This window comes from Pleurodeles waltl, chromosome 3_1, assembly GCF_031143425.1.
Source record: "Pleurodeles waltl isolate 20211129_DDA chromosome 3_1, aPleWal1.hap1.20221129, whole genome shotgun sequence".
NCBI classification, from domain to species: domain Eukaryota; kingdom Metazoa; phylum Chordata; class Amphibia; order Caudata; family Salamandridae; genus Pleurodeles; species Pleurodeles waltl.
In genome coordinates, this window is record NC_090440.1 from 4,883,125 (window position 1) to 5,005,020 (window position 121,896).

At 49.6% G+C, this 121,896-nt stretch overlaps 1 protein-coding gene across 2 annotated transcripts; it reads left to right on the top strand.

Annotated features, from left to right (window-relative positions):
* The first annotated feature begins 27,337 nt into the window (after window positions 1–27,337).
* On the top strand, window positions 27,338–121,678 carry C1QTNF4 (C1q and TNF related 4). Of its 2 annotated transcripts, XM_069221606.1 has the most exons (3): window positions 27,338–27,689; window positions 88,519–89,095; window positions 120,239–121,678. In XM_069221606.1, the coding sequence occupies exon 3, from the start codon at window positions 120,241–120,243 to the stop codon at window positions 121,327–121,329; it is 1,089 nt and encodes a 362-aa protein (XP_069077707.1). In that variant the 5' UTR covers window positions 27,338–27,689; window positions 88,519–89,095; window positions 120,239–120,240; the 3' UTR covers window positions 121,330–121,678. The 2 variants fall into 2 exon arrangements, with proteins under 2 accessions (XP_069077707.1, XP_069077709.1); XM_069221608.1 differs by lacking the exon at window positions 88,519–89,095 and having other exon boundaries at window positions 27,544–27,689.
* Window positions 121,679–121,896: the final 218 nt, after the last annotated feature.

The window sequence follows — 121,896 nt, forward strand, 5'->3', positions numbered from 1 at the left end:
ACGTCCCACACCGGATGGATGATTGCAGTCAGTCAGTGGCGTGGAAAAGCCAGCAACAAGCCTTGGCAAAGGCTGAAGTCATGGTGAAGCAAAAGTGGAGCTGCCGGGGACCAGCAAGGTCCAGGAGGACTCAACCCATGGGGGGAGTCCTAGGGGGACCGTCAGCAAGGCCGAGAGTCCACAGAAGAAGAAGAAGCAGCTCCCACCAGAGACCCACTGGACGAGGAACCAGGAGTCGCAGAGGAACCCATGCAGCACAAATGGAGAAGGGTCCCACGCCGCAGGAGAAGCACGCAGAGGGCTGTGCATCGCAGGTAGGAGGGCTGGGGCTACACGGAGCCTTAAGATCCCTTGGAGGAGATGCAAACAAGCCTTGCTAGCTTCAAGAGACGCGGTGCATGAGGGTACTGTCCTTTGTGGGAAGGCAACGGCTTACCTCCACCAAAGTTGGACAGCTGGCAGAGAGGACCAAGAGGACTACTCCGGACCACCACCCATGGTGTAGGATCCACGCAGCTCAGGATGAGAGGAGATCCACGCAGCCTGTTGTCGTTGCAGTTGGTGCCTGCGGATGCAGGGGAGTGACTCCTTCACTCCAAGGGTGATTCCTTCTTCCTTCTCCTGCAGACTGAATACTTGCCGCCCTCAGAGGATGCATAGCTGGGGAAATGTTGCAGAAGCTGGAAGGAGGTATAGAAACAATGTTGCAATCAGAGCCTTTGTCGTAGATGCAGATTATTGGTTCCTGGAGGGTCCAGTCACAGTTCCAATGGTTAGAAGTCGAGGTAGAGTCCTTCTGGAGTCTTGCAAGCCAAATGAGAAGACCCACCCAAGAGAGAGACCCTAAATAGCCCTGAAAGGGGGATTGGTCACCTAGTAAGGTGACCACCTATCAGGAGGGGGCTCTGCCGTCACCTGCCTGACCTGGCCACTCAGATGCTCCCAGAAGTCCATGCCAACCTTGGATTCAAGATGGCAGAACCCAGGGACCCTCTGCAGGAGCTCTGAGCACCACCCTGGGCTGGTGATGGACAGGGGAGTGGTCACTCCCCTTTCAATTGTCCAGTTTCACACCAGAGCTGGGACTGGAGGTCCCTGAACCAGTGTAGACTGGTTTATGCACTGAGGGCACCAAATGTGCCCTTCAAAGCCTACCAGTGGCTTGGGGAGGCTACCCCTCCCAAGCCATGTAACACCTATTTCCAAAGGGAGAGGGTGTTACCCCTCTCCCAAAGGAAATTGTTTGTTCTGTCTTCCTGGGCTTGAGCTGTTCAAGCAGCAGGTGGGCAGAACCTGTCTGAGGTGGCAGCAGCGCGGGCTGCCCGGAAAGCCCCAGAAGGCTGGTAGGAGCAATGCTGGTGGTCCTCTAAGGAGCCCTCAGAGTGCATAGAATCATACTCCAATGCTGGCAACAGTTTTGAGGTATGATTCTGATATGTTTGATACCAAACATGCCTACGTTTGGAGTTACCATTATGTAGCTGGGCATAGGTAATAACCTAAGTCATGTACACACATAAAATGGGGTCCCCGTACTCACAAAGTCCAGGGAAATGGAACTGGAGTTAGTGGGGGCACCTCTGCTACTACAGGGGTGCCCTCACACACAGGTACTTGCATCCTGCCTTCTGGGCTAGGGGGGCCTGCCATAAGGGTGACTTACAGTGACCCTGTGCAGTGACCTGTAGAGAAAAGGGTGCGGGCAGCCTTTCACGCAGGCTGCAATGGCAGGCCTGCACATACACTTTGCATGGGCTCCTATGGGTGGCATAATACATGCTGCAGCCCCTGGGGATCCCCTGGTGCCTCAATGCCCTGGGTACCTGGGTACCATGTATTAGGGACTTACATGGGGGCACCAGTATGCCAAATGTGGGGTTTAAGTGGTTCAAGTAACCAAGTTTGAAGGGAGAGAGCATAATCACTGGGGTCCTGGTTAGCAGGATCCCTATGAGCACAGACAAACGCACTGACATCAGGCACAAAATGGGGGTAACTGTGCCAAAAAGAGGGTACTTTCCTACATAAAGCCACTGCAAGTAGACACCGAATCATAACATAACTTAAACTTAACTAAAGATAAAATTGAAAAAACATGAATAGTTCAATACATACACAAATAAGCAATAAATATGCTTAAAAGTAGGTATCCAACCACGAGCACCAAGGCTGCCAAAAAACAACACCTAACAACACCAAAAAAAAAACAAGTGAAGAAATTATTGCAAAATTAAATTGAACGAAATGGAAATATAATTAAAAAAATAAAACACAGCACCTAAAATACATAAATAAGAAACCTTTTTTTAAAATTTTGAAATAGCCCAAAAAAAGTACAAACCAAACAATAAGTAAACAACAATAACTAACCAATTTCTCTTGATTAAAGAGGATAAACCAAAGGAAGAAAAAGAACAGCTCCCTAAATAAAACAAAACCAAGTTACCTGAGAAAAAGTAAAAATGTAGAACATGTCGTAAAAATGTTACACACATTTCGAAGTAATGTACAATAGATATTCACTGAAAAAAACAAAGGCTACGGGGACGTTATACTTAGGCTCATATTTTAAACGTACCAAACCATAGAAATTCAGCTGTTATAGTTAGAGTTACATCAACTAACCATAACTTCTGCCCTATAGTAACTATAACTCGTGCCCTAAACTAACCATAATTCCTGCCCTAAAGTAACCATAACTCCTGCCCTAAAGTAACCATAACTTCTGCCCTAAGGTAACTATAATTCCTGCCCGCACAATTTTTTCGTAAAAAATGTTACTGCAAATATTACATTGGTATTATCAGTGATGTTATCAAAGATGTCACCAGTGTTGAAATTTGTGGGGTAATTAGCAGTGAATGGCGTAGGGCACGAGTTACAGTTACTTGGGATAACTCTGACTATACCGCTCCAATGACGGGAGAGCTGTTTGATAGCTCTCCCTTCATCAGAGTACAGTGTTTACTGTGACTTGGCAGCAGCTTCAAAGCTGCCGCCTAGCCACAGCAAACAGCTATGTCCCGGGGTGGGCGCCTCGGGACATAGCAGGAGCGAGGGTCATCAGTGGCTCCATGAGGGGGGCCCTTCCAACATAGAATAGCCTGGGGAGGTGGTGGTCCCCGGGGCTGCAGGGAGTCCGAAACGGACCCCCTTTTGTATTGTATTTAGTGTTTGCCCCCGGGGATGTGGTGGTGCCCGGTGCTGTGGGTGGACTGTGTGGCCCCCCGCATCAAATGTCTTTAATGCCCCAGAGAGGTGGTGGTCCCCGGGGGCAGTGAGGGAGGCCATGGGGCCTCCCCCACATCAAAAAAGCATTTTTCCCCAGGGAGGTGGTGGACCCTGGGGACCGGGGGGGGGGACTGTGTGTTCCCCTCATACATTTAACTGAAATCGCCGCAGGGAAGTGGTGGTCTCTGGGGCCCCAGTGACCCCCCAACAACCCTCATTAATTTTGAGCCAAGCCCCAGGGAGGTAGAAGTCAACAGGCCTGCGGGGGTCCTTAAGGCTGTCACACATATATAAATCAATGCTCCTGGGACCTGGCCCACCGGGGGCTCTGTAGAAAGCAAACAAGGGAGCCTGCACTTTTATTTTTGCTCTAGAACTTGACTTCATTGATGCATCTGACTGAGCCATATGCAGATTCCCGATATTGATTCACCGTGCATTTTGACCAACTATTGTTGTTGCTTTCTTGTATTACACTTTTATAACTTAATGAAGCTACATGGCTGTCTAACCTTTACTAGACTTGAGCCTCCTTGGTTTAGGATTATTTAATGAACTATGCTGGGTTATTTGCTGACAAAACTGCTATCTGTAGGGACGCATTGCCTCATACATTTCTGAGGTTAACACCATCTCTGATCCTGCACAGCTCTTTATCTTAGAATATCTAATGAGTGTCAACAGCAACCAATCAGCATTCACCAGGTGTGAATGTAAGTGAGGTATCTTCCTCACCTGCTGCTTGATACAAGCATGCTTCTGCACGGCGTCTGCACACATTGCTCCAAGCTCTTCAAGGAGCCACGCATGCACCATGAAATACGTCAAACCTGCCCCACCTATGACTACAGTCTCTAGCCTGCAATCGATTAGACACACTGAAAGTCCTCTGTGAGACACACCTGTGAAGGAAGCGCAATATAAATATACAAATAACAGCAACAGACATGCCTGCTCCCTTATTTAGAATCTAAGCAGCGTGCTTTGTCATTCTCTTTGTAGCTTGGTGAGGGGGCAAATGCCACCTTTTATCCTCTAACAGAGCCTGCAGCTAAAGAAACATGTAGTCTGCTGGAAAGCAGACAGGTCAGAAAAACCAGAAAGAGCAGAATAGCAGCTGTCCACACAATTTCAGTGCATTCTTCTCCATGTGCTCTTCAATGTCTTTTTGAATCTCTCAACAAGCCCATTAGTCCGTGGGTCATACAGGTGATCCCACACTGATCTAACATGGCCTTCATGTACAGAGACATGAAATTGCTCCCCTCTCCCTCCCCTCTCAGAAACAGACTCTTTGAAAAAACCCATGTGAGAGCCTTGGCTGCCAACGTGTAACACACTGCATACAAGTCCACCTTCCCGGCAGACCCCGAATAGTCTACGGACTAATCTCTGCTATGGGACTGATGCATAGCACACTGCATAAAATTCCAACTCCCCAGTAAAGCATGTGCAGTCCACTGACCTGGCCCTGTTATAGGACAAATGCATAGCACACTCCATACGAATTCACCTTCCCATGTAGAACAATCTATAGAAGTCTACCCTCTCAGAGTCCTTGACTAGGCCATGGGCCTTACCCTAATATAAGACCAATACTTAGAATACTATTGGAGTCCGCCTTCTCAGAGTCCTTGAGAAGGCCAAGGACTGATGTGCCACACACTGTACATGAGTTCACCTTCCAAGGTTCTTTGACTAGGCCACGGATCTCATCCTGTATCAGGACTGATGTGTTGCATGCTATATAGGAGTCCACCTTCTCATAGTCCTTGAGTAGGCCACAGATCTTACCCTGTTATAAGACTGATACGTAGAATGCTATAGGAGTCCACCTTCTCAGAGTTCTTCAGTAGACCACGGACCATAGTCTGATATATAACGGATATGTAGAAAACTCTACAGGAATCCACTTTCCCGGATTCCTTGAGTTGGCCACGGACCTCATCCTGTAATAGGACTGATGTTTTGCACAGTGTACAGGAGTCAACCTTCTCAGAGTTCTTCAGAATGCCCGGCCACACTGTATAGGAGTCCACCTTCCCAGATTCTTTGAGTAGGCCATGGATCTCATCCTGTAACAGGACTGATGTGTTGCACACTGTACAGGCGTCTGCCTTGGGTAGACCACGGACCTCATCCTGTAACAGGACTGATGTGTCGCACACTGTATTGTAGTCCACCTTCCCAGCAGGTCCTGTGTGGTCCACAGATCTCATCCTGTAATAGGACTGATGTGTTGCACACTGTACAGTAGTCCACAGACCTCATCCTGTAATTGAACTGATGTGTTGCACGCTGTGCAGGAGTCCACATATTTAGAGTCCTTGAGTAGGCCACTGACCTAATCCTGTAATATGACTGATGTGGCGCACACTATGCAGGAGTCCACAAACCTAATCCTGTAATAGGACTGATGTGTGGCACAGTCTGCAGGAGTTCACAGACATCATCCTGTAATAGGACGGTTGTGTCATACACTGTGCAGGAGTCCACCTCCCCAGATTCTTTGAGAAGGCCATGGACCTCATCCTTTAATAGGACTGATGTGTCGCACACTGTGCAGGAGTTAACCGTCATCATATTGTAACAGGGCTGATGTGTCACACACTGAATAGGAGTCCACGAACTTCATCCTGTAACAGGACTGATGTGTCGCACACTGACTAGGAGTCTATGGACCTCATCCTGTAACAGGACTCATGTATAACACACTGATTAGGAGTCCACGGACCTCACCCTGTAACAGGACTGATGTATCACACATTGTGTAGGAGTCCTCTGACCTTATCCTGTATCAGGACTGATGTATCACACACTGAGTAGGAGTCCACGGACCTCATCCTGTAACAGGACTGACATGTCACACACTGAGTAGGAGTCCACGGACGTCATCCTGTAACAGGACTGACATGTCGCACACTGTGCAGGTGTCCACGGGCCTCATCCTGTAATAGGACTGATGTGTTGCACACTGAATAGGAGTCCACTGACCTCACCCTGTAACAGGACTGATGTGTCGCACACTGAGTAGGTGTCCACGGACCTCATCCTGTAACAGGACTGATGTGTTGCACACTGTGCAGGTGTCCACGGGCCTCATCCTGTAACAGGACTGATGGGTCCCACACTGTGCAGGTGCCCACAGACCTTACCCTGTAACAGGACTGATGTGTCACACATTGTGTAGGAGTCCACTGGCCTCATCCTGTAACAGGACTGATGTGTCGCACACTGTACAGGAGTCCACAGACCCCACCCTGTAACAGGACTGATGTGTCACACACTGAATAGGAGTCTACAGACCTCATCCTGTAACAGGACTGATGTGTCACACACTGAAAAGGAGTCCACGGACCTCATCCTGTAACAGGACTGATGTGTCACACATTGAATAGGAGTCCACGGACCTCATCCTGTAACAGGACTGACATGTCACACACTGAGTAGGAGTCCACGGACCTCATCCTGTAACAGGACTGACATGTCGCACACTGTGCAGGTGTCCACGGGCCTCATCCTGTAATAGGACTGATGTGTTGCACACTGAATAGGAGTCCACTGACCTCACCCTGTAACAGGACTGATGTGTCGCACACTGAGTAGGTGTCCACGGACATCATCCTGTAACAGGACTGATGTGTTGCACACTGTGCAGGTGTCCACGGGCCTCATCCTGTAACAGGACTGATGGGTCCCACACTGAAAAGGAGTCCACGGACCTCATCCTGTAACAGGACGGATGTGTCACACATTGAATAGGAGTCCACGGACCTCATCCTGTAACAGGACTGATGTGTTGCACACTGTGCAGGTGTCCACAGACCTCACCCTGTAACAGGACTGATGTGTCACACACTGTGCAGGTGTCCACGGACCTCATCCTGTAACAGGACTGACATGTTGCACACTGTGCAGGTGTCTACGGGCCTCATCCTGTAAAATGACTGATGTGTCACACACTGTGCAGGTGTCCACGAACCGCAGGTGTCCACGATCCTCATCCTGTTACAGGACTGATGTGTCGCACACTGTGCAGGTGTCCACAGACCTCACCCTGTAACAGGACTGATGTGTCACACACTGTGCAGGTGTCCACGGACCTCATCCTGTAACAGGACTGACATGTTGCACACTGTGCAGGTGTCTACGGGCCTCATCCTGTAAAATGACTGATGTGTCACACACTGTGCAGGTGTCCACGAACCGCAGGTGTCCACGATCCTCATCCTGTTACAGGACTGATGTGTCGCACACTGTGCAGGTGTCCATGGACCTCATCCTGTAACAGGACTGATGTGTTGCACACTGAATAGGAGTCCATGGACGTCATCCTATAACAGGACTGATGTATCACAGACTGAAAAGGAGTCAATGGACCTCATCCTGTAAAAGGACTGATGTGTCGCACACTGAATATGAGTCCACGGACCTCATCCTGTAACAGGACTGATGTGTCGCACACTGAGTAGGAGTCCACGGACCTCATCCTGTAACAGGACTGATGTGTTGCACACTAAATTGGAGTCCATGGACCTCATCCTATAACAGGACTGATGTGTCACACATTGTGTAGGAGCCCACTGACATCATCCTGTAACAGGACTGATGTATCACACACTGAGTAGGAGTCCACGGACCTCATCCTGTAACAGGACTGACATGTCACACACTATGCAGATGTGCACGAACCTCATCCTGTAACAGGACTGATGAGTCGCACAATGAATAGGAGTCCATGGACCTCATCCTGTAACAGGACTGATGTGTCACACACTGAATAGGAGTCCACTGACCTCATCCTGTAACAGGACTGATGTGTCACACACTGTACAGGAGTCCACGGACCTCATCCTGTAACAGGACTGATGTGTCGCACACTGTGCAGGTGTTCACGGGCCTCATCCTGTAACAGGACTGATATATCACACACTGAGTAGGAGTCCACGGACCTCATCCTGTAACAGGACTGATGTGTCGCACACTGAATAGGAGTCCACTGACCTCATCCTGTAACAGGACTGATGTGTTGCACACTGAATAGGAGTCCACGGACCTCATCCTGTAACAGGAATGATGTGTTGCACACTGTGCAGGTGCCCACGGACCTCATCCTGTAACAGGACTGATGTGTCACACATTGTGTAGGAGTCCATGGACCTCATCCCGTAACAGGACTGATGTGTTGCACACTGAATAGGAGTCCACGGACCTCATCCTGTAACAGGACTGATGTGTTGCACACTGAATAGGAGTCCACTGACCTCATCCTGTAACAGGACTGATGTGTTCCACACTGTGCAGGTGTCCACGGACCTCATCCTGTAACAGGACTGATGTGTTGCACACTGAATAGGAGTCCACGGACCTCATCCTGTAACAGGACTGATGTGTCGCACACTGTGCAGGTGCCCACGGACCTCATCCTGTAACAGGACTGATGGGTTGCACACTGAGTAGGAGTCCACGGACCTCATCCTGTAACAGGACTGATGTGTTGCACACTGTGCAGGTGCCCACGGACCTCACCCTGTAACAGGACTGATGTGTCACACATTGTGTAGGAGTCCATGAACCTCATCCCGTAACAGGACTGATGTGTCGCAGACTGTGCAGGTGTCCACGGACCTCATCCTGTAACAGGACTGACATGTCACACACTGAGTAGGAGTCCACGGACCTCATCCTGTAACAGGACTGACATGTTGCACACTGTGCAGGTGTCCACGGGCCTCATCCTGTAATAGGACTGATGTGTTGCACACTGAATAGGAGTCCACTGACCTCACCCTGTAACAGGACTGATGTGTCGCACACTGAGTAGGTGTCCACGGGCCTCATCCTGTAACAGGACTGATGTGTCACACATTGTGTAGGAGTCCACGGACCTCATCCCGTAACAGGACTGATGTGTCGCACACTGAGTAGGAGTCCACGGACCTCATCCTGTAACAGGACTGATGTGTCACACATTGTGTAGGAGTCCATGAACCTCATCCCGTAACAGGACTGATGTGTCGCACACTGTGCAGGTGTCCACGGACCTCATCCTGTAACAGGACTGATGAGTCGCACACTGAATAGGAGTCCATGGACCTCATCCCGTAACAGGACTGATGTGTTGCACACTGAGTAGGAGTCCACGGACCTCATCCTGGAACATGACTGATGTGTCACACACTGTGCAGGTGCCCACGGACCTCATCCTGTAAAAGGACTGATGTCTCGCACACTGTGCAGGTGTACACGGACCTCACCCTGTAACAGGACTGATGTGTCGCACACTGAGTAGGTGTCCACGGACCTCATCCTGTAACAGGACTGATGTGTCGCACACTGTGCAGGTGTCCACGGACCTCACCCTGTAACAGGACTGATGTGTCACACACTGAATAGGAGTCCACGGACCTCATCCTGTAACAGGACTGATGTGTCACACATTGTGTAGGCGTCCACAGACCTCATCCAGTAACAGGACTGATGTGTCGCACACTGAATAGGAGTCCACGGACCTCATCCTGTAACAGGAATGACATGTAACACACTGTGCAGGTGTCAACGGGCCTCATCCTGTAACAGGACTGATGTGTCCCACACTGTGCAGGTGCCCACGGACCTCATCCTGTAACAGGACTGATGTGTCGCACTCTGTGCAGGTGTCCACAGACCTTACCCTGTAACAGGACTGATGTGTCGCACACTGTGCACGTGTACACGGACCTCACCCTGTAACAGGACTTATGTGTTGCACACTGAGTAGGAGTCCACGGACCTCATCCTGTCACAGGAATGATGTGTCGGACACTGTGCACGTGTACATGGAGCTCATCCTGTAACAGGACTGATGTGTCACAGATTGTGTAGGAGTCCACTGGCCTCATCCTGTAACAGGACTGATGTGTCGCACACTGTACAGGTGTCCACGGGCCTCATCCTGTAACAGGACTGATATATCACACACTGTGCAGGTGTCCATGGACCTCAACCTGTAACAGGACTGATGTGTTGCACACTGAGTAGGAGTCCACTGACCTTATCCTGTAACAGGACTGATGTGTTGCACACTGAATAGGAGTCCATGGACCTCATCCTGTAACAGGACTGACATGTCACACACTATGCAGATGTGCACGAACCTCATCCTGTAACAGGACTGATGAGTCGCACAATGAATAGGAGTCCATGGACCTCATCCTGTAACAGGACTGATGTGTCACACACTGAATAGGAGTCCACTGACCTCATCCTGTAACAGGACTGATGTGTCACACACTGTACAGGAGTCCACGGACCTCATCCTGTAACAGGACTGATGTGTCGCACACTGTGCAGGTGTCCACGGGCCTCATCCTGTAACAGGACTGATATATCACTCACTGAGTAGGAGTCCACGGACCTCATCCTGTAACAGGACTGATGTGTCGCACACTGAATAGGAGTCCACTGACCTCATCCTGTAACAGGACTGATGTGTTGCACACTGAATAGGAGTCCACGGACCTCATCCTGTAACAGGAATGATGTGTCGCACACTGTGCAGGTGCCCACGGACCTCATCCTGTAACAGGACTGATGTGTCACACATTGTGTAGGAGTCCATGAACCTCATCCCGTAACAGGACTGATGTGTCGCACACTGTGCAGGTGTCCACGGACCTCATCCTGTAACAGGACTGATATGTCGCACATTGTGTAGGAGTCCACGGACCTCATCCTGTAATAGGACTGACATGTCACACACTGTGCAGATGTGCACGAACCTCATCCTGTAACAGGACTGATGTGTCACACTCTGAATAGGAGTCCACTGACCTCATCCTGTAACAGGACTGATGTGTCGCACACAGTGCACGTGTCCATGGACCCCATCCTGTAACAGGACTGATGAGTTGCACACTGTACAGGAGTCCACGGACCGCATCCTGTAACAGAACTGATGTGTCGCACACTGTGCACGTGTACATGGACCTCATCCTGTAACAGGATTGATGTGTCGCACACTGTGCAGGTGTCCACGGACCTCATCCTGTAACAGGACTGATGTGTCACACACTGAATAGGAGTCCACTGACCTCATCCTGTAACAGGACTGATGTGTCACACACTGTATAGGAGTCCACGGACCTCATCCTATACCAGGACTGATGTGTCGCACACTGTGCACGTGTACATTGACCTCATCCTGTAACAGGATTGATGTGTCACACACTGTGCAGGTGTCCACGGGCCTCATCCTGTAACAGGACTGATATATCACACACTGAGTAGGAGTCCACGGACCTCATCCTGTAACAGGACTGATGTGTCGCACACTGAATAGGAGTCCACTGACCTCATCCTGTAACAGGACTGATGTGTTGCACACTGAATAGGAGTCCACGGACCTCATCCTGTAACAGGAATGATGTGTCGCACACTGTGCAGGTGCCCACGGACCTCATCCTGTAACAGGACTGATGTGTCACACATTGTGTAGGAGTCCATGAACCTCATCCCGTAACAGGACTGATGTGTCGCACACTGTGCAGGTGTCCACGGACCTCATCCTGTAACAGGACTGATGCGTCACACATTGTGTAGGAGTCAACGGACCTCATCCTGTAATAGGACTGACATGTCACACACTGTGCAGATGTGCACGAACCTCATCCTGTAATAGGACTGATGTGTCACACTCTGAATAGGAGTCCACTGACCTCATCCTGTAACAGGACTGATGTGTCGCAAACAGTGCACGTGTCCATGGACCTCATCCTGTAACAGGACAGATGAGTTGCACACTGTACAGGAGTCCACGGATCGCATCCTGTAACAGAACTGATGTGTCGCACACTGTGCACGTGTACATGGACCTCATCCTGTAACAGGACTGATGTGTTGCACACTGAATAGGAGTCCACGGACCTTATCCTGTAACAGGACTGATGTGTTGCACACTGAATAGGAGTCCACGGACCTCATCCTGCAACAGGACTGATGTGTTGCACACTGTGCAGGTGCCCACGGACCTCATCCTGTAAGAGGACTGATGTGTCACACATTGTGTAGGAGTCCATGGACCTCATCCCGTAACAGGACTGATGTGTTGCACACTGAATAGGAGTCCACGGACCTCATCCTGTAACAGGACTGATGTGTTGCACACTGAATAGGAGTCCACTGACCTCATCCTGTAACAGGACTGATGTGTTCCACACTGTGCAGGTGTCCACGGACCTCATCCTGTAACAGGACTGATGTGTTGCACACTGAATAGGAGTCCACGGACCTCATCCTGTAACAGGACTGATGTGTCGCACACTGTGCAGGTGCCCACGGACCTCATCCTGTAACAGGACTGATGGGTTGCACACTGAGTAGGAGTCCACGGACCTCATCCTGTAACAGGACTGATGTGTTGCACACTGTGCAGGTGCCCACGGACCTCACCCTGTAACAGGACTGATGTGTCACACATTGTGTAGGAGTCCATGAACCTCATCCCGTAACAGGACTGATGTGTCGCAGACTGTGCAGGTGTCCACGGACCTCATCCTGTAACAGGACTGACATGTCACACACTGAGTAGGAGTCCACGGACCTCATCCTGTAACAGGACTGACATGTTGCACACTGTGCAGGTGTCCACGGGCCTCATCCTGTAATAGGACTGATGTGTTGCACACTGAATAGGAGTCCACTGACCTCACCCTGTAACAGGACTGATGTGTCGCACACTGAGTAGGTGTCCACGGGCCTCATCCTGTAACAGGACTGATGTGTCACACATTGTGTAGGAGTCCACGGACCTCATCCCGTAACAGGACTGATGTGTCGCACACTGAGTAGGAGTCCACGGACCTCATCCTGTAACAGGACTGATGTGTCACACATTGTGTAGGAGTCCATGAACCTCATCCCGTAACAGGACTGATGTGTCGCACACTGTGCAGGTGTCCACGGACCTCATCCTGTAACAGGACTGATGAGTCGCACACTGAATAGGAGTCCATGGACCTCATCCCGTAACAGGACTGATGTGTTGCACACTGAGTAGGAGTCCACGGACCTCATCCTGGAACATGACTGATGTGTCACACACTGTGCAGGTGCCCACGGACCTCATCCTGTAAAAGGACTGATGTCTCGCACACTGTGCAGGTGTACACGGACCTCACCCTGTAACAGGACTGATGTGTCGCACACTGAGTAGGTGTCCACGGACCTCATCCTGTAACAGGACTGATGTGTCGCACACTGTGCAGGTGTCCACGGACCTCACCCTGTAACAGGACTGATGTGTCACACACTGAATAGGAGTCCACGGACCTCATCCTGTAACAGGACTGATGTGTCACACATTGTGTAGGCGTCCACAGACCTCATCCAGTAACAGGACTGATGTGTCGCACACTGAGTAGGAGTCCACGGACCTCATCCTGTGCAAGGACTGATGTGTTGCACACTGAATAGGAGTCCACGGACCTCATCCTGTAACAGGAATGACATGTAACACACTGTGCAGGTGTCAACGGGCCTCATCCTGTAACAGGACTGATGTGTCCCACACTGTGCAGGTGCCCACGGACCTCATCCTGTAACAGGACTGATGTGTCGCACTCTGTGCAGGTGTCCACAGACCTTACCCTGTAACAGGACTGATGTGTCGCACACTGTGCACGTGTACACGGACCTCACCCTGTAACAGGACTTATGTGTTGCACACTGAGTAGGAGTCCACGGACCTCATCCTGTCACAGGAATGATGTGTCGGACACTGTGCACGTGTACATGGAGCTCATCCTGTAACAGGACTGATGTGTCACAGATTGTGTAGGAGTCCACTGGCCTCATCCTGTAACAGGACTGATGTGTCGCACACTGTACAGGTGTCCACGGGCCTCATCCTGTAACAGGACTGATATATCACACACTGTGCAGGTGTCCATGGACCTCAACCTGTAACAGGACTGATGTGTTGCACACTGAGTAGGAGTCCACTGACCTTATCCTGTAACAGGACTGATGTGTTGCACACTGAATAGGAGTCCACGGACCTCATCCTGTAACAGGAATCATGTGTCGCACACTGTGCAGGTGTCCATGGACCTCATCCTGTAACAGGACTGATGTGTCGCACACTGTGCAGGTGCCCACGGACCTCATCCTGTAAAAGGACTGATGTGTCGCACACTGTGCAGGTGTCCACGGACCTCACCCTGTAACAGGACTGATGTGTCCCACACTGTGCAGGTGCCCACGGACCTCACCCTGTAACAGGACTGATGTGTCCCACACTGTGCAGGTGCAGGACTGATGTGTCGCACACTGTGCACGTGTACATTGACCTCATCCTGTAACAGGACTGATGTGTTGCACACTGAGTAGGAGTCCACGGACCTCATCCTGTAACAGGACTGATGTGTTGCACACTGTGCAGGTGCCCACGGACCTCACCCTGTAACAGGACTGATGTGTCACACATTGTGTAGGAGTCCATGAACTTCATCCCGTAACAGGACTGATGTGTCGCACAATGTGCAGGTGTCCACGGACCTCATCCTGTAACAGGACTGACATGTCACACACTGAGTAGGAGTCCACGGACCTCATCCTGTAACAGGACTGAGATGTCGCACACTGTGCAGGTGTCCACGGGCCTCATCCTGTAATAGGACTGATGTGTTGCACACTGAATAGGAGTCCACTGACCTCACCCTGTAACAAGACTGATGTGTCGCACACTGAGTAGGTGTCCACGGACCTCATCCTGTAACAGGACTGATGGGTCCCACACTGTGCAGGTGCCCACAGACCTTACCCTGTAACAGGACTGATGTGTCACACATTGTGTAGGAGTCCACTGGCCTCATCCTGTAACAGGACTGATGTGTCGCACACTGTACAGGAGTCCACGGACCTCACCCTGTAACAGGACTGATGTGTCACACACTGAATAGGAGTCCACAGACCTCATCCTGTAACAGGACTGATGTGTCACACACTGAAAAGGAGTCCACGGACCTCATCCTGTAACAGGACTGATGTGTCACACATTGAATAGGAGTCCACGGACCTCATCCTGTAACAGGACTGACATGTCATACACTGAGTAGGAGTCCACGGACCTCATCCTGTAACAGGACTGACATGTCGCACACTGTGCAGGTGTCCACGGGCCTCATCCTGTAATAGGACTGATGTGTTGCACACTGAATAGGAGTCCACTGACCTCACCCTGTAACAGGACTGATGTGTCGCACACTGAGTAGGTGTCCACGGACCTCATCCTGTAACAGGACTGATGTGTTGCACACTGTGCAGGTGTCCACGGGCCTCATCCTGTAACAGGACTGATGGGTCCCACACTGTGCAGGTGCCCACAGACCTTACCCTGTAACAGGACTGATGTTTCACACATTGTGTAGGAGTCCACTGGCCTCATCCTGTAACAGGACTGATGTGTCGCACACTGTACAGGAGTCCACGGACCTCACCCTGTAACAGGACTGATGTGTCACACACTGAATAGGAGTCCACAGACCTCATCCTGTAACAGGACTGATGTGTCACACACTGAAAAGGAGACCACGGACCTCATCCTGTAACAGGACGGATGTGTCACACATTGAATAGGAGTCCACGGACCTCATCCTGTAACAGGACTGATGTGTTGCACACTGTGCAGGTGTCCACAGACCTCACCCTGTAACAGGACTGATGTGTCACACACTGTGCAGGTGTCCACGGACCTCATCCTGTAACAGGACTGACATGTTGCACACTGTGCAGGTGTCCACGGGCCTCATCCTGTAAAATGACTGATGTGTCACACACTGTGCAGGTGTCCACGAACCGCAGGTGTCCACGATCCTCATCCTGTTACAGGACTGATGTGTCGCACACTGTGCAGGTGTCCACGGACCTCATCCTGTAACAGGACTGATGTGTTGCACACTGAATAGGAGTCCATGGACGTCATCCTATAACAGGACTGATGTATCACAGACTGAAAAGGAGTCAATGGACCTCATCCTGTAAAAGGACTGATGTGTCGCACACTGAATAGGAGTCCACGGACCTCATCCTGTAACAGGACTGATGTGTCGCACACTGAGTAGGAGTCCACGGACCTCATCCTGTAACAGGACTGATGTGTCGCACACTAAATTGGAGTCCATGGACCTCATCCTATAACAGGACTGATGTGTCACACATTGTGTAGGAGCCCACTGACATCATCCTGTAACAGGACTGATGTATCACACACTGAGTAGGAGTCCACGGACCTCATCCTGTAACAGGACTGACATGTCACACACTATGCAGATGTGCACGAACCTCATCCTGTAACAGGATTGATGATTCGCACAATGAATAGGAGTCCATGGACCTCATCCTGTAACAGGACTGATGTGTCACACACTGAATAGGAGTCCACTGACCTCATCCTGTAACAGGACTGATGTGTCACACACTGTACAGGAGTCCACGGACCTCATCCTATAACAGGACTGATGTGTCGCACACTGTGCACGTGTACATGGACCTCATCCTGTAACAGGACTGATGTGTCGCACACTGTGCAGGTGTCCACGGGCCTCATCCTGTAACAGGACTGATATATCACACACTGAGTAGGAGTCCACGGACCTCATCCTGTAACAGGACTGATGTGTTGCACACTGCATAGGAGTCCACGGACCTCATCCTGTAACAGGACTGATGTGTCGCACACTGCGCACGTGTCCATGGGCCTCATCCTGTAACAGGACTGATGTGTCACACATTGTGTAGGAGTCCACGGACCTCATCCCGTAACAGGACTGATGTGTCGCACACTGAGTAGGAGTCCACTGACCTCATCCTGTAACAGGACTGATGTGTCACACATTGTGTAGGAGTCCATGAACCTCATCCCGTAACAGGACTGATGTGTCGCACACTGTGCAAGTGTCCACGGACCTCATCCTGTAACAGGACTGATGAGTCACACATTGTGTAGGAGTCCATGGACCTCATCCCGTAACAGGACTGATGTGTTGCACACAGAATAGTAGTCCACTGACCTCATCCTGTAACAGGACTGATGTGTCGCACACTGAATAGGAGTCCACTGACCTCATCCTGTAACAGGACTGATGTGTCGCACACTGTGCACGTGTCTACGGGCCTCATCCTGTAACAGGACTGATGTGTCACACATTGTGTAGGAGTCCACGGACCTAATCCCGTAACAGGACTGATGTGTCGCACACTGAGTAGGAGTCCACGGACCTCATCCTGTAACAGGACTGTGTCACACATTGTGTAGGAGTCCATGAACCTCATCCCGTAACAGGACTGATGTGTCACACACTGTGCAGGTGTCCACGGACCTCATCCTGTAACAGGAATGATGAGTCGCACACTGAATAGGAGTCCACGGACCTCATCCTGTAACAGGACTGATTTGTCACACATTGTGTAGGAGTCCATGAACCTCATCCCGTAACAGGACTGATGTGTCGCACACTGTGCAGGTGTCCACGGACCTCATCCTGTAGCAGGACTGATGAGTCACACACGGAATAGGAGTCCATGGACCTCATCCCGTAACTGGACTGATGTGTCGCACACTGAGTAGGAGTCCACGGACCTCATCCTGGAACATGACTGATGTGTCACACACTGTGCAGGTGCCCACGGACCTCATCCTGTAAAAGGACTGATGTGTCGCATACTGTGCAGGTGTACACGGACCTCACCCTGTAACAGGACTGATGTGTCGCACACTGAGTAGGTGTCCACGGACCTCATCCTGTAACAGGACTGATGTGTCGCACACTGTGCAGGTGTCCACGGACCTCACCCTGTAACAGGACTGATGTGTCACACACTGAATAGGAGTCCACGGACCTCATCCTGTAACAGGACTGATGTGTCACACATTGTGTAGGTGTCCACAGACCTCATCCAGTAACAGGACTGATGTGTCGCACACTGAGTAGGAGTCCAGGGACCTCATCCTGTAACAGGACTGATGTGTTGCACACTGAATAGGAGTCCACGGACCTCATCCTGTAACAGGAATGACATGTAACACACTGTGCAGGTGTCAACGGGCCTCATCCTGTAACAGGACTGATGTGTCCCACACTGTGCAGGTGCCCACGGACCTCATCCTGTAACAGGACTGATGTGTCGCACACTGTGCAGGTGTCCACAGACCTTACCCTGTAACAGGACTGATGTGTCGCACACTGTGCACGTGTACACGGACCTCACCCTGTAACAGGACTGATGTGTCACAGATTGTGTAGGAGTCCACTGGCCTCATCCCGTAACAGGACTGATGTGTCGCACACTGTGCAGGTGTCCACGGGCCTCATCCTGTAACAGGACTGATATATCACACACTGTGCAGGTGTCCATGGACATCATCCTGTAACAGGACTGATGTGTTGCACACTGAGTAGGAGTCCACTGACCTTATCCTGTAACAGGACTGATGTGTTGCACACTGAATAGGAGTCCACGGACCTCATCCTGTAACAGGAATGATGTGTCGCACACTGTGCAGGTGTCCAAGGACCTCATCCTGTAACAGGACTGATGTGTCGCACACTGTGCAGGTGCCCACGGACCTCATCCTGTAAAAGGACTGATGTGTCGCACACTTTGCAGGTGTCCACGGACCTCACCCTGTAACAGGACTGATGTGTCCCACACTGTGCAGGTGCCCACAGACCTCATCCTGTAAGAGGACTGATGTGTCGCACACTGTGCACGTGTCCACGGACCTCATCCTGTAACAGGACTGATGTGTCGCACACTGTGCAGGTGCCCACGGACCTCATCCTGTAACAGGACTGATGTGTCGCAAACTGTGCAGGTGCCCACGGACCTCATCCTGTAACAGGACTGATGTGTCGCACACTGTGCAGGAGTCCACGGACCTCATCGTGTAACAGGACTGATGTGTCGCACACTGAGTAGGAGTCCACGGACCTCATCCTGTAACAGGACTGATGTGTTGCACACTGTGCAGGTGTCCACAGACCTCACCCTGTAACAGGACTGATGTGTCACACACTGTGCAGGTGTCCACGGACCTCATCCTGTAACAGGACTGACATGTTGCACACTGTGCAGGTGTCCACGGGCCTCATCCTGTAAAATGACTGATGTGTCACACACTGTGCAGGTGTCCACGAACCGCAGGTGTCCACGATCCTCATCCTGTTACAGGACTGGTGTGTCGCACACTGTGCAGGTGTCCACGGACCTTATCCTGTAACAGGACTGATGTGTTGCACACTGAATAGGAGTCCATGGGCGTCATCCTATAACAGGACTGATGTATCACAGACTGAAAAGGAGTCAATGGACCTCATCCTGTAAAAGGACTGATGTGTCGCACACTGAATAGGAGTCCACGGACCTCATCCTGTAACAGGACTGATGTGTCGCACACTGAGTAGGAGTCCACGGACCTCATCCTGTAACAGGACTGATGTGTCGCACACTAAATTGGAGTCCATGGACCTCATCCTATAACAGGACTGATGTGTCACACATTGTGTAGGAGCCCACTGACATCATCCTGTAACAGGACTGATGTATCACACACTGAGTAGGAGTCCACGGACCTCATCCTGTAACAGGACTGACATGTCACACACTATGCAGATGTGCACGAACCTCATCCTGTAACAGGATTGATGATTCGCACAATGAATAGGAGTCCATGGACCTCATCCTGTAACAGGACTGACGTGTCACACACTGAATAGGAGTCCACTGACCTCATCCTGTAACAGGACTGATGTGTCACACACAGTACAGGAGTCCACGGACCTCATCCTATAACAGGACTGATGTGTCGCACACTGTGCACGTGTACATGGACCTCATCCTGTAACAGGACTGATGTGTTGCACACTGTGCAGGTGTCCACGGGCCTCATCCTGTAACAGGACTGATATATCACACACTGAGTAGGAGTTCACGGACCTCATCCTGTAACAGGACTGATGTGTCGCACACTGAATAGGAGTCCACTGACCTCATCCTGTAACAGGACTGATGTGTTGCACACTGAATAGGAGTCCACGGACCTCATCCTGTAACAGGAATGATGTGTCGCACACTGTGCAGGTGCCCACGGACCTCATCCTGTAACAGGACTGATGTGTCACACATTGTGTAGGAGTCCATGAACCTCATCCCGTAACAGGACTGATGTGTCGCACACTGTGCAGGTGTCCACGGACCTCATCCTGTAACAGGACTGATGTGTCACACATTGTGTAGGAGTCCACGGACTTCATCCTGTAATAGGACTGACATGTCACACACTGTGCAGATGTGCACGAACCTCATCCTGTAACAGGACTGATGTGTCACACTCTGAATAGGAGTCCACTGACCTCATCCTGTAACAGGACTGATGTGTCGCACACAGTGCACGTGTCCATGGACCCCATCCTGTAACAGGACTGATGAGTTGCACACTGTATAGGAGTCCACGGACCGCATCCTGTAACAGAACTGATGTGTCGCACACTGTGCACGTGTACATGGACCTCATCCTGTAACAGGACTGATGTGTCGCACACTGTGCAGGTGTCCATGGACCTCATCCTGTAACAGGACTGATGTGTCACACACTGAATAGGAGTCCACTGACCTCATCCTGTAACAGGACTGATGTGTCACACACTGTACAGGAGTCCACGGACCTCATCCTATAACAGGACTGATGTGTCGCACACTGTGCACGTGTACATTGACCTCATCCTGTAACAGGGCTGATGTGTCGCACACTGTGCAGGTGTCCACGGGCCTCATCCTGTAACAGGACTGATATATTACACACTGAGTAGGAGTCCACGGACCTCATCCTGTAACAGGACTGATGTGTCGCACACTGAATAGGAGTCCACTGACCTCATCCTGTAACAGGACTGATGTGTTGCACACTGAATAGGAGTCCACGGACCTCATCCTGTAACAGGAATGATGTGTCGCACACTGTGCAGGTGCCCACGGACCTCATCCTGTAACAGGACTGATGTGTCACACATTGTGTAGGAGTCCATGAACCTCATCCCGTAACAGGACTGATGTGTCGCACACTGTGCAGCTGTCCACGGACCTCATCCTCTAACAGGACTGATGTGTCACACATTGTGTAGGAGTCAACGGACCTCATCCTGTAATAGGACTGACATGTCACACACTGTGCAGATGTGCACGAACCTCATCCTGTAATAGGACTGATGTGTCACACTCTGAATAGGAGTCCACTGACCTCATCCTGTAACAGGACTGATGTGTCACACATTGTGTAGGAGTCCATGAACCTCATCCCGTAACAGGACTGATGTGTCGCACACTGTGCAAGTGTCCACGGACCTCATCCTGTAACAGGACTGATGAGTCACACATTGTGTAGGAGTCCATGGACCTCATCCCGTAACAGGACTGATGTGTTGCACACTGAATAGGAGTCCACAGACCTCATCCTGTAACAGGACTGATGTGTCGCACACTGAATGGGAGTCCACTGACCTCATCCTGTAACAGGACTGATGTGTCGCACACTGAGTAGGAGTCCACGGACCTCATCCTGGAACAGGACTGATGTGTCACACACTGTGCAGGTGTCCATGGACCTCATCCTGTAAAAGGACTGATGTGTCGCACACTGTGCAGATGTACACGGACCTCACCCTGTAACAGGACTGATGTGTCGCACACTGAGTAGGTGTCCATGGACCTCATCCTGTAACAGGACTGATGTGTCGCACACTGTGCAGGTGCCCACAGACCTCATCCTGTGAAAGGACTGATGTGTCGCACACTGTGCAGGTGTCCACGGACCTCACCCTGTAACAGGACTGATGTGTTGCACACTGTGCAGGTGCCCACGGACCTCATCCTGTAACAGGACTGATGTGTTGCACACTGTGCAGGTGCCCACAGACCTTACCCTGTAACAGGACTGATGTGTCACACATTGTGTAGGAGTCCACTGGCCTCATCCTGTAACAGGACTGATGTGTCGCACACTGTGCAGGTGTCCACGGACCTCATCCTGTAACAGGACAGATGTGTTGCACACTGTGCAGGAGTCCACGGACAGCATCCTGTAACAGGACTGATGTGTCGCACACTGAGTGGGTGTCCACGGACCTCACCCTCTAACAGGACTGATGTGTTGCACACTGTGCAGGTGTCCACGGACCTCATCCTGTAACAGGACTGATGTGTCGCACACTGTGCAGGTGCCCACGGACCTCATCCTGTAACAGGACTGATGAGTCGCACACTGAATAGGAGTGCATGGACCTCATCCTGTAACAGGACTGATGTGTCGCACACTGTGCAGGTGCCCACGGACCTCATCCTGTAAAAGGACTGATGTGTCGCACACTGTGCAGGTGTCCACGGACCTCACCCTGTAACAGGACTGATGTGTTGCACACTGTGCAGGTGCCCATGGACCTCATCCTGTAACAGGACTGATGTGTCGCACACTGTACGGGTGCCCACAGACCTTACCCTGTAACAGTACTGATGTGTCACACATTGTGTGGGATTCCACTGGCCTCATCCTGTAACAGGACTGATGTGTCGTACACTGTGCAGGTGTCCACGGACCTCATTCTGTAACTGGACAGATGTGTTGCACACTGTGGAGGAGTCCACGGACCGCATCCTGTAACAGGACTGATGTGTCGCACACTGAGTGGGTGTCAACGGACCTCACCCTCTAACAGGACTGATGTGTCGCACACTGTTCAGGTGTCCACGGACCTCATCCTGTAACAGGACTGATGTGTCGCACACTGTGCAGGTGTCCATGAACCTCATCCTGTAACAGGACTGATGTAACAGGACTGATGTGTTGCACACTGTGCAGGTGTCCACCTTCCAGCAGGTCCTGTGTAGTCCACGGACGTACCACTGTTACCTTCCACGGACGCAGACTCCTATTGCACATGGCAGACATCTTCCTTGTCCTGCAGCTCTTTGCTTGAACATGGAGCCCTTAAGGCCACGCGCTGAGGGGTTGTAAGGCAGCGTCTACCAGGGCCAACGGAGATACTTGTCTTCCTCCTGGGCTTGCAATGCCTTGTACCCCCACCCTGAGACGCTCTCTGTGGTGGTCCCTGGTGGGCTTAGCTTTCTTTAGCTTGTCTCCCCCTCTGTTTCTCAGGGCTGGAACATTCTGTCCAACACCAATGTATACCTGTGAATTATGGGAGAGTCAGAGGCCCAGAATCAATCAATCAATCAATCAACCCGGACTTATCGAGCCCGCTAATCTCCTGGGAGCGTATCCAGCACTCGTTCTTTCTGCGATTAGTCTGAATTCCTGCAGGGAGGATGCTGGTCGGAGGTCTGGCAAGAGCTTGAATTGGTATCTATTTTGGATGGGAGCCAGTGGAGGTTCCTGAAATGGGGGCGATGCGGGTCAGTTTGCGGAGGTCCAGGATGAGTCTGGTGACTTCAGGAGTTGGGTGGTGATTGCTGCATTGAGTGCTTTGCCACGGCCCGGTCTGCTGGTGGCTGGAGCTTGAGTGATGTTTTCCTGGTGCTGATGGGAGCCATCTGAAGATCTTCCGGAGCATTCAGAGGGTGTGGAACAGGCCGAAGAGACACTGTTGATATGACATTTCATTGTGCGTTTGTGTCCGGGATGATGACAATGTTGCGGGCGTGGTCTATCGGCGTGGGTCTGAGTTCCGGGGGCCACCAGGTGTCGTTCCACGGAGAGGTCTTGCCTGTGTTGTGCTTTCGGCAGTTTGTCCTCATCCAGTCGGTGGCTCATCAAGCAGTTGTGGAAGTTGGTCTTGGTGGTCGATGGGTCTTCTGTGAGCGAGAAGGTGAGCCGGGTGTCATCTGCTTAGGATATGATGTTGACGCCAGGGCCTCGTGTAGATGTTGAACAGGGTGGGGCTGAGGGATGAACCTTGCGGGATGCCACAGATGATGCTCGGAGGTTCTCTGGGTGCCTCCTGTGCGGAAGTATGCGCTCCATTTGAGGGCGTCTCCCTGGATCCCCATGTGGTGGAGTCTCTTGGTGGGTGTTGGACACTGCTGACAAGTTGAGGAGGATCAGGGCTGCTGTTTCCCCTGGTTTAGGAGGGTTCGTGCGGGGCAATCAGGGGGTCTTGGTGTTGTGGTTGCGCGGAGACCTCAGTGAGAGGCGTGGAGCAGGTTGTTTCTCTCCAGGTGTTTGGTGAGTTGCATTTAGCAGGCAAGGGGATCATCTGCAAGGGGGGCCCTCACCCTTCAGGGGAGCCCCGCTCAGTATTTGGGGTCGGGCCCTCATCACCTTCTGCAGGGGGGCATCAGTGAGTGAGCCCCGCTCCTCGACCCGCAGCTCCACACACAACTTTCTCAGCCCAGCCCCCCCTGCGTTTCTCCCATACATGCCAGGGTTTGGAAGTGAGAAAGAGGGTCGTTTTCAACCATAAACCAGGGGAATTCTTTTTCTCCCATGACTTGCACTAAAGTAGGTAATGTCAGGTGGGAGAAGGGGTGTGATACCGCCATTGTCTGCGTTATACTTCGGGAGTCTCCCGAACAGATCGGGGGTGTTGGCAGGTATGGTCTCCACCCTTCGTGCACACTGGGCTCTCCCCACTTCCGCTCAGTTGATGGTGAAGTGTTCCTCACCGGGGGCCATCGGGTCTGGGGCGGGGTCTTTCCACAGAGGGCGCACTGAGGGGGCCCGCATCACAGGCCTGGGTACCAAAGCTGAGGATGAAGCCTCCTTCCGCCCCCGTCCTGCGGGCGCCTTGTCTGGCCTGCTTCTGGAAGATGTGCCCCCCCCCCCCCAGAGCTGGGGACATAACCGATTCTGGTGGAGGCTGAGCTTGAGGAGGGAGGGCTTGGTCAGGCTGGTACGAGAGGGGTCTAACCTGGTGAAGCTCGTAGTGGAGGGGTAGGAGGAAGCGATCTCTACTCTTGAAGGGAGGGCTGGAGACAGACTAGCGGTGGAGGGGAGGGAGGGATCTCTGGTGGTAGAGGGGTCAGTGGAAGGGATCTCTGCTTGTGGTGGTGGAGAGGAGGGGGGCTGGAGACAGGCTGGTGGTGGAGGGGAGGTCGGGATCTCTGGTGGAGGGAGGGCTGGAGACAGGCTGGTGGTGGAGGGGGTGGAGGGAGGGATCTCTGGTGAAGGAGGGCCGGAGGCAGGCTGTGGTGGAGGGGAGGGAGGGATATCTGGTGGTGGAGTGGTCAGTGGGAGGGATCTCTGCTTGTGGTGGGAGAGGGGAGGGAGAGATGGAGGCAGGCTGGTAGTGGAGGGGAGGGTGGGATCTCTGGTAGAGGGAGAGCTGGAGACAGGCTGGTGGTGGAGAGGGTGGAGAGAGGGATCTCTGGTGGAGGGAGGACCGGAGACAGACTGGTGGTGGAGGGGGTGGAGGGAAGGATCTCTGGTGAAGGAGGGCTGGAGACAGACTGGTGGTGGAGGGGAGGGAGGGATATCTGGTGGTGGAGGGGCCAGTGGGAGGGATATCTGCTTGGGGTGCTGGAGGGGAGGGAGGGCTGGAGACAGACTGGTGGTGGAGGGGAGGGAGTAATCTCTGGTGAAGGGAGGGCTGGAGACAGACTAGCGGTGGAGGGGAGGGATATCTGGTGATGGAGGGGTCAGTGGAAGGGATCTCTGCTTGTGGTGGTGGAGGGGAGGGAGGGCTGGAGACAGGCTGGTGGTGGAGGGGAGCTCGGGATCTCTGGTGGAGGGAGGGCTGGAGACAGGCTGGTGGTGGAGGGGGTGGAGGGAGGGAGGGATCTCTGGTGAAGGAGGGCTGGAGGCAGGCTGTGGTGGAGGGGAGGGGGGAAGGATCTCTGGTGAAGGAGGGCTGGAGACAGACTGGTGGTGGAGGGGAGGGAGGGATCTCTGGTGAAGGAGGGCTGGAGACAGACTGGTGTTGGAGGGGAGGGTGGGATCTCTGGTCTCTGGCGGAGGGAGGGCTGGAGACAGGCTGGTAGTGGAGGGGAGGGGGAGGGATCTCTGCTTGGGGGAGGGTTGGAGACAGGCTGGTGGTGGAGGGGAGGGATCTCTGCTTGAGGGAGGGCTGGAGACAGGCTGGTGGTGGAGGGGGTGGAGGGAGGGATCTCTGGTGAAGGAGGGCTGGAGACAGACTGGTGGTGGACGGAGGGATCTCTGCTGATTGTGGAGGGGGCGGAGGGATCTCTGCTTATGGTGGTGGAGGGGAGGGTGTAAGCTCTGGTGGAGGGAGGGCTGGAGACAGGCTTGTGGTGGAGGGGTGGGGGGAGGGATCTCTGGTGAAGGAGGGCTGAAGTCAGGCTGGTGGTGGAGGGGGTGGAGGGATCTCTGGTGAAGGAGGGCTGGAGACAGGCTGGTGGTGGAGGGGGTGAAGGGAGGGATCTCTGGTGAAGGAGGGCAGGAGACAGACTGGTGGGGGAGGGGACGATATCTGGTGGTGGAGGGGCCAGTGGGAGGGATCTCTGCTTGTGGTGGTGGAGGGGAGGGAGGGCTGGAAACAGACTGGTGGTGGAGGGAAGGGAGGAATCTCTGCTGAAGGGAGGGCTGGAGACAGACTGGTGGTGGAGGGGAGGGAGGGAGGGATATGTGGTGGTGGAGGGGTCAGTGGGAGAGATCTCTGCTTGTGGTGGGGGAGGGGAGGGAGGGCTGGAGACAGGCTGGTGGTGGGGGGAGGGAGGGATCTCTGCTTGAGGGAGGGCTGGAGACAGGCTGGTGGTGGAGGGATCTCTGGTGAAGGAGGGCTGGAGACAGACTGGTGTTGGAGGGGAGGGTGGGATCTCTGGTCTCTGGCGGAGGGAGGGCTGGAGACAGGCTGGTAGTGGAGGGGAGGGGGAGGGATCTCTGCTTGGGGGAGGGTTGGAGACAGGCTGGTGGTGGAGGGGAGGGATCTCTGCTTGAGGGAGGGCTGGAGACAGGCTGGTGGTGGAGGGGTGGGGGGAGGGATCTCTGGTGAAGGAGGGCTGAAGTCAGGCTGGTGGTGGAGGGGGTGGAGGGATCTCTGGTGAAGGAGGGCTGGAGACAGGCTGGTGGTGGAGGGAGGGATCTCTGCTGATAGTGGAGGGGGCGGAGGGAGGGATCTCTGCTTGTGGTGGTGGAGGGGAGGGTATAAGCTCTGGTGGAGGGAGGGCTGGAGACAGGCTGGTGGTGGAGGGGTGGGGGGAGGGATCTCTGGTGAAGGAGGGCTGAAGTCAGGCTGGTGGTGGAGGGGGTGGAGGGATCTCTGGTGAAGGAGGGCTGGAGACAGGCTGGTGGTGGAGGGAGGGATCTCTGCTGATAGTGGAGGGGGCGGAGGGAGGGATCTCTGCTTGTGGTGGTGGAGGGGAGGGGGTAAGCTCTGGTGAAGGAGGGCTGGAGACAGGCTGCTGGTGGTGGGGCGGAGGGAGGGATCTCTGCTGATAGTGGAGGGAGGGTCCTCACTGCCGCAGATCCCGCAGTCCTTCATCCCGTCTCGTACCCCAGGAGGAGGAAGGCTCAGGTAAGAGATCCGCATTTTTACAATAAATAACACCACTGACCTCAGCCGGGGGTCTTGGGGGGGGGGGGGGGGTGCCTGCCCCCCGAGGGGCAGCCGGCGGGGCGATGTGGGGGGCACAGATGTATTACTCGCCCTTTACTTGTCACATCATCAGCCCCCGCAGAGGTGGGGGTTATTGAGGCTGTTTTGGCGGAGAGGCTCTGGATATGAGATGTCGGAGTACACAGGAGTGTGAGGGCAGTGTGAGCATGTGTGTATGTGTCAGCGTGTGCATGTGAGGACAGTGTGTGCATGTGAGGACATTGTGTGCATGTGTGTATCTGTCAGCGTGTGCATGTGAGGACAGTGTGTGCATGTGAGGACAGTGTGTGCATGTGTGTATCTGTCAGCGTGTGCATGCATGTGTGTGCATGTGTGTATCTGTTAGCGTGTGCAGGTGGGACAGGGTGTGCACGTGAGGACAGTGTGTGCATGTGTGCATCTGTCAGCATGTGCATGTGTGCATCTGTCAGCGTGTGCATGTGAGGACAGTGTGTGCATGTGAGGACAGTGTGTGCATGTGTGTATCTGTCAGCGTGTGCATGTGAGGACAGTGTATGCATGTGAGGACATTGTGTGCATGTGAGGACAGTGTGTGCATGTGTGTATCTGTCAGCGTGTGCAGGTGGGACAGGGTGTGCATGTGAGGACAGGGTGTGCATGTATGCATCTGTCAGGGTGTGTATGTGAGGACAGTGTGTGCATGTGAGGACATTGTGTGCATGTGAGGACAGTGTGTGCATGTGTGTATCTGTCAGCGTGTGCATGTGAGGACAGTGTGTGCATGTGAGGTCAGCGTGTGCATGTGAGGACATTGTGTGCATGTGGGTATCTGTCAGTGTGTGCATGTGAGGACAGTGTGTGCATGTGAGGGCAGCGTGTGCATGTGAGGACAGTGTGTGCATGTGAGGACAGTGTGAGCATGTGTGTATGTGTCAGCGTGTGCATGTGAGGACAGTGTGTGCATGTGAGGACAGTGTGAGCATGTGTGTATGTGTCAGCGTGTGCATGTGAGGACAGTGTGTGCATGTGAGGACAGTGTGAGCATGTGTGTATGTGTCAGCATGTGCATGTGAGGATAGTCTGTGCATGTGAGGACAGTGAGAGCATGTGTGTATGTGTCAGCGTGTGCAGGTGGGACAGGGTGTGCACGTGAGGACAGTGTGTGCATGTGTGCATCTGTCAGCGTGTGCATGTGTGCATCGTGTGCATGTGAGGACAGTATGTGCATGTGAGGACAGTGTGTGCCTGTGAGGACATTGTGTGCATGTGTGTATCTGTCAGCGTGTGCATGTGTGTATCTGTCAGCGTGTGCATGTGAGGACAGTGTGTGCATGTGAGGACAGTGTGTGCATGTGTGTATCTGTCAGCGTGTGCAGGTGGGACAGGGTGTGCACGTGAGGACAGTGTGTGCATGTGTGCATCTGTCAGCGTGTGCATGTGTGCATCGTGTGCATGTGAGGACAGTATGTGCATGTGAGGACAGTGTGTGCATGTGTGTATCTGTCAGCGTGTGCATGTGAGGACAGTATGGGCATGTGAGGACAGTGTGTGCATGTGAGGACAGTGTGTGCATGTGTGTATCTGTCAGCGTGTGGATGTGAGGGCAGCGTGTGCATGTGAGGACAGTGTGTGCATGTGAGGACATTGTGTGCATGTGTGTATCTGTCAGCGTGTGCATGCGAGGACAGTGTGTGCATGTGAGGGCAGCGTGTGCATGTGAGGACAGTGTGTGCATGTGAGGACAGTGTGTGCATGTGTGTATGTGTCAGTGTGTGCATGTGAGGACAGTGTGTGCATGTGAGGACAGTGTGAGCATGTGTGCATGTGAGGACAGTGTGTGCATGTGAGGACAGTGTGTGCATGTGAGGACAGTGTGCGTATGTGTGTATCTGTCAGCGTGTGCATGTGAGGGCAGGGTGTGCAGGTGGGACAGGGTGTGCAGGTGTGGGCTGAGTGTGCAGGTGACAGCGGTGTGTGCAGATGAGGGCAGGGTGCGCATGGGAGGGAAGTATGTGTGTATGTGAGGGCAGTGTGTGCATGTGAGGGCAGCATGTGAGGGCAGGGTCTGTGTATGTGAGGCCAGAGTGTGCATGTTGGGACAGGGTGCTCATGGGCGGGCAGGGGGTGTGTACGTGAGGACAGTGTGTGCATGTCAGGGAAGAGGGTAGAGGTGAGGGCAGGGTGTGCAGGTGAGGGCAGTGTGTGCAGGGGAGGGCAGTGTGTGCAAATGACAGCAGTGTGTGCAGATGAGGGCAGGGTATGCATTTGGGACAGTATGTGTGCATGTGGGGGCAGGGTGTGCATGTCAGGACAGAGGGTGCAGGTGAGATCAGGGTATGCATTTGGGGCAGTGTGTGTGTATGTGAGGGCAGTGTGTGCATGTCAGGACAGAGGGTGCAGGTGAGATCAGGGTATGCATTTGGGGCAGTGTTTGTATGTGGGGGCAATGTGTGCATGGGAGGGCAGCATGTGAGTACAGGGTGTGCATGCGGGGGCAGCATGTGAGGGCAGGATGTGTGTATGTGGGCACAAGGTGCACATGTGGGGGCAGGGTGTGCATGTTACGGCAGTGTGTGCATGTGGGGGCACCATGTGAGGGCAGTGTGTGTATGTGGGGCAAGGGGTGCATGTGGGGCCAGGTGGGTGCATGTGAGGGCAGCATGTGAGGGCAGGGTGTGGTGTATGCGGGGGCAGGATGCGCACGTGGGGGCAGGGTGCGCATGTGGGGCCGGGTGTGTGCATGTGAGGGCAGCATGTGAGGGCAGGGTGTGTATGTGAGGGCAGTGTGTGCATGTCGGGGCAGCATGTGAGGGCAGGGTGTGTGTATGTGGGACAGGGTGAGCATGTGGGGGCATGGTGGGTGCATGTGAGGGCAGGGTGTGCATGTGAGGGCAGCATGTGAGGGCAGGGTCTGTGTATGTGAGGCCAGAGTGTGCATGTGGGGACAGGGTGCGCATGGGCGGGCAGGGGGTGTGTACGTGAGGATATTGTGTGCATGTCAGGGAAGAGGGTAGAGGTGAGGGCAGGGTGTGCAGGTGAGGGCAGTGTGTGCAGGTGGGGGCAGTGTGTGCAGGTGACAGTGGTGTGTGCAGATGAGGGCAGGGTATGCATTTGGGACAGTGTGTGTGTATGTGGGGGCAGGGTGTGCATGTGGGGGCAGGGTGTGTGTACGAGAGGGCAGTGTGTGCATGTGAGGGCAGGGTGTGCAGGTGAGGGCAGGGTGTGCTTGTGAGGGCAGGGTGTGTGTACGAGAGGGCAGCGTGTGCATGTGAGGGCATGGTGTGTGTACGAGAGGGCAGCGTGTGCTTGTGAGGGCAGGGTGTGTGTACGAGAGGGCAGCGTGTGCATATGAGGGCAGGGTGTGTGTACGAGAGGGCAGCGTGTGCTTGTGAGGGCAGGGTGTGCATGTGAGGGCAGGGTGTGTATGCGGGGGCAGCATGTGAGGGCAGGGTGTGCAGGTGAGGGCAGCATGTGCTTGTGAGGGCAGGGTGTGAGGGGTCTTCTGTAGGCTTCTTCTCTAGTGTCTTAGTTTGTCCAGTTGTGTTTTCATTCTTTCCATGTTGCCACTTTTCCATGTGGTGTTTGTGGTGTGGTAAGCCCTGGATGTGGTCTTTTAGGGTCTCGGTTTGTCCATGTGGTGTTTGTGGTGTGGTTAGCCCTGGATGTGGTCTTTATTGGTCTCGGTTTGTCCATGTGGTGTTTGTGGTGTGGTAAGCCCTGGATGTGGTCTTTTAGGGTCTCGGTTTGTCCAGTGTGGTGTTTGTGGTGTGGTTAGCCCTGGATGTGGTCTTTGTTGGTCTTGGTTTGTCCATGTGGTGTTTGTGGTGTGGTTAGCCCTGGATGTGGTCTTTGTTGGTCTTGGTTTGTCCATGTGGTGTTTGTGGTGTGGTAAGCCCTGGATGTGGTCTTTATTGGTCTCGGTTTGTCCAAGTGGTGTTTGTGGTGTGGTAAGCCCTGGATGTGGTCTTTTAGGGTCTCGGTTTGTCCAGTGTGGTGTTTGTGGTGTGGTAAGCCCTGGATGTGGTCTTTATTGGTCTCGGTTTGTCCAGTGTGGTGTTTGTGGTGTGGTTAGCCCTGGATGTGGTCTTTGTTGGTCTTGGTTTGTCCATGTGGTGTTTGTGGTGTGGTAAGCCCTGGATGTGGTCTTTATTGGTCTCGGTTTGTCCATGTGGTGTTTGTGGTGTGGTAAGCCCTGGATGTGGTCTTTGTTGGTCTTGGTTTGTCCATGTGGTGTTTGTGGTGTGGTAAGCCCTGGATGTGCTCTTTATTGGTCTCGGTTTGTCCAGTGTGGTGAGCATCCACTTGTAGGAAGTGTGTTTGTCCCGAGGTCACATGTTTATTGGGGCTGTTTGAAGATGGAAGTTGAGTTTGTGCTAGTCCAGTTGTCTCCATTGCCTGTAGAGTGTTGGGTGTTGTTGTTTTCTGCTGTTGATGGGTGTTGGGATCTAACAGTGAAGATGTTGTGGTCGCTCCGACTTTTGGGGGAGTTGTCTGTAACTGTGGCGGGTCCTAAGGATGTAAACATGACATCAACAGTGTGGCCAGCAGTGATTAAGCCGGACACGGTTTGTTGGAGGCATAAAGGTTAGTTATGATGTGGTTGTGGTTAGATTCTTCTTGTCAAACCATATTTTGAGGTCTGTGGTCCACGAGTCCGGGTCACTGCCGCAAGTCAGACATCTTTAAAGTTTGCGTTGCTGGGCGGAGCTCTATCTATAACAAAGAAGATGGAAACGTTTATTAGAGTGGAGGGGCACCCTATCCTCCAGGATTCACAGCCCTCCATGCCACGTCTTTCAATTTATGTTATTTTAGTGAATTGTTTTTTAGGGGTGACATCAGGGCCTCCTCAGATCTTGCCACTAGCTAACATTCTCGCAGGATGTTTTCATAGTTTGGGAGGAGGACAGGGGCATGGGAGACTTTGTTGTGGTGGGCTGTGGGTAGTTGGGTTACAGAATGAGGTGGCTGTGGGAGGAAGCTTGTTTTGGAAGAGAATTCAGTAGTTTGATGAGTGTGTGGGGAAGTGCTTTTTGTGGAGGTCAGTCTGGGGTCACTGAAGGCCAGATTTATCAAGGTTTTGCATCACCATCGCACAAGGGCAACACAAAACCTAAGTGAGATGTCTCAAGCCATGCAAGGCCACCTTGTATGGCCCTGCATAACTTGATAAATCGAGAGTCCTCGAGTATGCGATTCACACTGCTTTGTGTTACTCTGTGGCAGGGAGGCGTTCCATGGGTGGAGTCTGAGTGTTCCCTCACATCCACCAATGAATAATGGCGAATTTCCAGCAAGGCCGGACTGGCCATACCAGGCATCTAGCATTTCCCCGGTAGGCTGGAGAGTGGGGGTGCTTTTATTGCTGGGGGCTGGTTTTGAAACTTCTCAGCAGTTTTTAAAGCCCTGCAGAGTTCCTTGTATATCCAACATTTTTCAGGCAACAATAAAAGTGCCAAAATAACTCTGGTAATTAATGTACCTGCTGGAGGCAGATGGAGTTTTGTCTAGTTGCCGTTTTGATTCATCTAAAGAAGCGCAGAGGGTTAATGTACCTGCTGCAAAGAACCAGCACCATGCAGATCACAGAACAGTATTTTATGTGCACAGCTCAGTGGGTTCCTGCTTTTGTCACAGAGATCCTGTTGTTACTGTGCAGTTAATGTTACAATCATAATCTAGCCCAGTGAGCTAAGAACCGTCATCAAAGAGCTGCATGGCGCAGGTTAGAAAATTATGTTTTTTCAGTCTTTGAATATCCTAAATTTGCTAAAAAGGGTTTGTTTATGTAACAATGGGAAACTTACTGTGATTTACTCCTGTTTTCCTGGTCGCTAGGGTGGGTTGTGGTACTTACCTTTGGGCTTTCCTCGTACTCCCAGCTCCCCTCTACACACTACACTTGCGTAGGTGGGGGACCGACTTTTGCATTCCACTTTCTTAGTATATGGTTTGTGTTCCCCAGGCCCATTTCTTCCTATTGTGAATTTCACTAATTGCACTGTTTTCTAACTGTTTTTATGCCTATTTCTGCATACTAATGTATATAATTTGTGTATTACTGACCTCCTAAGGGAGTATAGTCTCTATGTTATTTTTGGTATTTGTGTCACCAAAATAAAGTACCTTTATTTTTGTAACACTGAGTGTTTTCTTTCATGTGTGTTAGTACTGTGTGACTACAGTGGTATTGCATGAGCTTTGTATGTCTCCTAGATAAGCCTTGGCTGCTCATCTACAGCTACCCCTAGAGTGTCTGGCTTCTAAACACTGCCTACACTACAATAACAGGGGATACCTGGACCTGGTATAAGGTGTAGGTACCATAGGTACCCACCACACACCAGTCCAGCCTCCTGCATTGGTGGAAGCGGTGGGATAAGTATTTGCAATTGCCTTATCACTCTGTCACCAGGTGCTTTCCACAGGAAAGACTATTCCATAGCTATAGATATACATAGTGCCTAATGCAGGAAACTAGTCTCTAAAGTTTAGGTAAGCTGGGGTATAGGCATAGCATAGTTAGGTAGGTTAGGCCTAACACACACCATGTTTACAGCTGGACCTAGCTCTGAGGTCATGGACTCTCCTTATGAGGGCCTGATCTTCAAGGAATTGAAGGGGTTGTGTGCAGAGAGGAAGTTAGACATGTGAAGGAACCCTAACAAGAGTCTGCTCTTGGGCCTTCTCCTCCAGTATGACCAGGATCAGGCTGGTGAACAGGAGGAGGGGTGAAGAAGTAGACCCTAACCCCACTGAGGTAGAGAATGACATTCTAGGCCCAGGGGATGGTTCCTCAAAGGATCTTGCAGTCCCTAGCAGACCGACTAGTGTAGCTGGTAGTGGGAGGGGAAGTCACAGAGGTAGCGCTCCCTTTACACCCAGAGGATAGGTAGAAAGGGTCACAAAGACTACGGAAAGATCCACCTCTACCCACTCTCATGTCACTTCAGTGTCTGAGGGGTCACACTGCACAACTTCAGGGGATGTCTCTATAGACAGAGAGCTCATGAAACTGAGACTGTAGTAGACCAGGCTGAGGAAGCAGCAGCAACAGCTAGCCCTAGATAGGGAGGCCTTGGCAGTGGAGAGGGAGACACAGGGGTTGGGTTTAGCACCCCATAGTGGCAGCAGTAGCTCAGGTTTCAGAGATTACAGGTTTCAGAGGACTCCTTGGGTTCCAGAAACTTGCACAAAAGTGTTCCCCCATACAAGGTGGGGGGATGATATTTACTAGTGGTTTGCTGCACTTGAGAGGGCCTGTAAAGTTCAGAGGGTCCCTCAAAGGTAGTGGGCTGCTATTCTCTGGTTGTCCTTCTCTGACAAGGGGAGGTATAGACATCCTACTGTCAGAGAGGAGGATGCAGACAATTAGAATATTCTGAAAACTGCACCTTTAGATGGTTTTAGTCTAACAGCTGATGAATATAGAATTAAGTTCAGAGAGACCAGAAAAGAGACCTCGCAGGATTGGGTTGACTTTGTGGACTGTTCTGTTAAAGTTTTAGAAGGCTGGTTGTATGGCAGCAAAGTGTCTGACTATGAGGGCTTGTATAATCTGAGAGAGCATATATTGAGTAACTGTATGTCTGACTTGTTGCATCTGTATCTTGTGGACTCAGATCTGACCTCTCCCCAAGAACTGGGAAAGAAGGCAGACAAATGGGTCAGAACAAGAGTGAGCAGGAAAGCTCTTACAGGGGGTGAGAAGGAAAAGAAGAAGGATGGTAAGTCACATGACAAAGGTGGGGACAAAGAAAAGAAAGAGTCTTCATCAGGCCCACAAACTTCCTCTGGGGGTGGGACTAAATCCTGTTAACACAACAATCAGAATAAAAGGCCTTGGTGCTATATTCGTAGAAACAAAGGCCGTGGGGCAGGCGACAGCTCCTGTCCTAAGAAAAGCACCAAACCTCCCACCACTACTACAACTAGTACCTCTAGCAATAGCTGTGGTGGTGGAAAGACTAATACTACCACTAGTCAATCCAAGGGTGTAGCAGGGTCCTCTCTGGGGAGTGTAGTGGGGGTTTGTTTAGTCATGGAAACCACTGAGTGTGTTTTAGTCTGTGATGGTGGCATTGACCTTGCCACCCTTGTTGCTTGTCCCCTTAATATAGATAAGTACAAGCAACAACCCCTAATAAATGGTGTTTAGGTTGAGGCCTACAGGGACACAGGTGCCAGTGTCACCAGGGTGACTGAAAGACTTGTGGCCTCTGAGCAACACCTACTTAGTCATCAGTACCAAGTGACTGACACCCATAACAATACTGTGAGCCACCCCATGGCAGTTGTTGATCTCAGCTGGGTGGGGGGTGTACTGGTCCTAAGAAAGTTGTTGTGTCCACAGACCTACCTGTAGAGTATCTACTAGGGAACGACTTGGAGACTTCAGCTTGAGGTGAAGTGGAGTTGGAGGCTCATGCAACCATGCTGGCACTCCTAGGCATATCTTTGCTTTAATAGGGGCTCAGGCCAAGAAGCAAAGAGAACAGGGTAACTTAAATCCTGAAAATATGGACCAAGAGCTTCCCAAAAGCAGGGCTAGGAAGGGTAAGAAATGATTCCCTATCCTTCCCTCCACTGATGATTCCCTCTTTGAGGAGGAGGAATCTACTCCTTGGACAGAACCGACACCTCAAGAACTTCAAGCTGACAATGCTGAACTCTTAGGTGCAGGGGGGGCTGCCAGGGAGGAGTTAAGTGTGGCTCAGCAAACCTGCCCCACACTAGAGGGTTTGAGACAGCAAGCTGTCAAAGAACAAGCAGGGGATGTCAGTGGCACCCACAGAGTGAATTGGGAGAACAACCTCCTGTATTCAGAGCCTAGGGAACCCAAACCTAGTGCCACTAGAAGATTGGGCATCCCTCTGCAATACAGAGAGTTTTTGTTGACCTTAGCCCATGACATTCCCCTTGCTGGTCACCTGGGGCAAAGCAAAACCTGGGACAGACTGGTCCCTCACTTTCACTGGCCCCATATGTCAGAAGACAGAAAGGAGTTTTGGCGCTCCTGTGTCACCTGTCAAGCCAGTGGCAAGACAGGTGGTACCCCAAAGTCCCCCTTAATCCCACTGCCAGTGGTTAGGGTACCCTATGAAAGGGTAGGGGTGGACATTGTTGGTCCCCTAGACCCTCCCACAGCTTCTGGAAACATGTTTATACTGGTGGTGGTGGACCATGCCGCCAGGTATCCAGAGGCCATACCTCTTAGGACCACTACAGCTCCTGCAGTGGCCAAAGCCCTCCTGGGAATCTTTTCTAGGGTGGGTTTCCCAAAAGAGGTTGAATCAGACAGAGGTAGCAACTTTATGTCTGCATACCTGAAAGCAATGTGGAAAGAGAGTGGTGTAACCTACAAGTTCACCAAACCTTACCATCACCAAACAAATGGGTTGGTTGAGCATTTTAACAAAAAAAACTCAAAGGTATTATAATGGGGGTCTCTGAAAAACTCAGGAGGAGATGGGAGGTACCCCTAAAAAGGAGTGGGCCATAGCCCCTCTGAACTCCTCTTTGGTCACCCTGTTAGGGGTCCACTTGCACTTGTGAAGGAGGGTTGGGAAAAACCCTTAAAGCACCCTAGACAAGATATACTGGATTATGTACTTGGACTCAGATCAAGGATGGCTGAGTACATGAAGAAGGCCACTAAGAACCTTCAGGCAAGCCAAGAATTGCAAAAGCAATGGGATGACCAGAAGGTTGCCCTGACTGTGTACCAACCAGGACAGAAAGTGTGGGTCCTGGAGCCTGTGGCACCAAGAGCACTCCAAGACAAATTGAGTAGACCACACATCATCGTGGAAAAGAAGGGTGAGATCACTTATTTAGTAGACCTAGGCACTCCAAGAACTCCTCTCAGAGTACTTCATGTGAACCGCCTAAAGCCCTACTATGATAAGGCTGACTTAACCCTTCTCATGGCCACTGATGAGGGACAGGAACATGAGTCACCCTCTCCCTGACCTCTTTTCAAATTCTGCAGCTGATGGCTCAGTTGAGGGGGTAGTCTTAGCAGATTGCCTTTCTCAGTCTCAAAAGGAAGACTGCAGAAAAATCCTGGGACAGTTCTCAGAACTGTTTTCCCTTACACCTGGTCAAACCTCATGGTGTGAACACAACATTGATACAGGGGACTGTCTTCCTGTCAAGAGTAAAGTCTACAGGCAACCTGTCCATGTAAGGGACTGCATCAAAGCAGAGGTGCAAAACATCCTTGACCTGGGAGTTATTGAACACTCAGATAGCCCCGGGTTAGCCCAGTGGTACTAGTCCCAAAGCCACACTCTCAAAATGGCAAATGAGAGAGATGAGATTTTGTGTTGACTATAGAGGACTCAATACAGTAACCAAAACAGATTCTCATCCTATACCCAGGGCAGATGAGCTCACTGATACACTGGCATCTGCCAAGTATCTTAGCACTTTTGACCTAACTGCAGGGTATTGGCAGATTAGATTGGCAGAAGATGCTAAACCCAAGACTGCATTTTCTACCATTGGAAGGCACTACCAATTCACAATAATGCCCTTTGGTTTGAAGAATGCACCTGCCACTTTTCAAAGGTTGGTGAACACAGTCCTCCAAGGTCTGGAAGCCTTTAGTGCAGCATAGCTAGATGATATAGCTGTCTTTAGCTCCACCTCGGATGATCACCTGGTCCACCTTTGGAAGGTTTTGGAGGCTCTGCAGAAGGCAGGCCTCACTATCAAGGCTTCAAAGTGCCAGATAGGGCAGGGGAAGGTGGTTTATCTGGGCCACCTGGTAGGTGGAGAACAGATTGCACCACTACAGGGGAAGCTCCAAACCATTTTGGATTGGACTCCCCTACAACTCAAACCCAGGTGAGAGCCTTAGTAGGTCTCACTGGGTATTACAGGAGGTTCATTAAGCACTATGGCTCCATTGTTGCCCCTCTTAATGACCTCACCTCCAGGAAAATGCCTAAGAAGGTATTATGGACAGGCAGCTGTCAGAAACCTTTTGAGGAACTCAAACAGGCCATGTGCATTGCACCTGTTCTAAAGAGCCCAAACTACTCCATGAAGTTCATAGTTCAGACTGATACTTCAGAGGTAGGGTTTGGGGCAGTTCTCTCACAACTTAAAACTGAGGGCCAGGATCAACCTGTTGCTTTTATCAGCAGGAGGTTGACCCCTAGAGAAAAGCGTTGTTCTGCCATAGAGGGGGAGGCCTTTGCTGTGGTCTGGGCCCTGAAGAAGTTGAGACCATACGTCTTTGATCCTCACTTCATTGTTTAGACAGACCACAAACCTCTCTTATGGCTTAAACAGATGAAATGAGAAAACCCCAAATTGTTGAGGCGGTCCATTTTCCTAGAGGGTATGGACTTTACAGTGGAACATAGACCTGGGAGTACCACTCCAATGCAGATGGACTCTCCAGATATTTCCACTTAGACAAGGAAGACTCATCTGGGCAAGGTTAACCTTCTTGTCCCTCGTTTGGGGGGCTTCTGTAGGAAAGTACCCTCTTTCTTGGCATGGTTTCCCCCTTTTTCAGCCTGATGTCAGTGTGTTTGACAGTGTTCACTGGGATCCTGCTAACCAGGACCCCAGTGATTATGCTCATTCTCCCAAAACTCTGTATTTCACCCACAATTGGCACACTGGGGCCCCATTGTAAGTCCCTAGTATATGGTGCCTGTAAGGAAATGCCTCCTTGGCATGGTTACCCCCTAACTTTTTGCCTTTGCTGATGCTAAGTTATGATTTGAAAGTGTGCTGGGACCCTGCTAACCAGGTCCCAGCACCAGTGTTCTTTCCCTAAACTGTACCTTTGTATCCACAATTGGCACAACCCTGGCACTCAGGTAAGTCCCTTGTAACTGGTACCCCTGGTACCAAAGGCCTTGATGCCAGGGAAGGTCTCTAAGGGCTGCAGCATGTCTTATGCCACCCTAGGGACCCCTCGCTCAGCACATGCACACTGCTTCACAGTTTGTGTGTGCTGGTGGGGAGAAAATGACTAAGTCGACATGGAACTCCCCTTAGAGTGCCATGCCAACCTCACACTGCCTGTGGCATAGGTAAGTCACCCCTCTAGCAGGCCTTACAGCCCTAAGGCAGGGTGCACTATACCGCAGGTGAGGGCATATGTGCATGAGCCCTGTGCCCCTACAGTGTCTAAGCAAAACCTTAGACATTGTAAGTGCACGGTAGCCATAAGGGTATATGGTCTGGGAGTTTGTCAAACACGAACTCCACAGTTCCATAATGGCTACACTGAAAACTGGGAAGTTTGGTATCAAACTTCTCAGCACAATAAATGCACACTGATGCCAGTGTGCAATTTATTGTAACATACACCCAGAGAGCATCTTAGAGATGCCCCCTGAATACCTACCCGACTTCTAGTGTAGGCTGACCAGTTTCTGCGAGCCTGCCACACACCAGACATGTTGCTGGCCACATGGGGAGAGTGCCTTTGTCACTCTGTGGCCAGGAACAAAGCCTGTACTGGGTGGAGGTGCTTCTCACCTCCCCCTACAGGAACTGTAACACCTGGCGGTGAGCCTCAAAGTCTCATCCCTTTTGTTACAGCACCCAGCCCAGCTAGTGGAGATGTTCGCCCCTCTGGCCACACCCCCCACTTTTGGCGGCAAGGCTGGAGGAGATAATGAGAAAAACAAGGAGGAGTCACCCACCAGTCAGGACAGCCCCTAAGGTGTTCTGAGCTGAGGTGACCCCTGCCTTGAGAAATCATCCATCTTGAGTTTGGAGGATTACCCCAATAGGATTAGGGATGTGCCCCCCTCTCCTCAGGGAGGAGGCACAAAGAGGATGTAGCCACCCTCAAGGACAGTAGCCATTGGCTACTGCCCTCCCAGACCTAAACACACCCCTAAATTCAGTATTTAGGGGCTCCCCAGATCCCAGGAAATCAGATTCCTGCAACCTGAAGAAAGAAGAAGGACTGCTGACCTACAAACCTGCAGAGAAGGAGGAAGACAACAACTGCTTTGGCCCCAGCCCTACCGGCCTGTCTCCAACTTCGAAAACCTGCTCCAGGGACGCATCCGACAGGGACCAGTGACCTTTGAAGCCTCAAAGGACTGTCCTGGACTACAGGACCAAAAAACTTGCATGAGCAGCGGCCCTGTTCAAAACCAGCTACTTCTTTGCAACAAAGAAGCAACTTCCAAGGACTTCACGTTTCCCGCCGGAAGCGTGAGACTCTACACTCTGCACCTAATGCCCCCGCCTCGACCTGAAGAAAACCAACACCACAGGGAGGACTCCCCAGTGACTGCGAGCCCGTGAGTAACCAGAGAAGACCCCCCTGAGCACTCACAGCGACGCCTGCAGAGAGAATCCAGAGGCTCCCCCTGACTGCGACTGCCTGTAACAAGGGACCCGACGCCTGGAACCAACACTTCACCCGCAGCCCCCAGGACCTGAAGGAACCGAACTTCGATGAAGGAGTGACCCCCAGGCGACCCTCTGCCTTGCCCAGGTGGTGGCTGTCCCGAGAAGCCCCCCTGTGCCTGCCTGCACCGCTAGAGTGACCCCGGGTCCCTCCATTAAAACCTATACAAAACACAACGCCTGCTATGGACACTGCACCCGGCCGCCCCTGTGCCGCTGAGGGTGTGTTTTGTGTGCCTACTTGTGTCCCCCCAGTGCTCTACAAAACCCCCCTGGTCTGCCCCCTGAAGACGCAGGTACTTACCTACTGGCAGACTGGAACCGGAGCACCCCTGTTCTCCATAGGCGACTATGTGTTTTGGGTACCTCTTTGACCTCTGCACCTGACTGGCCCTGAGCTGCTGGTGTGGTAACTTTGGGGTTGCCTTGAACCCCCAACTGTGTGCTGCCTATGCCCCAGAACTGAGACTTGTAAGTGTTTTACTTACCTCCTAATCTAACATTTACTTACCTTACCCAGGAACTGTTGATGTTTGCGCTGTGTCCACTTTGAAAATAGCTTATTGCCATTTTTACAAAGACTGTACATGATATTGTTTTCATTCAAAGTTCCTAAAGTATCTAAGTGAAGTACCTTACATTTAAAGTGTTTAATGTAAATCTTAAACTTGTGGTTCTTAAAATAAACTAAGAAAATATATTTTTCAATATAAAAACCTTTCGGCCTGGAGTAAGTCTTTGAGTGTGTGTTCCTCATTTATTGCCTGTGTGTCTACAACAAATGCTTAACACTACTCCTTGGATAAGCCTACTGCTCGACCACACTACCACAAATAGAGCATTAGAATTATCTACTTTTGCCACTATCTTACCTCTAAGGGGAACCCTTGGACTCTGTGCACACTATTTCTTACTTTGAAATAGTATATACAGAGCCAACTTCCTACATTGGTGGATCAGCGGTGGGGTCTATGACTTTGCATTTGCTGGACTACTCAGCCAATACCTGATCACACAACTAAATTTCAAAAATTGTCATTAGAAACTGATTTTTTAAATTTGAGCTATTTTTCTAAATTTTTAAAAGTCCTGCTAGGGCCTTGTGTAAGTCCCTGTTAGCATTTCTTTTAGAGTTTAAAAGTTTTGAAAAAGTTTGGGTTAAGTTCTAGAAATAGTTTTAGATTCTTAAAAAGTATCCCAACTTTTAGAAAAATAATGTCTAGCACAGAAGAGATGGTGGAGGAACTCAACCTCACCCCTTACCTGCATCTAGGGATGTCAGAGTTAAAGACTCTCTGTAACATAAAAAATATAAAAACTGGATCAAACCCTACCAAAGTACAGCTCCAGGAGCTTTTGGCAGAGTTTGCAAGAGACCAGCCCTCTGAAGATAACCTTGTAGAGGGGGAAAATAGTGACCTGGAGGATAATTCCCTCCTGTCCTAATTAGGGAGGCCAGGGTCCCTCAAACCCTGACTCCACACGTGATAGTCAGAGATGCTGGTTCTCCCACAGGGGAGTCCAGTAACTCTGGAAGCATTGAGGGCAGCCTCAATGAAGATGACCTCCTATTAGCCTGGATGGCCAGAAGATTGGCTTTGGAGAGACAGCTCCTAGCCATAGAGAGGGAAAGACAAGAGATAGGTTTAGCTCCCATCAATGGTGGCAGCAAATTAAATAGGGTCAGAGAAAATACTGAAATGCTAAAAATCCCCAAAGGGATTGTAACAAAATATGAAGATGGTGATGACATCACCAAATAGTTTACAGCTTTTGAGAGGGCTTCTGCAACCAGAAAAGTAAACAGATCTCACTGGGAGCTCTCCTTTGAGAAATGTTCACTGAAAAGTGTAGGGATAGAGTCCTCACACTCTCTGGAAAAGATGCAGAATCCTATGACCTCATGAAGGCTACCCCGATTGAGGGCTTTGGATTCTCAACTGAGGAGTACAGGATTAGGTTCAGGGGGGCTCAAACATCCTCGAGCCAGACCTGGGTTGATTTTGTTGACTTCTCAGTTAAAACACTGGATGGTTGGATTCAAGGCAGTGGTGTAAATGATTATGAAGGGCTGTATAATTTGTTAATGAAGGAACACCTTTTAAGTAATTGTTTCAATGATAAACTGTATCAGCATCTGGTAGACCTAGGTCGAATTTCTCCCCAAGAATTGGAAAAGAAGGCAGACCACTGGGTCAAGACAAGGGTGACCAAGACTTCCACAGGGGCTGACCAAAAGAAAGGGGTCACAAAGCCTCCCCAGGGGAAGAGTGTTGAGACATCCAAGGGAAAAAGAAAAGAGTCTTCTACAGGCCCCCAAAAACCTGCACAGGAGGGTGGGTCCAAAGCCTCTTCACAATCCTCATTTGGGTACAAGGGTAAAAACTTTTATCCCAAAAAGGGCTGGTGTCGCATCTGTACTCAGCATGGACACCAAACTGGAGACAAGGCCTGTCCCAAGAAAGGTTCCACTTCAACTACTACTCCAGTTAGCACTGGAATAGCCAGTCTCCAGGTGGATCAACAGTGTGCCCAGAGCAAATCAGGGTACACACTGAAGCTACATTAGTCTCTGAGGGTGGGGTGGACTTAGCCACACTAGCTGCCTGGCCGCCTAACATGCAAAAATACAGGCAGCAGCTCTTTATTAATGGAACTAGAGTAGAGGCCCTGAGGGATACAGGTGCCAGTGTCACTATGGTGACAGACAAGCTGGCTTTCCCAGAACAATACCTGACTGGACAAACTTATCCAGTCACCAATGCTGACAATCAGACTAAAGTACATCCCATGGCTATTGTAACTTTAGAATGGGGAGGGGTCACTGGCCTGAAACAGGTGGTAGTCTCTTATGCTATAAGAATGTCTGCTTGGAAATTATCAAAACCCATGCAGCCATGCTGGGTATCCCTGAACTGGTGTGTGTGTGAAAACTAGGGCACAGTGCAGAGCTCGGGGTGAAAAAGAGGTGTTGGAGTCTGGAATAATGGCCCAACCCTCCAAGAGAAAAGGAAAGAAGACTGTGGAACCAGCTTCAGCACAGAAAAAGAAACAGAACCTCTCTTCTCAGGAAGAAAGTTCTATCCCCTGAGGGAACTGAGCCTATGGAGTTAGAAGCTTACCAGGTTGAGCTCTTGGGCCCAGGGGGATCCTCAAGGGAACAGCTGTGCAAGGGGCAAGAAACTTGTCCCTCTCTTGAAGGCATAAGGCAGCAAGCTGCTGAACAAGAAAAAATGAATTGTCAGTGGAACACAGAGGGTCTATTTGGAAGATGGACTCCTTTACACTGAGGCAAGAGATCCCAAACCTGGTGCCACTAGGAGAGTGGTAGTGCCTCTGGAGTTTAGAGAGTTCATTCTGACCTTAGCCCATGACATTCCCTTTGCTGGGCATTTGGGACAAACCAAGACATGGGAGAGGTTAGTCAACCATTTCTATTGGCCCAATATGTCCCAGAAGGTAAAGGAGTTTTGTGCCTCCTGTGCCACCTGTCAAACCAGTGGTAAGACAGGTGGCCATTCAAAGGCCCCCCTCATTCCACTTCTAGTTGTGGGAGTCCCATTTGAAAAAGTGGGAATGGATATAGTGGGTCCACTTGAACCTCCCAGGCATCAGGGAATCAGTATATCCTAGTAGTAGTGGATCATGCTACTAGGTACCCTGAGGCAATTCCCCTTAGGTCCACTACTGCCCCTGAAGTAGCCAAAGCACTCATTGGTATTTTTACCAGAGTGGGATTTCCTAAGGAGGTGGTTTCTGACAAAGGTACCAACTTCATGTCAGCTTACCTGAAACACATGTGGAATTAGTGTGGGGTGACTTGCAAATTCACCACATCATACCATCCACAAACCAATGGTCTTGTTGAGAGATTTAACAAGACATTGAAGGGCATGATCATGGGGCTCCCTGAAAAACTCAAAAGGAGATGGGATGTCCTCTTGCCATGCCTGCTTTTCGCCTACAGAGAGGTGCCTCAGAAGGGAGTAGGGTTTTCCCCCTTTGAACTTCTGTTTGGCCATCCTGTTAGGGCACCACTAGCTCTTGTGAAAGAAGGCTGGGAGAGACCTCTTCATGAGCCTAAACAAGATATAGTGGACTATGTACTAGGCCTACGTTCAAGGATGGCAGAGTGCATGGAAAAGGCAAGTAAAAACCTTGAGGCCAGCCAACAACTCCAGAAGATGTGGTATGACCAAAAGGCTGCTATGGTTGAGTTTCAGCCAGGGCAGAAAGTCTGGGTTCTGGAGCCTGTGGCTCACAGGGCACTTCAGGACAGATTGAGTGGCCCTTACCCAGTGCTATAGAAGAAGAGTCAGGTCACCTACCTGGTGGACCTAGTGTAGGAGGCTGGCCTGGCTTGTAGTGGGTACCAAGGGGTACTTACACTCTGTACCAGGTCCACTTATCCCTTATTCGTGTAGAAGAGGTGTTTCTAGCAGCTTAGGCTGAACTAGGAGACATGCAAAGCTCCTACTATACCACTGGTGTCATATGCACAATATCATAAGAAAACACAATACACAGATATACTAAAAATAAAGGTACTTTATTTTTATGACAATATGCCAAAAGTATCTCAGTGAGTACCCTCAGTATGAGGATGCCAAATATACACAAGATATATGTACACAATACCAAAAATATGCAGTAATAACAAAAGGAAGTAATGCAAGCAATGTAAAGTTACAGTAGATTGCAATAGGAGCACATAGGTATAGGGGCAACACAAAGCATATACTCCAAAAGTGGAATGCGAACCACGAATTGGCCCCAAACCTATGTGATCTTGTAGAGGGTCGCTGGGACTGTAAGAAAACAGTGAGGGTTAGAAAAATAGCCCACCCCAAGACCCTGAAAAGTAGGTGTAAAGTGCACCTGTATTCCCCAGAGAGCACAGAAGTCGTGATAGGGGATTTCTGCAAGGAAGGCCAACACCAGCAATGCAACCAAAGTGGATTTCCGGACGAGAGTACCTGTGGAACAAGGGGACCAAGTCCAAGAGTCGTGACAAAGTAGAGATTGGGCAGATGCCCAGGAAATGCCTGCTGAGGGTGCAAAGAAGCTGCCACCGGATGGTAGAAGCTGTGGATTCTGCAAGAACGAAGAGGGCTAGAAACTTCCCCTTTTGAGGATGGATGTCCCACGTCGTGAAGAAGCTTGCAGAGGTGTTCCCACGTGGAAAGACCGCAAACAAGCCTTGCTAGCTGCAAGGGTCGCGGTTAGGGTTTTTGGATGCTGCTGTGGCCCAGGAGGGACCAGGATGTCGCCACTTGGATGAGGAGACAGAGGGGGCGCCCAGCAAGTCAGGGAGCCCTCACAGAAGCAGGCAGCGCCTGCAGAAGTGCCGGAACAGGCACTACAAAGAGGAGTGATCCGGAGCTCACCCGAAGACACAAAAGGGAGTCCCACGATGCCCGAGGACAACTCAGGAGGTTGTGCACTGCAGGTTAGAGTATCGGGGACCCAGGCTTGGCTGTGCACGAAGGAAATCCTGGAAGAATGCACAGGAGCCGGAGCAGCTGCAAATCACGCGGTACCCAGCAATGCAGTCTAGCGTGGGGAGGCAAGGACTTACCTCCACCAAACTTGGACTGAAGAGTCACTGGACTGTGGGAGTCACTTGGACAGAGTTGCTGAGTTCCAGGGACCACGCTCGTCATGCTGAGAGGGGACCCAGAGGACCGGTGATGCAGTCTTTTGTTGCCTGCGGTTGCAGGGGGAAGATTCCGTCGACCCACGGGAGATTTCTTCAGAGCTCCTAGTGCAGAGAGGAGGCAGGCTACCCCCAGAGCATGCACCACCAGGAAAACAGTCGAGAAGGTGGCAGGATCAGCGATACAAGGTTGCAGTAGTCGTCTTTGCTACTTTGTTGTGGTTTTGCAGGCGTCCTGAGCAGTCAGCGGTCGATCCTTTGGCAGAAGGTGAAGAGAGAGATGCAGAGGAACTCTGATGAGCTCTTGCATTTGTTATCTAAAGAATTCCCCAAAGCAGAGACCCTAAATAGCCAGAAAAGGAGGTATGGCTACCTAGGAAGGAGGATAGGCTAGCAACACAGGTAAGAGCCTATCAGGAGGAGTCTCTGACGTCACTTGCTGGCACTGGCCACTCAGGGCAGTCCAGTGTGCCAGCAGCACCTCTGTTTCCAAGATGGCAGAGGTCTGGAGCACACTGGAGGAGCTCTGGGCACCTCCCCTGGGAGGTGCAGGTCAGGTGAGTGGTCACTTCCCTTTCCTTTGTCCAGTTTCGCGCCAGAGCAGGGCTGGGGGATCCCGGAACCGGTGTAGACTGGCTTATGCAGAGATGGGCACCATCTGTGCACATCAAAGCATTTCCAGATGCTGGGGGAGGCTACTCCTCCCCAGCCCTGACACCTTTTTCCAAAGGGAGAGGGTGTAACACCCACTCTCTGAGGAAGTCCTTTGTTCTGCTTTCCTGGGCCAAGCCTGGCTGGACCCCAGGATGGCAGAAACCTGTCTGAGGGGTTGGCAGCAGCAGCAGTAATACCCCGGGAAAGGTAGTTTGGCAGTACCCGGGTCTGTGCTAGAGACTCGGGGATCATGGAATTGTCTCCCCAATTCCAGAATGGAATTGGGGTGACAATTCCATGATCTTAGACATGTTACATGACCATGTTCGGAGTTACCATTGTGACGCTGTACATAGGTAGTGACCTATGTCCAGTGCACGTGTGTAATGGTGTCCCCGCACTCACAAAGTCCGGGGAATTTGCCCTGAACGATGTGGGGGCACCTTGGCTAGTGCCAGGGTGCCCACACACTAAGTAACTTAGCACCCAACCTTTACCAGGTAAAGGTTAGACATATAGGTGACTTATAAGTTACTTAAGTGCAGTGGTAAATGGCTGTGAAATAACGTGGACGTTATTTCACTCAGGCTGCAGTGGCAGGCCTGTGTAAGAATTGCCAGAGCTCCCTATGGGTGGCAAAAGAAATGCTGCAGCCCATAGGGATCTCCTGGAACCCCAATACCCTGGGTACCTCAGTACCATATACTAGGGAATTATAAGGGTGTTCCAGTATGCCAATGTGAATTGGTGAAATTGGTCACTAGCCTGTTAGTGACAATTTGGAAAGCAGAGAGAGCATAACCACTGAGGTTCTAGTTAGCAGAGCCTCAGTGAGACAGTTAGTCATCACACAGGGAACACATACAGGGCACACTTATGAGCACTGGGGCCCTGGCTGGCAGGGTCCCAGTGACACATACACTAAAACAACATATATACAGTGAAATATGGGGGTAACATGCCAGGCAAGATGGTACTTTCCTACACCTAGGCACTAGCAGGACCCCCAAGAGGGTGACCCCCCTCACAGAACTTACCTCCAAGAAAATGCCCAAGAAAGTTAACTGGACCTTGGACTGTCAAAAGGCCTTTGACACCCTGAAAGAAGCAATGTGCTCAGCACCAGTTCTAAAAGCTCCAGATTACTCTAAGCAATTCATTGTGCAGACAGATGCCTCTGAACATGGGATAGGAGCAGTCCTGTCCCAGACAAATGATGATGGCCTTGACCAGCCTGTTGCTTTTATTAGCAGGAGGTTACTCCCCAGGGAGCAGTGTTGGAGTGCCATTGAGAGGGAGGCCTTTGCTGTGGTCTGGTCCGTGAAGAAGTTGAGACCATACCTTTTTGGTACTCACTTCATAGTTCAAACTGACCACAGACCTCTCAGATGGCTCATGCAAATTAAAGGAGAAAACCCTAAACTGTTGAGGTGGTCCATATCCCTACAGGGAATGGACTTTGTAGTGGAACACAGACCTGGGACTGCCCATTCCAGTGCTGATGGCCTTTCTAGGTTCTTCCACTTAGAAAATGAAGACTCTCTTGGGAAAGGTTAGTCTCATCCTCTTTCGTTTGGGGGGGTTGTGTAAGTAAATGCTTCCTTGGCATGGTTACCCCCTAACATTTTGCCTTTGCTGATGCTAAGTTAGGATTTGAAAGTTTGCTGGGACCCTGCTAACCAGGCCCCAGCACCAGTGTTCTTTCCCTAAACTGTACCTTTGTCTCCACAATTGGCACAACCCTGGCACCCAGGTAAGTCCCTTGTAACTGGTACCCCTGGTACCAAGGACCCTGATGCCAGGGAAGGTCTCTAAGGGATGCAGCATGTCTTATGCCACCATAGGGACCCATCACTCAGCACGTGCATACTTCTTCACAGCTTGTGTGTGCTGGTGGGGAGAAAATGATTAAGTCGACATGGCACTTCCTTCAGAGTGCCATGCCAACCTCACACTGCCTATGGCATAGGTAAGCCACCCCTCTAGCAGGCCCTACAGCCCTAAGACAGGGTGCACTATACCACAGGTGAGGGCATATGTGCATGAGCCCTTTGCCCCTACAGTGTCTAGGCAAAACCTTAGACATTGTAAGTGCAGGGTAGCCATAAGAGTATATTGTGTGGGAGTTTGTCAAACACAAACTCCACAGTTCCATAATGGCTACACTGAAAACTGGGAAGTCTGGTATCAAACCTCTCAGCACAATAATTGCACACTGATGCCAGTGTGCAATTTATTGTAACATACACCCAGAGGGCATCTTAGGGATACCCCCTGAATACCTACCCGACTTCTAGTGTAGGCTGACCAGTTCTGCCACCCTGCCAAACACCAGACATGTTGCTGGCCACATGGGGCGAGTGCCTTGGTCACTTTGTGGCCAGGAACAAAGCCTGTACTGGGTGGAGGTGCTTCTCAACTCCCCCTGCAGGAACTGTAACACCTGGCAGTGAGCCTCAAGGCTCACCCCTTTTGTTACAGCACCCCAGGGCATCCCAGCTAGTGGAGATGCCCGCCCCTCCGGCCACTGCCCCCACTTTTGGCAGCAAGGCTGGAGGAGATAATGAGAAAAACAAGGAGGAGTCACCCACCAGTCAGGACAGCCCCTAAGGTGTCCTGAGCTGAGGTGACCCCTGCCTTGAGAAATCCGCCATCTTGAGTTTGGAGGATTCCCCATAGGATTAGGGATGTACCCCCCCTCCCCATAGGTAGGAGGCACAAAGAGGGTGTAGCCACCCTCAAGGACAGTAGCCATTGACTACTGCCCTCCCAGACCTAAACACACCCCTAAATTCAGTATTTAGGGGCTCCCCAGATCCCAGGAAATCAAATTCCTGAAACCTGAAGAAAGAAGAAGGACTGCTGACGTACAAGCCTGCAGAGAAGGAGGAAGACAACAACTGCTTTGGCCCCAGCCCTACCGGCCTGTCTCCCAACTTCGAAAGCCTACTCCAGCGACGCATCTCACAGGGACCAGCGACTTCTGAAGCCTCAGAGGACTGCCCTGGACTACAGAGCCAAGAAACTCCCGTGAACAGTGGCCCTGTTCAAAACCAGCTACTTCTTTGCAACAAAAAAGCAACTTCCAAGGACTTCACATTTCCCGCCGGAAGTGTGAGACTCTACACTCTGCACCCGACGCCCCCGGCTCGACCTGCAGAAAATCAACAACTCAGGGAGCCCGTGAGTAACCAGAGACGACCCCCCTGAGCACCCACAGCGACGCCTGCAGAGAGAATCCAGAGGCTCCCCCTGACCGCGACTGCCTGTAACAAGGGACCCGACGCCTGGAACCAACACTGCACCCGCAGCTCCCAGGACCTTAAGGAACCAAACTTCGACGCAAGAGTGACCCCCAGAGGACCCTCTGCCTTGCACAGGTGGTGGCTGTCCCGAGAAGCCCCCCCTGTGTCTGCCTGCACCGCTAGAGTGACCCCGGGTTCCTCCATTGAAACCTATACAAAACCTGACGCCTGCTTTGCACACTGCACCCGGCCGCCCCTGTGCCGCTGAGGGTGTTTTGTGCTCCTACTTGTGTCCCCCCAGTGCTCTACAAAACCCCCCTGGTCTGCCCCCCGAGGATGCAGGTACTGACCTGCTGGCAGACTGGAACCGGAGCACCCCTGTTCTCCATAGGCGCCTATGTGTTTTGGGCACCTCTATGACCTCTGCACCTGACCGGCCCTGAGCTGCTGGTGTGGTAACTTTGGGGTTGCCTTGAACCCCCAACGGTGGGCTGCCTATGCCCCAGGAACTGAGGCTTGTAAGTGTTTTACTTACCTCCTAATCTAACCTTTACTTACCTCCCCCAGGAACTGTTGATTTTTGCACTGTGTCCACTTTGAAAATAGCTTATTGACATTTTTACAAAGACTGTACATGATATTGTTTTCATTCAAAGTTCCTAAAGTATCTAAGTGAAGTACCTTATATTTAAAGTGTTTAATGTAAATCTTGAACCTGTGGTTCTTAAATAAACTAAGAAAAGATATTTTTCAATATAAAAACCTATTGGCCTGGAGTAAGTCTTTGAGTGTGTGTTCCTCATTTATTGCCTGTGTGTGTACAACAAATGCATAACACTACCCTCTGATAAGCCTACTGCTCGACCACACTACCACAAAATAGAGCATTAGAATTATCTCTTTTTGCCACTATCTTACCTCTAAGGGGAACCCTTGGACTCTGTGCACACTATTTCTTACTTTGAAATACTATATACAGAGCCAGCTTCCTACAGTGCCTAGGTTCCCAAGGCATTAGGGTTCCAGGGGATCCCTATGGGCTGCAGCATATATTTTGCCATCTTAGAGAGCCCAAGCAAAGGCTTCTGCCAGACTGCCATTGCAGCCTGCGTGAAAAGGTGCAGCACCCTTTCACTGCCATTTTTAACTACACCAGGTTACGTATGTCACCCCTATGGCAGGCCTTCTAGCCCAGAGGGCTGGGCGCAAAGTACCTGTGTGTGAGGGCACCCCTGCACTAGCAAAGGTGCCCCCAGGAACTACAGGCCCATTTTTCCAGACATCGTGAGTGCGGGGATGCCATTTTGCGAGTGTACAGGACATAGGTCACTACCTATGTCCAGCTACATAAAGGTAACTCTGAACCTAGGCATTGTTTGGTATCAAATATGTTCGAACCATACCCCAAGGCTTTTGCAAGCATTGGTTGTATGATTCCATGCACTCTGGGGGCTCCTTAGAGGGCCCCCAATACTGCCATTGCAGCCTTCTGAGGGTTTTCAGGCAGCCCAAGATGCTGCCACCTCCCAAAGAGGTTTCTGTTCTCCTGTTGCTTGAGAAGCTCGAGCCCAGGAAGGCAGAAAAAAAGAATTTCCTTTGGGAGAAGGGTATTTAATCCTTTCACTTTGGAAATAGGTGCTACAGGCTTGGGAGGGGTAGCCTCCCCAAGCCCCTGGAAGTGCTCTGAAGGGCACATTTGGTGCCCTCCTTGCATAAACCAGTCTACACCATTTGAGGGACCCCCAGTCCCTGACCTGACGCAAAACTGGACAAAGGAAAGGGGAGTGACTACTCCCCTGTACATCACGACCCCAGGGGTGGTGGTGAGAGCTCCTACAAAAGGTCCCTGGGTTTTGCCATCTTGGATTCAAGGTTGGCAGGGAACTCTGGGAGCATCTGAGTGGCCAGTGCCAGTAGTTGATGTCAGAGCCCCCTCCTGATAGGTGCTTACCTGGTTAGGTGCCATTCCCTTTTTCAGGGCTATTTAGGTTCTCTCCTTTGTGTGGTTCCTCAGATTCAGATTGCAAGACTCCAGCAGGAATCCTCTGCACCCTCCACTTCGACCTCTGACTTAAGAAACTGCATCTGGACTCTTTAGGACCTTACAAGCTGCAACAAAGAAGCAAGACGCCTCCTGCAACATTGTATCTCCAGCTCTTTCCAGCAACTGCAACATTTCCCCGGTCGTGCATCCTCTGAGGACAGCCCATCTTCAGCCTGCATCAGAAGAAAGAAGGAATCTCCCTTGAAGTGAAGGAGTCACTCCCTTGCTTCTGCATGCACCAACTGTGATGAGCACCTGAGGCGTGGATCCTCTCTCCTGCTGAGCTGCATGGACCCTGCATCACGGGTGGTGGACTGAAGTGGTCCCGACGGTCCTCTCTTCCAGCTGTCTAAATTGGGTGGAGGTAAGCCCTTGCCTCCCCTTGCACGACAGTGCCCCTGTGCACCCCATCCTTTGCAGCTGCCAAGGCTTATTGGCATCCTTCCTCCAAGATCTTCAGGCATCTTGAGGCTCCAGCCCCCAGCACTCGTTCTTGCGGCGCACAGCTCCCTGAGTGGTTCTACGGAAGTGTGGGAGCCTTTTTCGTAGTGCTGCATGTGCCTTTTCTGTGACTTTTCTGTCCCTGTCCTGTGGGACTCCTGTGGGCGCTGACTGGTCTTCTGCGGGCTCTCTGTGCTGATGAGGGCCCCCTTTGGCTCCCCCTCCTGGGTAGAGTCCACCTGGTCCTTTCTGGTCCCCAGTAGCGCCATTTTCCGCTAACTGCAAGCTTTGTGTATGCCAAGGCTTGTTGGTGGACTCCGACGATGCAAACCCGACTGCAGTCCTCCATCCAGCGTGGGACATCACCTGCAACCACCAGGAACCCGACTTTGTTTTCTTGGGTGCAATGCTGACTCTTCTTCTTCACCGGTGGTTTACCTTTTTCACCTCAATCCTGGTGGGGAATCCTGGTGGGTGGGGCTTCTGCTCTTCCCGAACTCTTCAGTGCTTCTTAGAACTGGTCTCATTTTTCCACAGGTCCTGTGGTCCAGGAATGCACTGATGGGTTTTGTAATATTCTTCTTTACTTCTCTGTGTGTGATCTGGGAACTCACTGTGATTTACTCCTGTAGTTCTGGTCACTGGGGTGGGTCTTGGTACTTACGTTTGGGCTTTTCTAGTATTCCCAGCGCCCCTCTACATACCACACGTGCCTAGGTGGGAAACCGGCTTTCATAATCCGTTTTCCTAGTATATGGTTTGTGTTCCCTCCCAGGCCCATTGCTAACTATTGTGCTTTTCACTATTTGCACTGTTTTCTAACTGTTTAACACCTGTTTTTGCATACTATTATATATAATTTGTATATTATTTACCTCCTAAGGGAGTATAGTCTCTAAGGTATTTTTGGCATTTGTGTCCCCAAAATAAAGTACCTTTATTTTTGTAACACTGGGTATTTTCTTTCACGTGTGTGAGCACTGTGTGACTACAGTGGTATTGCATGAGCTTTGCATGTCTCCTAGATAAACTTTGGCTGATCAGCAACAGCTACCTCCAGAGAGCCTGGCTTCTAGACACTGCCTACATTTTACTGATAAGGGATACCTGGATCTGGTATAAGGTGTAAGTACCTTAGGTACCCACTGCAAACCAGGCAGCCTCCTATAGCTATCTCATGTACTGAGTGAGTGAAGGCGCTATCAGGAGCTAATGAATATATTGTGTGAGTGAAGGCACTATAAAGTGTATTGATTATATCAACAAGGAATCATATGTACGGTGGAAGTGTAGGCGCTGTCAAGGATACGTACGGAGTGAAGGCGCTATAAAGTTTATTGATTATGTGGTATATGTACTGTGGGAATGTAGGCGCTGTCAAGGATACGTACTGATTGAAGGTGCCATAAAGTGTATTGACTATGTGGTATCAATCTCTCAAGCATACTTAGTGACAGAAGGCGCTATCAAGTGTACTGGGTGAGTAGAAGCCCTATCAGCTTTATTGAGTGAGTGAATGTGGGATCATGTATACTGAGTGAGTGAATATGATATCAAGCTGGTGAAGGCGCTATAAAGTATACTGATTATGTGTTATGATATATACTGTGTGAGTAAAGGCGCTCTCAAGCATGTTTAGCTATTGAAGGCGCTATCGAGTCTATTGGGTGAATAAAAGCATTATCTGCTATATTGAGTGAGCGAATGTGGGATTGTGTCTACTGAGAGAGCGAATATGATATCAAGCCTACTGAGTGAGCGAAGGCGCTATAACTGTACCAAGTGAGTCAAGGAGCTATCAAGCCCATTGAGTGAGGCTCTTTCCCTCACACATAGGAGTCTTCTGTGCCGTGGCGGAAGGAGTGAATGACTGTGAGTGATCTTGGAAGATATTGTTCTACAGGGTGTAACTCCCTCATTCTCTGAGTCCAAACCAACAAGGGTCTGGATCCGGCTCACCCCACTAGGCCCGGCTCACCCCACGGCCCGGCTCACCCCACTAGGCCTGGCTCACCCCACTAGGCTAGCACCAAAGCGGGCAATTGCCCAGGGCCCCACCTTCTAAGGGCCCCAGTAAACTCAGTGGACAGTTGACATTCCTGCCGTAATACATTACTGATAAAACAGCTTTTTAAAAAAATGTCATATCTGGGCCTGCTTAACCGAAACTTAGGGCCGCATTTAATAAGGATTTGCACTGGTGCAAAGCGACACAAACTCTTGACGGGAGACTCACTCCGGCACAAGTTGTTGTGCACTGGGACGGGGCCCTTCGCTTTGCACACCGTAGATCAAGTGAGCCTGACTTGTGAGCATCACTGCAAAGCCTGACGCACTAAAGATGGCCGGATCGAGCTTTGAATCAAAACATATCACCGACTTGAAGCAGGTGCCAACATGGAGAAACGTTTCAATGTATGCAAATAATCCCCACATTGCATGTGTGCTGCACAGCATTTGCACAGCGTGTGACGTGTAAGAATCTGTCTAGGCTTAGGATTGTATACTGGAGGGTCTGCTTGACGGCTGCACACCCCTCTGCCCACAGTGCCATGATTGAGCACAACACAGCGGTCATGAGCGGTGGCACGACAGCTTCAGGTGGGGCCTGCGCGTGCTCCACACCTCTCGCTTGTGTGATGCATTGTTTACAATAAAGGACTCGGAGTCCGCCCACTGCTTAGGATTCGTTGCCTTCAGTGTCAGTCTTCCTTGGTGCCTCCCAAACGCACAACGCGCTCACATGGCCTTACTAGCACGAACACAGGCAGGACTGTTATAACATAACGCGCTCACATGGCCTTACTAGCACGAACACAGGCAGGACTGTTATAACATAACGCGCTCACATGGCCTTACTAGCACGAACGCAGGCAGGAATGTTATAAGATAACGCGCTCACGTGGCCTTACTAGCACAAACACAGGCAGGACTGTTATAAGATAACGCGCTCACATGGCCTTACTAGCACGAACGCAGGCAGGACTGTTATAACATAACGCGCTCACGTGGCCTTACTAGCACAAACGCAGGCAGGACTGTTATAACATAACGCGCTCACGTGGCCTTACTAGCACAAACACAGGCAGGACTGTTCTAACATAACGCGCTCACATGGCCTTACTAGCACGAACGCAGGCAGGACTGTTATAACATAACGCGCTCACATGGCCTTACTAGCACGAACGCAGGCAGGACTGTTATAAGATAACGCGCTCACATGGCCTTACTAGCACAAACACAGGCAGGACTGTTATAAGATAACGCGCTCACATGGCCTTACTAGCACAAACACAGGCAGGACTGTTATAACATAACGCGCTCACATGGCCTTTATAGCACAAACACGGGCAGGACTGTTATAACATAACGTGCTCACATGGCCTTAATAGCACGAACACAGGGAGGACTGTTATAACATAACGCGCTCACATGGCCTTACTAGCACGAACACAGGGAGGACTGTTATAACATAACGCGCTCACATGGCCTTACTAGCACGAACGCAGGCAGGAATGTTATAAGATAACGCGCTCACGTGGCCTTACTAGCACAAACACAGGCAGGACTGTTATAAGATAACGCGCTCACATGGCCTTACTAGCACGAACGCAGGCAGGACTGTTATAACATAACGCGCTCACGTGGCCTTACTAGCACGAACGCAGGCAGGACTGTTATAACATAACGCGCTCACGTGGCCTTACTAGCACAAACACAGGCAGGACTGTTATAACATAACCCGCTCACGTGGCCTTTATAGCACGAACAAAACGGAGGACTGTTCTAACATAACGCGCTCACATGGCCTTACTAGCACGAACGCAGGCAGGACTGTTATAACATAACCCGCTCACGTGGCCTTTATAGCACGAACAAAACGGAGGACTGTTCTAACATAACGCGCTCACATGGCCTTACTAGCACGAACGCAGGCAGGACTGTTATAAGATAACACGCTCACGTGGCCTTACTAGCACAAACACAGGCAGGACTGTTCTAACATAACGCGCTCACGTGGCCTTACTAGCACAAACACAGGCAGGACTGTTCTAACATAACGCGCTCACATGGCCTTACTAGCACGAACGCAGGCAGGACTGTTATAACATAACGCGCTCACATGGCCTTTATAGCACGAACAAAATGGAGGACTGTTCTAACATAACGCGCTCACATGGCCTTACTAGCACGAACGCAGGCAGGACTGTTATAACATAACCCGCTCACGTGGCCTTTATAGCACGAACAAAACGGAGGACTGTTCTAACATAACGCGCTCACATGGCCTTACTAGCACGAACGCAGGCAGGACTGTTCTAACATAACACGCTCACGTGGCCTTACTAGCACAAACACAGGCAGGACTGTTCTAACATAACGCGCTCACATGGCCTTACTAGCACGAACGCAGGCAGGACTGTTATAACATAACGCGCTCACGTGGCCTTACTAGCATGAACACAGGGAGGACTGTTCTAACATAAGGTACCCACGTGGCCTTACTAGCACGAACACAGGCAGGACTGGTATAACATAACGCGCTCACATGGCCTTACTACCACGAACACAGGGAGGACTGTTATAAGATAACACGCTCACGTGGCCTTTATAGCACAAACACAGGCAGGACTGTTTTAATATAACGCGCTCACATGGCCTTACTAGCACGAACACAGGCAGGACTGTTCTAACATAACGCGCTCACATGGCCTTTATAGCACGAACACAGGGAGGACTGTTATAACATAACGCGCTCACATGGCCTTTATAGCACGAACACAGGGAGGACTGTTATAAAATAATGCGCTCACATTGCCTTTATAGCAGGAACACAGGGTGGACTGTTGTAACAGAACGCGCTCACATGGCCTTACTAGCACGAACGCAGGCAGGACTGTTATAACATAACGTGCCCATGTGGCCCTTATAGCACGAATGCAGGCAGGACTGTTATAAAATAACGCACTCACGTGGCATTTATAACACGAACAAAAAGGAGGACTGTTATAACATAATGCGCTCACGTGGCCTTTATAGCACGAACAAAAGGGAGGACTGTTGTAACATAACGCGCTCACATGGCCTTACTAGCATGAACACAGGGAGGACTGTTCTAACATAACATGCTCACATGGCCTTTATAGCACAAACACAGGCAGGGCTGTTATAACATAACGCACTCACATGGCCTTTATAGCACGAACAAAAGGGAGGACTGTTATAACATAACGCGCTCACATGGCCTTACTAGCACAAACACGGGCAGGACTGTTATAACATAACGCGCTCACATGGCCTTAATAGCACGAACACAGGGAGGACTCTTCTAACATAACACGCTCACATGGCCTTAATAGCACGAACACAGGGAGGACTGTTATAACATAACGCGCTCACATGGCCTTTATAGCAGGAACACAGGGAGGACTGTTCTAACATAACACGCTCACATGGCCTTACTAGCACGAACACAGGGAGGACTGTTCTAACATAACGCGCTCACATGGCCTTAATAGCACGAACACAGGGAGGACTGTTCTAACATAACGCGCTCACATGGCCTTTATAGCACGAACACAGGGAGGGCTGTTCTAACATAACGCGCTCACATGACCTTTATAGCACGAACACAGGGAGGACTGTTCTAACATAACGCGCTCACATGGCCTTTATAGCATGAACACAGGGAGGACTGTTCTAACATAATGCGCTCACATGGCCTTAATTGCACAAACACAGGGAGGACTGTTATAACATAACGCTCTCACATGGCCTTACTAGCACGAACACAGGCAGGACTGTTATAACATAACGCGCTCACATGGCCTTACTAGCACGAACACAGGCAGGACTGTTATAACATAACGCGCTCACATGGCCTTTATAGCACGAACACAGGGAGGACTGTTCTAACATAACGCGCTCACATGGCCTTAATAGCACGAACACAGGGAGGACTGTTCTAACATAACGCGCTCACATGGCCTTTATAGCATGAACACAGGGAGGACTGTTCTAACATAATGCGCTCACATGGCCTTAATAGCACGAACACAGGCAGGACTGTTATAACATAACGCGCTCACATGGCCTTACTAGCACGAACACAGGCAGGACTGTTATAACATAACGCGCTCACGTGGCCTTTATAGCACAAACATGGGCAGGACTGTTATAACATAACGCGCTCACATGGCCTTAATAGCACGAACACAGGGAGGACTGTTATAACATAACGCGTTCACGTGGCCTTTATAGCACAAACATGGGCAGGACTGTTATAACATAACGCGCTCACATGGCCTTAATAGCACGAACACAGGGAGGACTGTTATAACATAACGCGCTCACATGGCCTTACTAGCACGAACACAGGGAGGACTGTTATAACATAACGCGCTCACATGGCCTTTATAGCACGAACAAAAGGGAGGACTGTTCTAACATAACGTGCTCACATGGCCTTACTAGCATAAACACAGGCAGGGCTGTTATAACATAACGCACTCACATGGCCTTTATAGCACGAACACAGGGAGGACTGTTATAAAATAACGCGCTCACATGGCCTTTATAGCAGTTACACAGGGTGGACTGTTCTAACATAACGGGCTGACATGGAATTTATAGCACGAACATAGGCAGGACTGTTATAACATAACGTGCTCATGTGGCCTTACTAGCACAAACACAGGCAGGACTGTTATAACATAACGCACTCACATGGCCTTACTAGCACGAACACAGGCAGGACTGTTATAACATAACGCGCTCACATGGCCTTTATAGCACGAACACAGGCAGGACTGTTATAACATAACGTGCCCATGTGGCCCTTATAGCACGAATGCAGGCAGGACTGTTATAAAATAACGCGCTCACGTGGCATTTATAACACGAACAAAACGGAGGACTGTTATAACATAATGCGCTCACGTGGCCTTTATAGCACGAACAAAAGGGAGGACTGTTCTAACATAACGCGCTCACATGGCCTTACTAGCACGAACACAGGCAGGACTGTTATAACATAACGCGCTCACATGGCCTTTATAGCACAAACATGGGCAGGACTGTTATAACATAACGTGCTCACATGGCCTTAATAGCACGAACACAGGGAGGACTGTTATAACATAACGCGCTCACATGGCCTTACTAGCACGAACACAGGGAGGACTGTTATAACATAACGCGCTCACATGGCCTTACTAGCACGAACACAGGGAGGACTGTTATAACATAACATGCTCACATGGCCTTAATAGCACGAACACAGGGAGGACTGTTATAACATAACGCGCTCACATGGCCTTATAGCACGAACAAAAGGGAGGACTGTTCTAACATAACGCGCTCACATGGCCTTACTAGCACAAACACGAACAGGACTGTTATAACATAACGCGCTCACATGGCCTTTATAGCACGAGCACAGGGTGGACTGTTCTAACATAACGCGCTCACATGGAATTTATAGCACGAACACAGGCAGGACTGTTATAACGTGCTCATGTGGCCTTACTAGCACAAACACAGGCAGGACTGTTATAACATAACAGGCTCACATGGCCTTTATAGCACCAACACAGGGAGGACTGTTCTAACATAATGCACTCACATGGCATTTATAGCACGAACACAGGCAGGACTGTTATAACATAACGCGCTCACATGGCCTTTATAGCATGAACACAGGGTGGACTGTTCGAACATAACACGCTCACATGGCCTTACTAGCACGAACACAGGGAGGACTGTTCTAACATAACACGCTCACATGGCCTTTATAGCACAAACACAGGCAGGGCTGTTCTAACATAACGCGCTCAGGTGGCTTTTATAGCACAAACATGGGCAGGACTGTTATAATATAACGCGCTCACATGGCCTTAATAGCACGAACACAGAGAGGACTGTTATAACATAACGCGCTCACATGGCCTTACTAGCACGAACACAGGCAGGACTGTTATAACATAACGCGCTCAGGTGGCCTTTATAGCACAAACATGGGCAGGACTGTTATAACATAACACGCTCACATGGCCTTAATAGCACGAACACAGGGAGGACTGTTATAACATAACGTGCTCACATGGCCTTACTAGCACGAACACAGGCAAGACTGTTCTAACATAACGCACTTGCATGGTCTTTATAGCACGAACACAGGGAGGATTGTTCTAACATAACGCGCTCACATGGCCTTTATAGCACAAACACAGGAGGACTGTTCTAACATAATGCACTCACATACCCTTTATAGCACAAATACAGGCAGGACTGTTATAAGATAACGTGATCACATGGCCTTACTAGCACAAACACAGACAGGACTGTTATAACATAACGCACTCACATGGCCTTTATAGCACGAACACAGGGAGGACTGTTATAAAATAACGCGCACACATGGCCTTTATAGCAGTTACACAGGGTGGACTGTTCTAACATAACGCGCTCACATGGAATTTATAGCACGAACACAGGCAGGACTGTTATAACATAACGTGCTCATGTGGCCTTACTAGCACAAACACAGGCAGGACTGTTATAACATAACAGGCTCACATGGCCTTTATAGCACGAACACAGGGAGGACTGTTCTAACATAATGCACTCACATGGCATTTATAGCACGAACACAGGCAGGACTGTTATAACATAACGCGCTCACATGGCCTTTATAGCATGAACACAGGGTGGACTGTTCTAACATAACACGCTCACATGGCCTTACTAGCACGAACACAGGGAGGACTGTTCTAACATAACACGCTCACATGGCCTTTATAGCACAAACACAGGCAGGGCTGTTCTAACATAACGCGCTCACATGGCCTTAATTGCACAAACACAGGGAGGACTGTTCTAACATAACACGCTCACATGGCCTTACTAGCACGAACACAGGCAGGACTGTTATAAAATAACGCACTCACATGGCCTTTATAGCACGAACACAGGGAGGACTGTTCTAACATAATGCACTCACATGGCATTTATAGCACGAACACAGGCAGGACTGTTATAACATAACGCGCTCACATGGCCTTACTAGCACGAACACAGGCAGGACTGTTATAAAATAACGCACTCACATGGCCTTATTAGCACGAACACAGGCAGGACTGTTATAAAATAACGCGCTCACATGGCCTTTATAGCACAAACATGGGCAGGACTGTTATAACATAACGCGCTCATATGGCCTTAATAGCACGAACACAGGGAGGACTGTTATAACATAACGCGCTCATGTGACCTTTATAGCACAAACATGGGCAGGACTGTTATAACATAACGCGCTCACATGGCATTAATAGCACAAACACAGGGAGGACTGTTATAACATAACGCGCTCACGTGGCCTTTACAGCACAAACATGGGCAGGACTGTTATAATATAACGCGCTCACATGGCCTTACTAGCACGAACACAGGCAGGACTGTTATAACATAACACGCTCAGGTGGCCTTTATAGCACAAACATGGGCAGGACTGTTCTAACATAACGCACTTGCATGGTCTTTATAGCACGAACACAGGGAGGACTGTTCTAACATAACGCGCTTGCATGGTCTTTATAGCACGAACACAGGCAAGGCTGTTCTAACATAACGCACTTGCATGGTCTTTATAGCACGAACACAGGGAGGACTGTTCTAACATAACGCGCTTGCATGGTCTTTATAGCACGAACACAGGGAGGATTGTTCTAACATAACGCGCTCACATGGCCTTTATAGCACAAACACAGAAAGACTGTTCTAACATAACGCGCTCACATGGCCTTTATAGCACAAACACAGAAAGACTGTTCTAACATAATGCACTCACATACCCTTTATAGCACAAATACAGGCAGGACTGTTATAAGATAACGTGATCACATGGCCTTACTAGCACAACACAGGCAGGACTGTTCTAACATAACGCGCTCACATGGCCTTTATAGCACAAACATGGGCAGGACTGTTATAACATAACGCGCTCACATGGCCTTTATAGCACAAACACAGGAAGACTGTTCTAACATAATGCACTCACATGCCCTTTATAGCACAAATACAGGCAGGACTGTTATAAGATAACGTGATCACATGGCCTTACTAGCACAACACAGGCAGGACTGTTCTAACATAACGCGCTCACATGGCCTTTATAGCACAAACATGGGCAGGACTGTTATAACATAACGCGCTCACATGGCCTTAATAGCACGAACACAGGCAGGACTGTTCTAACATAACGCGCTCACATGCCCTTTATAGCACGAACACGGGCAGGACTGTTATAACATAATGTGTTCACATGGCCTTACTAGCACGAAGTACCTTTATTTTTAGTAACTCTGAATATTGTGATTCTTATGATATAGTTTTAAGTGATATAAGTGGTGTAGTAGGAGCTTTGCATGTCTCCTAGTTCAGCCTAAGCTGCTCTGCTATAGCTACCTCTGTCAGCCTAAGCTGCTAGAACACTACTAATCTACTAATAAGGGATAACTGGACCTGGCACAAGGTGTAACTACCACAAGCTACCCACTATAAGACAGGGCAGCCTCCTACAGACTGTTCTAACAAAACGCGCTCACATGACCTTTATGACATTGAACACATACATTGCCTTTTCAGCACAGAACAGTAACATTGGGCTTATAACAGCCCTGGTGTGATAGAGCAGCATTGGAAATAACGTGTGCTGTAAACGTAGAAGGATTCAGAGGCTGAGATCACGGGCTCCATCCTGTATGGCCCTGTGGGGTCCAGGCTGAGTCATAATTAGGTGGCATTGGCCATCACTGTGCTAATGCTCGCCTCTCCTGCCTAAGACACCGAGGGGCTACCAGAGCTCTGAACATTCAAGAATTTACATGTTTAGAGACAAGCAATTCTGCTCCCAGCGGAGTGTGAAGTGACACCTTGTTGTGTTGTTAACACATCATGGTAAAACAATAGACCCCGCAGCATACGCAGGGATGATTCATGCAATGTTTAGTAAGTTGATTTCTCAGGTTTTCTCTCCTTGATTCTACTCCTATGAATAATTCACGTTCCTTTACTTAGCAAGAGGTCAGCTGCAGAAAACATAGTCTGTCCAATTATTTTCAAATAACTCCCCCAAAGGCCAGGTGTAAAACCAAAAGACATTTCATGTCCAACCAATGTGGAATGCCTTACTTGGTAAAGCAGGTGTACCTTTGTTGCACATAGATGTTACAGTGCTACAAAGCAGCTACACCATGTTAGTAGGCACAGACTGAGAAGCAAGTTCACATTATATCGAGGGTCTCTTCCACGCAAATTGATAATCCTCTCTGTGTGGGGGCTTAGAGTGCTCTGTGACCACCAACCACCTCCGCCTTCCCACTCATCGCTTCCATCGAGTGTGAATGGGTCAGTGTGCCCTATGGACCACCAATTATCTTCTCTTCCCACTCACAGCAGCCAAGTGTGGGTGGCCACCATGCGCTGCACTCCACCAACCACCTCCACCTTCCAACTCATTGCTTCCGTTGTATTTGGTGCGTCGATCCGGTGAGGCTCCGTGTTGAATTTCCAGTTGATATGCTGGCGCTACGTCAATCTTCTTGTTGCGAAGTCGGGCTGCATCGTTCTGGTTTGGCGTGCAGTGAAATTTTCACTGCGGTGCAGGCTGTGCGTCGTTTCTGGCAGACTGTGCATCGAATTTCGCCGCACAAGGAGTCCTTCTTGTAGAGATGAAGGCGGTCATTCTGACCTTGGCGGACGGCGGAGGCCGTCCGCCAAGGTACGCCGTCAGAACACCGCACCGCGGTCAAAAGACCGCGGCGGTGATTCTGAGATTGGCCCGGGGCTGGCGGGCGGCCGCCAAAAGACCGCCCGCCAGCCCAAGGCAAATCAACCTTCCCACTAGGATGCCGGCTCAGAATTGAGCCGGCGGAGTGGGAAGGTGCGACGGGTGCAGTTGCACCCGTCGCGTATTTCAGTGTCTGCTAAGCAGACACTGAAATACGTTGTGGGGCCCTCTTACGGGGGCCCCTGCCGTGCCCATTCCAGTGGCATGGGCACGGCAGGGGCCCCCAGGGGCCCCGCAGCACCCCCTACCGCCATCCTGTTCCTGGCGGGAGAACCGCCAGGAACAGGATGGCGGTAGGGGGTGTCAGAATCCCCATGGCGGCGGAGCGCGCTCCGCCGCCATGGAGGATTCTGACGGGCAGCGGAAAGTCGGCGGTACACCGCCGGCTTTCCGCTTCTGGCCGCGGCTGTACCGCCGCGGTCAGAATGCCCGGCGGAGCACCGCCGGCCTGTTGGCGGTTCTCCCGCCAACCTCCGCCATGGCGGTAATTACCGCCGGGGTCAGAATGACCCCCGAAGTCTTTTTGGCCCTGAGACTTCCGGGAACTGGAGGCAAACTCTATCCAAGCCCTTGGAGAGCACTTCTTTACCACAGCCAGATGCAGCAAGGCAGCAGGGCAACAGCAAGGCAGCAGTCCTTCACAGAAAGCAGACAGGTGAGTCCTTTGAGCAGCCAGGCAGGTCTTCTTGGCTGGATGCAGGTTCTGGTTCAGGTTCTCTTCTCCAGGAAGTGTCTGAGGTGGTAGGGGCAGAGGACCTTGTTTAAATACCAAATGTGCCTTTGAAGTGGGGGAGACTTCAAAGAGTGGCTTAGAAGTGCACAAGGTCCCCTTTCAGTTCAATCTTGACTGCCAGGGTGCCAGTAGGGGGTGTGGCAGTCCTTTGTGTGAGGGCAGGCTACTGTCCTTTGACATGCAAGTGTCAGGCCCTCCACTGTCCCAGCCCAGGAAGACCCATTCAAAATGCAGATGTATGCAAGTGAGGCTGAGTATCCTGTGTTTGGGGTATGTCTGAGTGCATGCACAGGGAAGCTGTCAGCTAGCATCAGCCAGACGTGGATTGTAAGGCACAGAAGGATTTAAGTGCAGAGAAATGCTCACTTTCTAAAATTGGCATTTCTAAAATAGTAATAATAAATCCAACTTCACCAGTCAGCAGGATTTTGTATCACCATTCTGGCCATACTAAATATGACCTTCCTACCTCATTCAGATCAGCAGCTACCACTCAAACAATGTATGAGGGCAGCCCCAATGTTAGACTATGAAGGGAGCAGGCCTCACAGCAGTGTAAAAACGAATTTAGGAGTTGTACACTACCAGAACATGTAAACTACACAGGTACATGTCCTGCCTTTTATCTACACAGCACCCTGCCCTGTGGGTTACCTGGGGCATACCTTAGGGGTGACTTATATGTAGAAAAGGGGGAGTTTAAGGCTTGGCAAGTACTTTTAAATGCCAAGTCGAAGTGTCAGTGTAACTGCACACACAGGCCTTGCAATGGCAGGCCCGAGGCATGGTTAAGGGACTACTTATGTGGGTGGCACAATCAGTGCTGCAGGCCCACTAATAGCATTTAATCTACAGGCCCTGGCACACGTAGTGCACTTTACTCGGGACTTATAAGTAGATTAAATAAGCCAGTTTGGTGTGAACCAATGTTACCATGTTTGAAGGGAGAGAGCATATGCACTTTAGCACTGGGCAGCAGTGGTAAAGTGCGCAGAGTCCTAAAACCAGCACAAACAGTGTCCAAAAAGTGGAGAGAGGCAGGCAAAAAGATAGGTGTGACCAGCCTAAGGCTGTCAGGTCTAACACCCCTGTAGTCCACACAGAACCTCATTTCCTTTTTCTCTCCTTTGGAGTGAGGACCAGGGGCTACAACTACTGGGCTACCCAGAGACTCTCAGAGGGTTCAATGGCACCCAAATCCAGAATCTTTTTAACTTCTACCTGTATACTCTCTCTGACATGGTCTGACTGTCAATAAATGTTATTCTTGACAGGCAAGCTGTCACCAGTGTTCACGTCATGGGTACACCAGTTTGTCCTTCCAGGAGTCAGAGAGACCAGTCCAGCATACTGGTTGAGGACTTGCCTGCAATCAGTTTGCTGTAGTTCTGTGAGGATGTCTGATAAGACCACTCCATCCACAAAACCATCTTGTGGGTTGCTGGAGAGGAGATCAGGGAGATGCTCACTATCATCTTCCTGTCCCTCATCTATAACCATGAGCATGATCACATCAGCTCTGTCATAAAAGGGTTTTAGGCGGTTGACATGGATTATTCTTTTTGGATTCTTGCAACTGCCCAGGTCAACTAAATAAGTGACCTCCCCTTTTCTTTTAAGTATGGGGTAGGACACAGACCATTTGTTCTGAAGGGTCTTTAGAGCAACAGGCTCCAACACCCAAACTTTCTGCCCTGGTTGGAACTCCATCATAGCAGCTTTTGAAGCTCCTGGCTTGAAGATTTTTGCTGGCTTTCTCCATGTACTCAACCATTCTTGAATGTTGGCCAAGCACATAGTCCACAATGTCTTGCATGGGCTCTTTGAGAGGTTTCTCCCAGCCTTCCCTAACAAGACTTAGTGGTCCCCTAACAGGGTGCTCAAACAAAAGTTCAAATGGAGAAAAACCTACTCCCTTTTCTGGCACTTCCCTGTAGGCAAACAGCTGGCAAGGCAGCAGGACACCCCATCTCCTTCTGAGCTTTTGTGGGAGTCCTGCAATCATGACTTTTAGGGTCTGGTTAAATCTTTTCACCAGCCCATTGGTTTGTGGATGGTATGGGGTGGTGAACTTAGAGGTCACCCCACACTCCTGCCACATGTGTTTCAAGTATGCAGACAATACATTTGACCCTCTGTCTGATACTACCTCCTTAGGGAACCCAACCCTGGTGAAGATACCCAGGAGGGCTTTGGCAACTGCAGGTGTAGTAATGGTCCTAAGGGGTATAGCCTCAGGATACCTAGTGGCATGATGCACTGCCACTAGTACATATCTGTGTCCTGATGCTGTTTGAGGGTCAAGGGGGCCAACAATGCCGACCCCTACCCTTTCAAAGGGCATCCCAACCACTGAAGTGGCATAAAGGGGGCCTTTAAGTACCCAATTGCTTTGCCACTGGCCTGGCAGGTGGGGCAGAGCTGACAAAAGTCCCTCACTTTCTGGGACATTCCTACTCAATAAAAGTGTTTAACTAAACAACTCCAAGTTTTGTTTTGGCCCAAATGCCCTGCTAGGGGAATGTCATGGGCTAGAGTGAGGAGAAATTCTCTGAACCTCTGAGGTACTACCACCCTCCTGGTTGCACCAGGCTTGAGGTCTCTGGCCTCAGTGTACAGGAGCCCCTCCTCCGAATAGGAAGGGCGGGTATGGACATGGTTAAGGTGCCCTGCTAGGGGAATTTCATGGGCTAGAGTGAGGAGAAATTCTCTAAACTTCTGAGGTACTACCATCCTCCTTGTTGCACCAGGCTTGAGGTTTCTAGCCTCAGTGTACAGGAGCCCCTCCTCTCAATAGGAAGGGGGGGTAGGGACATGGTTAAGGTGCTGTACCCAGGTGGGCCTTGCGAAACAGGTATACCACATACCCAGGGTAGGTATGGCCCTGGCTCCTATGGGGACATGCACTGAGTGTGCCACCCCTAGAAGACCCAATTAACTATGTTCTAGGCCTATGGGATATGCCTGTGCTCAGGGTGGCAATCCCTATGTGGGGGCCAACCCTGAGCTGCCTTTTGCCTTCTCTGGAGGACCCCCATGGTAGGGCTAGTGGTAGGCAGAGCATAGGGGGTGAATACAAAGGTGTCCGGGCAGGGAAGCACCCCCATGTAGGTGTTCCTACCTAGGGGGGCGTTGTCTGCATCCTTAAGGGTGGGCCGGTCCTCCACTAGTGGCTGTGGGCACTATCCCCCTGTATAGACAGAGTGGAATTGCACGTGCCCGTCCTCCCCTGGGGGTGGCGCTGACCAACGTGTGCAGGCCAGACCAAGGCATGGCCCAGTGTGTGCACGGAGGCCATGGGGCCTTTCGAGGTACTGAGCCTGACATGAAAGGCCAGTGGGCGAACGCTTACACAATGGGAAATTTCATGGATGTTGCGTCTGGCCCAGCTGGCCGATAGTTGCCCCCTTGAGGAGGGGTGCCTGACCTTATAGTGATCCGGGCCTAGTGGGCCTCTTTGTGCACATGGGAGTTCATAAATATGGGGAGCTTGGCATAGCTGGCATTTAGGTGCCTACTTGCAGTGGGATGCCATACGGTTAAATGAGACTAGCACCACTTGCCAGGGTGTGCATGCTTGCACAAGGGTGCGGCCATCTGTAAACTGAGGCTGACATCACTCGCCTGGGTGTGCATGCTTGCACCCGGGTGGTTTAACTATATAGGTACTGGAGCTGGCATCACTTGCCAGGGTGTGCACATTTGCGCACAGATATTCTAATATAGGAACTGAGCATGATAGAGCATGACAGTGCTGGCACACTTGCACCTTTGTGGTGGTTTTAGCAAAGGTGTCCCACCTGCCCCAGCAGGCTTGGGTGTGCGCCAGGGCATATGTGCCCCAGGGAGTGCCAAAAACCCAAGCATATTCACGCTACCTATGAGAGCTGCTCTGACCTTAAGGTAACATGGGAGAATTAGTCTTATTAAGTCTGGCTGCAACAGTGGATTGGAGAGGAGCAGCCTCATGATGTTTAGTATTGTTCGATTCAGACTGACAAACCCCTTTTGATGGGAAAGGTGGTTTGACATTGATGCCCTAGTAATGCCACTTTTAGGAAGTGAGTATTTCGAGGTTCTGCAAGGTTTCTGGTGTCTTGTAAATTAGGCTTCTTTCCACAGGTCACAGGGAAGAGCACATCTGTGCATTCCCCAGATGACCGCTATAAAACTTGAGCATCCAGAACCACAGATCCCTGCCATTTGGGGCCTGGATAGGTAGGTTTGGGGGAGAGGTTTTTGACACTTGCCTCTCACAGCCACAGCATGACCCCACTAAAGATAAAGATCTGCATTCCAGAACCTCAGGACGGACAGGGAGGAAATGTATGGGAGACATCTGTGGTTCAAAGGAGAACCCTTTGAACCACCCCCAACTTCAATGGAACCATCTAGTATAACTGAGAGTACTCAACGTTTGCAAGGCAGAGTGACCTTTACAGTGATGCAGGACCAGTGCTGCTGGACCGCCTATGCACACAGCCAAATGAATCTGTTGTGCCCAGGAGGATAACTGTCTAAGGAGGGCAACCGTGCTCCCTTCCTGCTTAGAGACCGGCCTGGGGCTGATTTCCTGCTGCTGTGTTGCATCCCGAAGTGTGCTCTCCAAGGGCAGGTTGGCTTGCCCTCTGTTCTCTGAGGAGGTCTCCCGAGAGGGACTCACATTGACAACCGGTTTTATCTGGAGAGCAGTACCCTCTGCTGCGCCTACATCATATACTGGACTTTACCTGGCAGCAGCCGCATTAGTGTGGCCTAACTATTGTGTCTGGAGACTGGAATTGCCTGGTGCGTAGCTTGCCAAAAGATTGCCAAGGACTACCCGCACTTTAGAAGGTGGGGGTGCACCCTGAGTTGTTCTGTACGTGGCCTCGTATGACACAGCTGGAATTGCATCAAAGTGTGTGGCTGGGGAGTCTGGTGCAAATAAAGTTATTGCATACTAGACAGTGTGCCTCATTCCAGAGAGGTACAGAAACCAAGTTCCGAGTGTGACCAGATGGTCTAGTGCGACTTAAGAAATCACGTGCTAGATGGTGGGCCTTCTAGAGGGGTGCAGGGTTTACATCCTTCTTGGGATAGTCCAGGATATTGTGGTGCAGTTCAAGTCATCACACATCAGACTGGTGCCTCTTATTGAGGAGGGAGACTGGGAATTGGATTGTGAATGAACGTACGGTCAGGGTGACTCAAATCATCGGACCCTTGACGTTGTGCCTCCTTTTTGTGGAGGCACAGCACTGAGCACTTTTCACATGGGATCGTAACTGTCTGGGATTACCTGAGTCTTTGTGCCTCATCTCTTGAGGCATCTCATGGAACAGGAGGTGTGGACCTAATACTTTGTCATGTGCATCTGGAAGTGTTGAGGTCGACACAAGTCAACAAGCCCTGAGGCGGGGTAGCTGAAGCGGGTTGGTGGGCAGAAGGCGGTTGGGAAGCCAGGGTGCCTCCAAGCACAGGGGCATCCACTATCTGGATATCAGGGCACTGCATTAGGGTGCCGGGAGGGAGGTGTACAAGTGAGTATGTGCATGCGCCAACTGATACCCATGGCACTGCATGACGGTACAGAGTGACTGTGCAGGAGTGAGTGCAGGTGAATGCAAAGGCAGTACTGTGATGCTGCTGTTCATGTTTATTCTGTCAGATAGTTCTTACAGTTGGCATTACTTCATACTAGTGCTAAGTGGAAGTGTTGTGAACTTGGTATGAACATTTTTGCTGCTAACATTGGGAACCGGGGTGCATTCAGAATGTATGTGTTACACTGATTGTGGTGAATTTTAGAGGGGGTCTTGTGCTGACAATCAATCATCAATCAGTAATTTCTAAAGCACGGCTAATCACACGTAGGGTCTCAAGCCTCTGTTTTCCAGCGTGCTGCTCAATCGAAAAGCCAGGTCTTGAGGTCCTTCCTGAACTGCTTCAGTGATGCGGTCTGCCTGAGCTTGAGGGGTAGTGCGTTCCATGGCCGGGCTGCTCAGTCGAAGAGGCAGGTCTTGAGGTCCTTCCTGAACTGCTTCAGTGATGCGTCTGCCTGAGCTTGAGGGGTAGTGCGTTCCATGGCCGGGCTGCTCAGTCGAAGAGCCAGGTCTTGAGGTCCTTCCTGAACTGCTTCAGTGATGCGGTCTGCCTAAGCTTGGGAGGTAGCGTGTTCCATGTCCGGCCTGCTAGGTAGGAGATGGATCCTCCTCCTGCTGTACTTTTCTGGATCTTGGGGATGGCTGCAAGGGCGAGCTGGGAGGAACAGAGTTGTCTGTTGGGTACGTGGAAGGCGAGGCAGAGGTTGAGGTATGCTGGTCCTATGTTGTGTAGTGCCTTGTGGGTGTGGATCAGGAGTTTGTATGTGATGTGCTTGTTGATTGGGTGCCAGTGTAGCTCTCTGAGGTGGGAGGAGATGTGCTTGTGTCAGGGGATGTCCAGGATGAGTCTGGCTGCTGCATTCTCGATTCTTTGTAGTCTTGATTGCAGTTTCATCGGTGATGCCGGCCTAGAGTGTGGTGCATAGTCCAGTTTGCTAGTGACAAGTGCGTGGGTCGGAGGTTTTGGAGGCATGATGACGAGACGACGTTGACTTGGCGCTCATGGATAATGAGGAGTCCAGGATGATGCCCAGATTGTGTGCATGGCCCGTGCGACCGGGGGCATTTCCCAGTGCAGTAGGCCACCAGGAGTCGTTCCAGGAGGAAGGTCTGGAGCCGAATATGAAGATCTCTGTTTTGCCCAAATTGAGTTTGAGGCAGCTGGCTTCCATCCAGGGGGCGACCACTTTCATCCCATTGTGGAAATTTCTCTTGGGCTTTACAGGGTCGTCGGACAGGTAGAGGATCAGTTGGGTGTCATCAGCATAGAAGACAATGTTTAGCCCATGGTGTTTGATGATCTTGGCTAGCGGGGCCATGTAGATGTTGGAAAGCCTGAGGTTGAGTGAAGATCCTTGGGGCACTCCGCAGCAAGTATCTTTGGGTTCTGATATGAACAGCCGAAGTCTGACACTCTGTGTTCTTCCGGTGAGGAAGGACCTGATCTATTCCAGTGCTTCATCGTGGATGCCAGCGTCGTGCAGTCTGGCGTAGAGGGTGGAGTGGGAGACAGTGCTGAATGCAGTGGAGAGGTCGAGGAGGATGAGTGTGTGGTCTAGTAAGGCGCGTACGTTGTTGGTGGCTGCAGGAAGTGCTGTTTTGGTGCTGTGGTTACTCCTGAACCTGGATTAGGATGGGTCTAGGATCTGATGTGTATCGAGGAATTCTGTGAGTTGCTGGTTGATGGCCTATTACGTTACTTTGGCTGGAAAAGGGAGCAGAGAGATGGGTCTGTAGTTCTTTAGCTCCCTTGGGTCAACGGTGGGTTTTTTGAGTAGTGGGTTGATCTCGGCGTACTTCCAGTCTGATGGGAAGGTGGCGGTCTTGAAGGATCAGTTGATAGTTCGTCAGGCTCAAGATGTGATGAGGGCATGGATCCAAGGGTGCTCCCAAGTGAATGGAGTTCATGAGTCTTTGGGTGTCCGCTTTGGTGATGGGGGTCCAGGAGTTTAGGATCTGGTGTGGTGCTGGGTCTGTGGTGGTATCTGTGGGCAGTGCTGGTGTGTTTTGGTTCTTGAAGCCTTCGTAAATGTTCTGAATTTTTTGGTGGAAGAAGTGGCGAGGTCGTCGCACAGCTCTTGGGAGGGAGGGATGGATGAGGTGTCTGTCCCGGGGTTTGTGAACTCTTTGATGATGGCGACAAGCTCTTTGATGTTGTGAGTGCTGGTGCTGAGGCATTCTTAAATGGTGGCTTTTTTGGCGTCTCTGATATTCTGGTGGTGCGAGGTGACTGTGTTCTTGTAGGCTATGCGGTATTCGGTTTATTTGCTGTTCCTCCATTTCCGTCCCAGTTGTCTGCAGGAGCGTTTGGACTCTTGTAGGTCTGTCATGAACCATTTACGTGTTTTGCTATGTCTGTTTGTAGGAAAGTACCATCTTGTCTGTCATGTTACCCCCATTTTTTACTTAAATGTATGTTTGTTTTTGCCTGTGTCACTGGGATACTGCTAGCCAGGACCCCAGTGCTCATAAGATGTGCCCTGTATGTGTTCCCTGTGTGGTGCCTAACTGTGTCACTGAGGCTCTGCTAACCAGAACGTCAGTGTTTATGCTCTCTCTGCTTTTAAAATTGTCACTGCAGGCTAGTGACTAATTTTACCAATTCTGATTGGCACTTTGGAACACCCTTATAATTCCCTAGTATATGGTACCTAGGTACTCAGGGTATTGGGGTTCCAGGAGATCCCTATGGTCTGCAGCATTTCTTTTGCCACCCATAGGGAGCTCAGACAATTCTTGCACAGGACTGCCACTGCAGCCTGAGTGAAATAACGTCCACGTTATTTCACAGCCATTTTACACTGCACATAAATAACTTATAAGTCACCTATATGTCTAACCCTCACTTAGTGAAGGTTAGGTGCAAAGTTACTTAGTGTGAGGACACCCTGGCACTAGCCAAGGTGCCCCCACATTGTTCAGGGCAAATTCCCCGGACTTTGTGAGTGCGGGGACACCATTACACGTGTGAACTATACATAGGTCACTACCTATGTATAGCGTCACAATGGTAACTCCGAACATGGCCATGTAACATGTCTAAGATCATGGAATTGTCACCCCAATAGCATTCTGGTATTGGGGGGACAATCCCATGCATCCCCGGGGCTCCAGCATGGACCCCGGGTACTGCCAAACTAGCTCTCTGGGGCTTTCTCTGCAGCTACCGCTGCTGCCAACCCACAGACAGGCTTCTGCCCTCCTGGGATCTGGGCATCCCAGTCCCAGGAAGGCAGAACAAAGGACTTCCTCTGAGAGAGGGTGCTACACCCTCTCCCTTTGGAAATAGATGTTAAGGGCCTGAGAGGAGTAGCCTCCACCCTCTGGAAATGCTTTGAAGGGCACAGATGGGGCCCTCCTTGCATAAACCAGTCTACACTGATTCAGGGATCTCCCAGCCCCTGCTCTGGCACGAAACTGGACAAAGGAAAGGGGAATGACCACTCCCTTGTCCATCACCACCCCAGGGGTGGTGCCCAGAGCTCCTCCAGTGTGTCCCAGACCTCTGCCATCTTGAATGCAGAGGTGTGAGGGCACAATGGAGACCTCTGAGTGGCCAGTGCCAGCAGGTGACGTCAGAGACCCATCCTGATAGGCTCTTACCTGGTTAGGTAGCCAATCCTCCTCTGAGGGCTATTTAGGGTCTCTCCTGTGGGTTTCTCTCCAGATAACGAATGCAAGAACTCACCAGAGTTCCTCTCCACTTCTCTCTTCGACTTCTGCCAAGGATCGACCGCTGACTGCTCCAGGACACCTGCAAAACCACAACAAAGTAGCAAGAAGACTACCAGCAACATTGTAGTGCCTTGTAGACTGTTTCCTGGTGGTGCATGCTCTGAGGGCTGTCTGCCTTCACCCTGCACTGGAAGCCAGGAAGAAATCTCCTGTGGGTCGATGGAATCTTCCCCCTGCCAACGCAGGCACCAAATTTCTGCATCAACGGTCCTCTGGGTCCCCTCTCATCTTGACGAGCGTGTTCCCTGGAACACAGGAGCTAGATCCAAGTGACTCCCACAGTCCAGTGGTCCTTCTGTCCAAATTTTGGCGAGGTAAGTCCTTGCCTCCCCACGCCAGACAGTAATCCTGTGTACTGCGTGAACTGCAGCTGCTAGGGCTTCCGTGCACTTTTGCAAGACTTCCTTCGTGCACAGCATAGCCCATGTCCCCAGCACTCCGTCCTGCATTGCCCAACTTGCTGAGTTGACCTCCGACTTCGTGGGACCCTCTTTTGTTGTGCTGAGACGGCTGAGACGGTTGTGCTAGATCTTCTGAATGCCTGTTCAGGTGCTTCTGTGGGTGATGCCTGCTTCTGTGAGGGCTTTCTCTGTTGCTGAGTGCCCCCTCTGTCTCCTCCTCCAAGGGTTGACCTCCTGGTCCTCCCTGGGCCCTGGCAGCACTCAAAATCCTCAACCGCGACTTTTGCACCTAGTAAGGCTTGTTTGCAGTCTTTCTGTGTGGAAGCAACTCTGCATCCTCTAGCACGCCGTGGAAAATCTTCTGACCAAAGGAGAAGTTCCTGGCATCTTCCGTTGTTGCAGAATCTTTGGCTTCTTCCACCCGGAGGCAGCCCTTTTGCACCTTCATCCGGGGTTTAGTGGGCTCCTATCCCCCCTGGATACTTGCGTGACTCTTGGACTTGGTCCCCTTCCTTTGCAGGTCCTCAGTTTGCTGAGGGCCTGTTTGTTACTGGCCATTCTCCCAGGGCCCTGCAAGGGCCCTGGCTGACTATCCCCGGCCCCTAAGGTACTGGGTCCCCTGCCACCTTTCACTCCTGCCCCAGCGGCCTTTCCATGAGCCTTCCTTCCTGGAGAGCAGACAGGCACACAAAACAGACATCTCGGGCAAAGTAGCCTGCTCGGCCAACTCTAGCCAGCACCCTACTCTGATCGATTGGATGAACCTTTGTCCGTTTGGGGATGGCTGCTTGGCCAGCCTCGGATATTGCTTCAAGCAGAGAGCTTCCTTCCAGCACAAGTCATGTGATTGCTTTTTAGGGGAGACCCCCTTCTCAAGAGGGCCTCTCCACCAGCTCAGCCAATGCCAAGCAGCCCGCCGCTTGACCCCAGGGTAGATGTGTTTGGTGGCAGTAGCCCTTACACCAGAGCTCTATATGCCTCGCCATCGCCCTCCTTCACCCTGCACATTTCTGCGCAGCTTGCAACAACTGTTCTGCAGGCTGTCCACATACTACGCCTACCAGTGGTGCAGCCCGAACGCCTGTGTTTCACTCAGATTCCACCCCAGCCCGCCACCACCTTTCATCACTGTGGAGCAGCCGTGACTGTAGGTGCCCATGTGATTGTCCTGGGCACCCAGCAGGGGCCACAGACTCCCCCGGGGTGAAGATTAGTCCAGGATCGGCCTTCGGCATGCTTGCACCTGACTTAGAACTGGGGTGGAGCTGGGGAATGGCGATCCTCCAAGTGTAATAAATAGAGAATCTAGATTTCATTACAAGACTGGAGGCTCCCATTATGCATTAACATCCTTTAATGCCACTCCACACAGCAGTCCTTTAAAGAACACACACGAACATTCTAGAATAGAACCCTTGACCTGAACATTCCAGAATAGAACCCTTGACCTGAACATTCTAGAATAGAACCCTTGACCTGAACATTCTAGAATAGAACCCTTGACTTATCAATCACCCCTAAACAGGATCCTGTCCCTCTTTTACTATCCAGTGAATCCAGTTCTCACGTCATCCGCCCAACATAAGAGGCCACTGGTTGATCTCTACAACTCAAAACACAAAATATTAATTCTCTTCCATTACATATTGTACTTCAAATAATCAAAACCAATCTACTAAAATCATACATCGTAACAACTCTGCAATAATAAATACACCAAAAACCAAATATTTGAACCATTCTTCTCCCTCTAAATAATTTCCTTTTTTATTTTTTGTTGTTTTACTCACCTAAAGAAAGGGCGTGGAGGGTGGCAAAATGCAGCCTCTGTGTCTTTAATGAAATCTAGATTCTCTACTCATTACCCTTGGAGAATCGCCATTTCACTACAAGGCCGAGCTTATCATTACGCATGTTGGCAGCTCGCCAACACCACATCGGCCAATGCTCAGTCGGCTTACAGGAATGTTTTACAAAGGTTTCAGCATTAGACAAATCAGCTGCTTTTGGTTTGTCTTCCAACCTACCACCCTTCCACAATGCCTTGCCGGCCACGGCACGTCTCATGGAATGAGGGGTAGACGTTTGTAAGTCAACGCCTGCTTCTTGCATCGTCCATTTGATCCATCTAGCAAAGGTTGCGGTTGCAATCGCCTTGTAAGGCTTTCATGAAGAAAATGAGAATTGATCCACTCCATCAGGTCTTAACTCCTGAGCTCTGGACTCGTATTCCTTTATACATCGTACCACTCAAAGTACTTTACAAGAGTCAAATTTCAAATAAAAAATTGTCTCCAACATTGTTTTTGTTCTTTTTGTTATTTTGAAAGTTACCCCCAAGGGATCATAAAGTTTATTACTATAGCCTTAGAACCCACCGTAGCGGGCTCTACCGGCTATTAAAGGCCCGCTCCCGCGTTAAATGCCCGAGCCAAAGGCGAGGGCATTTAACAAGGGAAAGGGCCTTTAATAGCCGGTAGAGCCCGCTACGGCGGCTGCCACTCAGGGCAGAATGTTCTATTAAAAAAAACAAATTGCTCACTGAGCCCGAGGGGATTAAAATCCCCTCGGGCTCCGTGAGGCTTTGTTCACAGCTGCTGCTGTGAACAAAGCGAACATTGGAATGTTGGCGCTGCGGGCTTTTACCGGCCAGTAAAAGCCCGCAGCACTCCATTGTTTTCAATGGAGCTGCCAACTTCCAATGTTCTAATTACCCCTAAAGCCTTCACGTCAGAAATCTTACAGCATTGTTAACCTTGTAAATCTAAATACTTATTTGGCCATGAAACCAAAACATACCATAAAAACCTATACCTTCTCAACCTGATGCTTTTCATAACTCTACACACCACAACATTTGTACCTTCACTACGACCCTCAGTTAGACTATGACCCACCAAAACTGCTGACCTGTAGCAATTAATGGTCCTGCAAGACACTCCTCTGTCAAATTGCTCCAATAAAAAATTCACTACATTCACAACCGGTGCACCCACGGAGTCCAAACCCCTTTCCAAGCACCAACAAACATACATACCAGATTCCCTTGTATCTGCGTCTGGTACCCAGAACCCAAGACTCCTCGAGAAATTCCTCAGTCCTTCCCGAAAGACTTGACACAGCTGAAGATTTCCTGACTTTCCAAACAAGAAGGTTCAAAACCCCTGACCCCACCATGGGACGCTCTCCATTCACATTTTCCAAAAGACCTGCCCTTCCTGGCAAATAAAAAGGAATTTCGCATGCCAGTTCCAACAACCTTGGAAACCACGCTTGTGACACCCAAAGCAGAGTCACCAACACCAACTGACACGCTTCTCCCCTCACCTTCTGCAGAGCCCTCTGAATTATTGCTAAATGGGGAAAACGCATCTGCTCTCAACGCTGTCCAATCCTGCTGAAAAGCATCCACTGCCAAAGCCCCGGGTCTGGAAACCAACTGTACTACCCCTAAATCTCATACGTTAATCTGCTGCCAAACAGGTCCACCAATAAATGACCCCAATTCGTGACTATTTTCAAAATACTCCCTGCAGAGCTTCCAATCTGAAAAATCTTTCAAATTCCTTGAGTTCCAATCCACAGAAACATTGTCCTTTCCAGGCAAATATTCTGCATTCAAGCTGATCTTTCGCTCTGGACAAAAAAAAAACATTTCTTTTGCTAAATCGGAATGAGCACTGGATCAAGCCATCGATCGAAAGCCATTTATAAGCCATTGCAGAAACATTGTCCATCTTCAGCTGTATTACAGTGTTCTTCAAAACATTTTTGAAACTCATGAGTGCAGATAAGGCTGCCATCATTTCTAAACAATTGATATGAAAATTCCTTTCTGCATCTGACCATAAACCACTAGTCTCCTGTGTACCCAAGCAGACATCCCAACCTGAAAGACTCGCATTTGACTCCAAAACAAAGTTTGCCATGCACCCCAAAATTGCCCGCCCATTCCAATTCCTCCTTTGCCTCCAAGTCCAGAATAATTTTGTCTCCATACCTCAAGCCCGGCTGAAGAGCTCTTGTTTTTATCCTTTGAAGAGTACGATAATGCAACGGTCCCGGAAAAGAGGCTTGTATTGATGACGACAACACACTTAGCAACCTCGCCAAACCTCTCAAAGTCAAACATTCCTTCCGCAACACAAAATTAACTTCTTTCTTTACCTTGTTCATCTTTTTTACTGGTAAACATACTATCACCCTCACAGTATCTCTTGAAAAACCTAAAAACTCTAAACTCCAAGATGGACTCAGGCCAGACTTCTCCAGATTCACTAAGAAACCTAAAGAATTCAGGAGCTTCTGCATCAACTGCAGATCCCGGATATGCTGGTCCACACTCTGGGACATTATTAAAATGTCTTCTAAATAAACAATCAGTCACACTCCTTTCTCCCTCGGAAAGCAACCCCTACTCTCATGACATTAGTGAAACACCAAGGAGACAAAGAAAAACCAAGAGAGACACCAAAACTGAAATCGAAATTGAAGATCAACCTGACTGTCCTTGGACATTGGGTTAGAGAAATAAGCATCTTTGAAGTCTAATTTCACCAACCAATCGTTCTTTAACAAGTTCCTCGACAGATGGATACCCTCCATCTTGAAATGTCTGTTTACCCAGAATATGTTCAAGTCCCTTTGTTGTGTAACAGTTCTCCATCCCTTTTCCTTTTTCTCTACTAAGAAAAGAGTGCTTAAAAACACACCGTTTTTATTCCTACTGACATAATTGCTCCTTTTTGAAAAAGAACTTGCAATTTTGCCTTCCATTATCAACTCTTGTTCATTGTTCAAAAACAATTACTTTGGTTGTCTGCATTGATACAGAGTCTCCAAAAATTCTATTTTGTTACCAGGGGCGGCTCCTCCATAAGGTCGGAGGAGCGTCGCCTCCCCGCCAGCAGTGACAGCTGCAAAACCTTTCCACAAAACCGATAACTTTGTTTATTATCGTTTTTGGAGAAAGGGGGCGGGGCTACGGGGATGACGAGCAATGAGGGGGCCGACCAAACACACATGCACACAGGGCTCTCTCCAGCCCAGCAACCCCATGGGCTGGAGAGAGCCTGCACAGGCTCCCAGTCTGCCTGGGAGCGCCCTGGCTGGGTGTTCCCAGCCAATCCTGATGCTGCTCTGAGCAGCGTCAGGACTGGTGTAGGGCGGGCTGGGAACCTGTGTCTGCAGGAAGAGGTGAGGAGCAGCGCAGTTCTTGCGGCGGCGGCCCAGGTCATTTTTTTTCTTTTTTCTTTTTAATTGAATTTCCCCCTCCGCACGCCGCCCCGCCCCTTCACCGTTGTGCGAGCCACGACTGTGTGTAACCCTGAATGGTTTCTAAAACTCACGGAATCATGAGTAATCTTTTCCCACTTTTTCCTGAATACCTTTAAATTACCTTTCTTGGAAAAAAGCAAAAATAGTTGCTGTATTCGCCTTGAAATCCTGATGAAATGTGGCCTTGAGCCCTGTTTTCTCTACTTCGTTGAACTCTACCCCTTTGAGGGTAAAAATTTGAATCCACACCTCCTTCGACCTCGATAATTTCGACCTCCTCTTTGTCCAAAATGGGACTTTTGAAATCCCCGGCTGACAGATAGTCCCCTTCTGCCGTCCCTTCTAAAAACACTCCCTCTGACCATCCTACGCATATTATGCTGAGCCTTATCTAAAGCCGTAAATGTAGAGACACAGGGCCAGATGTACGTAGATGAAATTTTGCGTTTGCTAAATAGTGACTTCATAGAAATCGGTAGAAATGCAAAATGCTATGTACCAAGATACCAATTTCTTGTAAAGTAGGAATCGCTATTAGGAAATCGCAAATAAGAAATCCCACGACATTTGTCAGAATGGGCCGGTTTTGAATTTCTCAAATAGAAAGCTATGGGCAAAAGGCCCCCTGAAATGTACCCCAAAAATAGTGGTGCACATGTCGAGCACACATATGCCCAAGAGGCTCCATTTACTTTAAAAAAGCATTTTGGGGAGCATTTTTAAATTGCACATGGTTGCCATTGACTTGAAGTTGATGGCAGTTGTTTTTCCTAAATGCCCAATTCTCATTTAGGAAATGCTTTGTACCTCTGACAAGGATTCCCAAACAGGTAATCCCTATTTGCGATTTCCTATTCAGAGGATTGCAAATTGTGATATCTACTGGGTAGAAACTGCAATTTGTGTTTCCCTAAAGGGCTTTGTACATCTGAAAAGCCCATTTTGCATTTCTTATCTAACTCAAAGAGTGATTTGGAGTGATAGGAAACGCAAAATGGCTTTGTACACCTGGCTCAAACTTTCCTATACTTTTGACCAGAGTTTCACCAAACAATAACCCTTTTGGATCTTCACTGGTCCCCTTAGTTTGTAAATCACTTAATTTAGGATTCATTTTCATCAGAATGGCTTTACATCTCTCTGCATTAAGTGCTGCGTTAGCACTACCTATCAAATTCAGGGCCCTTTGACTCCATCCCCTTCCCCTCAGCCACGTCCAGGATCCGTGCTAACGGCCCTAAACAACCACAACTTTGTCCTACACTTGTTTCAGAGACCTTTCAAGTTCTTTTGTTGGATCCCTCCCATCTTGAATCATCATGTAATTAATGCTGGATCCAAGTTCGGTTTCACACAAACGTTCTCTTCAACAACTTACCTCGCTTCACGGCCTTGTAGGTATATTCATCCGGCAGAGACCAAAACTCATCATCGGAACTTGACCTTTTTTAATTCTGAGCCATAGCCTTCTCAATAGTCTCCTGAATGCAATTTCTCCTTTCAGATTGGATCAATTATTTAATTACCTCCTCACTTATCTTTCCCTCAGGAACTGTCTCTACCTCAGAACTAGACATTGTAAAACAAAACGTATTATCAACCACACCAAAATCCAATAAAGAAATTCCTGTAATAAACAGGCTTCCTTCTACAAGAAAACCCAAATCAAACCAAACGTAAAGCAAAATACGATCAACTGTCACCAACCAATCACGATGACATAAACAAAATAAACTGTAGCATTTGTTTAATATAAATAAATCACTATTGGCCCAAACTAAGATGGCTGAAAAACCTTGCGAGAGAAAAAGCTGTCACTTCTAACAACTTTCCTCTAAATTATCCGAGCGCCCGGCCGTGCGCATGGGAACGCTTCCCAAGAACAACGGCGTGTTTAACGCCGAACACTGATCGACCTGGAAAACAGAGGAAGGTCCAGGCGGCGCACGCGAACACTCTGCATGAGAGAGGCTGTTTCAAAAGAATTATGTAATCAATAGCCAAATAAAACTGCAGTCCACCGCTTAACGCGACCGCCCTCAAAAGCCACCAATACCGCCTGTAAAGGAAAGGGAACGGTAGAGAAGCAAGAAACGCGCCATAGTAACCAAGAAAATAGTATGAACACTCTAATAAACAAAATAAGAGCCAAAAATCATACAAAACACACACAGACTAAACCCATGTGAAAATCAATGACTACGAAACGCGCTTCCAAAAAATGGAGGCTTAAATAAAGCTCATAGAGTCATATAGTGGAGAAGTGTGGCATGATGGTTAGAGCGGCAGACCCTGATGCAGAGATCTGGCCCGGGACCAGGGTTCCATTCCCACCTCGGCAGGTCTTGGTCTCAATTCCCTTGGACCAGATAATTCTCGCCTAGTGCCTAATCTAATTCATGGGTCCCACTCTGTAACTCTGGGCAATAGCTTGCTTAATCTCCACCATGGCCCTCACAGCGCTTGGATGCTTGGCTTCACCTTGGGGCTGTCCAGGAGTGGGCGCTTCACAGGGAAAAGCCAGGAGGGGTTTCACAGCAGTATGTGTACAGCGCCTTGAGACCCTAATGGGTGAGTAGTGCGCTATACAAGTGCAAAGTTTACAGGTTTACATGAAATAACTCATCTGCTCAGGCCTTCTTTTTGGAAAGGAATTACCTTTAAAAACCTAAACCTGTTAGGGTGACATCATTCAGTTTCCTGGGTGAAAGCAAAGTTAGTTAATACAGTGATTTAACCCAGGAAATCAAACCTCAGACTAAATGTTCCACAATTACATTTCATGGTTTCATCGTGGGCTGTCGGGGATGTGACCCCACAGTAATGATGTCACCCTAACAGGTTTAGGTCTCTAAAAGCCATTCCCCTTCAAAAAGGATGCCTGCTCCCTAGAATAACGGACACTTTAAACATGTGCCAAGTATTCATAGATAATTAACCAATTACCTAATTCAATTAATGTGGCCTGAATAACATGTTTTGAAAACTTAACAAGCTCCTAATGTGTGACCATAAGGATGTGTTCTGAAATACATAATGAGTAGAAATGTGTGTGAATATGAGGGCGGAGTAGATAACAACATTAGAATTGCCTTCTTTCACTTTGAAAACATTATTCGCTGCCTGCATGCAAGTATAGCCTTGAAATATCGCTTTTAAAATTCCACACCATTCATACTGTTCCTTGGTGTATTAATGCATATTTAAAATGTTTCTCAAACAATATTACAATGGTTCACATCGCTGAATGCTAACAACAACGTAACCTGCACTTTAGAATTGAAATTACAAAATGTAAAAGTGCGGGAGGGACTGGGCAATGTTAGATTGCTGGACAAGCACTGGGGGGCGCTGTCCCGCTGTCGATGTGTGATGCTCCCCCTGAAATCAGCTTGGTCTGCAGTTGCACTTGCACAGTCACTGTGATGTAGGAAACAAGAGCTACAGTGTGACGCTGATGGGGGTCAATGACAACCCAGAAGGGGCCACAGCATGGTGGTGATAACCCAGAACGAGCCACAGGATGGTGGTGGTAACCCAGAACGAGCCACAGGATGGTGGTGATAACCCAGAACGAGCCACAGCATGGTGGTGACAACCCAGAACGAGCCACAGGATGGTGGTGATAACCCAGAAGGAGCCACAGGATGGTGGTGATAACCCAGAAGGAGCCACAGGATGGTGGTGATAACCCAGAAGGAGCCACAGGATGGGGGTGATAACCCAGAAGGAGCCACAGCATGGTGGTGATAACCCAGAAGGAGCCACAGGATGGTGGTGATAACCCATAAGGAGCCACAGGATGGGGGTGATAACCCAGAACGAGCCACAGGATGGTGGTGATAACCCAGAAAGAGCCACAGCATGGTGGTGATAACCCAGAAGGAGCCACAGCATGGTGGTGATAACCCAGAACGAGCCACAGGATGGTGGTGATAACCCAGAACGAGCCACAGGATGGTGGTGATAACCCAGAAGGAGCCACAGGATGGGGGTGATAACCCAGAAGGAGTCACAGGATGGTGGTGATAGCCCAGAAGGAGCCACAGGATGGTGGTGATAACCCAGAAGGAGCCACAGGATAGTGGTGACAACCCAGAAGGAGCCACAGGATGGTGGTGACAACCCAGAAGGAGCCACAGGATGGGGTGATAACCCAGAAGGAGCCACAGCATGGGGGTGACAACCCAGAAGGAGCCACAGGATGGTGGTGATAACCCAGAACGAGCCACAGGATGGTGGTGATAACCCAGAACGAGCCACAGCATGGTGGTGATAACCCAGAAGGAGCCACAGGATGGTGGTGATAACCCAGAAGGAGCCACAGGATGGTGGTGATAACCCAGAACGAGCCACAGGATGGTGGTGATAACCCAGAACGAGCCACAGGATGGTGGTGATAACCCAGAAGGAGAGCCACAGGATGGTGGTGATAACCCATAAGGAGCCACAGGATGGTGATGATAACCCAGAAGGAGCCACAGAATGGTGGTGATAACCCAGAAGGAGCCACAGGATGGTGGTGATAACACAGAACAAGCCACAGGATGGTGGTGATAACCCCGAAGGAGCCACAGGATGGTGGTGATAACCCAGAATGAGCCACAGGATGGTGGTGATAACCCAGAACAAGCCACAGGATGGTGGTGATAACCCAGAACGAGCGACAGGATGGTGGTGATAACCCAGAAGGAGCCACAGGATGGTGGTGATAACCCAGAAGGAGCCACAGGATGGTGGTGATAACCCAGAAGGAGCCACAGGATGGTGGTGATAACCCAGAACGAGCCACAGGATGGTGGTGATAACCCAGAAGGAGCCACAGGATGGTGGTGATAACCCAGAACGAGCGACAGGATGGTGGTGATAACCCAGAAGGAGCCACAGGATGGTGGTGATAACCCAGAAGGAGCCACAGGATGGTGGTGATAACCCAGAAGGAGCCACAGGATGGTGGTGATAACCCAGAAGGAGCCACAGGATGGTGGTGATAACCCAGAAGGAGCCACAGGATGGTGGTGATAACCCAGAACGAGCGACAGGATGGTGGTGATAACCCAGAAGGAGCCACAGGATGGTGGTGATAACCCAGAAGGAGCCACAGGATGGTGGTGATAACCCAGAAGGAGCCACAGGATGGTGGTGATAACCCAGAACGAGCCACAGGATGGTGGTGATAACCCAGAACGAGCCACAGTATGGTGGTGACAACCCAGAAGGAGCCACAGGATGGTGGTGATAACCCAGAAGGAGCCACAGTATGGTGGTGATAACCCAGAACGAGCCACAGTATGGTGGTAATAACTGCTACATGACTGGGACCTGATTTAGACTTTGGCAGAGAGGGCTCCTCTGTCACAAACGTGATGGGTATACCTTCCACAGTATTACGATCCCCATAGGATACAATGGGATCGTAATACGGCGGATGGAATATCCGTCACGTTTGTGACAAAGTAACCCCATCCGCAAATCAGGCCCTTATTAATGATTTAGTTATAAACACACGTGAGTGGATGAACAAACACAGGCAAGGATACACGCTTGACAGAATCAGCGGGGAAAGAAAAGGCTGTTGAGCTCGTCTCTAGTCTGGCACTGTCAAGAGACACGAGCACCGTAGGATAAGTGGGGACTGTCTGGCTGCCACGAGTTGCCAGTGAGACACCACGTCTTATTCACTTACCTAGTGAGGGAGCGGGGGTCCGATTGATTCTTTCACGTGTGGCTCCAAGTGCCTAGAACCTGCCAGGCATGACCAACTTTAGGAAAGTTTGACTGGGGCGGTACACCTGTCAAACAATAACGCAGGTGTCCTAAGGCAAGCTCACAGGGGACAGAAACCTTTTGCAGTGCAGAATAGCAAAAGCTCGCTTGATCTCGATTTTCAGTATGAATACAGACCGTGAAAGCGGGGCCTCACGATCCTTCTGACTTTTTGGGTTTCAAGCAGGAGGTGTCAGAAAAATTACCACAGGGATAACTGGCTTGTGGCGGCCAAGCGTTCATACCGATGTCGCTTTTTGATCCTTCGATGTCGGCTCTTCCTATCATTGTGAAGCAGAATTCACCAAGCGTTGGATTGTTCTCCCACTAATAGGGAACGTGAGCTGGGTTTAGACCGTCGTGAGACAGGTTACTTTTATCCTACTGATGATGTGTTGTTGCAATAGTAATCCTGCCCAGTACGAGAGGAACCGCAGGTTCAGACATTTGGTGTATGTGCTTGGCTGAGGAGCCGATGGGGCGAAGCTACCATCTGTGGGATTATGACTGAACGCCTCTAAGTCAGAATCCCCCCTAAACCGTAACGATACCGCAGTGCCGTGGAGCCTCGGTTGGCCTTGGATAACCCACCTCTTGGGTGGCTGCATGGAATGAGGACCGGAGCATGGATGGGAGGGGGCCACCTCCATCACATAGTCATGGGGCACTCGGTTTAAATCATTTGTAGACCTGATTCTCGGTCAAGGATTCATAAATTGCCATACGTTTCATACCTTTTTGCTATTTATTGAAAGTCATCATCTGAGCCAAGCTTTTGTCTCCATACATGGGCACCTACCCCCGGCATCCCTCTTCTGCCAGCATTAGGGACGAGGCACAGGCACAAGGGAGTCCCCCTCTCTGTAGAGTTTGGGGCTCAATCCCTTGCAGATCAGCAGAACAACCAGATGGCCCAACCATGTACTGTGGTTGGTGCCTCTATGCAGGACCTTGAAGCCCAGTCCATCTGGTTGGGCTGGCCCCAGCTATCTGGTCGATGGCTGGGCTGGACTATCTGATCAGCTGCTAGGGAATCAGATGGACAGAAGGCCAGCCAACACAGCTATCTACTGGACTGGCAGTCCCATGCAGCGACAGATTGTAACCAACTCGCACAAGCCCCAGAGAGAGTCAGTGAAGCCCATGAGGTCTCCCAGGTCAGGGCTCCAGGCACCAGCTAGAGCTAACTTTCCTACTCAGGACAGGTCTGGAGCTCTCGCAGGCTGAGCAGTTCTAAAAAGCCCCAGTGAAAGGAGGGTGAGCTTGCACAGTCACCTTGGGAGCCTGGAGCCCCGGGTGGAGTTTCAGGAATCGGCCAAAGACACCTTCGCAGCCTGGGCTGACAATGTTAAGCTTCACAATCATGTTTTGGCTAAAGAGCCACCTGTGACGGTGAAGTTCAATCTCAAGGCAGATCTGGCCAACGGACGAATATAGACGAGCCAACTCGGAGTCCCATTCGAGCAGACATAATTTGGCACATCCCTGATTTATATTACCTAAGCCAGTATATAAATATTGAAATCCAATATTTTTCCCTTTTGAAATATAAATCTAAAACAGCAGACACATGAAAAAAGCACTTACAAACAATTACAAGCAGTTTAAATTATTCCTATGCAATGATTAAAGCGAATAGAGTGATAATTTTCATGTTAGAACAAAACACTGAGGGTTTTGCACAAATTCTGTTCACCTAATAAATCTTAGGGCCTGATTTAGAGGTTGGCGGATGGGGTCTCTCCATCACAAATGTGATGGATATCCTGTCCCCCGTATTATGGTTCTATTATATCCTATGGGAATCGTGATGTAGTGGACGAGATATCCATCATGTTTGGGACGGATGAACCCACCTGCCAAACTCTAAATCAGGTCAGGCCTTTTGTCCTACCAAAATATCAAATTGTAAAGAATTGACCTGTATTTCTTTTCCTCAGAAAAGTGTAAACTCTGTTGTAAGGTGAAGCTGTAATAGGACTGTCCTGTCACTCTCTCTTGTTCCAGAGCAGCCTAAAGTCCGACCTGGAGAACAGAGCTGAGATTCTTGTCTACAGACTCCTCATCGAGGTCCAAACAATAACCAGACTCCAGGATCGGAGGCAGCAGTGGACAGTCGTAGAAAGCCATCACCTGGACTGCACTTTGACCATTGCTTAGGCCGGACACTTACTGGACACGCACCTCCACTGGTGTGGACACTTACCACCCTTGGTCTGGAGTCTGACCATCCCCTGGCCTGAACACTTGCCACTCCTTGTCTGGAGTCTGACCATCCCCTGGCCTGAACACTTACCACTCCTGGTCTGGAGTCTGACCATTCACTGGTCTGAACACTTACCACTCCTGGTCTGGAGTCTGACCATCCCCTGGCCTGAACACTTACCACTCCTGGTCTGGAGTCTGACCACCCCCTGGTCTGAAGACTTACCACCAGTGGTGGGACACTTAACACTTACTGTCTGTGGTCTGGACACCTACCACCTGCGGTCTGGAGACTCGCCTTGCCCCGGTCTGGAAACATCTCTGCCGTCTGACCTGGAGTGTGCCTGCTGCCATAAAAGCCCCCTGCCCAGAGCTCAAGGTAAAATCTAGTATGTTGCAAGTTGTCCTCACCGCATCTTTCCTCCCAGCCTTTACTCTGTTTCTCTGCTTTGTTATTGTCCTGTTACCTCTCCTAGCCTTTGTTTTTTTTCTATCCAACTACTCCTCCTTGGCTCCTCTCCCCACCTTTTACCGTTGGTTTTCGTCTGAAATCCGCCCGTCGCCTTGGCAGTCCACCTGCCAGATTTAAATGTTGGTGGTCCCATAGGCAATAGACCGCTCACGACCCGCAATCTGCACCAGGAATCCTCATCTGCTGCAATGGTGCCATTGGAGATAATGGCTGGCGACGGGACTCGAGGCACTCTTACCGCTGTGCAGATCTGGAAGTGCCTTACCGCCAGGCCAACTGTGGTGGTGCGACCTCCACATCTGAGTGGGAGGATGGGGGGATGCATGTGTGCATGTTGCAAGGGGACCTGTACCTGTAATGTTGTGGTGCCAGTTGTGTATGTGAGTCAGTACATGTATATGTGTGTCTGTGATGCGATTGGCTGGTTGGGGAGGAAGGAGACATAGTGGAAGCTGTGGTTGTGTCAGTATGTGTGTCACTTGCATGTGGGTCTGATGTGTCTATTGTGTGTTGTATTGGTATGTCCAACATTCAGGTGAGTGTTGTTGTGTGGCGGTCATTGTTGTGATGTCTGTAGTTGTGCCTTTGTGTAAGGGTGTTTGTGTAGAAGAGTGTGTAGTTGTGTTGGTTGTTGTGGTTGCTTCGTGTGTAGGTATAGTAGCAATGTTGTGTCATGGATTTATGTCAATGTGTGTTTTCGGCCTGTGCGTGTTGTGTTGAGGTGGAATGGCAATGGCTAATAGTGTGTATGTGATGTGTTGTGTGTTGCGCAGGGGGGCACATATCTCTAAGGTACAGTGTGTGCATGTGTGACTTACCTGTATTCCATAGCCACTGCCATTGTCTGATGTTCATGTGGTCCAGCGATGTCCTCCAGCCACAGTACACCACCTGCAGGACTGTAACATCTAAATATGGTCGGCGGGAACCCGCCAGCCTGACGGCTGCAAAGAGCGCTCCGTCATGGCTGTCAGCGGCTGAGCTGCAAAACATCTAAATGATTGTACGACGAAACAACGACTTCAAAAACAACTAATGCCTTAACAACGAGGTCGGAACACCGACCTCGTTGCTACTACTAATGATTTTACCACGAATGCCTTAACAACGATATTTCGTTGTAAAGGCATTCCTGATAAAATCATTAGCAATAGGCACCATTCACCCTACATCCCTCACCCCACCCCACCCCCCCAACCCCACCCCAAAACCTAAAACCCCCTGACCCCCCACCCACTCCCCAAAACCAAAAACGCCCTACCCCCCCAACCCCACCCTAAAACCTAAAACCCCCTGACCCCCCACTCACTCCCCAAAACCAAAAACGCCCTACCCCCCCAACCCCACCCTAAAACCTAAAACCACCTGACCCCTCACTCACTCCCCAAAACCAAAAACGCCCCACCCCCCAACCCCACCCCAAAACCTAAAACCCCCTGGCCCCCCACCCACTCCCCAAAACCTAAACCCACCACTTACTTTCGCCAACTCCCTTCTTTGTACCTTAACCACGCATGTTTGTTGTTCAGAACATACGTAGTTAAGGCACAAAAAACCGGAGTCATGGTTAAAAAAAGCGTTGTTGCGCTTTCGTTAACCACGACTTTCGGGAAAAAAAGTCGTAAAAAAGGATGTTTCCCCATCTAAATACACTGGGTGTAACACCGTCGACTTGACGGGGATGTTGTCGTTAATGCCGACAAGATCTAAATCAGGTCCTTAGTTCCTTTGAATCCACTGTCCCCTGTCCCTCCACCCTGTGCCCCTTTAACTCTGTTTCCTTCTCTTTTCCTTCTGTCTCCACCTCCCTCTCTTCCCTTCTCTGTATATGAAATCCAAGTACATATGTTATCTTTGTGGACAAAAGGTAAATAAAACACCTCATGTGCCTCTTCCCAGTAATTCAAGAGGACAGTGATTTGAAATGTTATTAAAGTGGTTGTGTTAACACATAGAGTGTGGGAAGTAATGTAGCTTTAGCAGGGAGGTGCATGGTATCCCACAAATGTACGCTGTGACCCCCGCAGTGGTTTAAGCACAGAGATCAGACTCAAGGGTGAACCCTGGTGTTTCACCTTGCCCGGACCTGCTGCTCGAAGGTGGGGGGACCAGAGCCAGGCGGCTTTAGGGTGCTCTCAGACTTGAGCAGCCCCAAAGCTCAGTCTCCTGTAGAGCTTTGTGAAGGGCTGACGCTGCTGTACTGCATCGAGAGGAACTGATATAGCGCTGCGTGTCATTGGTGTAGGGCTCTGTGATATAGCGCTGCGTGTTGTTGGTGTAGGGCTCTGTGATATAGCGCTGCGTGTCGTTGGTGTAGGGCTCTGTGATATAGCGCTGCGTGTTGTTGTGTAGGGCTCTGTGATATAGCGCTGTGTGTTGTTGGTGTAGGGCTCTGTGATATAGCTCTGCGTGTCGTTGTTGTAGGGCTCTGTGATATAGCGCTGCGTGTCGTTGGTGTAGGGCTCTGTGATATAGCGCTGCGTGTCGTTGGTGTAGGGCTCTGTGATATAGCGCTGCGTGTTGTTGGTGTAGGGCTCTGTGATATAGCGCTGTGTGTTGTTGGTGTAGGGCTCTCTGTGATATAGTATTGTGCGTCGCTAGTGTAGGGCTCTGTGATATAGCGCTGAGTGTCACAGGTGTAGGGCTCTCTGTGATATAGCGCTGCATGTCGTTGGTGTAGGGCTCTCTGTTATATAGCACTGTGTCTCATTGGTGTAGGGCTCTCCGTAGGGCTGACACTGCTGTACTGCACTGGGAGTAACTGATATATAGCGCTGCGTGTCGTTGGTGTAGGGCTACAAATGCAAAAACAACAAGTGATGGACGGAATGCTGAACATTGTCAAACATTCACCCCCAGTCACAGATCTGGGTTTAATCCATCGTTTTTTTGCTGCCCATGCCATTCCAGTTTGGACCCAGCCATATGCAAATCAGTCTTGACCCTGTTCGCCATGGGAACAGTCCAGCCCGAACTGCTAGGCCAGGTCTTCCCTGGACTGGAAACAAGCATCCTGGGACCGGTTTCGGGGTTTCACCCCTCATCAGCCAGGCTAGCTTGAATCCAGTGGCATGGGAAGCACAGGAAGGGTATGCCCAGACGTGGGTCCCTTGCTCACTGTGCCACTGGAATCAAGCTAGCCTGGCTGAAGAAGGGTGATACCCTGAAACCGGTCCCAGGATGCTTGTTTCCGGTCCAGGGAGGACCTGGCCTGGCAGTTCGGGCTGGACTGTTCCCATGAGGAACAGGGTCAAGACTGATTTGCATATGGCTGGGTCCGAACTGGGGTGGCATGGTGAGCAAAAGAACGATGGATTAAACCCAGATCTGTGAATGGGGGTGAGTGTTTGCATTGTCAGCACTCCGTCCATCATCCTTTTGTGTTACTAATGTTGCCCTAAGTGGGAAGGGTATGCCCAGACGTGGGTCCCTTGCTCACTGTGCCACTGGAATCAAGCTAGCCTGGCTGAAGAAGGGTGATACCCTGAAATTGGTCCCAGGATGCTTGTTTCCGGTCCAGAGAGGACCTGGCCTGGCAGTTTGGGCTGGACTGTTCCCATGAGGAACAGGGTCAAGACTGATTTGCATATGGCTGGGTCTGAACTGGGGTGGCATGGTGAACAAAAGAACGATGGATTAAACCCAGATCTGTGAATGGGGGTGAGTGTTTGCATTGTCAGCACTCCGTCCATCATCCTTTTGTGTTACTAATGTTGCCCTAAGTGGGAAGGGTATGCCCAGACGTGGGTTCCTTGCTCACTGTGCCACTGGAATCAAGCTAGCCTGGCTGAAGAAGGGTGATACCCTGAAACCGGTCCCAGGATGCTTGTTTCCGGTCCAGGGAGGACCTGGCCTGGCAGTTCGGGCTGGACTGTTCCCATGAGGAACAGGGTCAAGACTGATTTGCATATGGCTGGGTCCGAACTGGGGTGGCATGGTGAGCAAAAGAACGATGGATTAAACCCAGATCTGTGAATGGGGGTGAGTGTTTGCATTGTCAGCACTCCGTCCATCATCCTTTTGTGTTACTAATGTTGCACTAAGTGGGAAGGGTATGCCCAGACGTGGGTCCCTTGCTCACTGTGCCACTGGAATCAAGCTAGCCTGGCTGAAGAAGGGTGATACCCTGAAACCGGTCCCAGGATGCTTGTTTCCGGTCCAGGGAAGACCAGGCCTGGCAGTTCAGGCTGGACTGTTCCCATGAGGAACAGGGTCAAGACTGATTTGCATATGGCTGGGTCCGAACTGGGGTGGCATGGTGAGCAAAAGAACGATGGATTAAACCCAGATCTGTGAATGGGGGTGAGTGTTTGCATTGTCAGCACTCCGTCCATCATCCTTTTGTGTTACTAATGTTGCCCTAAGTGGGAAGGGTATGCCCAGACGTGGGTCCCTTGCTCACTGTGCCACTGGAATCAAGCTAGCCTGGCTGAAGAAGGGTGATACCCTGAAACCGGTCCCAGGATGCTTGTTTCCGGTCCAGGGAGGACCTGGCCTGGCAGTTTGGGCTGGACTGTTCCCATGAGGAACAGGGTCAAGACTGATTTGCATATGGCTGGGTCCGAACTGGGGTGGCATGGTGAGCAAAAGAACGATGGATTAAACCCAGATCTGTGAATGGGGGTGAGTGTTTGCATTGTCAGCACTCCGTCCATCATCCTTTTGTGTTACTAATATTGCCCTAAGTGGGAAGGGTATGCCCAGACGTGGGTCCCTGGAATCAAGCTAGCCTGGCTGAAGAAGGGTGATACCCTGAAACCGGTCCCAGGATGCTTGTTTCCGGTCCAGGGAGGACCTGGCCTGGCAGTTCGGCTGGACTGTTCCCATGAGGAACAGGGTCAAGACTGATTTGCATATGGCTGGGTCCGAACTGGGGTGGCATGGTGAGCAAAAGAACGATGGATTAAACCCAGATCTGTGAATGGGGGTGAGTGTTTGCATTGTCAGCACTCCGTCCATCATCCTTTTGTGTTACTAATGTTGCCCTAAGTGGGAAGGGTATGCCCAGACGTGGGTCCCATGCTCACTGTGCCACTGGAATCAAGCTAGCCTGGCTGAAGAAGGGTGATACCCTGAAACCGGTCCCAGGATGCTTGTTTCCGGTCCAGGGAGGACCTGACCTGGCAGTTCGGGCTGGACTGTTCCCATGAGGAACAGGGTCAAGACTGATTTGCATATGGCTGGGTCCGAACTGGGGTGGCATGGTGAGCAAAAGAACGATGGATTAAACCCAGATCTGTGAATGGGGGTGAGTGTTTGCATTGTCAGCACTCCGTCCATCATCCTTTTGTGTTACTAATGTTGCCCTAAGTGGGAAGGGAATGCCCAGACGTGGGTCCCTTGCTCACTGTGCCACTGGAATCAAGCTAGCCTGGCTGAAGAAGGGTGATACCCTGAAACCGGTCCCAGGATGCTTGTTTCCGGTGCAGGGAGGACCTGGCCTGGCAGTTCGGGCTGGACTGTTCCCATGAGGAACAGGGTCAAGACTGATTTGCATATGGCTGGGTCCGAACTGGGGTGGCATGGTGAGCAAAAGAACGATGGATTAAACCCAGATCTGTGAATGGGGGTGAGTGTTTGCATTGTCAGCACTCCGTCCATCATCCTTTTGTGTTACTAATGTTGCACTAAGTGGGAAGGGTATGCCCAGACGTGGGTCCCTTGCTCACTGTGCCACTGGAATCAAGCTAGCCTGGCTGAAGAAGGGTGATACCCTGAAACCGGTCCCAGGATGCTTGTTTCCGGTCCAGGGAAGACCAGGCCTGGCAGTTCAGGCTGGACTGTTCCCATGAGGAACAGGGTCAAGACTGATTTGCATATGGCTGGGTCCGAACTGGGGTGGCATGGTGAGCAAAAGAACGATGGATTAAACCCAGATCTGTGAATGGGGGTGAGTGTTTGCATTGTCAGCACTCCGTCCATCATCCTTTTGTGTTACTAATGTTGCCCTAAGTGGGAAGGGTATGCCCAGACGTGGGTCCCTTGCTCACTGTGCCACTGGAATCAAGCTAGCCTGGCTGAAGAAGGGTGATACCCTGAAACCGGTCCCAGGATGCTTGTTTCCGGTCCAGGGAGGACCTGGCCTGGCAGTTTGGGCTGGACTGTTCCCATGAGGAACAGGGTCAAGACTGATTTGCATATGGCTGGGTCCGAACTGGGGTGGCATGGTGAGCAAAAGAACGATGGATTAAACCCAGATCTGTGAATGGGGGTGAGTGTTTGCATTGTCAGCACTCCGTCCATCATCCTTTTGTGTTACTAATATTGCCCTAAGTGGGAAGGGTATGCCCAGACGTGGGTCCCTGGAATCAAGCTAGCCTGGCTGAAGAAGGGTGATACCCTGAAACCGGTCCCAGGATGCTTGTTTCCGGTCCAGGGAGGACCTGGCCTGGCAGTTCGGCTGGACTGTTCCCATGAGGAACAGGGTCAAGACTGATTTGCATATGGCTGGGTCCGAACTGGGGTGGCATGGTGAGCAAAAGAACGATGGATTAAACCCAGATCTGTGAATGGGGGTGAGTGTTTGCATTGTCAGCACTCCGTCCATCATCCTTTTGTGTTACTAATGTTGCCCTAAGTGGGAAGGGTATGCCCAGACGTGGGTCCCATGCTCACTGTGCCACTGGAATCAAGCTAGCCTGGCTGAAGAAGGGTGATACCCTGAAACCGGTCCCAGGATGCTTGTTTCCGGTCCAGGGAGGACCTGACCTGGCAGTTCGGGCTGGACTGTTCCCATGAGGAACAGGGTCAAGACTGATTTGCATATGGCTGGGTCCGAACTGGGGTGGCATGGTGAGCAAAAGAACGATGGATTAAACCCAGATCTGTGAATGGGGGTGAGTGTTTGCATTGTCAGCACTCCGTCCATCATCCTTTTGTGTTACTAATGTTGCCCTAAGTGGGAAGGGAATGCCCAGACGTGGGTCCCTTGCTCACTGTGCCACTGGAATCAAGCTAGCCTGGCTGAAGAAGGGTGATACCCTGAAACCGGTCCCAGGATGCTTGTTTCCGGTCCAGGGAGGACCTGGCCTGGCAGTTCGGGCTGGACTGTTCCCATGAGGAACAGGGTCAAGACTGATTTGCATATGGCTGGGTCCGAACTGGGGTGGCATGGTGAGCAAAAGAACGATGGATTAACCCCAGATCTGTGAATGGGGGTGAGTGTTTGCATTGTCAGCACTCTGTCCATCATCCTTTTGTGTTACTAATGTTGCCCTAAGTGGGAAGGGTATGCCCAGACGTGGGTCCCTTGCTCACTGTGCCACTGGAATCAAGCTAGCCTGGCTGAAGAAGGGTGATACCCTGAAACCGGTCCCAGGATGCTTGTTTCCGGTCCAGGGAGGACCTGGCCTGGCAGTTCGGGCTGGACTGTTCCCATGAGGAACAGGGTCAAGACTGATTTGCATATGGCTGGGTCCAAACTGGGGTGGCATGGTGAGCAAAAGAACGATGGATTAAACCCAGATCTGTGAATGGGGGTGAGTGTTTGCATTGTCAGCACTCCGTCCATTATCCTTTTGTGTTACTAATGTTGCCCTATGTGGGAAGGGTATGCCCAGACGTGGGTCCCTTGCTCACTGTGCCACTGGAATCAAGCTAGCCTGGCTGAAGAAGGGTGATACCCTGAAACCGGTCCCAGGATGCTTGTTTCCGGTCCAGGGAGGACCTGGCCTGGCAGTTCGGGCTGGACTGTTCCCATGAGGAACAGGGTCAAGACTGATTTGCATATGGCTGGGTCCGAACTGGGGTGGCATGGTGCGCAAAAGAACGATGGATTAAACCCAGATCTGTGAATGGGGGTGAGTGTTTGCATTGTCAGCACTCCGTCCATCATCCTTTTGTGTTACTAATGTTGCCCTAAGTTGGAAGGGTATGCCCAGACGTGGGTCCCTTGCTCACTGTGCCACTGGAATCAATCTAGCCTGGCTGAAGAAGGGTGATACCCTGAAACCGGTCCTAGGATGCTTGTTTCCGGTCCAGGGAGGACCTGACCTGGCAGTTCGGGCTGGACTGTTCCCATGAGGAACAGGGTCAAGACTGATTTGCATATGGCTGGGTCCGAACTGGGGTGGCATGGTGAGCAAAAGAACGATGGATTAAACCCAGATCTGTGAATGGGGGTGAGTGTTTGCATTGTCAGCACTCCGTCCATCATCCTTTTGTGTTACTAATGTTGCCCTAAGTGGGAAGGGTATGCCCAGACGTGGGTCCCTTGCTCACTGTGCCACTGGAATCAAGCTAGCCTGGCTGAAGAAGGGTGATACCCTGAAACCAGTCCCAGGATGCTTGTTTCCGGTCCAGGGAGGACCTGGCCTGGCAGTTCGGGCTGGACTGTTCCCATGAGGAACAGGGTCAAGACTGATTTGCATATGGCTGGGTCCGAACTGGGGTGGCATGGTGAGCAAAAGAACGATGGATTAAACCCAGATCTGTGAATGGGGGTGAGTGTTTGCATTGTCAGCACTCCGTCCATCATCCTTTTGTGTTACTAATGTTGCCCTAAGTGGGAAGGGTATGCCCAGACGTGGGTCCCTTGCTCACTGTGCCACTGGAATCATGCTAGCCTGGCTGAAGAAGGGTGATACCCTGAAACCGGTCCCAGGATGCTTGTTTCTGGTCCAGGGAGGACCTGGCCTGGCAGTTCGGGCTGGACTGTTCCCATGAGGAACAGGGTCAAGACTGATTTGCATATGGCTGGGTCCGAACGGGGGTGGCATGGTGAGCAAAAGAACGATGGATTAAACCCAGATCTGTGAATGGGGGTGAGTGTTTGCATTGTCAGCACTCCGTCCATCATCCTTTTGTGTTACTAATGTTGCCCTAAGTGGGAAGGGTATGACCAGATGTGGGTCCCTTGCTCACTGTGCCACTGGAATCAAGCTAGCCTGGCTGAAGAAGGGTGATACCCTGAAACCGGTCCCAGGATGCTTGTTTCCGGTCCAGGGAGGACCTGGCCTGGCAGTTCGGGCTGGACTGTTCCCATCAGGAACAGGGTCAAGACTGATTTGCATATGGCTTGGTCCGAACTGGGGTGGCATGGTGAGCAAAAGAACGATGTATTAAACCCAGATCTGTGAATGGGGGTGAGTGTTTGCATTGTCAGCACTCCGTCCATCATCCTTTTGTGTTACTGTTGGTGTAGGGCTGTCTGTGGTATAGCGCTGCATGTCGTTGGTGTAAGACTCATTGATATAGCACTGTGTCTCGTTGGTGTAGGACTCTCTGTAGAGCTGACACCACTGTACTGCACTGGGAGTAACTGATACAGCGCTGCGTGTCATTGGTGTAGGGTCCTCAGTGACATAGCGCTGTGTCATTGGTGTAGCGTTGCGTGTAGCTGATGTAGGGTTCTCTGTGATATTGTGCTGCATGTTGATGGTGGTGCACTTCCTGATATATAGCGCTGTGTGTCCTTGGTGTAGGGTTCTGTGTAGGGCTGATGCTTCTGTACTGGCAGTAACAGGTATAGCGCTGCATGTCGTTGTTGTAGAACTCTCAGTGATATAGCGCTGAGTGTTGTTGATGTAGGGTTTTCTGCTATATAGCGCTGTGTGCCATTGGTGTAGGGCTCGGTAATATAGCGCTCTGTGTTGGTGTAGGGCTGTCAGAGACCCAGCACTGCCTGTCATTGGTGTAGGGCTTTTTGATATAGCGCTGAGTGTTGTTGGTGTTGGGCTCTCTGATATAGCGCTACGTGTCCTTGGAGTAGGAACAGAATGCTACATCGGTGCGCTTAAAGATCCATACACATATGTGAAGGATTATTAAAGAGTACAGATGAACGTCCAGCCCCTGAGGAAATCCATAGGCCATCCTTGGATAATTAGTTGTCTTGTGGACTAAAGAAGGACTGAGTCTGAGCTCCGACAGAGGAGGTTGGAGCAGTCCGTGTACATAAGTCTGAGCTCTGACAGTGGAGGATACAGCAGGCAGTGTACATGAGTTTGAGCTCTGACAGTGGAGGATGGAGCAGGCAGTGTACATGACTCTGAGCTCTGACAGTGGAGGAGGGAGTAGGCAGTGTACATGAGTTTGAGCTCTGACAGTGGAGGATGGAGCAGCCAGTGTACATGAGTCTGAGCTCTGACAGTGGAGGATGGAGCAGCCAGTGTACATGAGTCTGAGCTCTGACAGTGGAGGATGGAACAGGCAGTGTACAAAGTCTGAGCTCTGGTGTTGGAGGATGGAGCAGTGTACATGAGTCTGAGCTCTGACAGTGGAGGATGGAGCAGTGTACATGAGCCTGAGCTCTGACAGTGGAGGATGGAGCAGGCAGTGTACATGAGCCTGAGCTCTGACAGTGGAGGATGGAGCACCCAGTGTACATGATTCTGAGCTCTGACAGTGGAGGATGGAGCACCTAGTGTACATGACTCTGAGCTCTGACAGTGGAGGGCAGTGTACATGAGTCTGAGCTCTGACAGTGGAGGATGGAGCAGCCAGTGTACATGAGTCTAAGCTCTGGCAGTGGAGGATGGAGCAGCCGGTGTACATGAGTTTGAGCTCTGACAGTGGAGGATGGAGCAGGCAGTGTACATGAGTCTGAGCTCTGACAGTGGAGGTTGGAGCAGTGTACATGAGTCTGAGTTCTGACAGTGGAGGATGGAGTACCTAGTGTACATGAGTCTGAGCTCTGACAGTGGAGGATGGAGCAGGCAGTGTGCATGAGTCTGAGCTCTGACAGTGGAGGATGGAGCAGTGTACATGAGTCTGAGCTCTGGCAGTGGAGGATGGAGCAGCCAGTGTACATGAGTCTGAGCTCTGACAGTGGAGGATGGAGCAGGCAGTGTACCTGAGTCTGAGCTCTGACACTGGAGGATGGAGCAAAGTGTACATAAGTCTGAGCTCTGACAGTGGAGAAGGGAGAACCCAGCGTATCTGAGTCTGAGCTCTGACAGTGGAGGATGGAGCAGTGTACATGAGTCTGAGCTCTGACAGTGGAGGTTGGAGCAGTGTATATGAGTTTGAACTCTGGCAGTGGAGGATGGAGTGGGCAGTGTACCTGAGTCTGAGCTCTGACAGTGGAGGATGGAGCAAGCAGTGTACCTGAGTCTGAACTCTGACAGTGGAGGATGGAGCAAGCAGTGTACCTGAGTCTGAGCTCTGACAGTGGAGGATGGAGCACCCAGTGTTCATGAATCTGAGCTCTGATAGTGGAGGATGGAGCAGCCAGTGTACATGAGTCTGAGCTCTGACAGAGGAGGATAGAGCAGTACATGGGTCTGAGCTCTAGCAGTGGAGGATGGAGCACCCAGTGTACATGAGTCTGAGCTCCGGAGAGAAGGATCGAGCAGTGTACATGAGTCTGAGCTCTGACAGAGGAGGATGGAGCAGGCAGTGTTCATGAGTCTGAGCTCTGACAGAGGAGGATGCAGCAGTTCACATGACTCTGAGCTCTGACAGTGGAGGATGGAGCAGGCAGTGCGCATGAGTCTGAGCTCCGACAGTGGAGGACGGAGCAGTGTACATGAGTCTGAGCTCTGACAGTGGAGGAGGGAGCAGGCAGTGTACATGAGTCTGAGCTCTGACAGTGGAGGATAGAGCAGGCAGTGTACATGAGTCTGAGCTCTGATAGAGGAGGATAGAGCAGTACATGGGTCTGAGCTCTAGCAGTGGAGGATGGAGCACCCAGTGTACATGAGTCTGAGCTCTGGAGAGAAGGATCGAGCAGTGTACATGAGTCTGAGCTCTGACAGAGGAGGATGGAGCAGGCAGTGTACATGAGTCTGAGCTCTGGCAGTGGAGGATGGAGCAGCCAGTGTACATGAGTCTGAGCTCTGACAGTGGAGGATGGAGCAGCCAGTGTACATGAGTCTGGAGGATGGAGCAGTGTACATGAGTCTGAGCTCTGACAGTGGAGGTTGGAGCAGCCAGTGTACATGAGTCTGAGCTCTGACAGTGGAGGTTGGAGCAGTGTACATGAGTCTGATGTCTGACCGTGGAGGTTGGAGCAGGCAGTGTATATGAGTCTGAGCTCTGACAGTGGAGTATGCAGCAGCCAGTGTACATGAGTCTGAGATCCGACAATAGAGGATGCAGCAGCCAGTGTATATGAGTCTGAGCTCTGACAGTGGAGGATAGAGCAAGCAGTGTTCATGAGTCTAAGCTCTGGCAGTGGAGGATGGAGCACCCAGTGTTCATGAATCTGAGCTCTGACAGTGGAGGATGGAGCAGTGTACATGAGTCTGAGCTCTGACAGTGGAGGATGGAGCAGCTAGTGTATATGAGTCTGAGCTCTGACAGTGGAGGATGGAGCAGGCAGTGTACCTGAGTCTGAGCTCTGACAGTGGAGGATGGAGCACCTAGTGTACATGAGTCTGAGCTCTGACAGTGGAGGATGGACCAGTGTACATGAGTCTGAGCTCTGACAGTGGAGGATGGAGCAGCCAGTGTACATGAATCTGAGCTCTGACAGTGGAGGATGGAGCAGCCAGTGTACATGAATCTGAGCTCTGACAGTGGAGGATGGAGCACCCAGTGTACCGGAGTCTGAGCTCTGACACTGGAGGTTGGAGCAAAGTGTACATACGTCTGAGCTCTGACAGTGGAGGATGGAGCAGTCCGTGTACATGAGTCTGAGCTCTGACAGTGGAGGATGGAGCAGCCAGTGTATATGAGTCTGAGCTCTGGCAGTGGAGGATGGAGCGGGCAGCGTACATGAGTCTGAGCTCTCACAGTGGAGGATGGAGCACCCAGTGTTCATGAGCCTGAGCTCTGACAGTGGAGGATGGAGCAGGCAGTGTTCATGAGTCTGAGCTCTGGCAGTGGAGGATGGAGCACCCAGTGTTCCTGAATCTGAGCTCTGACAGTGGAGGATGGAGCAGCCAGTGTTCATGAGCCTGAGCTCTGACAGTGGAGGTTGGAGCACCCAATTCACATGAGTCTGAGCTCCGACAGTGGAGGATGGAGCAGTGTACATGAGTCTGAGCTCTGACAGTGGAGGATGCAGCAGCCAGTGTAGATGAGTCTGAGCTCCGACAGTGGAGGATGGAGCACGCAGTGTACATGAGTCTGAGCTCTGACAGTGGAGGATGGAGCAGTGTTCATGAGTCTGAGCTCTGACAGTGGAGGATGGAGCAGCCAGTGTTCATGAGTCTGAGCTCTGACAGTGGAGGATGGAGCACCCAGTGTACATGAGTCTGAGCTCTGACAGTGGAGGATGGAGCAGTGTACATGAGTCTGAGCTCTGGCAGTGGAGGATGGAGCAGGCAGTGTACATGAGTCTGAGCTCTGACAGAGGAGGATAGAGCAGTACATGAGTCTGAGCTCTAGCAGTGGAGGATGGAGCACCCAGTATACATGAGTCTGAGCTCTGGAGAGAAGGATCGAGCAGTGTACATGAGTCTGATCTCTGACAGTGGAGGATGGAGCACCCAGTGTACATGAGTCTGATCTGACAGTGGAGGATGGAGCAGTGTACATGAGTCTGAGCTCTGACAGTCGAGGATGGAGCAGCCAGTGTACATGAGTCTGAGCTCCGACAGTGGAGGATGGAGCACGCAGTGTACATGAGTCTGAGCTCTGACAGTGGAGGATGGAGCAGTGTTCATGAGTCTGAGCTCTGACAGTGGAGGATGGAGCAGCCAGTGTTCATGAGTCTGAGCTCTGACAGTGGAGGATGGAGCACCCACTGTACATGAGTCTGAGCTCTGACAGTGGAGGATGGAGCAGTGTACATGAGTCTGAGCTCTGGCAGTGGAGGATGGAGCAGGCAGTGTACATGAGTCTGAGCTGACAGAGGAGGATAGAGCAGTACATGAGTCTGAGCTCTAGCAGTGGAGGATGGAGCACCCAGTATACATGAGTCTGAGCTCTGGAGAGAAGGATCGAGCAGTGTACATGAGTCTGATCTCTGACAGTGGAGGATGGAGCACCCAGTGTACATGAGTCTGATCTGACAGTGGAGGATGGAGCAGTGTTCATGAGTCTGAGCTCTGACAGTGGAGGATGCAGTAGTGTACATGACTCTGAGCTCTGACAGTGGAGGATGGAGCAGCCAATGTACATGACTCTGAGCTCTGACAGTGGAGGATGGAGCAGTGTACATGAGTCTGACCTCTGACAGTGGAGGATGGAGCACCCAGTGTACATGAGTCTGAGCTCTGACAGTGGAGGTTGGAGCAGCCAGTGTACATAAGTCTGAGCTCCGACAGTGGAGGATGGAGCACGCAGTGTACATGATTCTGAGCTCTGACAGTGGAGGATGGAGCAGTGTTCATGAGTCTGAGATCTGACAGTGGAGGATGGAGCAGCCAGTGTTCATGAGTCTGAGCTCTGACAGTGGAGGATGGAGCACCCAGTGTACATGAGTCTGAGCTCTGACAGAGGAGGATAGAGCAGTACATGAGTCTGAGCTCTGGCAGTGGAGGATGGAGCACCCAGTGTACATGAGTCTGAGCTCTGGAGAGAAGTATCGAGCAGTGTACATGAGTCTGATCTCTGACAGTGGAGGATGGAGCACCCAGTGTACATGAGTCTGATCTGACAGTAGAGGATGGAGCAGTGTTCATGAGTCTGAGCTCTGACAGTGGAGGATGCAGCAGTGTACATGACTCTGAGCTCTGACAGTGGAGGATGGAACAGCCAATGTACATGGCTCTGACAGTAGAGGATGGAGCAGTGTACATGAGTCTGAGCTCTGACAGTGGAGGATGGAGCAGGCAGTGTTCATGAGTCTGAGCTCTGACAGTGGAGGATGCAGCAGTTCACATGACTCTGAGCTCTGACAGTGGAGGATGGAGCAGGCAGTGCGCATGAGTCTGAGCTCCGACAGTGGAGGACGGAGCAGTGTACATGAGTCTGAGCTCTGACAGTGGAGGAGGGAGCAGGCAGTGTACATGAGTCTGAGCTCTGACAGTGGAGGATAGAGCAGGCAGTGTACATGAGTCTGAGCTCTGACAGAGGAGGATAGAGCAGTACATGGGTCTGAGCTCTAGCAGTGGAGGTGGAGCACCCAGTGTACATGAGTCTGAGCTCTGGAGAGAAGGATCGAGCAGTGTACATGAGTCTGAGCTCTGGAGAGAAGGATCGAGCAGTGTTCATGAGTCTCAGCTCTGGCAGTGGAGGATGGAGCAGTGTACATGAGTCTGAGCTCTGACATTGGAGGATGGAGCATGCAGTGTTCATGAGTCTCAGCTCTGACAGTGGAGGATGCAGCAGATCACATGACTCTGAGCTCTGACAGTGGAGGATGGAGCACCCAGTGTTCATGTGTCAGAGCTCAACCACCTTGGAGCACCTTCTGTTTGGTTTTCCCAGGGAGGCTTAGCAGATCTCACTTCATGCTGTCAAAGGGCTGGTCTACTGCAGGACCTCATCCCACACTGTGGGGACATGTCTATGTGTGCTCTTCTGTCTCTGCAGGTCTTTTCTCTTCATTTTCTTTTCTCTAATTTTTCTCCTGTGTTTCTCTATTTTGATAAGTCTTTGTGTACTGTGCTCTCTGCCAGTCTTGTCGGTTTCTGCTCTTGTGTTTCTCAATGTCTATAGGTATATGTGTATTGTTCTGTCTTGTCTGTTTGTGGTTCTGTGTCTGTGCTCTTATGGTTTTCTTTGTTGATTTGTCTAGGGGTATGTGTATTCTTCTGACTTGTCTGTTTGTGGTCTTGTGTCTCTTTGTGGTCTTGTGTTTCTCCATGTTGATATGGTCCTGATCTCTCTGCCGGTCTTGCCTATTCTCGCTACTGTGTCTCTTCGTGCTCTTGTACTTCTTTGTCTTGATATTTCTAGATCTATGTGCATTGTTCTGTCTGTCTTGTCTTTTTGTAGTCTTGTGTCTCTTTGTGATCTTCTATTTTTCTATGTTGACATGACCATCTCTATTGTTCTGTCTTGTCTGTTTGTGGTCTGATGTCTCTTTCGGATCTTGTGTTTTTCTATGTTGATGTGTCCGTGTATGGTTCTATCTTCTTGTCTCTTTGTGCTTTTCTATGTTGATATGTCTAGGTGTTTGGTTCTGTCTCTGTTTGGTTTGTCTATTTGTGTTGTTGTTTCTCTTTGGGCTGTTCTATTTCTTGATGATGATGTCTCAGTATATTGTTCTGTCTGCTTGTTTCTTTGCGCTCTTCTGTTTCTTTATCTTGATATGTCTGCGTGTATTGTTCTATCTCTACTGGTCTTGTGTATTCATGTTCTCCTGTGTCTTTGGGCTCTTTGATTTCTTGTGTTGATATGTCTGCGTGTATTGTTCTATCTCTACGGGTCTCGTGTATTCATGTTCTCCTGTGTCTTTGGGCTCTTTGGTTTCTTTGTGTTGATATGTCTGTGTGTATTGTTCTATCTCTACTGGTCTTGTGTATTCACGTTCTCCTGTGTCTTTGGGCTCTTTGGTTTCTTTGTGTTGATATGTCTGTGTGTATTCTTCTATCTCTACTGGTCTCATGTATTCACGTTCTCCTGTGTCTTTGGGCTCTTGAAATGAGTCGAAGTGAAGCGTTGTAAAAGAAGATATTTATTCCATTTATAAACAAGTATTACTCCTGTAGAAGAGGGGCACAGCACCGCAACCAACCGTCACCTCCACCCATCTGTCACCTGGAATGGCATGACATCACTCTCACGATGTCACACGATTCCAAGTGACACATGCATATTCTAACCACCTCACCACACTTCTTCCCCTCTTTGAAAACTCAACCCAAACTAAATTCATAAATTAAATATTAAGCTAGACACTAAAATAATTCTAAAAATACTAACAACATTTCATCTATAATTATGGACCTAAAAACAAATTCTTGAGAAACATATGATATAACAGTACACTCTATAGATCATACATAATATATATATATATTTTTTTTACATCATGACATAATCCTGAAATTTTGCAGGCTTATTTCTGACTCTCACACTTCTCCTCCCAACATCTTCACTAGTTCCAGTCGGGACGTTAACAATTAATTGTTTTTTCATGCCTTGCATTTTCAAGTTAGGGTCCAAAGCTATTCTTGTAGTACTCCACCAAGTACCATCTGACAATTTCACAGCATTCTTACGTAATTCTTGCATTTGCAGAGAATCCCTGAATTTTGACATACCTTTCCTCACTAACAAAGGATTCTTCACTCGCACCCAATCCCCAACTTGCAATGGATCCTTTTTGTCTTGTGGCTCACACAATTTTCTTTGTCCCCTATTATTCGAATTAATTTCCGCCATTTGCCAAATTTTTTTTACATCCGCCCCTTCATGAAATAACTTTACCATCCAGAACGGGCATAATTCGGTCGTAGCAACTCTACCCCTCATAAGTTCAAAAGGACTTTTCCCAGTGGCTACATGCGGTGTAGTGCGATACGACCAAATCAAATCTTTAACACTCTGGCTAACTGACATATTGCTTCTACACGCAGCTTGAACACAATCCACTAAAACCCGGTTAAATCTCTCCACCATTCCATTGCTTTGGGGATGATATAAAGGTGTTCTAATGTGTTTAATACCACACTTATTTAAGAATTGCGTCATGTCTGATAAAATAAACTGAACACCATTATCAGTCAAAATTTGTTCAGGAAAACCTTCACGAATAAAAATGTTCCTTAAGCAATTGATGACACTTTGAGTAGTAGGAGCTCTAACAAATTCTACCTCAACCCATCTCGAAAGATGGTCAATAATGACTATAAAGTACCTCATATCCGGTGGTAATATATGATACGGACCCAAAAAATCTAGACCTAGTTTTTGCCAAGCCCTAGCTGGAGATGGTACAAAAGAATCTGTGTCTTTCCCTGTGATCAAAACCTTGTCACTCATGGAGCACTTAGTACAACTCCTTACATACTCCTCTATCTCTTTATCCATTCTGGGCCACCAAAAATCTGATCTCAACCTCCTCTTCGTGATAGTCGCACCTAAATGACCAAAATGAGCACCAACAATTAAATCCCTTCTCATGCTTTCGGGAGGAATAAGTTTATCACTCCTCACCAATTTGTCACCCTCAATAGATAATTCATCTGACACTTTCCAAAATGGTTGAAGATCCAATGAAAGATTTTTCTCTTTTGGCCATCCAGACTTCACCAAACCCATCACTTTACTCAATAAGTCATCTTTCTTCACTGATTCAATCCAACTTTCCTCATCCACAGATTTACAACCATCAGAAATATAAGCTACAAAACATTCTTCAATTTCTGTTTCCCACTCCTCTTCATCATCCTCTTTGATAGGTAATCTAGACAGACAATCAGCTCTACTGTTTTTCCCACCAGGTATATATTCGACCAAAAAGTTAAATTCTAATAATTTGGCAGATAACCTAGCAATTCTGGCTGTAGAACGTTCAATCTTTCTCCCTGACAATATGTCTACTAAAGGCCTATGATCTGTTTTTAACATAAATTGTCTGCCCCATAAATATGGTTTAAATTTCTCAACACTCCATACACATGCCAACAGCTCTTTCTCTATCACTGAATATTTGCGCTCCACTAAGCGTAGAGTTCTAGATGCAAACCCAATAGTCCTTTCCAAACCATCACTCGAGACTTGTGTTAAAACAGCACCTAAACCATATTCACAAGCATCTACCGTAACCACAGTTTGCAAACCTTCTGTAAAAGGTCGTAACACTGGAGCTTTAATAATGTCTTGTTTAACCTTTTCAAATGCTTTGTTGCACTCATCTGACCAAGCAAAAATCGCATTCTTCCTTAGCAGAGCTCTAAAACACTCAGTGGTATTGGCAAAATTTTTCAAAAATTTAGCATAAAATTCGCATAGTCCTAAAAATGACAATAATTGTTCTTTCGTTTTAGGTGAAGGCGCCTCTAAAATACTTTTTACTAATCCCGGCTTTGGCTTAATCCCTTGCTCAGATAAAATGTGACCTAGATACACAACCTCTCTTGATTTAAACACACACTTCTCATCCCTTAAAGTTACTCCTCTGTCTTCTAATGTGCTTAAAACCTTTTCTAGAACCTTATCATGTGCTACTTCAGTGTCTGAAAAAACCAAAATATCATCCTGAAAAACAACAACATTTGGGTTATCATTGAACATGCTAGACATGAGTCTCTGAAAAACTGCCGCTGCCGAGGCTAGTCCAAAAGGCAGCCTACAGAACTGAAACGTACCATCAGGTGTGACAAAAGCCGTCAAATGTCTAGAGCTAACATCAAGCTCTACTTGATGGTAAGCTGATTTCAAGTCCAATTTTGTAAACCAGCTAGACCCACCAACTTTTGCGATCAAATCTTCAATCCTTGGTAGCGGAAAGTTGTCTACCCAAATTTCTTTGTTCAAACTTCTCAGGTCCACACACATTCTTAAATCCCCTGAACTCTTCTTAGTTAAAACAATTGGAGACAACCATAAAGTGCCCTCAACTTTTTCTATAACACCTTCTTCACACAAATCTTGTAATAAATTTGTTAATTCTGTTCTTATACTGAAAGGTACATTCCTTAACCTATGTTTGACAGGAATTGCACTTTGTTTGATTTTGATAGTATGTGTAAAGTTAGTTATCTTCCCTAGTTTATTTTGAAATAACCTTTTGAATTTCTGTTGCCATATGCTTGTCCCTTTTTCAATTGTATTCACAGGACTTGCTCTGTTCCTTTCAATATACACAGGTATCTCTTGTCCTGGTTTAATAACTAATTTAAATTCAGCCTGGTGAATCAATCCTAAAACATTGATTCCCTTTTTAGCCACATAGACTTTCCCATGAATATTTTCATTATAAATAGTTAATGACGCCCAAAAATAACCAAGTAGATCAATTCTACTCCCTTCAAAAGCAACAGTGGAAACATCAGGACTACATAGTGGTTTTGCTCCCCAAAATTCATCATATTTGTCTTTTGACACAATAGTAATACGAGCTCCTGTGTCTACTAATAACTTAATAGCCACCCCTTCTATTGACACTAGAATGTCAGGATCCACAATCAACTTGCTACTTGTATGTCCAGTCTCTTTGACCATCAATACCAACTCATTCCTGTCTTGTTGTTCCATTTGAATCTCATCATTTAAAACATAGCGGACATTGTTCTTACGAAGACTTCTGCACACTCGTGAAAAATGACCAGTTTTGTTGCAATTCCTACACCGTTGACCAACTGCAGGGCAGTTTTTGAAAGAAGATACATGAGAATAAGCCCCACATCTATAACAGAAAGTCTTCTGACTAGATTTGCCTGTAGAAAAAGTTCTAGATGACGTAAAACCATCTTGTTTTTTCTCCAACCCATAACTCTTCTTACTATCAACACTCTGAACATTAGTTACTGCACCTGATATTGTAGTATTTGCTAAGGCAGATTCCAATTGTTTTGCATCTTCCAAAGAACACTCAATACTTTTCGCAATATCAATAGCTTTGTCTAGAGAAGGATCTTTACACGTAAGCAATTTCTCTTGTATTTTCCTTGAAAAACACCTTGCTACCAATTGATCCCTAATCAATTGAGATGTAAAATTTTCAAATTCACATTTTGCAGCTAGTACTTTCAATGCAGTAATAAAAGTATCAATACTTTCATTTGAATTCTGCGATCTCGTGAAAAATTTATATCTATGTACTACAATATTCTTAGTTTTTACAAAATGTTTATCCAACTGTGCAATAGCCATATCAAATTCATCTAACTCTTCTTCTTCGCCCACTTGATACGTAGGTACATGATCAAAAACATTTTGTCCTTCAACTCCTAAATAGTAATACATTAGACTTTTCTTCCTTTCAGGTCTAAATCTATGACCATCAATAGCTCCGAGAAAAGCTTTAAATGATCGTAACCACAGTTTCCATTCCAATGGAGGATCCCCCGGATCTTGCAAGAAAGGAGCAGGTGGATGAATATTCTGCATTGTCCAATTAGTAACAAAAAAACTACTTAAACAAATATACTTCAAAAATGTATATTCTTATTATTTCTCTCTTTTCTATAAATAAAGCAAAATATAATAATTTAATCTTCTTTGGTTGTTAATTTGAGAATTTATTCTTCCCAATGTAAGATGGCCGACACCAAAAAAAACTTTCAGATATCCAGAGTCCCTTTTTTATTTTACTGATGAGATCGTAACAGGAAGTTCATAACAAAAACAGTACCACCAGAGCCTGAAGAACCATTGAAGACTGGGGGTGAGACTTGCCTTTATTTTTGGTTCTTAATTGCTTTTTACTTGCTCCGATCGATGCATGTGCGCAATACGAAATGCCTCCTGCCCGAACTCACCACACTCCGAGTAGCGCGTGTGTGTCCTGCGCGCGACACTGTATTTTAACGTTTGTTGCACGAGCGTTGTTCAGCTTGTTAATGCGCTCGATTAATTCAAACTAAACCAATCGATGCGTATACACACCAACTCGGAGTATACTGTTTCTTATGCGATCACAAAATGCACTCATATATTCTGCGCCCAACAGTGTATTTCACTGTTTGTTGCGCGAGTGTTAAACTGTCAAGTGTCTCACGCTGCCACCAACAATCTCATACTGCTGCAAATCAGCTGATTTGTAACTGCCTTTACGCTTAAAGTCTCTGTGCCCCACACCACCGCAGTTACTGTACTTGCCAAATTCTCCATCAAAAACATCCGATCCAGATCTTCATAATTTCACTTCATTCCACCATTTCTTTTTACTGTTCCGTGTTCAAGAACGTTCCTGATGACCTTGAATCTTTCTCCTCGTCGCCACATGAAATGAGTCGAAGTGAAGCGTTGTAAAAGAAGATATTTATTCCATTTATAAACAAGTATTACTCCTGTAGAAGAGGGGCACAGCACCGCAACCAACCGTCACCTCCACCCATCTGTCGCCTGGAATGGCATGACATCACTCTCACGATGTCACACGATTCCAAGTGACACATGCATATTCTAACCACCTCACCACAGCTCTTTGGTTTCTTTGTGTTGATATGTCTGCGTGTATTATTCTATTCCTACTGGTCTCGTGTATTCACGTTCTCCTGTGTCTTTGGGCTCTTTGGTTTCTTTGTGTTGATATGTCTGTGTGTATTGTTCTATCTCTACTGGTCTTCTGTATTCATGTTCTCCTGTGTCTTTGGGCTCTTTGGTTTCTTTGTGTTGATATGTCTGTGTGTATTGTTCTATCTCTACTGGTCTTGTGTATTCACGTTCTCCTGTGTCTTTGGGCTCTTTGGTTTCTTTATGTTGATATGTCTGTGTGTATTGTTCTATCTCTACTGGTCTCGTGTATTCACGTTCTCCTGTGTCTTTGGGCTCTGGTTTCTTTGTGTTGATATGTCTGTGTGTATTGTTCTATCTCTACTGGTCTTGTGTATTCATGTTCTCCTGTGTCTTTGGGCTCTTTGGTTTCTTTGTGTTGATATGTGTGCGTGTATTGTTCTAGCTCTACTGGTCTCGTGTATTTATGTTCTCCTGTGTCTTTGGGCTCTGGTTTCTTTGTGTTGATATGTCTGTGTGTATTGTTCTATCTCTACTGGTCTTGTGTATTCATGTTCTCCTGTGTGTTTGGGCTCTTTGGTTTCCTTGTGTTGATATGTCTGCGTGTATTGTTCTATCTCTACTGGTCTCGTGTATTCATGTTCTCCTGTGTCTTTGGGCTCTGGTTTCTTTGTGTTGATATGTCTGTGTGTATTGTTCCATCTCTACTGGTCTTTTGTATTCATGTTCTCCTGTGTCTTTGGGCTCTTTGGTTTCTTTGTGTTGATATGTCTGCGTGTATTGTTCTATCTCTACTGGTCTCGTGTATTCATGTTCTCCTGTGTCTTTGGGCTCTTTGGTTTCCTTGTGTTGATATGTCTGCGTGTATTGTTCTATCTCTACTGGTCTCGTGTATTCATGTTCTCCTGTGTCTTTGGGCTCTGGTTTCTTTGTGTTGATATGTCTGTGTGTATTGTTCCATCTCTACTGGTCTTTTGTATTCATGTTCTCCTGTGTCTTTGGGCTCTTTGGTTTCTTTGTGTTGATATGTCTGCGTGTATTGTTCTAGCTCTACTGGTCTTGTGTATTTATGTTCTCCTGTGTCTTTGGGCTCTTTGGTTTCTTTGTGTTGATATGTCTGTGTGTATTGTTCTATCTCTACTGGCCTTGTGTATTCACGTTCTCCTGTGTCTTTGGGATCTTTGGTTTCTTTGTGTTGATATGTCTTTGTGTACTGTTCTAGCTCTACTGGTTTAGTGTATTCACGTTCTCCTGTGTCTTTGGGCTCTTTGGTTTCTTTATGTTGATATGTCTGTGTGTATTGTTCTATTCCTACTGGTCTCGTGTATTCACGTTCTCCTGTGTCTTTGGGCTGTTTGGTTTCTTTGTGTTGATATGTCTGCGTGTATTGTTCTATTCCTACTGGTCTCGTATATTCACGTTCTCCTGTGTCTTTGGGCTCTTTGGTTTGTTTATGTTGATATGTCTGTGTGTATTGTTCTATCTCTACTGGTCTTGTGTATTCATATTCTCCTGTGTCTTTGGGCTCTTTGGTTTCTTTATGTTGATGTGTCTGTGTGTATTGTTCTATCTCTACTGGTCTTGTGTATTCATGTTCTCCTGTGTCTTTGAGCACTTTGGTTTCCATCGTGAAGATGTGTGTCTGTGTGAGCTCCTGTGTCTCTATTTATTAATTATCTAATATATTTGTGTGGTAACCCTCATGTTAGAACACTGCACATGGTAACATACTGGTTGCAAAGAATAACTTATCAAAAGATCAAAACAAATAAACACATCCAATAAGATATACCAGGCAGGTGGATGAACCATTCATCAACAATACCACAGGAGCACGAATGAGCACAGTCAGTCATGAAAAACAAGCAATAATTCAAGGAAGGATCAGAGAGGCGACCTTTCCCCGAGTCCTGTATGAGTTGTACAGACAATGCCTGTGTGAGGAAGGGCCTGTTTTTGCTTCTTAGCCCCCCTCGGTTTTCCTGGAAAATTATGTGGTTTCAAATTCTAAGTGCCCTGGGCCCCAGCTAAACAGGTTCCCAGGGCCAGATCTCTTTCCCCAAAACTATACTATGTATTGGCACTTCAGTCACCCTTGTAAGCCCCTAGTAAATGGTACCCCTGGTACTTAGGGCATGGGTACTGTAGAGGGCCCCCCAGAGCTGCAGCACCAATTGGGCCTTTCTGAGAGGCCCCACACCAGCCTCAGGCAGAATGCCATTGCAAATGCATGACAAGGTGTATTTAAAAAGTGCAAATTCGACATGGCACTCACCAAGAGTGCCCTGTCCACTAACACTGCATGCACTACACGTAAGTCACCCCTCTGACAGGCCTTCCAGCCCTAAGGAAGGGTGCACAATAGTGCATGTGAAGACATATGTTTGCATGAGCAAATATGCCCCTACTGGGTCTTTACAAAACTTTAAGACATAGTAATTGTACATGGAAGCCATAGTGGACACTACTCATTACGAGTTCCCCAGCTACATGATGGCCTGTCTGAATACCGGGTTGTTTGCTATCAAACAACTCAGAATAATAAACCCACACTGATTTTAGTGTTGAATTTATTATAACATGTACCCAGAGGGCACATTAGAGGTGCCCCCTACTAAAACCTACCAGCCCCATATGGTTGCTGACTGTTTTTTACCAGCCTGCCACCACCAGACACAAGTCTGGACTCATGGTGTGAGAGCTTGCTGCTCTCAGGAGCCAGAACACAAAGCCTTTCCCGGGTGGAGGTGTTACGCCTCCTCCCCCAGGCAGGCACCCAGGCCCAGCGGTCAGCTTCAAAGGCTTTATCACTTTTGAAATCTGACCTCTGACTCTGCAGCCAGCAGCAGATGGCAACCCAACATTGTTTCTCCACGGCCCTTGGCCCCCCTGGGCACTGCATCAGAAAAACAGCTGTGGTCTAGGGTTCCCTAACCCCCATGCAACCTCTATATTACAAGGGGTCCCACCGGACTTATCTTTAAGTCCTCCAGTGCAGTGTGTTTCCAAGTGGTCCCCTTCCCCGTTCTGCACCAGTTCCAAGACATTCAGCCGCTGCTCCGGCTTGAACCGGGAACCTCTTGAACTTCTCCAGCTCGCCCACAGGATATCTCAATCTAAAAACAGGAGGTGACACTTGTGAAATCATTGCCTGATTTTATAAGCATTTTTAAAAGTTTTTCCCATTGATTCCTATAGTGCGTTATTACGCACAAAAAGACTATTTATGCTAAACTTTGAAAAATCAAACCTTAAAAAGTACTTTCCCGATTCTGATGATCTTGGTCTTAAAAATTATATTAAAATCTGAAGTATTTTCATGAATTGGTCTTGAGTTATTCTCTTGAGTGTGTGTCCACATTTATTGACACAGGGAGTTCAACAAATGCTTTGCATTTCTCCAAGATAAGCCTAACTGCTCAACCAAGCCACCACTAAAAATAGAACATTATGTGGTCTATTCATTACCTCCAAATACCAAGGTGGGGTTACGTGTACTCTCTGCAAGAATGTCAGCTCATGTATAAATCCCATTTAACCAAGGAGTTGTGTGCAGAGTCAGTGAAAGGGAATTATTTATCCTGATTTTGCCTGCCTGAAAAAGATTGAGTCCTTGATCCTTGTTTTGCTGCCTGAAAAGGATAGCGTCCTTGACCCTTGTTGCACTGTCTGAGAAAGATTGAATCCTTGATCCTCGTCATGCTTCCTGAAAAAGATTGAGCCCTTGGTCCTCGTCATGCTTCCTGAAAAAGACTGAGTCCTTGATTCTTGTTGAGCTTCCTGAAAAAGAGTGAGTCCTTGATCCATGTTGCGAGCCTTTGATCCTTGTTTTGCTGTTTGAAAAAGAGTGAGCCCTTTGATCTTTGTTGCACTGTCTGAAAAAGATTGAGTCGTTGATCCTCATCATGCTTTCTGAAAAAGATTGAGTCGTTGATCCTCGTCATGCTTCCTGAAAGAGATTGAGTCCTTGATCCTCGTCATGCTTCCTGTAAAAGATTGAGTCGTTGATCCTCGTCATGCTTCCTGAAAGAGATTGAGTCCTTGATCCTCGTCATGCTTCCTGAAAAAGATTGAGTCCTTGTTCCTCTGCATGCTTTCTGAAAAAGAGTGATTCCTTGATCCTCGTCATGCTTCCTGAAAAAGAGTGAGTCCTTGATCCTCATCATGCTTCCTGAAAAAGATTGAGTCCTTGATCCTCATCATGCTTCCTGAAAAAGAGTGAGTCCTTGATCCTCGGCATGCTTCCTGAAAAAGAGTGAGTCCATGATCCTCGTCATGCTTCCTGAAAAGATTGAGTCCTTGATCCCCGTCATGCTTCCTGAAAAAGAGTGATTCCTTGATCCTCAGCATGCTTCATGAAAAAGAGTGAGTCCTTGATTCTCAGCATGCTTTATGAAAAAGAGTGAGTCCTTTATCCCTCTTGAGCTCCCTGAAAAAATTTGAGGGACTGATTTAGATTTTGGTGGACAGGTTACTCCATCACAATGATGACAGATATCCTGTTTGCCGAAATATAAATCCCATATATATCCTATGGGATTTATATTTCGGTGCACGGGCTATCAGTCACCGTTGTGACGGAGTAACCCATCTACCAAAATCTAATTCAGGCCTTTTGTCCTTGATCCTTGTTGAGCTGCCTGAAAAGGATTGAGTCCTTGATCCTTGTTGAGCTGCCTAAAAAAGATTGAGTCCTTGATCCTCGTTGCAGTCTGTGAAAAAGATTGAGTCTGTGATCCTTGTTGCACTGCCTGAAAAACATTGAGTCCTTGATCCTTGTTGCAGTCTGTGAAAAATATTGAATCCTTGATCCTTGTTGCACTGCCAGAAAAACATTGAGTCCCTGATCCTTGTTGAGCTCCCTGAAAAGGATTGAGTCCTTGATCCTTGGTGCACTGCCTGAAAAACATTGAGTCCTTGATCCTTGTTGCAGTCTGTGAAAAAGATTGAGTCCTTGATCCTTGTTGCACTGCATGAAAAACATTGAGTCCTTGATCCTTGTTGCAGTCTGTGAAAAAGATTGAGTCCTTGATACTTGGTGCATTGCTTGAAAAACATTGAGTCCTTGATCCTTGTTGCAGTCTATGAAAAAGATTGAGTCGCTGATCCTTGTTGAGCTCCCTGAAAAGGCGTGAGTCCCTGATCCTTGTTGCAGTCTGTGAAAAAGATTGAGTCCTTGATCCTTGTTGCGCTGCATGAAAAATATTGAGTCCCTGATCCTTGTTGCACTGCCTGAAAAAGATTGAGTCCCTGATCCTTGTTGCACTGTCTGAAAAAGATTGAGTCCCTGATCCTTGTTGTACTGTCTGAAAAGGATTGAGTCCTTGATCCTCGTTGCATTTCCTGAAAAAGATTGAGTCCTTGATCCTTGTTGCACTGCCTGAAAAAGATTGAGTCCCTGATCCTTGTCACGAGTCCTTGATCCTTATTGCACTGCCTGGAAAAGATTAAGTCCCTGATCCTTGTTGCACTGCCTGAAAAAGATTGAGTCCCTGATCCTTGTTGTACTGCCTGAAAAAGATTAAGTCTCTGATCCTTGTTGCACTGCCTGAAAAAGATTAAGTCCCTGATCCTTGTTGTACTGCCTGAAAAAGATTAAGTCCCTGATCCTTGTTGCACTGCCTGAAAAAGATTGAGTCCCTGATCCTTGTTGAGCTCCCTGAAAAAGATTAAGTCCCTGATCCTTGTTGCACTGCCTGAAAAAGATTGAGTCCCTGATCCTTGTTGTACTGCCTGAAAAAGATTAAGTCTCTGATCCTTGTTGCACTGCCTGAAAAAGATTAAGTCCCTGATCCTTGTTGTACTGCCTGAAAAAGATTAAGTCCCTGATCCTTGTTGCACTGCCTGAAAAAGATTGAGTCCCTGATCCTTGTTGAGCTCCCTGAAAAGGCGTGAGTCCTTGATCCTTGTTGCAGTCTCTGAAAAAGATTGAGTCCTTGATCCTTGTTGCACTGCATGAAAAAGATTGAGTCCCTGATCCTTGTTGCACTGCCTGAAAAAGATTGAGTCCCTGATCCTTGTTGCACTGCCTGAAAAAGATTGAGTCCCTGTGTCCTTGATCCTCGTTGCATTTCCTGAAAAAGATTAAGGGGGTGATTCTGACCCCGGCGGTACAAGACCGCCGGGGCCTGGGTCGGCGGGAGCACCGCCGACAGGCCGGCGGTGCCCCGCAGGGCATTCTGACCGCGGCGGTTCAGCCGCGGTCAGAAGAGGCAAACCGGCGGTCTCCCGCCGGTTTACCGCTGCCCTTAGAATCCCCCATGGCGGCGCAGCTTGCTGCGCCGCCATGGGGGATTCTGAAACCCCCTACCGCCATCCTGTTCCTGGCGGTTCGCCCACCAGGAACAGGATGGCGGTAGGGGGTGCCGCGGGGCCCCTGGGGGCCCCTGCCGTGCCCATGCCAATGGCATGGGCACGGCAGGGGCCCCCGTAAGAGGGCCCCGCAAAGTATTTCAGTGTCTGCTAAGCAGACACTGAAATACGCGACGGGTGCAACTGCACCCGTCGCACCCCTGCAACTCCGCCGGCTCAATTCTGAGCCGGCGTCCTCGTTGCAGGGGCATTTCCTCTGGGCCGGCGGGCGCTCTTTTGGAGAGCGCCCGCCGGCCCAGAGGAAATGTCTAAATGGCCGCCGCGGTCTTTTGACCGCGGTGCGGTCATTCAGCGGCGGTACCTTGGCGGACGGCCTCCGCCGTCCGCCAGGGTCATAATCAGGCCCTAAGTCCTTGATCCTTGTTGCACTGCCTGAAAAAGATTGAGTCCCTGATCCTTGTCACAAGTCCTTGATCCTTATTGCACTGCCTGAAAAATATTAAGTCCCTGATCCTTGTTGCACTGCCTGAAAAAGATTTAGTCCCTGATCCTTGTTGCATTGCCTGAAAAAGATTGAGTCCCTGATCCTTGTTGCACTGCCTGAAAAAGATTGAGTCCTTGATCCTAGTTGCAGTCTGTGAGAAAAATTGAGTCCTTGATCCTTGTCGGACTGCATGAGAAAGATTGAGTCCTTGATCCTTGTTGCACTTCCTGAAAAAGATTGAGTCCTTGATCCTTGTTGCATTGCCTGAAAAAGATTGAGTCCTTGATCCTTTTCACAATTCCTTGATCCCTGTTGCACTGCCTGAAAAAGACTGAGTCCCTGATACTTGTTGTACTGCCTGAAAAAGATTGAGTCCTTGATCCTCGTTGCATTTCCTGAAAAAGATTAAGTCCTTGATCCTTGTTGCACTGCCTGAAAAAGACTGAGTCCCTGATACTTGTTGTACTGCCTGAAAAAGATTGAGTCTTTGATCCTCGTTGCATTTCCTGAACAAGATTGAGTCCCTGATCCTTGTCATGAGTCCTTGATCCTTGTTGCACTGCCTAAAAAAGATTGAGTCATTGATCCTTGTTGTACTGCCTGAAAAAGATTGAGTCCCTGATCCTTGTTGCACTGCCTGAAAAAGATTGAGTCCCTGTTCCTTGTGGCACTGGCTGAAAAAGATTGAGTCCTTGATCCTCGCTGCAGTCTGTGAGAAAGATTGAGTCCTTGATCCTTGTTGCTCTGCATGAAAAAGATTGAGTCCTTGATCCTTGTTGCACTGCCTGAAAAAGATTGAGTCCTTGATCCTTGTCACGAGTCCTTGATCCTTGTTGCACTGCCTGAAAAAGATTGAGTCCTTGATCCTTGTTGCACTGCCTGAAAATGATTGAGTCCCTGATCCTTGTCACGAGTCCTTGATCCTTGTTGCACTGCCTGAAAAAGATTGAGTCCTTGATCCTCGTTGCACTGCCTGAAAAAGATTGAGTCCTTGATCCTTGTTGCACTGCCTGAAAAAGATTGAGTCCCTGATCCTTGTTGCAGTCTGTGAAAAAGATTGAGTCCTTGATTCTTGTTGCACTGCCTGAAAAAGATTGAGTCCCTGATCCTTGCTGCAGTCTGTGAAAAAGATTGAGTCCCTGATCCTTGGTGCACTGCCTGAAAACGATTGAGTCCCTGATCCTTGCTGTGCCCATATTTTTTACAGGCTGGGGTTTCTAAGAGAAGAGAACCTGCGCTTTGCAAGCGTTGGTGGCCATCATAATTTTTCAGTTTTCAGCCCAGGAAATGGGGCTCCATCCATGCATTGGTTGGTGGGTGATGCAAGCGGTCTGCCATCGTAGCGGTGTAAGAACAGGGAGAGTGTGGTCACAGTTTGTGCATCCAGATGCTGCTGAGATGGACTTTTGGTAGCCGAGGGTGGATGTGTTTCTCCCCGGTTCTCTTTTGCTTGTGTTTCTGCTCGTCTTCTTCCCTCTTCCTGCTCTGGGGTTTCTTGGGGAACTCATATCATCATGTTGCTTTGCCTCTGTTTCTTGTCTCTGCTTATCTTTGTGTCTCCCAGTGCTCTTGTGTTTCTTTATATTCTCAAATTTTTCATGTGTATATCAGAGTCTTCCTGTGTCTCAACTTGTCACGTTCATCATTTGGTCTCTAGATGCACGTGTTTTCACATTCTCGTGTTTGCTCATCTATTTATTCCGGTGTCTCCCCTTGTTCAAACCTCTTTGCTTGTCATTTCCTGTCCACACTTCGTTTATCTACATACTCTTGTGTTTGCTCTTGTCATGTCTTTGTGTCCTTGTGTCTGTATGTGCTCTGGTGTCTCCAGCTGTTCTTTGGATTTCTCCTTATTGATCAGTCTCTGAGTGTTCAAGTGCTGACCCATGTTCTTGTGTTTCTGCTTGATTTGTTGTCATGCCCTTGTGTTCATATTTATGTTTTTGAGTCATCTTGTCTTATTGTTTTTTGCTTCTTCTTCTTGTTATATCTCTGTTTAAACTTGTCTTTGCTTGTCTCTTCCTGCTCTGTTGTCTCTTTACCAAATTGAATTTCTTTGTGTCCATCTTCCTCTGTTGTTTGGTCTCTCTATGCAGTTCTGCCTCTTCCTGATCTTGTGTTTGTTCTTGCATTTGTGCCTTTGCGTGTTCTTGTGTTGAATCTTGTTCCAGTGTCTTTTCATACTTTTGTGCTCCTTCATGCTCTGGTGTCTATGCCTTCTAGTTGCTTGTCCTCTTGTTTCCAAGTGTTCCAGTCTCGCTGTAAGTTGCCAGGCGTGTTTCCTCATACTATTGATGTAGTCCTGAAGTGCCCTTGCCTTGACCATCTCCCCTTTTCTGTTCTGTTGTCTCCAGTGATGGCTGTCCACCCGCTGAAGGCCTGGATCCTGGTACAGGTCCTGGTCCAGGTGGCAACCGGTTCCCCAGACACCGAGTTTCGATCAGCCTTCTCCGTGGCTCGGACAAGCAGCATGGAAGGCAGCGCGGAGATGGTCATCACATTTGATAAGGTCTACGTGAACATCGGAGGTGACTTCGACCCCAAGGCTGGTCTCTTCCGCTGCCGGATCCCAGGGGCTTATTACTTCTCGTTCACTATAGGCAAGTTCCCCAAGAAGAGCCTGTCGGTCATGCTGATGAAGAACAAGGATGAGGTGGAGGTGATCGTTTATGATGAGCACCACGGGAAGGAGCGCAAGGTGGCCAGCCAGAGTGCCATGCTGCCCCTGGACTACGGGGACAGGGTCTGGCTGCGACTGCACGGAGACTCACACTATGCCCTTTACAGCAACCTGGGACCTTGCACCACCTTCAATGGCTACCTCATTTACCCAGACGCGTCCTCCTACGTCCACAACAGTGGGGCTTCACCGGAGCTGGACAAAGCCGTGGCACTGAAGACCGGTGCTGTGAAAGGCTCCGTGAGCCTCGCCAACGAGGTGTACGTTGACTCTCAGAGTGAGCCCCGGTCTGCCTTCTCTGTGGCCCGCTCAGACAGTCTAGTGGGCAGTGATGAGGTGAAGGTCCAACACCAGCCCATCACCTTTGACTCAGAGTTTGTGAACATAGGGCAGGACTTCAACCTGTCGAGCGGCGAGTTCCGCTGCCGCGTGGCAGGCGCCTATTACTTTTCCTTCACCATTGGCAAGATGCCCTACAAGACCATGTCGGTGAAGCTGATGAAGAACCGCAGTGAGGTGCAAGCAATGATCTACGACGACAACCACTCCAAGCGCAGGGAGATGCAGAGCCAGAGCCTGATGCTGGCACTGCAGCGCGGCGACACCGTCTGGCTCTACAGCCACCAGCATGATGGCTACGGGGCCTACAGCAACCATGGCAAGTACATCACCTTTACCGGCTTCCTGGTCTACCCTGAGGTGGGCTCGGAGATGCAGGGCTACCGTCTGCTTCAGGAACCAGACAGCCAGCCAACCAACATCTGAGCACGGATTAAGGAAGGAGGCCGGACATCCAGGAACTGTGGGACTCGGAGCCAGCAGCTGGCACTGCCCCTGCCTCTTACAGAGCATGTTATCGCTGTATCTTCCCATGCTTTACCCATCTGCACGCATCCATCTCTGCCAAGGGTGGGGGTGGCTCATCTCTCTAGCTCGCAAACTGGAAACTAAGTGGAGGGACTAGAAGGGGCAAGGGAATGGGCGGAGCGGCAAAGGGGGTCCTCAAATGTGGTAAGTGAATTGGCACGGACTCCAATAGACATGGGGACATCTCATACTGAAGTTAATTAAATCTGTCAAATGTTACTGATCAATAAACATGATGGTAAGGGTTGATGTGGTCTGTGAGGTACCAGGTGTCAGTAACAACTGTTGTAGGGACGAATGAAGTCACCCAGACATCAAGGGTCTAGGGCACAAAAAGAGAGAACCAGGTAGTCCTAAAGTGGGGCCAACCAAGCCCCCGCCGACCCAGGCTTCTGATCACTGTCATGGAGGAGCAGAGCTCCAGAGCCTCCATGGTTCTGGCTGGTACCGGCATCAAACTGCCAA

What these genes read in the sequence shown, in the direction of transcription:
- C1QTNF4 (XM_069221606.1), top strand. Translation starts at nt 120,241, where the DNA reads ATGGCTGTCCACCCGCTGAAGGCCTGGATCCTGGTACAGGTCCTGGTC.